The 138,044-nt window shown below is 55.9% G+C and overlaps 5 protein-coding genes across 6 annotated transcripts; 2 read left to right on the plus strand and 3 right to left on the minus strand.

Annotated features, from left to right (window-relative positions):
• Positions 1-13,431: 13,431 nt before the first annotated feature.
• Positions 13,432-30,192, plus strand: CCDC61 (coiled-coil domain containing 61). 2 transcript variants are annotated; one of them, XM_039510953.1, is made up of 15 exons: positions 13,476-13,527; positions 16,331-16,680; positions 17,659-17,847; positions 18,296-18,378; positions 18,741-18,904; positions 19,744-19,896; positions 20,626-20,842; positions 21,837-21,919; positions 23,963-24,210; positions 24,915-24,993; positions 25,528-25,652; positions 25,926-26,004; positions 26,692-26,758; positions 27,831-27,903; positions 28,503-30,192. In XM_039510953.1, exons 3-15 carry the CDS (start codon positions 17,700-17,702, stop codon positions 28,598-28,600), a joined length of 1,617 nt encoding a protein of 538 aa, XP_039366887.1. In that variant the 5' UTR covers positions 13,476-13,527; positions 16,331-16,680; positions 17,659-17,699; the 3' UTR covers positions 28,601-30,192. The 2 variants fall into 2 exon arrangements, with proteins under 2 accessions (XP_039366886.1, XP_039366887.1); XM_039510952.1 differs by lacking the exon at positions 16,331-16,680 and having other exon boundaries at positions 13,432-13,527.
• Positions 30,193-35,943: 5,751 nt separating this feature from the next.
• LOC120388816 (peptidoglycan recognition protein 4-like) lies at positions 35,944-55,650 on the minus strand. Its single transcript, XM_039510910.1, has 11 exons — positions 55,567-55,650; positions 54,813-54,911; positions 53,784-53,855; positions 52,554-52,755; positions 51,467-51,585; positions 50,853-51,025; positions 44,166-44,235; positions 41,641-41,712; positions 37,808-38,009; positions 36,723-36,841; positions 35,944-36,332 (listed from the first exon to the last, which is right to left on the minus strand). The coding sequence occupies exons 3-11, from the start codon at positions 53,833-53,835 to the stop codon at positions 36,154-36,156; spliced, it is 1,188 nt and encodes a 395-aa protein (XP_039366844.1). The 5' UTR covers positions 53,836-53,855; positions 54,813-54,911; positions 55,567-55,650; the 3' UTR covers positions 35,944-36,153.
• Positions 55,651-79,324: 23,674 nt separating this feature from the next.
• LOC120388777 (peptidoglycan-recognition protein SC2-like) lies at positions 79,325-83,886 on the minus strand. Its single transcript, XM_039510858.1, has 4 exons — positions 83,832-83,886; positions 82,186-82,387; positions 81,010-81,128; positions 79,325-79,594 (listed from the first exon to the last, which is right to left on the minus strand). Exons 1-4 carry the CDS (start codon positions 83,884-83,886, stop codon positions 79,416-79,418), a joined length of 555 nt encoding a protein of 184 aa, XP_039366792.1. The 3' UTR covers positions 79,325-79,415.
• Positions 83,887-98,366: 14,480 nt separating this feature from the next.
• LOC120388783 (peptidoglycan-recognition protein SC2-like) lies at positions 98,367-102,504 on the minus strand. The gene is given in 5 exon segments (XM_039510861.1): positions 98,367-98,800; positions 99,920-99,985; positions 99,988-100,037; positions 100,710-100,911; positions 102,445-102,504. Coding segments are annotated over 5 exon segments (558 nt in total). The 5' UTR covers positions 102,500-102,504; the 3' UTR covers positions 98,367-98,615.
• A 2,501-nt stretch (positions 102,505-105,005) lies between these two features.
• On the plus strand, positions 105,006-109,097 carry LOC120388818 (prolactin-releasing peptide receptor-like). Its single transcript, XM_039510911.1, has 3 exons — positions 105,006-105,080; positions 105,333-105,428; positions 108,003-109,097. The coding sequence occupies exons 1-3, from the start codon at positions 105,006-105,008 to the stop codon at positions 109,095-109,097; spliced, it is 1,266 nt and encodes a 421-aa protein (XP_039366845.1).
• The last annotated feature ends 28,947 nt before the right edge of the window (positions 109,098-138,044 follow it).

Here is a 138,044-nt window from a genome sequence, read left to right on the forward strand (position 1 = left end):
TCTCGCGAACCCTCTCCAAAAAATGAATATTTCCAGGGATTTTCTCCTTTACCTGAGCATAAATGATAAAAGCCGTGATCTTGGACATATAAAATTTGTTTTTATGACATGCTTATTACACACTATTTACTATTAATTATTATTTATCACTACGGTATTTTTATTACATTATGAAAACAGCAACACTCTGCCAAGATCTCACTTTGGGAGCTTGTTTCACTTTGAATAAGCCTGTTCTAAGACCAGGCTCCTATGTTTCATCAAGGCGTATCCGATGTGAAACAGCAGGAAGGGATTTAAGAAGCCAGCTCAAAGAGTTCCTCGTACACAAGCATTCGGGTCTTGAGCAGTCCAGGCAAACAACTTGTTCTTCATTATAATTTAAAAAACAACACTAGCTGCCTATTTAATTTAAAAAACAGCCAAAAATATCCCCCTCCCTTTCCAGTTCTTATAAGGAGTCTTGAAGTTTCAATCTCCTCAGTGGGATAGAGATGCTTGCTTTGATCTGCTTCCCTTTTGGAAGTCCAGGGGCTCCGGGCTGCTGACCCCCTGCTGCCCGGGGTCCCTAGGGACAGCTTTGGCCGCCATTAGGGATTTTTTTCCCGAGAACCCCCTGTAACATTTCATGAACCCCCAGGGGTTCACGAACCCCAGTTTGGGAACCACTGCTCTATTCCAAAATCAATTGAGAAACAGCGAGGTGGCAAAATTTGTAAATGATACAAAACTTCTCCTGATAGTTAAGTCCCAGGCAGACTGCCAAGAGTTCAGGGCCAGTGCTACCATTAAGGCAAATGAGGCGGTTGCCGAGGGTGCCAAGATTTGGGGGTGCCCCCAATTTTTTTTACAGGGGTTCCTCCCCGAGCGCGCGGTCGCTGCTCCACTTCTCCCGCCTCCCAGGCTTGCAGCGCCAATCAGCTGTTTGGCGAGCCTGGGAGGGGAGGAGAATTAGAGTGGGGGCGGCGTGCTTGGGAAGACGCGGAGCAGAGGTGAGCTGGGGTGGGGAGGTGCCGCACGGCTCCCCGGGGCAGGGGAAGCTGCTGTGGGGGGGCTCAGGGCAGGGGGGGCGCGGAGTTGCTACGGGGCTGGGGGGGGGGGGGCGCAAGTTGGAAATTCCGCCTAGGGTGCGAAACTTCCTTGCACCGGCCCTGCAAGAGTTACAAAGGGATCTCACCAAACTGGGTGACTGGGCAACAAAATGGCTGATGAAATTTAATGTTGATCAATGCAAAGTGATGCACATTGGAAAACATAATCCCAACTCTACATATAAAATGATGGGATCTAAATTAGCTGTTACCACTCAAGAAAGATCTTGGTGTCATTGTGGGTAGTTCTCTGAAAACATCCACTCAATGTGCAGCGGCCGTCAAAGAAGCAAACAGAATGCTGGAAATTATTAAGAAAGGGATAGAGAATAAGTGAGGCCCTACCAAATTCATGGCCATGGAAAACGTGTCACGGTCCATGAAATCCCGTGAAATCTGGACCGTTGGGTGCTTTTACTCTATACAGGTCTGTTGCATCTTACGCTGGGGTTACGTTCCGCAGTCAGTGCATAAAGTGAAAATCGCGTATAGTCAAAATTACATTGAATGTAATGGCGGGCGGAATCGCCCGCACCACAGGTACAATATTAAAATTGTTATTTTTCTCGTTTTTGCCGACCACATAAGGCTGAAATCGCACATGTTAAATGCGTGTAAGATGCGACAGATCTGTACTATACAGATGTCATGGGGGAGACCAGCATTTCTCAAATTTGGAGGCTTGACCCAAAAGGGCGTTGCAGGGGGGTTGCAAGGTTATTTTAGGAGAGGTCGTAGTATTGCCACCCTTACTTCTGTGCCGCTGCCGTCTGAGCTGGGTGGCTGGAGAGCGGCGGCTGCTGTCCAGGTGCCCGGCTCTGAAAGCAGCACCCTGCCAGCAGCCATGCAGAAGTAAGGGTGTCAACACCATACCATGCCATGCTTACTTCTGTGCTGCCGCTGGCCGTGGCTGTGCCTTCAGAGCTGGGCTCCCGGCCAGCAGCCGCCGCTCGCCAGCTGCCCAGCTCTGAAGGCAGCGCTGCCGCCAGCAGCAGCACAGAAGTAAGGGTAGAAGTACCGCAATTCCCCCTACAATAACCTTGTGACCCCCCACACGACTCCTTTTTGTGTCTAGACCCCTACAATTACACCACCAGGACATTTCAGATTTAAGGAGCTGAAATCATGAAATTTACCATTTTAAAAATCCCATGACCATGAAATTGACCAAAATGGACCGTGAATTTGGTAAGGTCCTTGTAGCAGGGTGCTGCTGCTAGGGCACCTAATGGAAAATAGATTGGGGCTGGGGAGAAGTCTGGTGCCTGGCCTCTGGAACTGGCTGCACCTGTGGGCCTGCCGGCTGAAGAGCCATAAAGGCTGGCTGGCAGCCAGAGCAAGGCAGGGAATGGCCAGGGAAAAGGCAGTCTCCAGGCTGGGGGAGACTCCCTGTAAAAGAGGCGACAGTAAGACCTGGAAGGCGCTGTTAATAGTATCACTGGTGGTGGGAACTTTGTGTGAATAAAAGCCACAGGTGCTGCATCAAGAAAAGCCTCACAGTGCTTTATTGGTGGAGAGAAGGAGCTCAGCCGGGGGTGGCCCAGGAAAGGACCCGGTTACATGCGGGGGCTTGCCCGGGAACCTTGCCGTAGACGCAGTGTGGCGGCCTGGGCATGGAGAGCACCCTGCAATGGCTCGCTGAACAACAGACTGAAATGCAAAAGACGCTACAGTCCTTCCAGGTGGCCCACCAGGCTCTCCTCGTCTGGCAGAGAGCTGCAGAAAGCCCTCCAGGACTTCATCAAAGAGCAGTCGACTGTACAGCAACAGCTCCTGCAGAGATTGGTGAGTCCTGTGGTGGGGGATGGTACCCGGACTCCAGGCCTCAGCCTTTGTAAAATGGCACCCGCCGATGACCCCGATGCCTTTTTGGGGACCTTTGAGCGGGTGGCCCTGGGTGCCGGTTGGGACCGGACCACCTGGGCCCTGCGACTGGGCCCTTATCTCACCGGGGAGGCGCAGGCCGCGTATATGGCTCTGACGGAGACCCAAGCCAGGGATTACGATGCGGTGAAGGTGGCAATCTTGGACTGCCTTGGGCTGTCGGCCGAGAAATATCGCCAGAAGCTTCGGGCAGCCCGGTGGACAGGGCGCGTGCGACCCCGGGCCTTTGCACAAAAGTTATTGGACTGGGCAACCCGGTGGTTGAGGCCCAATGCCCACACGGTGGACCAGATAATGGACCAGGTGGTCCTTGAACAGTTTCTACAGGGCCTCCCTGACAGTGTGGGTTTGGGTGTGGCGACATCAGCCGGCCACGCTGGAAGCGGCCGTGCAAAGGACCGAGGAGTATGCGGAGGCTGACTTCCCAGCGAGGGAGCACCAAGTCCTGCGGGACCCAGAGGGGGGCAGGAAACCCCACGAGCACGGCGGGGTGCAGCCGCCGGACAAGCCCAAGGGGACCCCTAGCCGCCCGGGGCAGCTCGTGTGTTGGCGGTGTGGTCAGCGGGGACACAAAAGTCGGGACTGCCCGGTGATGGAGTGTGGGGCGGCGGACTTTTGTGGATGGACTAGGAGTGGGGCGGGGGAAAGGAGGCGTGGGTTGGCCACCATCCCGGTGCGGGTAAGAAAAAGGCCCCAGAGGGGTCTGGTGGACACGGCCTCCGCCCGCTCCTTTGTACCTGGCGGCGGGTGGGGGTGACTGAAGGGTTAGCTTACCCCGTGGTCCTAGGGCAGGACTGGCGCTTTCCCCTGAGGGGAAAGGCGGCCGGGGGGAAGCGACCGGGAAAGAGGGGAAAGAGAACCCTGGAAAGGGAGGGCAAGGCCCCGGGGGAGGCAGATCCATGGCCCCGCAGCCTCCAGGGGGAAAATTAGAACAGCCTAGACAACTGAGCCAAAGTAGCAAACAAGGGGGAATGACTGAGAAGCCCAGGGAGCTCCCGGGGCAGGACCACCTGGGGGATGGAGCCCTCGGGGAGGTAGAAGACGCTCAGCAGGGGGAGGCCCCGCAGCACAGGGGCGGAGGGCCTGGACCAGAACCGGGGGGCCAATTCAGAGCAGCGGGCTCTGAATCAACACCCGCAGCGAAGCAGGAGGAGGAGCCTCAGGAGCGGCCGACCCAGCCGTGTGAATGGTGTGAGGACCTCTGGGTGAGCGTGGACCTGTGGGGTGCCCCACCCCCTACTGAATGAACCTTTTGTGGGTGGGGGGTGCCAAAGCCCCAGCGGGTTGTTCATGGGGGTCCCTCAGCTGGGCAGGGGGCCCCACCGCATAGTAATATCCCGGGCCGAGGGAAGCGAGGTCGAGGGAGACCAGGCCTGGCACCAGCTTAAGGGGGGAGGTGTGTAGCAGGGTGCTGCTGCCAGGGCACCTAATTAGCCCCTGCTCAGCCAGCCCCAATCAGGGGAAATAGATTGGGGCTGGGGAGAAATCTGGTGCCTGGCCTCTGGGACTGGCCGCACCTGTGGGCCTGCCCGTTGAAGAGCCATAAAGGCTGGCTGGCTGCCAAAGCAACGGTGGGAATGGCCAGGGAAAGGGCAGTCTCCAGGCTGGGGGAGACTCCCTGTAAAAGAGGAGACTGTGAGGCTTTGTAAATAGTATCACTGGTGGTGGGAACTTGGTGTGAATAAAAGCCACAGGTGCTGCATCAAGAAAAGCCTCACAGTGCTTTCTTGGAGTAGCAAAGAGCTCGGGGGGAGGAAAGGACCCGGTTTCAGTCCTAATAATAAGAGAGGAAAATATCATATCGCCGCTATATAAATCCAGGGTGCGCCCCCATCTTGCATACTGCGTGCAGAGATGGTCGCCCCATCTCAAAAAAAGATCTGTTGGAACTGGAAAAGGTTCAGAAAAGGGGCAACAAAAATGATGAGGGGAATGGAACCGATTCCGTATGAAAAGAGATGAATAAGACTGGGACTTTTCAGTTTGGAAAAGAGACGATTAAGGGGGGATATGACAGAGGTCTATAAAATCATGACTGGTGCGGAGAAAGTAAATCAGGAAGTGTTATTTACTCCTTCTCAGAACACAAGAACTAGGGGTCACCCAATGAAATGAATAGGCAGCAGGTTTAAAACAAACCAAAGGAAGTATCTCTTCACACGATGCACAGTCAACCTATGGAACTCTTTGCCAGTGGATGTTGTGAAGGCCAAGACGATAACAGGGTTCAATAAAGAACTAGATACATTCATAGAGGACAGGCCCATCAATGGTTATTAGCCAGGATCGGCAGGGAGGGTGTCCCTACCCTCTGTTTGCCAGAAGCTGAGAATGGGTGACAGGGGATGTGATCACTTGATGATTTCCTGTTCTGTTCATGCCCTCTAGGGCACCTGGCATTGGCTACTGTCGGAAGACAGGATACTGGGCTAGATGGACCCTGGGTTGACCCAGTATGGCCCTTCTTATGTTTTTATGACTTTATTCCAGAATATTTACTCTGCCTTGGAGTTACGCTGGAATATCTATAGTGGAATAACTACTTTGCTATAGATATGCTGGTCAGTTTCCCTTAAGGAGGGGACTGGTGAGAAACTGACCGTCAATTACTTTTTATGGACCTAGTCCCCTTAGCATCTCTGTCAATCTTTGGAACCGACTACGGCAGTTTTTAGCAGATATATGTGCGGGGTTTGGTTTTGTTGTTGTTGTTTTTTAAGAAAACAGAAAAGTGTTAACGGGCTGGAGCAGAAAAAGCCTCTGTCAACATTTTTAAGTCTTTAAAAAGCTTTCAACTAATGCCGTTCAGACTTGGCTTGATGGATCAGTCTGAGCGAGATAAAAAGAAGCCGCATTTGAGACTTTTGTGGCTGTTTTGGTGACCCCAGCGTAAGCCAGGCCCGCTCCGGGTGGCGCTCTGTCCCCTTCAAGCGGTGGCGAGGCCAGCTACAGATTGATGACTAGATCCCTGCGCGGACACAAAATTTGTATCCGCATCCAAGCCATGAGCCGCAAACGTAGTGTGTGGCTACAAAGCGGTGAGGCGCAGATTTGCAGGGCTCTAGGGATGAGTCTGCTGCAACCGCCGCTAAGAGGGGGTGGCTTTTAGCTCCGGCAGTAGAGGCTCCTGCATCAAGGTCAAGGGATCCCAGATTGGATCGCAGCCACTGACCACGTTACACTAGGACGGGGTGGTCAATGAGCAGACCGTGGGCTAAATCCAGACCAGCAGACACTTCTGAATGGACCTGGAAATCTTTTTATTTACTTATGATGATCGTTAGTTTATTTTTATTATTTTCTCTGGAGTCGGGATCTTGACTAGACCTTGACCAAGAAATCTGGACCTTGGCAAAAAATAATGGACTACCCCCGACTAGGACAGGAGTTTCTGGAGCAGAACGGGGGGGAGGTGAGGGGAATGGAATTCAGTTTTCTAGAAGAGGGGTGCGTCTGACGCCCAGTAGATTTGCTATAGCTGAACCTTGATATTTAGCTCATTAATCTCCGGCGGAGGATGCTTTTCTGTTTTGATTTCCGGCCCTTTAAATCTCAGACTCCACCTCCTTGCACTGGATGGGCACGGTGCAGCCTGCTCCCGAGGCTGCCTACTGCAGGCCAAGCCTATTAAAGGGGCAGGGGTCGAGGAGCTTTTTGCAGAGGAGGGGGCTTCTCTGACGAGCACCATGCTGCCCATCTGGCATTCCGGGCCACCTTCTCCGCCCGTCACGAGCGTGCATGACTTCAACATGTGGCGGGACTACTTGAACCTGTCAAAGGTTCTTGGCGAAATCATTGAGGAGCGCAGAAGGGAGTCCAGGAGCCTCCTAACCTGTGAGACGGCAGATCCCTGCCTGCCAGGGATCCCCCTTCAAATGTCTCCGGGGGACGCCTCGAGCCCGAAGTCATCGGGCTGGAACAGGAGCAATGGCAGCAGCTGTCCTGGAAGTGGGCAGAACAGGGCGGCCACCCCTCAGACGCCCGGCAGATTCATATGCAACTTCTGCAGGCACAACGGGGAATCCAAGAAGGTCTACTCCTCCCACTTGCTGAAGCAAGCCGACGGCACCGTGCTGTGCCCCATCCTGCGCAACTACGTCTGCCCGGTGTGCGGGGCTACGGGCGACCAGGCTCACACGCTGAAATACTGCCCGCACAATCAAGAGAAGCAGTCCCTCTACTGCAAAGGCGGGCGCAACTCGGCTGGCTTCATAGTGAGACGGTGAACGGCAGGGGAAGAAACCTCCTCCACCCTGGGACAAAACCCGGGACCTTTCACCAGGGAGCCAGAAGGGACTTGGAACTGAAGTTTTAGTTTGCTACCGTTTGTTTCCTAGTTCGCATTTAAAGTCCAGGGTGGATTTGACGCAGCCGCGTAGAAAGTCGCCCTGGTTTCTTTAAATCCCCACGGCAGCCTGTTTTGGGTATCGCTGCCTTGCGGCGAGTTCCGTCGAAGAGAACCAGTGCCAAAGAACCGGACGTTTCATAGTTTTGCCCTTGTCCTGCTAACTCATGCAGAGATTTAATTTTGAGCGTTTGCCGACGAGGCAGCGCCCATCGGGCTGGATGGGCGCAAGGCTTTTGTCTTTGGTAGATTTGTTTTGTTTGAAACTTCTCTTCCCAACCAAGTGTTGTTTGTTTTGTTTTGCACATCACAGGAATCACTAAGACTTTGCAGTGTGAGTTTCATTTTAAAATCATGCCAGAAAAAGCCTTGAATTCTAAAATACACATAAACGTCGCGTTTTAACTGATGTTGTTATTGCACCAAGTGTGTGTACGGGGGGTAGGGATTGTTCTCTCTGTGTTATGAGTTTTGAGGGTTTGTTTATGAGAGTTATTTTTCATTAAACTTGAAACACTCCCTTATTCCCTTTCCCTTCTGTTTAATAAACAGTGTTGTTGTTCCAGCAACTGCTTGTGTCTTTGATCGGCTTTTCCTCTGCATGGCTCTGGGACAGTGCACCGGGCAAGGATCTCCTTTTGGGCTGGCAACAGAGGTCGGGGAGCCCCCTGTCTGCCCGCTTTTATTCTGGGCGGCGGCTGGGAGGGACATACCCAGACAGACATGCCTGGCCTCCTGCGAAGCTTTCTCAGCCCTGCACTGCTGGGGACTCCCTTGGTGGGAAGGGATTTCTGTTTCCATGGCCCACTCCCTCTCGGCCATTCTGCTGAGCCTGCCTGTTTCTCTGCCACTGAGGCAGATTTGGGGGGATCTCAGCACCCGTCCTGCTAGAAACCAGCCTGACTCCCCCAAGCAACTGAAGGGACTTGGGCCAGAAGCAGCATCCCGGCATCCACACACCCAACGCTCTGGCCTGCTGTGGGCCCACTATCCTCTTCCTCATCGAGACCCTCGGCAGTCTCCATGACCGTCCCCCAGCTGTTATAAAGCCCGATATGCCCAGAAGACCCCTACAGCAGCCCTGGCTCTGCCTCTCTGATCCCTACATGTCCCGGCCCTGCCCCCTCTGCCCTGGTGAGACCCCGCTGCCCCAAACTGGCTACTGTTTTCCAAGGGGGTCGGAGGAGCGGGGCTGCTCTGGGGCTGGGCAGATGCGCAGAGGATGGCTGCTGAGGGCGGGCAGGAGGGGGAAGGCAGAGTGGGGAATCTGCTAGGGAACAGGGTCCCTGGATCCTGTGCACCTCCTGGTGTGATGCAGAGAACATGCCCCAGCAGAGGAGCTGACTGTGTCCTGCAGCAGAGAGCCAGATTGGGGGGGGGCTGCATGCATGGGAGGTAAAGATTAAGGGGCGCTGGGGGCTCAGCTGGCCCAATAGCAAGAGAGAGGTGTACGGAGGGGTGAGTTCTGAGGCGAGGTCTCTCACCAGAGGCTCTTAAGCAAAGTCAGCTGTCCTGGGATGAGAGGGAGGGTCCTCTCATGGATCAGTAACTGGTTAAAAGACAGGAACCAAAGGGTAGGAATAAACAGTCAGTTTTCAGACTGCAGAGAGGTAAATAGTGGTGTCCCCCAGGGGTCTGGACTGGGCCCGGTCCTAGTCAACATATTCATAAATGACCTGGAAAAAGGGGTCAACAGTGAGGTGGCAAAATTTGCAGACGATACAAAGCTGCTCAAGATAGTTAAGCCCCAGGCAGAGTGCGAAGAGCTACAAAAGGATCTCTCAACACTGGGTGACTGGGCAACACAATGGCAGATGAAATTCAAATATTGATCAATATGAAGTGATGCACATTGGAAACCATAATCCCACCTCTACATACAAAACGATGGGGTCTGAATGAGCCGTTCCCGCTCAAGAAAGATCTTGGCGTCATTGTGGGTAGTTCTCTGAAAACATCCACTCCACGTGCAGCGGCAGCCAAAGAAACAAACAGAATGTTGCGAATCATTAAAAAAGGGATAGAGACTAAGACGGAAAATATCGTATTGCCTCTATATACATCCAGGGTGCGCCCCCATCTTGCATACTGCGTGCAGAGATGGTCGCCCCATCTCAAAAAAAGATCTATTGGAATTGGAAAAGGTTCAGAAAAGGGCAACAAAAATGATTAGGGGGATGGAACAGCTTCCGTATGAGGAGAGATTAATAAGATTGGGACTTTTCAGCTGGGAAAAGAGACGACTAAGTGGGGGTAAGAGAGAGGTCTATAAAATAATGACTGGGGTGGGAAAAGTAAATCAGGAAGTGTTATTTGCTCCTTCTTGTAACACAAGAACTAGGGGACACCCAATGAAATGAATAGGCAGCAGGTTAAAAACCAAACCCAAGGAAGTAATTCATCACTCAACACCCAGTCAACCTGTGGAACTCCTCGCCAGAGGATGTTGTGAAGACCAAGACTATAACAGGGTTCAAAAAGGAACTAGAGAAGTTCATGGAGGACAGGTCCACCAATGGCTATTAGCCAGGATGGGGAGGGATGGTGTCCCTGGCCTCTGTTTGCCAGAAGCCAGTAATGGGTGACAGGGGATGGATCACTTGATGATTCCCTGTTCTGTTCATTACCTCTGGGGCACCTGGCACTGGCCACTGTTGGAAGACAAGACACTGGGCTAGATGGACCTTTGGTCTGACCCAGTACGGCCGTTCTAATGTTCTTAAGAGGGTAGTGGGGGTTGAGGGGTGACAGGGGTCCCTGCAAAGATGATAGATCCGATCACAATGGGGACAAATCTGAAGCAGCATCTGCCAAGGGAATCACCCTCAAACCTGAGGTATTTCCCTCGCAAATTGCTTAGCTATTGTGCTGGCCACAGCGAAGCCAAGACATCCCTGTGTGTGTCAGAGATGCAGGGAATGGGATGGTGGGGGAGGAAAGTGCTGGCTCCCAAGCTCCATCTACAAGCTTAAGTTCTGCCCAGTCACTCACACAGCGCTGATGTGCAGGTTTAATCGGCAGCAAAATAGTTAAGAACTGTGACCTTTTTAGGTCTCAGTCATTAGGTTTCAGGGCCAACAACCCACACATGATTGCTGGGCTGTTCAGAGCTCTGCCAGAGCTCCTGTTTCAGGCTGGCTGCTGACTCAGGCAGAGGCCACTGGATCCATTACACGTTTTGAAGTTGTCTTCTTGTGGCCAGGAAGGTGAGAGGCTTGTTACAGTACAGACCCGTTTACACACGAATCTGCTTAAAGTGCAGTTGTGCCATGCCTCCCAGTGCTACCTATTTAACACGCGAGACTTGTTAACAGGAGGCAATAATTGGAGATATACCAATCTCCTAGAACTGAAAGGGACCTTGAAAGGTCATTGAGTCCAGCCCCCTGCCTTCACTAGCAGGACCAATTTCTGCCCCAGACCCCTAAGTGGCCCCCTCAAGGATTGAACTCACAACCCTGGATTTAGCAGGCCAATGCTCAAACCACTGAGCTATCCCTCCCCAAGGTATAGGAACTTGCTATGTAGCACTACAGATTTGCTCACTAACTCACTGACACAGAAATCGACAGGAAGTGTGGCGCGGAAATGTGTTGTATGTCTTTACCGATATTGGTAAAGACGTATCATGCACACTTAGTCAGTGTCACACTAGAGAGATATATAATATATACAGTAGTTCTGTAGTTATATAGGAATACAGTATATATACTACATTCGAAAATTTTAACCGTAGGCCTAATATAATAGCAGAAGGCAAGCGTCAGCGTTCCTACGCTGGAGAAGAAAAGCTAGCTGCAATAGATCGAGTAAATAGCGGAGAAACCCAGGCCAAAGTTTCAGAAGATATTGGGATTGCCAAATCTACTCTCCGAGGATGGCTAAAAAACTAATCTCAACTGAATGGCTTTGTAGAAAATATCGATTTTGCCGTGGGGCTTAAGCGAAAACGTGTGCGCTCTGCAGCAAAACCCACAACAGACAAAGCCGTGCGCACGTGGTTTGCTCAGGAAAGGCTGACAGGAATGCGGAATTCTTCAAGTCCAAGCGACAACATTTGGAAATTTAACGGGGGATGAATCATTCCAAGCCAGCAAGGGGTTTATAAGTTGTTTTAAAAAGCGTCATGGCACAGCGCAGGTATCGATTTCTGGAGAAAAGCCGATCAGCCGATGAATCGGCTGTGAATGTGTTTCCCGCCGAGTTAACATCTATTTTACAAAATGAAGACTACCACAAAGAACAACTTTATAATTGTGATGCAACAGCTTTATCTGCAAAACTGCTACCTGATAAGACTTTAGCCTTTACTTACGAGACACAGGAAACAGCTGGATTTAAGAAGACAAAAGATCGTGAGACTCTTCTTTTCTGTAGTAATAAGACGGGCAGCCATAAGCTTACCCCTCTTCTCATTGGCCGCTTTCATAAGCCTCGCTGCTTTAATCACCTCAATAGAGCCAAACGGCCAGTAATATACGCTAACAGCAAAAATGATGAGACACATTTTCGACGACTGGCTCCACAACAGCTGTGTACCAGCTGTTCGTAAGCATCTGCGGTCCAAGAAACTCGAAGCCAAAGCACTTTTGCTACTTGACAATTGTCCAGGCCATCCTCCAGCCGAATCACTGCTATCAAGAGATGGAAAAATTCAAGTGCTATACCTACCATTCAACACAACATCAAAAATTCAACCTTTAGACCAGGGCATTATTCAGAATTAAAAAAAAAAATTATCGCCGGGAGCTGATTTCGATGATTGTGTCATGCACATCTTCAGGCATTTCCGAATTGCTGAAACAGTTACACATGAAGGGAATTATGTATTTAGTTAAAAAAACTTGAGACAGAGTAAAACAAAAGTCCATTGAAAACTGCTGGATGAAGGCTCTCGGTGATGCCTCGGCTCAGACTCGGAAAACTCCAGCAGTGGCGCTGATTCAGAGGCAGACTATGAATGATTTTCGGAAGAAGACATCCTACAAACACGCATGCAGATAAAAGAGGATAAAGGTAAACTTCTCTTTCAAATGATAAAAATGTTTAGTTTGGATACACTGCCAGAAATCATTACCAAGTGGCTGGAGATGGATGAAGATTGCCCGACTTCAGGATTTCTATCCAAGGAAGAAATATTAACGGGTTGCGAGGCTACGTAATAACGCAGGCCTAAATGACAATGATGACGAGGAGGATGTTGTTGAAATGGTCAAAATATCGCCCACAGAAGCCCTTAGTACTGTAGAAACTGTTGTAAGATTTATGGAGGAGCAAAATGTGGAAAATATCAAAATAATTCATCTGCGGCGAATGACAGACTTCATAAGAAAGAAAAAAAATGCGAGCATGAAAGAGCAGAAAATAATGGCGTTTTTTCCTAAGTGAATCATAGACACATTTTTCAGCATGGCCCTCTTAACCTGTGGTTGTGACTCCCCACATCTGTGTGTAAATGGGTCTGTACTGTACTAAAGAAAGCTCAGATCTCTGGGCCAGGATGGGATGACAGGGCTGCCTGGCTTAGCCAGCTCTGTGCTGCCCTGGCCATGGGAATTCCCACTGGGAAACCCCTTCCCCCCAGGGTTTGCTAGCTGGGGAGCAGCCTGGCGGGGCATCTCTTACCCTGTCGCGCCGCTGAGACTGATGCTTTGATCCCGCTTTGCTGCCCAGCCCAGGGAGCCAGGACAGGGATTTACAGGAGAGGCCCTTTGTGGGGCTCGAACTCACGACTCCGCGAACCACAACGCCCGTCCGCAGCTCCAAGAGCCACGCCGGGTGCAATGCGCCGAGCAGCCACTAGAGTGCCTCGCTCTGCGGCTTCAGGCTTCTTCTGTCGAGAAGGCGGGGCTACATGGGGATCGACGGCGAAGAACAGCCAATGATCGAGCTGGACTGAATGAAAGAGGCGGGTTCTGAGTGGGCGGGGCTGTGGGGGATGGCAGCCAGTGGCGCGTCAATGGCAACTCTGAGTGCTGGACGGCGAGGGGCGGGACTAGAGCCCGGCGGTTGATGGACGGCCTCAGAAAACCAGTGGCCGCGCGGGCTTGGGCGGAGGAGGCGGGCGTTACTTGTGACAGACTAAGGCTTCGAGCCAATGGCCCGCCGGCGGCGGTTGGTCGGCAGCCAATGGGAGCGGAGCGCGGCGCTGGGGGGCCGGGCCCTGTCAGGGGAGGCGGCGGTTGGGCTGAGCCGGCGGCCGAGGCGGTGAGTGACCCGGGCCTGCATCGGCCCCTCCCCCATCGCGACCCCCGTGGAGCCCCCTCCCCCCATAGCGACCCCTGGAGCCCCCGGGAATCCTGCCCGTGACCCCAGGGGCCCCCGCGAGCCCCTCCCCACGGGGACCCCCCTGGCACGTGACTCCCTGGAGCCCCCTCCCCCCACGGGGACCCCCCTGGCACGTGACTCCCTGGAGCCCCCTCCCCCCACGGGGACCCCCCTGGCACGTGACTCCTGAGCCCCCTCCCCACGGGGACCCCACTGGCACGTGACTCCTGGAGCCCTCCCCACGGGGAATCCCTGCCTGTGCGCCCCCTGCGGGGCCCCTGAGCCCCCAGCGAACCCCTCCCCATGGGGATCCCCTGGCCTGTGACCCCCCCCTGGAGTTCCCTCCCCCCATGGGGACCCCCCTGGCACGTGCCCTCCCTCCTGGTCTGTGACCCCCCCAAATCCCTCCCCGGAGTTTCCTTCCCTGCCCTGCCCTGCCCGTGGGGGGCGTTGCTTCTTCCTGACCCCCAGCTAAATCCCTCCCCATGGTGTCCCCCATTCCTGCTCTCTCCCTGTGCCCCCCCCCGCCATGGGGGTCCCCTCCCTGTTACTCCCCATCCCACCCCAGAGTCCCTGTTCCTTACCCAGCACTGCTCTGCCCACCGTGGTACTGGGGCTTGGGGCAGCCAGGGGGGTGTTTTTTGGGGGTCTTGGGGACCACCTGCCCCCACATTTGCCATTGTTGGGGTTCCCCAAGAACTCGGTCGGACTCAGGTGCCTTTATTCGTTCTGCTGCAAAGCTCTGCTGAGTGGAGGGGGCGGGTAGCAGGTGCTCCAAAGTGACACCTGATACGACATCGTTACTAACTCTGATCACCCCTGCGTTCAGAGCGCTACAGGGCATCGCACGCTTCGGGATGAGCATGGTTACTTTTGGGGCGCCGGTCCCCGGACAGCCTGCTCTGTCCAGGTATAACATTCCCGGTTCATCTCTTCCATGGGCCCTCGCAGCAGGGTGCTCCTGTGTATCTCAGCTAGCACAGACATCCCGACTCCAGCATACCGCTTGTTCAGCCCCTGTTTATACCGTGGCTTTCCATTCACCTTCCCTGCACGCCCACCATGAGCCAGGCCTCCAGCCACGCGGGTCAGGACGGAGCTGTGTGTGTGTCTGACAGGTGGGGGACGGTGCTGCTGGGGGATCCCCTGTGTGGGCTGGTGGGAGCCAGGAGGCAGCCCTGGAGCAGCAGCTCTGCTCTTTCCATGGTGGCATTTGCTTCCCTCTACACCTAGTGGTTGGGCGGCAGCAGCCCTGTTGGCCTCCTCTGCGCAAGCACCTCCTGTACCTGGCCTTGAGAGTGGGTGCAGCCATCACGGCTCGACTGGCTTGGATGCAGCCAGCCTGTTCTCAGCTGTGAGAAGCTGCCAACAGCTTCCTCCCTGGGTTGTCCTCCTGGGAGCAAAGGCGGCGTGGGGTTGGGAGCCCTGGCCCTTGCTGTACTGGGAGGGTGGATTCTGGTATGGAAAAAGTTGAGAACCTCTGGCTTAGTCCTGTCAGCGCTGCTGCTCCCCCAGGTGGACAGCGGCCCCAGCAAGCACCCAACCACTCCCTCTGCCCTAGAGCAGTGGTTCTCGAACTTTTTTTTCAGGGACCACTTGCAAATTGCTGAGGGTCTCGGTGGAGCAGTTAATGATCTTCCCAAATGTTGTTTGTCCCGTTAGCTAACTTTGTAAAGTGCTTTGGATAAAAGTGCTATGTTAAAAAAAACTTCATTATTAACGTTTTTTTGTTCTACAAATAAAAGCACACAACTCATATTTTAATATCAGTAGTCTTACCTTTCTAGTGCGATGGATGTGCCCTTTCTCCCCTGCCACGGCAGCCCCCGAGCTGGGGCTGGGAAGGAGAGGGGATCTCTCCCTCTCCCCCACAACAGCAGCCCCTGAGCTAGGTCAAGGAAGGAGAGAGGTCTCTCCCTCGCCCTTCATTTTGTTGTGGGCGGCCGCCCAGGCACGCACCTTAGAGGGAACTATCCATGGACCACCTGAATGGAGCTTGCGGACCACAGTTTGATAACCTCTGCTGTAGAGCATTGTGTCAGTGCAATTGCACCAGGCTGTGTCGCAGGGGTGGTTAAGCACTGGAATAAATTGCCTAGGGAGGTTGTGGAATCTCCATCATTGGGGATTTTTAAGAGCAAGTTGGACAAACACCTGTCAGGGATCGTTGAGATAATACTTAGTCCTGCCTTGTGTGCAGGGGCCTGGCCTAGATGACCTCTCGAGGTCCCTTCCAGTCCTGTGATTCTATACTGCCCTTAACGGGAGCTGCAATACCATTGGTGCCACTTCCCAGGCAGGACCAGTGGTGGGAGCTGTAGTACAGTCAGTCAGACAATACAGTTAGAAAAACACCTGAGCCCTGTCTGTGCTACGGTGCTCGCCGTCAGGGAATTCTGCTCCCCAGTGCATGTGCACCTTGGTTCTAATATACGCCGTCTCTGCACCTGCTCATAGGCTTGGCCTGTGCATCCTGCTAGTAAACAGAATTGTAGATTTTATGGCCAGAAAGGATCATTCTGTTCATCCAGTGTGACTTCCTCCCGAGCCCCGGCTGGAGCATCACACCCCCAGGAATCTCAGTATCAAGCCCACCATTTCGGTGTGAGCTACAGCAGATCTTTTGAAAAGATACCCACGCTTGATTAAAAGACCCCAAGTGATGGAGACTCTCCCCTGTCTCTGGGCCCATTGTCCCAGTAATTAGTTAATTTCCTTGTTAAAAATTGTGCCTTATTTCTAGCCTGAATACATCCAGCTTCAGCCATTGGCTCTCATGCTGCCTTTGTCAACTGGATTAAAGAGCTGCCTACTCTCAGAGATCTCCTCCCCTTGGAGGTGCCGACTGCTGGGATCAAGTCACCGCTTAATCTTGGATTAAATAGATTGAGCTTTCTTCGGGCTTGTCTGCACCTGGTAACTTACTGAAATACTGATTCTGGAGTAGTGACGTTGGTGTAAATCCCCATGTGGACGCGCGTATTCTGGAATAAGAGTGGATTAAGCCATATTGGAATAAGGTGTTGTATTTTGGAATAAAAGTGTTGATGCGGAGACTTATATTCAAATAACGACACCGGAATAGCTATTTCGGTGAGTGTCCCTGCGTAGAGAAGCCCCTAATCTCTTGCTATGAGGCAGGTTCCCCAGATCTGGAAACAGTCCAGCTGCTCTCTTCTGAACCCTCTCCAATTTGTGAGCATCCGTTTGGTCTCACTAAAGCCAAAGACGTGACCTAGAGACTCTGCACCTTGCTATTCCCCTGCTTACACCTCCAAGGATCACAGTCACCTTGTTAGTGGAGTAGGCTGGACACGCCCAGTGACAGGACAATCTGGGGCTCCGGTGTGTTGTCTGAACAGGCCGAGTCTCTGTGGAAACGCTCTGGATCTGAGGGATGGAATTCCCCAGCATGGGGTACTCTGCCGTGGGTGGCTGGAGCAAGCCCTGAACTAACAGAGGAGGGAGACAGGCACACATGTTCAACAGGCCCTGCTAGGCCTGAAATCTGATCAGTTCCCACGGAATAGTGTAACTTGCAGTGTGGTGCTGAATGGCTGCTGCCCCTCAGTCCCAACCCTGTTCCCTGACACAGTCGCGGCTGTCCCCGGCCCCCAGCTCTGCCAATGCCCCTCAGGCCCAACCTGCAGCCACCTGTGCCCCAAGCCCTGGGCTCCCTCCACACCCAGCTCTCCCGTGCCCTTCTATCCTGACCCACATTCCCCCCTGCTGTCCCAGCCCTGGGCTCCCTACGTTCCCAATGCCCCTCAATCCTGACCCCCACTCTGCTCATGCTTCTCATTCCCACCCCACTGCCCCCTGCCATCCTAGTCCCTGGCTCCCCCTGGGAGGGATCGCTCAGTGGTTTGAGCATTGGCCTGCTAAACCCAGAGTTGCAAGTTCAATCCTTGAGGGGGCCGTTTAGGGAACTGGGGTAAAAATCTGTCTGGGGATTGGCCCTGCTTTGAGCAGGGGGTTGGACTAGATACCTCCTGAGGTCCCTTCCAACCCTAATCTTCTATGATTCTGAGTGTCAATCCCAATTCCTGTGAGCTCCCTCTCCTGCTGCAGGGTTGCCTGGGAACGCAGGGCCAGAGTGCTGAGGGCTCACCATGGCCAAGCTGCAGGGGCTTCAGGCTGACTACATCTTCCGCGGCACGGAGCACGTTGTGAGGATGACCGTGAACGGGAGCGTCCTGGAGGTGGAAGTGGAGGACCGGCTCACCACCGATCAGTGGAGAGGAGAGTTTGACGCCGCCTGTGAGTGTCCTGCCAACCCCATTACGTGGGTCACCTCCCCTGTGAGGGCTGTATCAGCTATGGGAAAGAGCAACAGGATTGGGAGTTCAGATCTCCTGGGTTCTATCCCCAGCTGTGGGAGGAGTGTTGTAGCTAGTGGTTAGAGTAGGGGGGCTGGGAATGCAGGACACCTGGGTTCTATCCCCAGCTGCGGGAAGGGAGTGGTGGCTAGTGGTTAGAGCAGGTGGGCTGGGAGTCCAGTGCTCCTGGGTTCTATCCCCAGCTCTGAGAGAGAGTGGGGTCTAGTGGATAGAGCAGGGGAGTATCGAGGACTCTTGGGTTTCCTTCCAGTTCCCAGAAGAAGTGCAGTCCAGTGATACGCTCAGAGGGCTGGGAGTCCCAGACTCCTGCGGGGAGCTGAGCCTGACCCTGCCTGACAAGGGTCTCTCCCTCTTTCGTTTGCTCCCAGTCATTGAAGATTTAACTCACAAGACGGGGAACTTCAAGCAGTTTGGGATCTTCTGCAGCATGCTGGAGTCTGCCCTGAGCCAGGTGAGGCCTGCAGAGCTCACAGCTAACAGTGCAGCCAGGCAAATGCACCTGGCAATGGCAGAAGGGGATCTGGGCTGCCATGGGTCTCACTGGACAGCTCGCTAGGAGCCCAAGGGTCCCCCCTGTTCTGTGGGAAAATGGAGCTGGCTGTAACCGCCAGCTGCCTCGCAGTTCCCTACATGTGGTGCTCCATCCCGCTGGACTGCTGTCACTCACTTTAGTGCAGAGTGGCATGCTGGGAGCTGTAGTCTTTAGGGGCAGCCCCATGGCCAGCCACACACTATCACCTCCTCCCTCACTGTGGAGTGCGGCGCGAAGGGCTGGGCTGGTGCGTCCCTCTGAGTCAGCGCGTCTCCCCGCAGAGCAGCGAGTCGGTCACCTTGGACCTCCTCACCTACACTGACCTGGAGGCGCTGAGGAGCCGGAAGATTGGGGTGGGCCCAAGGCACGCACCCTCCGCCTCCAAGTCCTCGCTGCTGAGTTCCAAGCGCTACCTCATCCTCATCTACTCCGTCGAGTTTGACAGGTAAGGGCAGCTCGGGGCAGGGGGCGGACTAGGAAGACGACAGCAGCTCGGGGGGCGTGGTGGATAATCAGCTGAAGGCATCTCTCGGTGCAACACCATGGCCAAAAGGGGTAACGCAATCCTGGGCTGCGTGAACAGGGGATCTTACTTAGTAGCAGAGAGGTTATTTTCCCTCTGGATTTAGCTCTGATGCGACCGCTGCTGGGATCCTGTGTCCCTCTCTGGTGTCCACAACTCGAGAAGGAGGTTGGTAAATCGAGAGAGGTCAGAGAAGAGCCACAAGAATGAGTGAAGGCTTAGAAACCCTGCGTTATCATGAGAGAATCCAGGAGCTGCATCTGTTTAGCCTAACAAAGAGAAGGTTAATGGTGACTTGAGCCCAGTCTTATAAGTACCTACCCGGGGAACAGGTGTTTGCTCAGGACGCTTCACGATAGCAGACAGAGGTCTTCCGCGATCCAGTGGCTGGAAGCTGAAGCTAGACAAATTCAGGCTGGAAATAAGGCTCGAACCGTGAACAGTAATTAGCCATTGGAACAACTTGGCAAGGGTCATGGTGGATTCTCCATCCTTGACAATGTTCAATCGCGATTGGATGTTTGTCAGAGAGATCTGCTGTCGCTCAAAGCAGAATTAATTCAGGGCAGGTCTCTGGCTCGGTTATCCAGGGGGTCAGACTAGATGGTCACAATGGTCCCTTCTGCTATTAATCTAATTAATTCCAGCTATTAATCTAACTGGAGAGGAGGGGTGATATAGGGGGATGTGTAGACATGTAACTGTAGCAACCTCAGGGCATGTGCTGATTCCAGCTGCCCCTGCCTCTTGCTTCTCCACAGGATCCACTACCCCCTCCCGCTGCCGTACGTGGGCAAGCCAGACCCGGTAGCGCTGCAGAAGGTCATCAGGGAGCTGAAGGAGGAGCTGGCCGTGCTGAAGGCCAAACCAGGCAGGGATTTCCGGGACGCGGAGATCCGCCGGCTGCGGGACGAGTGAGTGAGGGGAGGGGCTGGGTGACGGGCGCCTCGGCGTTGAGCTGATTCCTCCCCCCACGCTGTCTCAAGCACCTGACCCTGAGGACTACATGGGGTGCAGTCAGCTGTCGCAGCCGATCCACTACTTAAAATAATAATAATAAAAAAAAGTATATGGAGATATACCTGTCTCATAGAGCTGGAAGGGACCTTGAAAGGTCAGGGAGTCCAGCCCCCTGCCTTCACAGCAGGACCAAGGACTGATTTTTGCCCCAGATCCCTAAATGGCCCCTCAAGGATTGAAGTCACAGTCCTGGGTTTAGCAGGCCAATGCTCAAACCACTGAGCTATTGCTCCCCCCAGATAAGAATACCCGCTCAATGCTTCAGACTGACCCCAAGGGAGGAGAGAGGTCTGGGTATTACTACAGAGGGCCTGGGAGCCAGGACTCCTGGGTTCTGTTCTGGGCTCTGCCACTGACTCACTGGGTGACCTGGAGTAAACCACGTTGCTCCATGACTCAGTTTCCCCTCTGTAAAACGGGGCTTATCGTCTCATCCCAGTGAGTCTAAGTGTGAATTAATGTTTGTCCAGTGCTCTGAGGTCTGCTGCCATAAGGGGATTCACTATATACAGTAAGCGTCGTGTCACAGCGCCTCCTACTGGCAGTGCTGATCCCTCGCAGCCTTCTCTGCCTCTGCGCTGTGAGTCCCTAAGCCCTGCGTGTGCGTGTCTCTGCCTCCCCAGGCTGGCCCGGGTGCTGGAGGAGAAGCAGGAGGTGGAGTCAGCCCTGCTCGGGCTGCAGGAGGAGCTGAAACTGTGCAGCAAGAGCAGCGCCGGGAAGGAGGTGAAGATCCTGAAGAAGATTGTGCAGAGCCTGGAGGAGGAGCTGCTGAAGGAGCGAAGCAAGCACCAGCGAGCGGCCAGCAAGCGCCTGCAGGAGAACCGGCAGCTGGCTGACGAGGTGGGGTAGTGAACCCCCCGGGCTGGGCCCTGGCACCAGTGTAACCCCCCTCCCTCCCCGTCAGGTGATGGTGTAACAGCCTTGCCCAGGTAGGGCCCACACCCAGCCTGGCGCTGGTGTAACAGCCTCCCCACACACCTCCTGGTGTGACAGCCCCTTTTCTCTTCCTCCATCCTGTCCCCCAGTGCTGGTGTGACATCACCCCCCACAGACCAGCACTCAGGACTCCAGATTCCTCAGCTGTGGCGCTAGAGCTTCCTGAAGGCCAAGATCTGAAGGAGAGACGAACCTTAGTGGAAGCAGCATGGGAGGGGAGTGGGGTCTAGTGGTCAGAGCAGGGAGGTTGGGAATTAGGACTTCTGGGTCCAAGCTCCAGCTCTGGGAGGGAAGATGGGTTAGAGCAGGGGGGCTGGGAGCTAGGGCTCCTGGGTTCTAAACCTGACTCTGCCACTGACTCATCGTGTGATCTTAGGCAAGGTGCTACCACTCTTGGTTATTTTTTTTTTTACAGTGCAAATATTTGTAATAAAAAATAATATCAAGTGAGCACTTTGTATTCTGTGTTGTAACTGAAATCTCTGTATTTGAAAGTGTAGAAAACAGCCACAGATATTTAAATAAGTGGTATTCTGTTATTGTTTCCCAGTGGGATTAAAACTGCGATTAATTTTTGTAATCGTTTGACAGCCCTAGTAATAATTATTACCCTGAGATCTTACACAGCACCATACACCCAAAGATCCCAAAGCCCTTGGCTGTCCACCACTGAAATGCAGCCACCTCTGGGGTGGAACATGGCAGCTGGTTAACACAACACCATGGTACCCCAGTTCAGGTCAGGAAGTGAAGGGGAATGTTGCTGGCAGTTATGTAGCCCTGCCCAGATTCCATTGTCTGGCTGGGCTGCAAGACTGTCTGCTGGGTCGATTTCCTGGGCCCGTTCCGGAGCATGTCCAGCAGCTGAAGCAATGAGATTTCTCCCCCTTCCTTGCAGCTGGCGGAGGTGAAAGCATCGGAGAGGAGCCTCCGTGTCCGAGTGAAGAGTCTGACCAATGAGCTGGCCTTATACAAGAAAGGGTGAGTGACACCAGCTGCTCTAGGCTGGATCAGTTCTCTAGGCGCGGTTGAAGCAGATGCTTTTCATTCACTTGTCTAAGGATCCCGGCCCCTCTGTTGACACTCGAGCCCAGGTTTTGCCCATTGGTCTTTAAATATTGGTCCCCTGGTATTAGCAGATCATTGATACTTCAGAGGAAGGATCAACCCCCCCATAATGCATCTGGCTAATTGGGTGATGCTGGAAGATTCCTTCCCGCACTCTGCAGAGATTGTAATACGTCCTGACACGTGAGATCTCCTGGTAGGGGACAGGGTAAGGAGGATGGTGGACATCAGTCCTTACCCACGGCCGTCTTGAAGGGTCACTGGGGCTTCTGCAGGGCAGAACCAGCCCTGGTGGCTGCATCTTTTTGATGGCACCTAGGGACACAGAATGTAGGTCACGCTTGTGAGCTGGGGGATTGTGCCCTGGAAAGCATCAAGGGGCCATGGTGGGCGCTCCCAGGGCGATGCTGGGGCTAAGCGGGGAGCGTGACCCTTGGTGGTATAAGCGGGGGGATATTGAGGAGGAGTGGGGCGGCAGCGCTACGTCTGTATCCCGCATTAGAGAGCCCATCACTGGAGCACGGGTCCCGTTCTGGGGTCCGCACGTCCAAAAGGATGCTGCAAAATTAAGATTCGGAAAGAGCCTTGAGAGCGAGCCAAGGGCTGGGGAACCTGCCTGTGAGCATGAGACGGAAGGTGCTGGATCTGTTTAGTTTATCCCCGAGACGGTTCAGAGGTGACGCGACCCCGGTTTGTCAGCACCTCCCTGGGCAGGTGTGACAAGCCGCTGGGGTTCCCAGAGCTGTGAGTTACTGTGTTATCCCTCTCGGCCTCAGCAAGTGGGAGTTTTGCTGCTGCTAAACTGTGTTCGCCCCCTGGCACGTCTGCCCTGCCAGCAAACTCACCCGGGCTCTGCCAGTGAACCCCTATTCCCAGGTTCCTCAGAGCCGTCTCTGCAGCGCCCCCTTTCCTCCTTACTGGTATGCTCACAAAGCCTTACACAGCCGCTAGTTACCTTACTGGGGTTAGCAAACCCGCTGTTTCAATCCAGGCTCTGAGCTGGGTTATGGGAAAAGTAAAACAGGTGTATTAAGAAAAGGACACAGTGATACCAAGTATAAGGCAAAGACACACATGGTTCCAAACAAACAGAAGTAAAAATACGCTTCTAAGACATCCCTCTAACTTAAGCAACTAGAGTCCTTTGTTCACGAAGTTTTCCCACCCGTCTTCCTTCAGCCTGGCTGCCCAGGTTCTCTCCCGCTCTTGCGAGAGCCCAGGAACCCTCGGGAACATGCTCTTTGCAGAGTAAGCCCAGACACGGTGTCTCTGCTGGGGCAGAGATGCCAGGCTGGCTTCTCCCTGCTCGTGAGCTTTGTTTACCTTACGTGTGTATGAACGTGTGTTGCCTCTGCCGGGCCGCCAGGCTGGTCAGACGAGCAAACGCACTCTGGGCAGATTGGGCGTACGCGTTGCTCGCCAAACACATGTTCGGAACGTTGTGCTAATGCACCTTGATAACCCTTCGTGCTCCCACCACACGCTGATTTTTGGGACCAGCGTGTTACCAGTTTGGGCGCGATACCTCCCACGGCACCAGTTAGATACGGATCATCTGGTCTGGGCAGTGAGTTCGTCGGGGCTGGCGAGAGCTGCGGCACAGAGCAGTGACCCTGTGGCACGGGGACGTTCGGAGAGCGGAGGCTCTTCAGTCCAGCAGACAAAGGCAGAACAAGATCAGTGGCTGGCGCCGAAGCTGGACAGAGTCAGGCTTGAAATAAGGCGCCAGGGAATTGACCATGGGACCGACGGAGCCAGTGTTGGGGGTAGGGAGGTCTCCAGGGCTTAGAGTCTTTCACTGGCATTGGACATCTCTGCTGTAGCTCGACGCTCAGCTCTGGGCTGGGTGCAGGGACCCCTGGGCCAGTGTGATGCAGGAGGCCAGATTGGCTGCCCCGAGCGGGCCCGTCTGTCCTTCACGTCTAGGGCTCTGACTGCTCCCTCCTGTTTTTCCAGCCGCTTGACCCCCACCGGCCCATCCCCTCAGAACCGAGCAGCGTCCTCCCGCGGCTTCAGTCACGCTGCCCCGGGCCGGAGCAGCGCTGCGGCCGTGGCCCGACAGGAGCGGCGCTCCACCTCCGGGGAGCGCTCCAACTCCCGGGAGCGTGGCGGGGCCTGGCCGGGGAACCGGCCACGCTCCACGTCCAGAGAAGGGCGCGGCGGGAGCCAGACCCGCCTCCCTCGCCAGTCACCGTCACCCACAGGTGAGGGGGTAGGAGAGGAGCCATTGGGCGGGTCCCCTGCCCAGCTCACAGGGCCTGGGGACCTTAGGTTGAGCACTGTGGGAGTGGCCTGTCTCCGACAGTGACGTCTCCAGGCGAGATGAGAACCTTGGTCACATGCAGTGATGTGGGGGAGGTAGCAATCCTCCCCCCCGGCCCGCTCCAGTCCCTGCGGCTGGATCCTGAACAGTTTGTCAGGGCGCGGAAGGGTCTACCCAGCCCTTCTCCTCCAGGTGGCTGGTTCAGAGCCAGTTCTCGCTGCAATGACCAACGTGCTGGGCCTTGGTCCTCAGTGTGAGATGAGATTTGGGGGCCTGGGGCCTCAGTCCAGCTCCTAACCAGCCGGGGTGGGGTTCACCTCAGGCAGCCCCCGGTCAGCAGCCTTGGCCGAGAGCTGAATAGACCAGGGGGACCAAACTCCCGTCTTGTCCCGTCAAGGTGGGGAGGGGATGGTGTTGAGGAGGGATGGGGGGGCTCGCCCCGCCGTTGCCCGTGCTGTGCCCATTCTGGGAATGGAGACCATCCGTCCCCAGGGCTCTTGTTTCCTCACCCTGCACTGCGGGGTGATCAGATCCCAGGTGTGGCAGCAGCACCCCTGGCACCCCTACCCACCCCCCATCTTGGATCCCAGGTGTGGCAGCAGCAACTCCCGCCCTTGACCCCGCTGCCGATCTCCCCTTTCCCAGGCACCCGGCCGCCGCGCTTCGATCCCACGGCCTTTGTGAAGGCCAAAGAGCGGAAGCAGAAGGAGGCTGAACTGAAAAAGTAAGTCGCTCCCCCCAGCCCCCGAAGATCAGGGTGTCCCTGGGGGATGTACGGGGCCACGTGTTTCCACCTCTAGCCGCCGCGTTCAGTGACCCCTGTGCTGCCTGGGAAGCGGACTCTCGCCAGCGCTCTGGTAGGCACTGCCCCCCCCCCCCGAATCTGAGCCCTTCCGCCATCCTTGGGGAGGGCAGGGTGTCGGAGCCACAAGGGTTAATCAGGAGGCATTGATACGGCTCCAGTGGCAGGAACGCCAGGTGGCATCTGAAACTCACCGAGATCTTGGAGCCCCAGGGCCCGTTTAAGGATTTCGGCTTGTTTAGCAAGGGCAGGGGCGTCAGCCTCGGGGTCCTAGTCCTCTGCTTCCCTCTGGTCCCCCTGTGGTGTCCCTTCCCTTCCTGCCACGAGCTGCAGGCCGCCTGCCGCGCTGCACCCAAGAGGTGGCTGCATTTCAGGGGCAGGCAGCCCGTTTTGGCAAGGAAACTTCAGGTCGCGAGATGCCTGCTTCTGTGCATAACCCTCTTCCCTTGGGCGCAGCCAGCGACGGGTCCGGCGGGGCGCGGGTGATGCACCGCCAGGCAGCTGGGGCCGCTCCAACTCCCGGGGCCTGGCAGCCTTCAGTGGAGACAGCCTGGGCAGGAGTCGCGGACGCAGCTCGTCGGGTACGTCCGGGGACCGGGACTGTCTCCAGGGTGGGGTACTGTGCTGGGCTTGCCACATCCCCCACCCCCTGGGCCATCCCTTCTCCGGGGCCCAGCTGATCAAGGCTGGAGCAGGTGTTGGGAGAGTCCGTGCCTAGACGGGGCCTGCCCCAGTGAGGTCGTTGGAGGAGTGCGGTGGTTTGTGTGTGGGAGGGTTTGGGGGGCAGGGACGCTGGCTTTGGGGACCCCCCGCCCAAGGACTGAGCTCCCCTTTACTGTCTCTCACTCCCACAGTGGAGAGCTTCCGCAGCCGGCGCTCTTCAGCAAGCTCGGGCAGCGAGGCGGATGATTACTCCGAGCCAGTACCCCTAAGGTAACGAAATCACAATCTGCTACTGGGACGGGAGAGCAGGGGAGTTGGGAGCCAGGATTCCTGGGTTCTCTCCCTGCCTCTGGGAGGGGAGTGGGATCTCGTGGTCAGAGCAGGGCGCTGGGAGCCAGGACTCCTGGGTTCTCTCCCTGCATCTGGGAGGGGAGTGGGATCTCGTGGTTAGAGTCGGGGGCTGGGAGCCAGGACACCTGGGTTCTCTCCCTTGCTTCGGCAAGTCATTTTGACCCAACGTTTGAGACGTGATCTCTGATTTGGGGCTTGATTATTGGAGGGTTGAGCAGCTCCAGCTCCCATTGCCTCCGGCTGGAGCGCCGGCCACTCAGCACGTGTGCACGCCACGCTCGGGGCGCCGAGGGTGGGCACCCGCAGTTGGAGGCCTCTCTGGGAAGCTGGGCCTGTCCTCTGTGCCCCAGGCCTTCCTGGGGGGCGGGAGCCGGTGGCTGTGGGGACTCCTGAGATGCCAGAGACTAGAGATTGATGCTGGGGGCCCGGGGGCTGGCTTACCCCGGAGCTGCCACGGTGTCTGAGCGGCACAGCTCCCAGGACGAGTGCCTGGCCTCTCCAGCACAGTGCACCCCCACTAGCCACGGGAGCGGGGCTCCGAGCCTGCAGGGCGCTATCTGGCGGAGCGCTGCCCCCTCACGCTGCTTTGCTCCCTCTTTCCGGCAGGGGCAGGCGGCGGGCACCCAGAGGCAGGAAGCCCTTGAGTTCCTCCTCCTGGAACGGCCCCAGCGGGGTAAGTGGCTCCTTGTCAGGGCGCCTCTCAACTAGCCTGGGTGGGAGGTTAGCTGGGGCCGGGGTTGGGGGGACACGGGCCCCGTTGTGCTGCCCTGACTGCTGCAGCCGGGGATCAGGGAGGGGCCGTGCTGCAGCCGGGGTGGGGGTCCCCTCCGGGCAGCAGGCATCTTGCTCCAGATCTCTGTGTGCGTCAGAAGGTGGCTGCCCCCGCGGCTGGCGTGGCCTGTTCTCTGTGGGGGCAAAGCCCATGCTGGAGCCCCTGGGTCTCTCCCTGCTGAGAGCCACTGGCTGAGGACACGATTCCTCACTGCTCCATGGTGTGCTCCAGCCAGAGGGGGCCACGTGGAGGCAAAGGGTTCCCGTCCCCTCCTGCAGGGGGCCAGCTCCGTGCTCCAAGTCGCCGCTGGCTGGGGCCGTGGGGGGCGCCGGAGTCTCCCATCCCACCCAGCTGCCTCAAGGCAGCGCCTCTGCCTTCAGTGCTAAATGACCTGGAGTATGTCCGAGAGCACGGGGCGAATCTGGGAAATGGGGACCGAGGGGAAGGGGAGGGGCTGTGATGGGAGTGGGGTCTAGTGGTTAGAGCAGGGGTTAGGTGCCTGGACTCCGTGGTTCCCTCCCTAGCTCTGGGAGGGGAGTGGGGTCTAGTAGTTAGAGCAGGGGGGTTGGAAGCCAGGACACCTGAGTTCTATCCCCAGCTCTGGGACGGGAGTGGGGTCTAATTGTTAGAACAGGGGGCCTGGACTCCTGGGTTCCCTCCCTAGCTCTGGGAGGGGAGTGGTGTCTAGTGGTTAGAGCAGGGGGGCTGGGAGCCAGGACAGCTGGAGACTGTTCCCACCTCTGCCGCTGACTTGGTGTGATCCGGAGCCCAGGTGTCCCGTTTTTCCCTGCACCCTGGGGATAAATGTGTCAGCAGGGAACAGGACTCTGTCCCAGTCAGCTTGGTTTCGTCTCCGATAGCCCTGGTAATTTCTGGCTGAAGTGTGGCGCTGGCTGGGACGGGGACAAGCTAGAGGGGACCCAGCTGGGCACCCCAGAGGAGACGACCCTGCAGCTTTCTCCTCTCCCTGCAGGCTCCTCGAGGGGATGCCGGGCGCAGGAAACGCCTGGCCAGCACCCCCACCGCGACCAAGCGAGCGGACAAAGGTGAGCTGGTTAGGAAGAGGGCTGTGCTGCAGTGTGGGCCCAGCAGGGGGCGCTCTCCCCTTGCAGCCAGTGCTGACCCCAGTGCCCTTCGTGGCACTAGCAGTTGCTGCTGTCATCTGGATGCCTCATTTCACTCCGTCTGTCCCCATCATGGTTACTGAGGCCTCTTGCCCTTTTCCCATGAGCCGGGCTCCTAACCCCTGTGTGCTGCCAAATTACATTTGCCCTGGAGCTTCGCTGGACGAGCTACTTGCACTCCCACCCCCGATATAAACAGCTGCCACACTCCGCCCCAGAGGTGGCTGCATTTCAGCCCCCTGCAAATCCTCCTGGAGCAGCCCAAGGTTCTCTGCAAATTATGGTTTCTTCGATCCCTGCACATGTGCCCTGTCTCCTCCCTCAGAAGTTCCCTCTCCATACTCGGCTCCCCTCCGCCCGGCCTTGAGCCCTCTGATCCTGCTCACAGGGCTGGAGAGCGGTTCCCTGTTGAGCAGTTCCCCACTCCTGTGGCTGTGGCGCTCGTGGGACCGGGGACTAGAGTGCGGGGCTGGGCTGGCGATCGCAGGGCCCAGCCAACGAATGCTCGTCTCCTCCGACAGAGAACCTGTACGATGAGCCGTCGGCCGACCTGTCCGAGATCGACGCCCGGCTGCAGGCGCTGCAGGAATACATGAACAACCTGGACACCAGGACGTAGCCAGTGGAGTCGGAGCGAGAGGGCAGGCACGTGGCCCAGGCTCGGAGCCCTCCCTGCTGCTCCCATGGGGCCGAGCCAGGACCTCTCTCTCCCACAGGGACCCTTTGCCCTGCTGTCTCTGGGCTCTACTCCAGGCTGGACAAGAGAAGATTAGCAAGGTGGATCTTCGGGAGAGGGGGCTCAGGATCTTAGTCCCCCCCCAGCTTGTTCCCATCAGAAATCCCCACCCCCACGGGCTGGACAGAAGGCAGGTGGCTTTGTAGTTGTACCCAAGTAGCCCAGGAGCAAAGGATCATGGGACATTTCCTCCTGGGAGCGACTCCCTTCACATTGGTGGCCGCTAGGGGGCGCCTGCCCCACTGTGGCTTGTGGATTTCTGACCCGCGGGGAATGGGGGGAGGCCACTGTGGGGTGGAGAACTCTGAGCTCAACAGGCTGATGGGACCATCTTCCGGCCCCCCCCGTGTTTAGCTCCGTTTTAGCAGCCTGCTGCTGCTGCCTTAGCAGGAGCCGTGGGATTGAAGGAGACAGGCAGCGGGGGAGTGGAGGTGTTTTACCCCCTGGGCCGGCCTTGGCCTCTCGATGCCGACAGCGCCGAGCTGGGACGGGAGGATCATCCGGGCCCCCTCGACCTGCCCTTGGGCTGCTGAAACCCCTGGGTGGATCCCAGCCCTTCACAGCTGCAGCCTCGGCCTTGGAGCCCGACCACCCCCCACGGGCAGCTTCCCAGCTGTTCCAGCCTCAGCAGAGCCCCCGGGAGGCTGGAATCCTGCGATCAGTGTGAGGGGGGAAGGCGGCAGCCTCTTAACACCGAGGCCAAGCCAGCTCGAGACAGGGGCAGCACTTACCTGCTTCTGGGCTACCCCAGAAGCTGGGGCCCGGTCTGATCTTGCCAAGCCCTCGCCCTGCACCAGCTGCTCCCAGCTAACCACGTCCCACTGGGGCAGCCGAGACGGGAGGACGCCTTGCACCGGTTTGCCTGCCTGGGCGGGCAGGCTGCCCTGCGCTCCGTCCCCTGGTCAGAGCACCCGGGAGAGAGACAGCAGGGAAAGGCACCAGCTCCGGCTCTTCGAGCTGGTCGTCCCCGGAGGCAGTGAAACGAGCGAGCTGTTCGGTCTCTGGCCGTTCCAGTGGCTTGAACTGCTTTTAATGCTGGTGCGTGAAATCTCCCGCGTCTCAGCAGCTGGGGGAGCATCCCCTGTGCTCCCCCTCATCTGCTTTCATGGCAGCACACGGGGCTTCGGGAGACCTTTGGCCATTGGTCCCTCAGCTGCTCTAAGCCCCCTGCCTGTTGATGGTCCTGGAGGAGCCTCAGACTGGCTCAGCACCGGGCATTCAGCTGTTAGAGCTGAAAGCCCCATGCCCAGAGTCTGCCTCAGCAGCCCTGTCTGCTATGGGATCTGGTCCCTTCACTCCAAGGTCAAGCAAGTAGCTGCATCCACAGTTAATCCAGCCATGCTGGTTCCTCTCAGTGCCCCGGTGGGCGGCAGGTGTTTGTGCTGTGATCCTGTGTGTGCCCCATCCCCCCCATGTGCTGTTGCTCTGCTGTGTTGTGTGATGATCCCTGTTGTAAATAAACCTTTCTAACTTCCTGCCGGCTGCCGATCCCCTCCCGTGCCTCTGCTCCACCCTGCGCCAGCGATGATGGGGATGGAACTTGGCTCATGCCACCAAAGCCCCGTCCCTTGAGCCAAAGGAGAATCGCCATCAGCCGGGAACAGTAGAGGGGATGTGACACACAGCAGGCTAGTTCGTGTTCCGCTGAAGCATCTGCAGAGAATGTGAGGGCTAGTGAAAGTTAAAGGCCTGGAGCCCCTGTCCTGTGGGGGTGTGAATCAGCCCCCAGGGGTGTGGTTTTGTGACAGGGATGCAGGCTTTGAAGGACCATTCTCTCGCGTGGCTCCATGTTACTGAGAAACCTGCCGCCTAGCGAGACACCAGAGAAGCTCGATCTATTTAGTTTAGCCAGGGGAAGGGTTGGAGGTGACTTGGTTTCCCAGTTTCTCTGCACTCCATGGGGAGGAGATTTCTGAGAGTAGACGGCTCCTCAACCCGGCGGACAAAGGCAAAATGGGATCCAATGATGGGAACTGACAAAAGACAAATTCAGAGGGGAAATTTTTAATAATGAGGGTGATTAACCATTGGAGCAATTCCTCCGATGGGAGGGGGATTCTCTCCATCACTTGGATTCTCTCCATCATGACTGAACATATCTCAAGTTCTGCCCTAGCTCGACCACCAGCTATGGGCTGGCTGCTGGAATGGCTGAGTTGAGGTTCTCCAGCCTGGGGTCTGCAGGAGCTCAGACTGGGTGATCACCGGGTTTCTTTCTGACCAGGGTCTGTGTCCTCCTATATTTCAGATACCGCAAAGCAGCAGCGGCTAGAGATGGCCAGGCTGAGCTGGGCTGGGACTGAGAAGGCAGCGGGGGGTGGGGCTGCAGCCTCGCTGGTGAATGTAGGGTAGCCTTGTCCTTCCCTGGGCGCATTAACACCACACTCCCGGCTAGACACACGCAGTCTGACCCATTCCAGAGACCTCTCCTGGGTGCCAGCGGAGTGGGGGTGATCTGCTCCTGAGGCGCTTGCAGTGGCTGGCTTTAGTACTCTGCTCTCTGGGCTCTTCCCTCAGGGTGGGCTTCACCCTCTGCCCAGGGCATCCCTGGGACGGCCACTTCTCTAGCATCTGCATGGCTTCCCTCCTGTATTAGCTGCCGCCAGTGGGCAGCAGCTGCTAACAGCCTGGCTTTGTTGCTGGAGAGCAGGAAGAGATGTGGTTAGAATCAGGAGAGAACAGTTCCACAGACCATACTCTCAGCGCTGGGCAGGAAACAGGTCTGTGCTGGGGAAACGTGCGAGGTTTCCCTGTCCCAAATCAGGAAGAGAAGCTGACGTTTTGGAAAATGTTGCCAAACAAAAATCGGGGGGGGAAATTCCATTCAGGTTAAGCAACATGTTGATCATTTAATTACTTTGAAGATGATTTGTACTTACCCATGCTACAGGATTCTACGTTTACAAAACGCTTCCCAGACACCGGTTAATCCCCACGACCGCTGTGTTGGGGTGGCGCTTTACAGACGGAGAGGCAAGGATGGCCCTGGTTTAGATTTTTTCTGATAAATTAACTTAAATGCAAAGTCAGTTTGAACTGAACAAAAGGGACTTTTCGCCAGGAGAACGCTGCTGTGGGATGCTCTGAGAATTGTGAAGTATTTGTCCAAAAAAGTTTGCAGACAAAATTTGTCATAACCAGAGACACTGAGATTGGGGGCGTACAGAGCCGTTTAAAGGTAAAGATCTCTCTCTCCTTGCACAATGCAGGGCGTCAGCCCCTGTCACCGGACCAATTACTAACCAGGGTGATTCCTTCCTACCTCTTTAAACTCCCCTTGCAGCTTCAGATCTGCTATTCTTTACTTCCTGTCCTAAACTGCTGTGTCATGTGCTTGTTACATACCTGCCTTGTCCCCCCGTAGAGTTGGCTGTATTTTGGTGTTGGGTCGCAGTGACTCCTGATTATTGAAGGCCGCACAGGCAGGAGATTTTGCAAAGCCTTTTCTAATACAACGTACTAAGTGAAGGGGCTGTGGGTGCAGATCTGATGGGTTTTAAAGTCTGAATCTGGCTTACGGCTGGGCTTGGAAGGGTTCGATTTTTATCAGGAATGTCAGGAAGCGTTGATGTCCACGTATACCCGCAAACCCACGAAAAACCATTTGCACGGATGAAAACTGAAGTTTAAAGGCAACTCAAGAAAAATTCCGCTTGAGAACTTGAAGTCCCACCTTGACGTGCTAAAACACACTAATGCCCGTGTTAGCGGAGCTGGCCCAAGGATGCCATTTAGGTCCATTTAACGTCTTGAATCTCAGCATCTACCGTCCTTCAATAATTACGGTCCGACAGTCCCCCTGTAACGTCCTGCAACTGGACATTTCAATTGAGCCAAATCTTTAAAAATGCTTAAAATTAAACATCTGTCTGATGCGTTCAAGTTACTTAGAAAAGGGAATTTTGACGAGCCCTGTTTCTAACAGATTTAGAGCCACCAGGCTTCACTGCAGTAATAAATACTGCACCTCTCCGTGGTGCTGCTGAGAATACACGCAGAGAAACCGACGGGGCCTTCAAGTCCCAGGCAGCATCTGCACTGACAATTTTAGGATGATCTTCCAGCATCCCTCTGGCACAGAGGTGTCCATATGGCGTTCAGTCTGGATCCGGCCCCGGGGATCCCTGTCTGTGGCTGGTGTAACAGAATCTCGGCTTGCGCTGCAAAGAGGAAGTTTCCTACCTTCAGAGTCGCAAAGAAAACCTTCCAACCCTGGCCTGGTCTGAGCGACACAGCAACGCTGCCTGAGTCTGCAGCCAGCCTGAGCCCATCGCTCTGAGAAGGGGAAGCTGCCCTGGGTGTGACCAACACAGCAACACTGACTGAGTCTGCAGAGGGCCTGAGGGCTGCGCTACACTAGAAAGGTGGATCGACCCAGCTGCGTCGGTCAGGAAGATGAAAAATTCATACCCTTGAGTGCTGTAGTTAAACTGCCTAAGCCCCAGCCTAGACAGCGCTGGGTTGATGAAAGAATTCTTCTGTTAACCCAGCTAGTGCCTCTGGGAGAGGCGGATTTAGTCCGGCGACGGAAGAACACCTGGCACGGTCAGAAATGAGCCTTGGGCCAGAGGGCCAGACAGCACTGATGCCAAAACAACTGGCCCTGCTGAGGATCTCCTAGCACTTCTCAGTGACGGCCAGTGTCACTATACACTTAGTGGGGCTCTGGCTGCCCTGCAGGGCTGGCAGATTTCTACTGCATTAATAGCCCAAAGCCACTGATAAATTAGCCCCACACTAGTCCAATCTATTTATTGAAACAAAGGTTTTTTTAACAACACATTGATTGTACATCAGAGGGCAAAGGGGAGTGTCCACGGCTCCCTGGTACAGATCTGATTTTTAAAAATATGAACAGGCCCAGCAGGAGTTTGTCCACATTAGCACCAAAGCTATGAGATGACACTCCAGTTCAAAACCAACCCCAGTACGTGGGGGGTGTGTGTGTCCTGGGACAGGAGGGGGTATTTGGGGGGTGTCGGAGGGGGTATTTGGGGATACCTGCAGCCTCATTCTCAAGGTGGGGGGCCGTGTCATACTCCGTCATGGTGGCAGGGTGGCTGGCGCAGGCCAGGGACACGGCGCCTACCCGACAGCCAGCACCTTGCTGCCGGCCTCTCCTCCCTCCGGGTGGGGAGCCGGGGCCTGGCCTGTCACCCCTCCAGGCTGGACCCTGGGGTCCCACGGTGGAACTGGGGGCCCAGCCAAGAGGCATTTGGCGGCTCCGCTTACCTGGCGGGCCGGGCCAGGGCAGGCGGGATGCGGCAGCTGCGGGTGCAGAGGAGGGACCCATCGGGGCGTGGCGAGAGTCTAGCAGCCAGAACGCGTAGGAAGAGCCGGGCTGTCCCGACGGGGCATGTTTGCCGGGTACGGGGGTACTGGTGAGTGCCAGCTGCGGGATTTAATGAGCCAACATGGGGTGCGGTGCTTTGGGCTAGTTGCCAGCCATGACCACTGGCAGCCACCAGTAGCTCAAAATTGCGGCTCAGCAGCACGGCTGCCCTGTCCCAAGGCCAGGAGAAAGGGGAAGGGCCGAAGAGAAATCAGGATCCTCAGACTGACAGTGCCCAGGGCCAATGGGGAGCTGCCAATGCTCTATGTTAGCCCGATTGACAGGGAAGCAGAGCAATGAGAGAGTCAGGAGCCCGGGGGCTGCCTGAGGCAGAGCAGGGCAGAGCTAAGGGGAACGTAGTGGCTGAGCTGGGCAGAGCAGAGCCAGGGGGCCGAGCTGGGCTGGAGCAGCCCGGAGCCAGGATCTGGGGCAGTGAATTCCAGGCGCACTGACGGGGAGCCAGGGCCGAGCTGCAGGGGGAGCTGTGGGTGCAGAGCAGTGACAGAAGGCACCGGCCGTGCCACACGTAACCCTGCAGCCGAGCGGCTGGGGTGAGCCAGGGGGACCTGGGCAGGGAGATGTGGCCAGACAAGAGGCTTTGCAGGCCAGCTCAGAGGGGGGCGTGACCGCAATGGGGCGGGGGCAAGGGGGCTGATGCTGGGGAGAAGGGTCCTGTCACCTAAGCCTGAGGGTCCATGGCTGCCACCAGGGCAGGTATCCGACCCACAGTGTCACCGCAGTGAAGCCAGGGCCTGGCAGGGAGGCCTGGGATGGGTGAGGAGCAGACTGGGAACTTGTCTTTCGTCCCAGAGACAGCTGGTTGGGGTGTCCCTGTGCCCACCGGGGGGGCTGTTGTGTCCCATAACCCTTTCCATTTTTTCCTTATTTCACTGACCGTTGGATTGAGTGGCAGCCCAGCCTAATAGGCAGAGCACTGGACTGCAGCCATGGGGTCTGTTGCCCGCTCTGCCACTGCCTGGCCAGTGAGCTTGAAAAAGTCCCTTTTCCTGTACCTCAGTTTCCCCTCCCACCCTGTGTCTAGTTAGACTGTGAGCTCTTTAGGGCAGGGACTGTCTGTCTCATGCTCTGTGTGTAAAGTACCTGGTGCAAGGAAGCATCTTAGTGCTAATCTGACAGACCATAATGTCACCCTCAGCTCGCCCAGCCCAGCCCAGCGGCGGGGGGTGGTTATGGTTTAACAGGAGATGAAATGATTCACGGCGCTTCAACTTTTCACGTGCTAGAAGCTGGTTCATTCTCACTGCTCAGAAGCTCCCAAGCAAAGCAAGCGCTAAGCCGCAGGGGCGCTGGGTTAGAGGCAAATTGCACTTGAATTAAAAACCCCTTTGTGGGACTCTGCGAACCACCCGACGGGTCCTTCCCAGGCACCCGCCATGTGAAGATCCAAACACTTCGCCCCCACTCGGTGAGAGAGGCTGGCAGGAGCGGATTGTCGGGGCGAAAGGTGCTAGGGCTGAAAGCTTTGAGAGCCAGACCCTGCGGGGCCAGGCAGCGCTGAGGGTCAGGGCTCGGGGACACTTGGGTTCCCTTTGTGGGGTGGGTAAATAGCGACCAATTTCTGGGGGATTCCAGATGGAAGTTTTGCTGCAGATTTCAGGGGGGCTGGGGGCGGAGGAGGATTTGACTCTGGAACTGAGAATTGCTCAGAGGTTTAACACGGGAATGGAGGCGACATTCCTTGAGCTGCCCAGGGATTGGCAGGGCCATCGCTGCGGAGCTCGGCTGAGGATTGGCCCCACCCCCCGGATGCTGTAAGACCCTGTGCCTGGCTGTGTGGAACCGGGCTGAGCCGACGTGCCAGTGCCGGGCGGCAGCGAGGGGTAGGCCTGGCGTCTGTTGAAGGAAGCAGCCTGGCGGAGACAGGTGGCTCCCAGGCGCCATTAGAAATCTGAGCCCGGGAGGGCAGCCGAGCCCAGGGGAGACGGGAGCGTAACCCCAACTCTCAGATCCCTGCTCTCTGGGCCCCAGGAGGCAGCAGGTGGGCAAGAAGCACGAGGCTGCCCCCTGCTGGGAGGCGGAGGTGCAGCTCGAGCAGGCAGAAGCCACGGGCAGGGTCAGCGATGGGTGCAGGGGCTGCAGGGACTCAGGCTTGGAACCTGGGCCACTGGGTGATGACATTGTAGAGGGCCTCCCCGGGGGATTCGGTCGCCTTCACGTTGCGATGCCCCTTCAGGATGTAGCTGCTGCTTAGGGAGCCCCTGTTGACGGCGCATTGGATCAGGTCCTGGGCGGCGTTCAGGGCGGCAGTGTTGGGGACTCTGCCTGCAGGGCACAGCAGCCCCCTGTTAATCTCACCCTGGCCCCTGTCTGCTGCTCAGGGGATGTGACTGTGGCCTGAATAAATAACCTCCCTCTGCCCACGCATTCAGTATTGCATCCACCTGCCCACATTTGCTTAGCCGAGATCCCTCTCCTTCCCCCTCCCCCTCCCCCTTCCTTTCCTGGCCCCATGCCGCAGCCCTGTGCCCCACGGAGGGGGAGCTCGACAGCAGTGGAGCCCAGCGGGATGGTGGTGAGGCCAGCTGGGTTAGCCCCTTGCCCTGCGTGTCAGGTCGGCAGGGGAGAGCAGGTGTGGGCGGGAGCCCTGTAGGAGGGATTCCCAGCTCCCCTTGGGGCCTAGCTGGGGAAATCAGTATAGAGGGGGCCACGTACTGGAGAAGGTGCCCAGGAAGCTGAATCCCAGCGATATATCGTTCCAGCCAGAGGCGTGGGTCCCCCTCGTTCTCCAGCCTCTGCCCTCGTAGACTCTGCCGTCCTCGCCGATCAGGAAGCTGCAGGCAGAGCGCAGTGTGAGACCCGCACAGGCACGTCGGCCGCAGCCTCCCCTCCCCATCGCTCCCGGCAGCTCCTCCAGGGTCGTCGCTGGCCCTGCCCAGCTTTGAACCTGGGACCCTCGGAGCTAGAAGCTCAATCCTCTGCCATGAAGGTAAAAACCTACTGAGAAAAGGGACTGAAATGGGGGGCTAACCTGTAATGCGCTGCTTGGCCATTAGGTGGCGCTGTGAGCAATACCTCTTATGGAAGCAGCCCTGGGCCCCACCTGCACACAGCTGGGGGGCGAGCAAGGGCTGTAGCCGGCCCAGATGTGGGGCAGGAGAACAGCGCAGGGACCCGCTGCCCCGCGGGAAAATCCCAGCTGGGTTTCCATCCCCCGACGTCACCGTCTCAAAACATTTCAGGGAGCAAAATCCCCGGCCAGGTTTTCGTTCCGGGGCGTCGGGCCGGCCCCGGGGAAAGGCGTCGATAACGCCGGCATGGGGCAGTGTCACAGGCGAGCAGGGCACAGGCTGCACGGTGTCTGTCGGCTGAGCTCGTGGCACAGCCCAGGGGCTCCCTGCGGCCCTCCATCCCCCCACCAGCTCCATGACTGCCCCGCCCCATCGCCCGCTCTTCAGGGACTCCCTCAGCCCCCCTCCCAAATCTCCCCCTGCCAGGCCTCTGCGCCCCCTGCCCCTCCCCCTATGCCAGGGTCCCATTCTCACCCCATGCCAGGGTGCTCTGTGGACCCCCATTTCCTCCCCCCATAGCTGGGGCTCTGAGTGCACCCTCCCCGAGTCCCTCTTTTCAGCCCAAACCATTACATATAAAAATAAAATCTCTTCTGTGGAGAAACCCCCCTGCCCCCAGCTCTCCCCCTAAGTGTGGTCTCTGCTGCCCCCTGTGGTTGCCCGGGGGCAGTGGCCCCAAATCTCCCCCATAGCTGTGGGGAAGCCTCCACCCCACCTCGCCCCACTCACTTGTAGCCGATGTCGGCCCAGCCATTTGAGTCCATGTGGTAGTTCTGGATGCCCCTGACCAGCTGGCTGCAGGAGGCCTGTGAGGTGCAGGAACTCCCTGCTGTGTGGTAGATGATGACGTAGGGCACTGGGATGCTCAGTGGGACCGTGCTTGTTGGGGCCCGGGCCCCCCACTGGGAGCGGGAGACGATGGTGGGGCAGCCTGTGCCATGCGGGGGAGGGGAGAAAGGGCTGGGTTAATGTGGGTGCCCCCCACCTGCCCCAGCCCACGCAGCAGGATCGGGCCCAGGGCTGGTGCTCTGAGTGGGGCCGGGGCCACAGCAATGAGGTGAGGGTGGGGGCCAGCAAAGGCTGTGCACGGCGCAGGGAGGATGCGCAGCCCCTGCGTTAAATGTGACCAGGCTGGAGAGAGGCCTGGCCGGGAGCCTGCTCACCGAGCAGCACCCGTCGCTGGCAGCAAAGGGGCGAACAGGGAGCCAGGCTGGGCTGGAGATGGGGGGGGGGACTGGTGCTCCAAACTCACCCCAGGCTATAGAAGCTCCCACTCAGGGTGTGCGGCTCAGAGCCCATCTGTTTCATAGAATCATAGAATCATAGAATTCAAGATCAGAAGGGACCATTATGATCATCTAGTCTGACCTCCTGCAAGATGCAGGCCACATAAGCCGATCCACCCACTCCTTAGCAAGCGACCCCTGCCCCATGCTTCGGAGGAAGGCGAAAAACCTCCAGGGCCATTGCCAATCTTCCCTGGAGGAAAATTCCTTCCCGACCCCAAATATGGCGGTCAGCTGAACCCCGAGCATGCGGGCAAGACTCTCCAGCCAAACCCTCTGGAAAAGGTTATATCATACCATTGACCCATTGTACTATTTACCAGTGTGGCACTTAATTGACCTATTGACTAAGCCCGTTATCCTATCATACCATCTCCTCCATAAACTTATCTAGCTTAATCTTAAAGTCATGGAGGTCCTTCGCCCCCACTGTTTCCCTCGGTAGGCTGTTCCAGTATTGCACTCCCATGATGGTTAGAAACCTTCGTCTAATTTCAAGCCTGAATTTCCTGACTGACAATTTATATCCGTTTGTCCTCGTGTCCACATTAGCACTGAGCTGAAATAATTCCTCTCCTTCCCTGGTATTTATCCCTCTGATATATTTAAAGAGTGCGATCATATCTCCTCTTATCCTTCTTTTGGTTAAGGAAAACAAACCGAGCTCCTCAAGTCTCCTTTCATACGACAGGCCTTCCATTCCTCGGATCATTCTAGTGGCCCTTCTTTGTACCTGTTCTAGTTTGAATTCATCCTTCTTAAACATGGGAGACCAAAACTGCACACAATACTCCAAATGAGGTCTCACCAACGCCTTATATAATGGGACTAGCACCTCCTTATCTCTACTAGAAATACCTCGCCTAATGCAACCCAAGACCGCATTAGCTTTTTTAACGGCCACATCACATTGCCTACTCATAGTCATCCTACGATCAACCAGGACTCCTAGGTCCTTCTCCTCCTCCGTTACTTCCAACTGGTGCGTCCCCAGCTTATAACTAAAGTTCTTGTTAGTCATCCCTAAATGCATAACCTTACACTTCTCACTATTGAATTTCATCCTGTTACTAATACTCCAGTTTACAAGGTCATCTAAATCTCCTGGAGAATATCCCGAGCCTCTTCCGAATTGGCAATACCCCCCAACTTGGTGTCATCCGCAAACTTTATCAGCCCACTCCTACTCTTGGTTCCCAGGTCAGCAATAAATAGATTGAATAAAATCGGACCCAAAACCGAGCCTTGAGGAACTCCACTGGTAACCCTCCAATCGGACAGTTCCCCTTCAATACTACCCTCTGCAGTCTCCTTTAACCAGCTCCTTATCCACCTCTGGATTTTCATTTCGATCCCCATCTTTTCCAATTTAACCAGTAATTCTTCATGCACCGTATCAAACGCCTTACTGAAATCCAGATATATTAGATCCACCGCATTTCCCTTGTCTAAAAATCTGTTATTTCTCAAAGAAGGAGATCAGGTTGGTTTGGCACGATCTACCTTTCGTAAATCCATGCTGTAATCTATCCCAGTTGCCATCGGCCTCATGCTCCGAACCACTCTCTTTTAAGATTTTTTCCATGACTTTGCATACTACAGATGTTAGACTAACAGGCCTATAGTTCCCGGGTCACTTTTTCCCCTTCTTGAATATAGGAACTACATTAGCTAATCTCCAGTCAGTCGGTACAATCCCGAATTTAGGGATTTATTAAAGATTATCGCTAACGGGCTAGCAATATCCTCGCCAATTCCTTAATATTCTAGGATGAAGATTATCCGGGCCCCCGATTTACTTCCGTTAAGCTGTTCAAGTTTGGCTTCTACCTCAGATACCGTAATGTCTACCCCTATCTTCATTCCCATCAGTCCCTCTATCACTATTCCTTAGCCTTCATTAGCCTCATTAAAGACCGAGGCAAAGTATTCGTTCAGATATTGTGCCATTCCAAGATTATCCCTAATCTCCACCCGTTTAAAGTTTTAAGCGGTCCCACTTCTTCTTTCTTGGTTTTCTTCCTATTTATATGGCTAAAAACCGTTTGCTATTGGTTTTAATCCTTCGCTAGGTCCATCTCCACTCGTCACTTTGCCTTTCTCACAGCTTCCTGCACCCTCTGACCTCAATAAGGTAGGTTTCCTTGCTGATCCTCCCATTTTCCACTCCTGGTACGCTTTCTGCTTTTTCTTAATGACCCTCTAAGACGCTTGCTCATCCAGCTCGGTCTAAAACTGCTACCTATGAGCCGTTTCCCCTTCTCGGGATACATGCCTCTGACAACTCCTGCAACTTCAACCTGAAGTAACCCCAGGCGTCATCTGCCCTTAGATCCCTAAATATGTTAGTCCAGTCCACTTCCCTAACTAGTCGCCTTAATTTAGTAAAGTTAGCCCTTTTGAAATCGTACACCCTAGTCTCAGATGCACTATTGATTATCCTCCCATTTATTTGGAAACGAATTAGCTCATGATCACTCGAGCCAAGGTTGTCCCCTACAACAATTTCCTCAACAAGGTCCTCGTTACTCACCAAAATCAAATCTAAAATGGCATCCCCCCTCGTCGGTTCAGCAACCACTTGATGAAGGAATTCATTAGCTATCACGTCTAGGAAAAGCTGAGCCCTATTATTATTACTAGCATTTGTTTCCCAATCTATATCCGGTTTCCTCTGACCGTCCTGTCATTTGCATCCCTCCAGCCCGTCCCCTCCACTCCACTGCATCCCTTTCCGCCCTCTCTCCATCTGGGAGGCTCTCCAGGCCCCTGGTGCTTGTTGTCTCCCACTGCTGAGCCCCTTGTCCCTCCTGCCAGGTCCCTTCAGAGACGGGGTGTGAAGAATCGAGCCTGATGTCCCAGAAACTGGACCTGACCCTGAGAAAAGGCTCATTGTGCAAAATCAGCCAGTGGAACTCGCTGCCACTGGATGTCACTGAGGCCAAGAGCAGGATCCAGCAAAGGTGTGTGACACTCTAGGGTCAGCTCCCTGTGGGCAGGGTGAGGGGCCTCGTCCCTTGGGCCGATGAACTCTAGGGCTCTGGGAACGGGCAGCAGGGGACGATCCAGCCCTGCCTCATGCAGGGATTGGCTGGACGGGAGACAATGGGCATCTGTGGCTTTGCAGGGGCAGGACCAGCCCCGGGTGCCAGGCCAGGGAACAAGTTAGTCGGGCTCCTCCATCAGTAATTTCCCACTTGTGGGTTTCTGCTCCCTCGGTTCTCAGCTGTGTCAGGGATTCCCAGCCCTTCCCCGGCCCGGGGGATCCGAACTCACCAAGCGCCGCGGCGCAGAGCGCTGAGAACCACATAACCTGTGTCAGCAGCATCCTCCTCCTCTCGCTCAGCCCTGTGGGGAAATGCGCCATCACAGCCGGCCTGACACCCCCAGGAGGGGGCGCTGCTGGGCCGGAGCCAAACACCCCCAGAGCCCCTGGGTAGCAGATCCCCCGGTGCTCCAAGCCCAGCTTGTCACCCTGCCCTGCCCAGATCCCCCGTCCCCCCGAGCTCCCCGGGTCCCCATGGCAGCCCCTTGAGCAGCAGGCTCGGCGCTGGCCCTGGCTGTACTAACAGCCCCTGCCCAGCTGGGGCTGCGGGGAGAAAAGCCGTGCTGGGGGAAGAGCTGGTCGATGGAGACCGGTGCCCTGTGGGGTGCAGAGGGGGGCTGGCATGTGCCCACCTGGATTCCTGCAGAGCCGGGAGCAGAGTGAACTCTGGGCACCGGCACCTGCTCCTCTCTATAAGTGCCTGGGAGGGTGACGGAGTGAGGCCAGGTAGTTGGTCAATAAACCATCGTGCTGATGCTGGCGGGAGCCCAGCCACCAAGGAGGAAGGCGTGTGTGGGGGGGGGGGCGGGGGATTTCACCCAGGGCTGCGGTTGCTTAAGACCAAGCCGAGCTCTTGCAGCCGGGCTCAGGGGTCTGTAGCAGCACCAGGCCGACAGACTGCGTCCGAGTGGGTATCACCCGGCCAAAGCCCCAGAGTTGGGAATCTGGGATGTGGGTCTGCCTAGTCCTGAGTGGCTAGTGTCAGGGACAGGCCATGTGCCTCCAGCCCCGGCCGGCGAGCCCTGGCCCAACTTCCACCTCGGGCTCCAGCAGGGCCCCAAGGCGGCTTTCTGAGCAGCGCCGGGTTAACCAGGGTGCCATGTCGCTGGGCCCAGAGTCAGAATGGGCCCCGGCCAGCCCGATCCCCCGGCCTGCTCCTGCCCTTGCTCCGCCCCCATACGCATCCCGGGGGACTGCAGCATGGGTCTGGCCTGCCCTGCACTCACCGGGCGGTGGGAAGTGGAGCGACCCGGCCCCAGCCCGTTCCGCTCTGCCAGCTCATGCTGGGGGGCGGTTTCTGCCTGGCCCCCAAGCCTGGGGAGGAGATGGAACAGTGGGGAAGGGTCATGGGATGGGGAAAAGAAGGGGATGGGGGAAGTGGGGACAGGGGGGAAGCTGGAGCCCAGCATGCGGCATCCCCTTGGCAGAAGCTGGGGCCCCCCTGTTAAGCAGGCCCATCGAACCCTCACCCTGACAACCCCCCCCGCCCCTGCATCTGTATCACCCTGATGAGCCCCCCCAGACCCCCTCCCCACTCAGCCCCAACCACCTGCACCTGGAACCCCAGCACCTAGACCCCCCCCCCGCTAGCCCCAAACACCTTCACCTGGATCCCCTGCAGAGTCCCGTTGCCCCTGAACCTGGGACCCCCCAACCAGCTTCTGTGCATCCAGATCTCCCACTGAGCCTCCCGCACCCAGATTGCCCCACAGAGACCTCTCCTACCCCCACCTGGATCCCCCCCCACACTAAGTCCCTCTGCACTTGGATCCTGCTGTGGGGCTGAGCCTGCTCACCCACACCTGGTGCACCTGGCACAGGGGGGCAGGGCTCCAGGGTGTTTCTGGGGCCGGCCTGGCCCTTGCATTGTGTCAAGGTCGGGTGCAGCCTCACTGCTGGGGTGAGGTGGGGGGAGGCTGCCGGGTAATCTCCCGCCTCCATGCAAGCAGTGGCCTGTGCTCCCCACGGCCATGTTGGCGCCTCCACATTTATTTATCAACAAATAAAATGTGCAGAATTTTAAAATATTGTGCACAGAATTATTAATTTTTTGGCACCGAATCCCCTCAGGAATACGGGGTGCTGTGCAGTGTGAGGGTGGGACTGTGAGAAGGGTGGTGGGACGTGGGGAGATCTATGGGCGGGGGGCGCCGGGCGAGCGGTGTGGTGTGCAGGGTGCTGTGCGGTTGTGGTGGGAGGCCAGCGGGGGAGGTCTCTGGGACGGGTGGAGGCTGGGCATAGAGATCTGTGGTGGAGGTCTCTGGGCGAGGGGGCATTGGGTGTAAGGGTGGGGCACTGGGCAGGGGGGCAGTGTGGTGCAAGCTCGCCCTCAAGGGGAAGGGGCTGGCAGCACAGGGCTGGGCAGGCCAGTGTGCGTCTGGCAGCTGCAGATTTGTGAACAGTGCCCCCCTGCCGGGCTGCTCCCGCCGCGCTGTGCCTCATTGTCCCCAGCCCGCCCTTCACGCTGGAGACTGACCATCCTGCCCCCCGTACCTTGCCCCACGAGGGCCCACAAAAAGTTAATCTGGCCCTGGATCTGAGTCCTGCCCCCGGAGAGCTCTGTGTCACCCTCCCCCCGGTCACTTCCCGCCAGCCTCCCCAAGCCAGAGGGAAAAGCGAAAATGGAACAAACCTTAGGAGACGTCTCCGACCCTGCAAATGCTCAAAGTCCTTCCCCTCAGCAGCTCAGGTAGCGCATCCGCCGGGCCTGCCGCCGGGCTCCTTCTGCAGAGCTGTCGATCCCAGCTGAGCTCACCTCCGCTGGCACCTTTCAAGGGAGCTGCTCTCTGCTCCCTGCCAAACTCCTCCTCCGGCCGGGCAGAGCCCTGCACGTGGGGCAGGGGACTGTTTTCTTAGCACGCCCACCCCACCCTGCCTCCTGCTATTAATATCATCATCATTAAGGCTAAGTGGAGCCATGTTAGTCTGGATCTGTAAAAGCAGCAAAGAGTCCTGTGGCACCTTATAGACTAACAGACGTTTTGCAGCATGAGCTTTCGTGGCTTGCATCCGACGAAGTGGGTATTCACCCACGAAAGCTCATGCTCCAATACATCTGTTAGTCTATAAGGTGGCACAGGGCTGCCCTCAGGACCGCTGCTCGGGCGCTTCCCGGGGCCAGCTGCCTCGGGACTGCCTAAGCCTCTGCCCCGAGCTGTGAAAGTCATGGAGGTCACGGAGAGTCAGAGCATCCATGACTTCCGCGACCTCTGTGACAGAACTGCAGCCTTCATCATCATCACTGTGATGTTTTATGGCATTTGTGAAACACTTAATGATATCATTGGCTTCTTTTTCCTTCCAGTATTCCCGTCTGTGTGGGCTCTTAATTTAATCATGTTTCTGGGATTTTGGTACCTCAGGGTCTGGCAAGAGAGGGGTCCAGGGGGTCTGGCATATTGAGTGGCCCTTTGGGGGGCTGTCTCCCAACTCCAGGACTGTACGTATGCAAAAAATCCAGCTCCCTTTTTGGGGTTACACGGTGTTTCCCCCTCCCAGCACTGAGTCCTTCCCTACCCCCTTTTCCTAGAGCAGGGATTCTCAAACTGGGGATTGGGACACCTGAGGGGGTCGCGAGGTTATTACATGGGGGGTCGTGAGCTGTCAGCCTTCACCTCAAACCCTGCTTTGCCTCCAGGATTTATAATAGTGTTAAAAATATAAAAAAGCATTTTTAATTTATAAGGGAGGGGGGGCTGTCGCACTCAGTGGCTCGCTATGTGAAAGGGGTCACCAGTACAAAAGTTTGAGAACCGCTGTCCTAGAGGGCTGTGATCGGTGCTCTCTGGGCTATGTCCGTTTACCCTTTGATCAGATGTACCTTTTCCCAGCAGTTTTTCCACAGCTGATTTCTGTGTCTCACCAGCCTCAGGGAAGACACCCCACCCCACCCCCTTCCGTCATTCGGGTCATTTGCATTCTCACAAACCACCACCTGGCAATTTTCTGGTCTCGACTCTTCTGCTGTCACCGACATTGGAGCTGCATCTTGGTTTAAAAATACAAAGTTACATTCCAAAAAGTTCTCCGAAACAGCATCCAGACAAACTGGGACCTGGATTGGGGGACCCTCTGCCACCCCTTTCACTGTCCCTGAGAAGTCAGCTGTGTGACTGCTCCCCTCCAGGAGGTCGGTTACACAATTCCTTCTTAAAACCTGGGTCCCAGGCCCTGACGTTAGGAGTGTAATATACCATCACACTGAAAGGTGACATAGGGCCGGAAAGAGTTAATTAACTCTCAGACTGACCTGACCCATGGCCGAACTTCAAAGACTGGTTAGGAAGATACGTAAGTGACTAGAGCTTTGAAATGCAGCCTGCGTTGTTAGGGATAGAAGGGGAGGTGTTTGCTCAGGTGTTGTGATGTAAGCAAACAAGTCTTGTCTATTGCTATAGCTTTGATTTAAAGATCAAAAAAGGAATATTGACATTTATGATGACACTTGCGTGAAATAGTATTATTGGCTCTATGTCTCTTTGAAGGTTGTGATAAAGTTAGGGTGACCAGACAGGGTGAAAAATCGGGACAGGGGTGGGAGGTAATAGGAGCCTATATAAGAAAAAGCCCCAAATATCGGGACTGTCCCTATAAAATCGGGACATCTGGTCACCCTAGATAAACTGTATATGAACTGTTTAATGGATAAGTTACACTATGCTAATTGCCAGGATGGTTGGGAGACAGAAGATTAAGCTTAGTCTCTCAGGCCAAGAGGCTGCTGGAAAATGTATAAAAACCTTGGGACATGATCCTTCTTCATCTCCGATCTGCTTTGGGTTTCAAGAGAGGGAAACCTTAAGCCACAAGAATTGTGGAGTCACCCTGAATACGGACATTGGACTATAACCTGTGGACTATTTCCAAAAAGACTTTTGGCAACTACAAGCTCACCTCTGCTATGTATCTGAACCTCAAGAACTGAATTCAAGTCTGTCTGTATATTGATCTTTTAACCAACACTCTCTCTCTTTTCTTTTTAAATAAATTTTAGTTAACAAGAATTGACTATAAGCCTGTATTTTGGGTAAGATCTAAGTTCTAATTGGACCTGGGCGTGTGGCTGATCCTTTGGGATTGGAAGAACCTTTTCTATTATATGATGAGATGAGATTTTCAGGAATCATCATCATATCTGACACGTGTGTCTGGATGGAGGCCAGAGGCTGGGCACTTTAAGGGAACTGCATTATTGGGACTTCTGCGTAACCAGTGAGATAATACAGAAGCTGTTTTGTGCTGGCTTGGGAAATCTAAATCCTGGAATAGCCACCAGCGTTTGGGGTTTGTCTGCCCCGTTCTGTTTGCAGTTCACCCTAATTGAGTGCCCTCAGCTGGCTCCCCCGGCAGCATCTTTACAGAGGCTGAGTGCCTGGGTGCACAGATGCTGACTCACCTGTTTGGTCCTGTGCCTCCTCTCCCAACTGATTAAGGAGGAGACAGTCCTGTACTCCCACTATCCTTCCCCGGTTTCCTCCTCAGGGCCCCACTTTCAGACACATCTCTCTGTGCTCCCTAGGAAGGGAGCCGTCCCTTCTTCAGCTGCAAAACCCTGCCAGCTAAGAACTGGGACAGTTTCCTTAATCACTGACAATACCTCTCCTTCCCCTGATCCTGAAGGCATGTTGCCTTTTTTGGGGAAAGGAGCTAGTCACAGCCCCTCCCATACTTGGAAGCACACGGCTTCCCTGTGTTACATCCTCTATGGGCATTTCATTGAACACATTCAGACTTTACCATTTAATTTTGCAACCAGGGTAGGAACTCTCATGGCATCAGGCATTTCATGCACTAGACACAGCCTTTCAAATGTAGTCAGATATTCAGCAATATCGTCTGCCTCATTGTACGCAGGACGTAAATGGTCCCAATTGTGGATTTTTGGAGTGATGGGAATCGCTGGGGTCAGTGGGTTCCGATTCTACTTCTCTAGCAGGTTCAGTTGGTGTTTTCGCTCTTTTTCCGTCAAAGCCCTCCAGGCCCTGTTATCATTCAGCATAACCACATGTGAAGCCCCACGCCCAGCTAGATTGCGTGAATGCTCCCGGAGCCACTCATGAATCAGGGAGAGAAAGGCACCAGCCCAATCCCCCCAGTTCCCAGCACTGTGCCTCCGGAAAATACCATCTTGCACTGCTCAAGATGAGCCATGCAGATTTATTAATTGGCTCACCTATTCAGCAATGGAAAGTGGATATACACCAGGCTTGGTAACCTGAGCAATTTACCAGAAACTTCAGGCAAACTCACTGGTACGATAAATGGTCAAAGAAATTTATGGACTACAAGAGATAGATTTTAAGTGATAGGCAAAAAGTTAGAGTTAGTTACCAAAGGAAAATAAAATATAAGCAGGCAGTCTAAACTCGCAACCCTATTAGCCTGGGTAACATCTAGATTGCTCCCCTCCAGGAGGTCGGTTACACAATTCCCTCTCAAAACCTGGGTCACAGGCTGAGTGCCTGGGTGCACAGATGCTGACTCACCCATTTGGCCCTGGGCATCCTCTCCCAAGTGACCAATGAGGAGACATTCCTGTCCTCCCACTATTCCTTCCCCAGTTTCCTCCTCTTGGCCTCGCTCTAAGACACATTTCTGTGCTCCCCAGAAAGGGCTCCATCTCTTCTTCAGCTGCAAAACTCTGCCAGCTAAGAACTGGGACAGTTCCCTTAATCCCTGACAACACCTCTCCTGCCTCCGATCCTCAGGGCATGTTGCCTTTTTTTGGAAAGGAGCTAATCTCAGCCCCCTCCATACTTGGAATCACCCTGCTTCCCTGTGTTACAGTGTCACAGGAAACCTCAGTGGTTTCTGAGATCCAATCACCATTCCCTGGGCTCTTCTCTGGGACACATCTCCCTATGGTCCCTAGAGTGGGGTCTGTCCCTAGTTCACCAGCATCCTGCTGGCAGCTAACAACCTGGTGTGACGTTATTGATATCATCTGGGACCATATAGAACATGGTTAAGAACATAAGAACATAAGAACATAAGAAAGGCCGTACCGGGTAAGACCAAAGGTCCATCTAGCCCAGTATCTGTCTACCGACAGTGGCCAATGCCAGGTGCCCCTGAGGGAGTGAACCTAACAGGCAATGATCAAGTGATCTCTCTCCTGCCATCCATCTCCATCCTCTGACGAACAGAGGCTAGGGACACCATTCTTACCCATCCTGGCTAATAGCCATTTATGGACTTAGCCACCATGAATTTATCCAGTCCCCTTTTAAACATTGTTATAGTCCTAGCCTTCACAACCTCCTCAGGTAAGGAGTTCCACAAGTTGACTGCGTGAAGAAGAACTTCCTTTTATTTGTTTTAAACCTGCTGCCTATTAATTTCATTTGGTGACCCCTAGTTCTTGTATTATGGGAATAAGTAAATAACTTTTCCTTATCCACTTTCTCAACATCACTCATGATTTTATATATATATGGTTGCAACCAAGGACCTGTAGTGGCACCAAATCTTAGGTAAAGGGGGTCATGTAAGGTGTCTAAGACCAGGTTATGGGTTGCTGGTTATGATTATGCTGTCTATATGTCTATCATTTTGTAGTTGGAGTTATGAGTATTGGCTCTATACTGTCTGTATTTTAAATTTGTGCTGTGCTTCTGGGTGACACCCCAGACAAGTTGGTGTTAGCTCTGCCTAGCCTGCTTGATGGCCCATTAAGGACCATCAGCTACACAACTGACCCATTGAGAGAAGGCAGATACGCCTTGTGACTCAGCAAAGCATGCAGGGACTTGCCTATGTGACTCCAGACTCCATTTTGCTGTAATTTTCCACAGTAAGGACAAAGAGGTTCTTACACCTGGAAAAAAACCATAAAAGGCTGATGCCTCATCTCCATAGGGTCTTCAATCCTGCTTCTTACCTCTGGAGGAACTTTGCTACAACGAGAAGCTCTGAACAAAGGACTGATGACCCATCCCAGCTGAGGATGTACTCCAGAGACTTGATTTGAACCTGCAGTTTACTTCATCACTGCTACAAGCCTGAACTAAGAACTTTTCCTCAGGGGTCCCAGAATAAAACTCCTTCTTGCTGCAGGCAAATACCTTAACCTAAAGCTACACGGAAAAAATTATTACCAAGACGCAGGTAAACTAGGGGGTGCTCCATTACCCACCCCCCCCCAGTCAAAACACTTCCAAAATCTTCCCACATCACACGGATTTTAGCTAGTGGTAGCAGGATCTGCCCCAATCTCTGCCCCGTCCCAATGCCAGGAGAAAGGGGAAGGGCCGAAGAGAAATCAGGATCCTCAGACTGACGGTACCCAGGGCCAATGGGGAGCTGCCAATGCTCTATGTTAGTTCAAATGACAGGGCAGAAGACCAATGAGAGAGTCTGGAGCCTGGGGGTCCATCCTCTGTGTGAGCTGGGGCTGCCTGAGGCAGAGCAGGGCAGAGCTAAGGGGAGCACAGCTGGGCTGGGGGCAGAGCAGAGCCAAGGGGCCGAGCTGGGCCGGAGCAGGCCGGAGCTGGGAGCTGGAGCAGCACAGACCGGCCGCGCCAATGGGAAGCCAGGGCCGAGCTGCAAGGGGAGCTGTGGACCCAGAGCTGGGAGAGTGGGCGCTGGCCGTATCACACAGTACCCTGCAGCCAAGCGCGGCAAGCGGCTGGGGACAGCCAGGGGGACCTGGGCAGAGGGCCCAGCACAGAGAGAGGTGGCCAGACAAGAAGTCTTGCGGGCTGTCTCGGAGAGGGGTGGGACCACGATGGGGGGTGGCTGATGCTAGGGAGAAGGGTCCCACCACCTGAGCCTGAGGGTCCGTGGCCACCACCAGGGCAGGTGTCTGACCTGTGATGTCACCACAGTGGAGCCAGGGATAGGTGAGGCGCACACTGAGAACTTCACTTACATCCCAAAGACGGCTGGTTGTGGTGTCCCTGTGCCCACTGGGGCCCTTGTGTCCCATAATCCTTTCCATTTTTTCCTTATTTTTCTGATCGTTGGATTGAGAGGCAGCACAGCCTAGTGGGCCAAGCACTGGACTGCAGCCATGGGGTGTGTTCCCTGCTCTGTCACTGACTGGCCTGTGAGTTTGGAAAAGTCCCTCTTCCCGTCCCTGTGCCTCAGTTTCCCCTCCCACCCTGTGTCTAGTTAGACTGTGAGCTCTTTAGGGCAGGGACTGCCTGTCTCACGCTTTGTGTGTAGAGCACCTGGCATAAGGGGGCATTTTAGTGCCACTCTGACAGACCATAATCTCACCCTCTGAGCTCTCCCAGCCCAGCCCAGCGGCGGGGGTGGTTATGGTTTAACAGGCGATGAAATGATTCACGGCGCTTCAACTTTTCATGTGCTAGAAGCTGGTTTATTCTCACTGCTCAGTAGCCCCAAGCAAAGCAAGCGCTAAGCTGCGGGGGCGCAGCTCGAGCAGGCAGAAGCCGCGGGCAGGGTCAGCGATGGGCGGAGGGGCTGCAGGGACTCAGGCTTGGAACCTGGGCCACCGGGTGATCTCATTGTAGAGGGCGTTCCCGGGGCATTCGGTGGAGTCCACGTTGCGATGCCCCTTCAGGGTGTAGCTGCTGCTTAGGGAGCCCCTGTTGACGGCGCATTGGATCAGGCTCTTGGCGGCGTTCAGGGCGGCAGCGTTGGGGACTCTGCCTGCAGGACAGAGCAGCCCCCTGTTAATCTCACCCTGGCCCCTGTCTGCTGCTCAGGGGATGTGACTGTGGCCTGAATAAATAACCCCGCCCCCCCTCTGCCCAAGCTCTCGATTGGCCACATCAGTGTCACTCTCCCTCCCCCCCACATTACGTTAGGTATTGCATTCCCCTCCCCCGTTGCATTTGCTTAGCCAAGGTCCCTCTCGTTCTCCCTTCCCCCACCCTTTCCTGGCCCCATGCCGCATCCCTGTGCCCCACGGAGGGGAAGCTCGACAGCGGTGGAGCCCAGCGGGACGGTGGTGAGGCCAGCTGGGTTAGCCCCTTGCCCTGCGTGTCAGGTCGGCAGGGGAGAGCAGGTGTGGGCGGGAGCCCTGCAGGAGGGATTCCCAGCCCCCCTCGGGGCCTAGCAGGGAAATCCGTACAGACGGGACCCACGTACTGGAGAAGGTGCCCAGGAAACTGAATCCCAGCGACTTATGGTTCCAGCCGTAGGCGTGGGCCCCCACGGTGCTCCAGCCTCTGCCCTCGTAGACTCTGCCGTCCTCGCCGATCAGGAAGCTGCAGGCAGAGCGCAGTGTGAGACCCGCACAGGCACGTCGGCCGCAGCCTCCCCTCCCCATCGCTCCCGGCAGCTCCCCAGGGTCGTCGCTGGCCCTGCCCGGGTTAAACCTGGGACCCTCAGAGCTAGAAGCTCAATCCTCTGCCATGCAGCTAAAGACCCACTGAGGAAAGGGCATGAATGGGGCGGGGGGGCTAACCTGTATTGCACCGTTTGGCCATTAGGTGGCGCTGTGAGCAATACCTCTTATGGAAGCAGCCCTGGGCCCCACCTGCACACAGCTGGGGGGCGAGCGAGGGCTGTAGCCGGCCCAGATGTGGGGCAGGAGAACAGCGCAGGGACCCGCTGCCCCGCGGGAAATTCCCAGCTGGGTTTCCATCCCCCGACGTCACCATCTCAAAACATTTCAGGGAGCAAAATCCCCGGCCAGGTTTTCGTTCCGGGGCGTCGGGCCGGCCCCGGGGAAAGGCGTCGATAACGCCGGCATGGGGCCGTGTCACAGGTGAGCAGGGCGCAGGCCGCATAGCATCTGTCGGCTGAGCTCGTGGCACAGCCCAGGGCCTCCCTGCGGCCCCCCATCCCCCCACCAGCTCCGTGATTTCCCCATCCCATCGCCTGCTCTTCAGGGACTCCCTCAGCCCCTCCCCAAACTGCCCCTGCCAGGGACTCTGTGCCCCCCTGCCCCTCCCCTTATGCCAGAGTCCCATTCTCACCCCATGCCAGGGTGCTCTGTGGCCCCCCATTTCCCCCCACCGTAGCTGGGGCTCTGAGCGCACCCTCCCCGAGTCCCTCTTTTCAGCCAAAAATATTAGATATAAAAATAAAATCTCTTCTATGGAGACACCTCCCCTCCCCCAGCTCTCCCCCGAGTGTGGTCTCTGCTGCCCCCCATGTCTGTCTGGAGGCAGTGGCCCTGAGTCTCCCCCATAGCTGTGGGGAAGCCTCCACCCCACCTCGCCCCACTCACTTGTAGCCGATGTCGGCCCAGCCGTTTGAGTCCATGTGGTAGTTCTGGATGCCCCTGACCACCTGGCTGCAGGAGGCCTGTGAGGTGCAGGAACTCCCTGCCGTGTGGTGGATGATGACGTAGGGCACTGGGATGCTCAGCTGGGCCCTGTTTGTTGGGGCCCGGGCCCCCCACTGGGAGCGGGAGATGATGGTGGGACAGCCTGTGCCATGCGGGGGAGGGGAGAAAGGGCTGGGTTAATGTGGGTGCCCCCCACCTGCCCCAGCCCACGCAGCAGGATCGGGCCCAGGGCTGGTGCTCTGAGTGGGTTGGGGCTGCAGCAATGGGGTGAGGGTGGGGGCCAGCAAAGGCCGTGCACGGCGCAGGGAGGACGCGCAGCCCCTGCGTTAAATGTGACGGGGCTGGAGAGAGGCCTGGCCGGAGCCTGCTCACCGTGCAGCAGCACCCGCCGCTGGCAGCAAAGGGGCGAACAGGGAGCCAGGCCGGGCTGGAGGGAGGCCAAGCAAGGGCTGGGCTGGAGATGGCGGGTGGGGCTGGTGCTCTGAACTCAGCCCAGGCTGGGGACGCTCCAGCCCAAGGTGTGCGGCTCAGATCCCACCGCTCAGATCCCACCTGTCCCCTCTGCCCCCTCCGGTCATTTGCATCCCTCCAGCCCGTCCCCTCCACTCCACTGCATCCCTTTCTCTCTCTCTGCAGCTGGGAGGCTCTCCAGGCCCCTGGTGCTTGTTGTTTCCCACTGCTGAGCCCCTTGTCCCTCCTGCCAGGTCCCTTCAGAGACGGGGTGTGAAGGATCGAGCCCGATGTCCCAGAAACTGGACCTGACCCTGAGAAAAGGCTCATTGTGCAAAATCAGCCAGTGGAACTCGCTGCCACTGGATGTTACTGAGGCCAAGAGCAGGATCCAGCAAAGGTGTGTGACACTGTAGGATCAGCTCCCTGTGGGCAGGGTGAGGGACCTCGTCCCTTGGGCTGATGAACTCTAGGGCTCTGGGAACGGGCAGCAGGGGACGATCCAGCCCTGTCTCATGGAGGGATTGGCTGGACGGGAGACAATGGGCATCTTTGGCTCTGCAGGGGCAGGAGCAGCCCCGGGTGCCAGGGCAGGGGACAGGTTAGTCGGGCTCCTCCATCATTAATTTCCCACTTGTGGGTTTCTGCTCCCTCCGTTCTCAGCTGTGTCAGGGATTCCCAGCCCTTCCCCCTTCCCCGGCCCGGGGAATCTTAACTCACCAAGCGCCGCGGCGCAGAGCGCTGAGAACCACATAACCTGTGTCAGCAGCATCCTCCTCCTCTCGCTCAGCCCTGTGGGGAAATGCGCCCATCACAGCCGGCCTGACACCCCCAGGAAGGGGGCACTGCTGGGCCAGAGCCAAACACCCCCAGAGCCCCTGGGTAGCAGATCCCCCGGTGCTCCAAGCCCAGCTTGTCACCCTGCCCTGCCCAGATCCCCCTTCTCCCCGGGTCCCCATGGCAGCCCCTAGAGCAGCAGGCTCGGCGCTGGCCCTGGCTGTAATAACACCTGCCCAGCTGGGGCTGAAGGGAGAAGAGCCGTGCTGGGGGCAGAGCTGGTCCATGGAGACTGGCACCCTGTAGGGTGCAGGGGGGGCTGGCATGTGCCCACCTGGATTCCTGCAGAGCCGGCAGCAGAGTGAGCTCCGAGCACCGGCACCTGCTGCTCTGTACAAGCGCCTGGGAGGGCTACGGGGGTGTGTGTGTCTGTGTGTGTGTGTGAAGCCAGGAAGTTGGTCAATAAACCGTCATGCTGATGCTGTTTGGGAGTCCCAGCCACCGAGGAGGAAGGACTGGGGGGGATTCTACCAGGGGCTGTAGTTGCTGAAGACCAAGCCGGGCTCATGCAGCCGGGCTCAGGGGTCTGTAGCAGCACCAGGCCTGACAGACTGCGTCCGAGTGGGAGGGAGCGATTGTGGCCTGGCAGCGCGATCCCGGGGGCAGAACCTTCATCCCAACATGGGCAAGGCTGGGCACAGAGCACAACCCGGCCTGGAGAGCTGGGGAACGCCGCACCGGGGGGCAGCACATCAGCCACCGTCCGTGCCACCATTTCCTGCTCCGACCAATCCAGACATGTTGTGTGCCCCAGCTCCCCTGAACTCCAGCTGCAGGGCATTGGAGGTCCCAACCTAGATCAGGGCTGTATTGGGCCGGGCGCTGCCCAGACACACAGTAACCGAGATCAAGGCCCTGTCGTGCCGGGTGCTGCCCAGACACACAGTGACTGAGATCTGGGCTCCATCTCACCAGGTGTTGTTAAGTGCTGAAGGTTGGAATGTTGTTTCCTCACTAACGCCGTTTAGGCTGCCCGGTGCGTCTGTTCTTGGAGCTCCAATGTTATCAACACTAATAACAGACAAGGCAGCATGTGAATTCAGCAGACACCAGTGGTACTTATAAAGAAAGACCACAGCACGGTCTGGTGACAAAGGCCCTCAGCCAGGTTCATTGCAGTCCTAGCGCATTGGATCCGTTGTTACAGGTTCGCTAATACGAGTGCGCAGTGGCAAGGAGCAGCTCGGGCAGCAGTGGGAGTCACCGCTGTCCCCTGGGCCACACACAGTGTGACGGCGAGATACCCTGAGGGTAATAGACTGACACAAACATCTTATGTCCCTGCTTACGTGTGTCACAAGATTCATTTGTTACCTCCTCTTGGTCCTTTTGTCCTGGTTGGACAAAACCTCCCTCTTCATTATTTTGTCGAACCATCTTATTTTGCACTAAAGTGCAATGTATTTGTATCAGCTAATCTAGATTTATGTAACTCTCTAGTGCCTAGGACACTTGCGAGAACTTTGCCAAGCACCTCAACTGCACAGCAAACTTGTCAGCATTTGCTCTAACCCATGGCCTGACTTTGGTTCACAGCCTTTGGTTCAGGCCTCAAATCTTGCCCCAGGCCCAGTGCTCCAGGCTCTCTGTACTACCCCGGTCGCTGCACAGACACACAGTGACCGAGATCGGGGCCAGGGAAGGGATCTGCGCCCACAGCTCCCACCTAGTGGTCGGGTGAGGGCATGACAGGTGTTCTCCATCCTGGTACCCGTTGGTAGCTGATCCCACCCTGTGCTGTCTGTCCCCTCCTGTCTCGTCCTCTGACTGGGTCATGGGCCGTGTCCAGTAATGAGTCCAACAAATGCTAGTTCCACTGCTCAGCAAGGGGCTTTAGGTATCACCGGGCCAAAGCCCCATAGTTAGGACTCTCTGAGACATGGGTCTCCCTAGTCCTGAGTGGCTAGTGTCAGGGACAGGCCGTGTGCCTCCAGCCCCGGCCGGGGAGCCCTGGCTCATCCTTTACCTTGGGCTTCAGCCAGGCCCCAAGGCTGGGAGCTGAGACCTGCCCGTGGAGTGTTCTGCGTCACCTCCCAACCCTCCCTGGTCAGTTCCCGTCCGCCTCCCCAAGCCAGAGGGAAAAGCAAAAATCAAACAAACCCAAGGAGACGTCTCCGACCCTGCAAATGCCCAGAGTCCTTCCCCTCAGCAGCTCAGGTAGAGCATCCACCGGGCCTGCTGCCGGGCTCCTTCTGCAGAGCTGCCGATCTCAGCCCTGCTCACCTCCGTGGGCACCTTTCAAGGGAGCTGCTCTTTGCTCCCTGCCAAGCTCCTCCTCCGGCCGGGCAGGACCCTGCACGTGGGGCAGGGGACTGTTTTCTTAGCACACCCACCCCACCCCGCCTCCTGCTATTAATATCATCATCATTAAGGCTAAGATTTAGTCACGGGTATTTTTAGTAAAAGTCATGGACAGGTCACAGGCCATATATAAAAATTCACAGCCTGTGATCTGTCCGTGACTTTTACTATCTATGTAACCCCGACTAAAACTTAGCAACTCCTGGGGCCCAGAAGCTGCTGCGCTAGGGGGCCCCGTGACGGTTAGCCCCTGCCCTGGCCACGGGGACTGACTGCCCCCAGCCACCCCTGCTCCGAGGCCCTGCGGACCGCTGCTCGGGCACTCCCCAGAACAAGCCGCCCTGGGACCGCTGCTCGGGCGCTTCCCGGGGCCAGATGCCTCGGGGCTGCCTGAGCCTCTGCCCCGAGCTGTGAAAATCATGGAGGTCACGGAGAGTCAGAGCATCCGTGACTTCCGCGACCTCTGTGACAGAACTGCAGCCTTCATCAGCATCACTGTGATGTTTTATGGCATTTGTGAAACACTTAATGATATCATTGGCTTCTTTTTCCTTCCAGTGTTCCCGTCTGTGTGGGCTCTTAATTTAATCATGTTTCTGGGATTTTGGTACCTCAGGGTCTGGCAAGAGAGGGGTCCAGGGGGTCCGGCATATCGAGTGGCCCTTTGGGGGCTGTCTCCTGACTCCAGGACTGTACAAATGCAAAAAATCCAGCTCCCTTTTTGGGGTTACACGGTGTTTCCCCCTCCCAGCACTGAGTCCTTCCCTACCCCCTTTTCCTAGAGCAGGGATTCTCAAACTGGGGATTGGGACCCCTGAGGGGGTTGCGAGGTTATTACATGGGGGGTCGTGAGCTGTCAGCCTTCACCTCAAACCCTGCTTTGCCTCCAGGATTTATAATAGTGTTAAATATATAAAAAAGTGGCTCGCTATGTGAAAGGGGTCACCAGTACGAAAGTTTGAGAACCACTGTCCTAGAGGGCTGTGATCGGTGCTCTCTGGGCTATGTCCGTTTACCCTTTGATCAGATGTACCTTTTCCCAGCAGTTTTTCCAAAGCTGATTTCTGTGTCTCACCAGCCTCGGGGAAGACACCCCCCCCTCCGTCATTCGGGTCATTTGAATTCTCACAAACCACCACCTGGCAATTTTCTGGTCTCAACTCCTCTGCTGTCACCAGCATTGGAGCTGCATCTTGGTTTAAAAATACACAGTTACATTCCAAAAATTTCTCAGAAACAGCATCCTGAAAACCTGGGACCTGGATTGGGGTACCCTCTGCCACCCCTTTCACTGTCCCTGAGAAGTCAGCTGTGTGACTGCTCCCCTCCAGGAGGTCGGTTACACAATTCCTTCTTAAAACCTGGGTCACAGGCTGATCAGATGCTGACTCATCTCTTCGGTCCTGGGCATCCTCTCCCAAGTGACCAAGGAGAAGACGTTCCTGTACTTCCACTATTCCTTCCCCAGTTTCCTCCTCTGGTCCCCCTCTAAGACACATCTCTCTGCGCTCCCTAGGAAGGGGCCCGTCCTTCATCAGCTGCAAAATCCTGCCAGCTAACAACTGGGACAGTTTCCTTAATCACTGACAACGCCTCTCCTGCCCCCGATCCTGAGGGCATGTTGCCTTCTGCTGGAAAGGAGCTAGTCTCAGCCCCTCCCCTACTTGGAAGCACCCTGCTTCCCTGCGTTACAGTGTCACAGGAATCCTCACCCACCCAGTGGTGAGCTGGAGCCGGTTCCCACCGATTCGCGGGAACCAGTTGTTAAATTTAGAAGCCCTTTTTGAACTGGTTGTCCCGCGAGGGACAACCGCTTCAGAAAGGGCTTTTAAATTTAACAAAAGCCCCAGCAGCTCCCGGCCCCAGATCACCTCACTCCGCCTCTGCCTCCTCTCCTGAACGCTGCCCCGGCTTCTCCTCCCTCTCCCCGGCTTCCTGCGAATCAGCTGTTCGCGCGGGAAGCCTGGGAGGGCTGAGAAGGAAGTGGCGGCTTCCCGCAGGTGAGCTGGGGCAGGGGGGCGGGGGCGCGAGGAGGATCCAGGCGCCACACGGCTCCGGCCTGGGCCCCGACCCCGTCCCCGGGCGGCATGGCTCCGGCCCGGCCCCAACCGGCATAGCTCCGGCCCGGTCCTGACCTCGGCCAGGCGGGCGGCGCGGCTCTGCCCCTGGGCCTGGCCGGCCGGGAGGCACGGCTCTGGCCTGGCCCCGGTCCTGGCCAGCTGGGCGCCCTGACTCCGGCCCCGGCCGAGCACCCCTGCTCCGGTCCCAACTGCGGCCCCGGCCCGGCCCCCACCTCCAGACAGCTCAGTAAGGGGGCAGAGAGCAGGGAGGGGGTGTTGGATAGAGGGCAGGGGAGTTGGAGGGGTGGATTAGTGTCAGGGAGGTCAGAGGACAGGGAACAGGGGGATTGAATGGGGGCAAGGGTCCCGGGGGGGCAGTCAGGAAGGAGCAGGGGTTGGATGGGGCGGTGGGGGGCAGGCAGGGGCAGGGGTTCCAGGGGCAGTCAGGGGACAGAGAGAAGGGGTGATTGGATGGGGCAGGGGTCCCGGGGGGGCCATCAGGAATGAGAGGAGGGGTTGGATGGGGCAGCAGGGGGCAGGGAATGGGGGTGGATGGGGTAGGGGTCCCAGTGGGGGGGCATGACCCCCTCGTGGGGTGAGGAGGAGGGAACCAGTTGTTAATATTTTGGCAGCTCATCACTGCACCCAGCCCTGTGGTTTCTGAGATCCCACCCCACTTCTCTGGGCTCCCTTCTGGGACACATCTCGCTATGTTCCCTAGAGTGGGGTCTGTCCCTGGTTCTTCTGCAACCTGGACAATTCTCTCTCTGGCAGGCACTACACCCCCATCCCTTCCTGAGGTGCTGCCTCCAGCTGCAGTGCAGGAGTCGGTCTCAACCACCCCACACCTGGAAGCATGTGGCTTCCCCTGCTGCTGAAGAATCAAGGAGACTCTCTCCCATTCTCTCAGCAGTTCCTGAGACCTTCTTACCCTTTCCCTCGGGGGTCCCAGCATAAAACTCCTTCTTGCTGTGGGCAAATACCTTAACCTGAGCTACACGGAAAAAGCCATTACCAAGAAGCAGATCAACTAGGAGGTGTTCTATTACCCCCGCAGTCAAAACACTTTCCAAATCTTCCCAGCCCATATGGATTTTAGCTAGTGGTAGGAGGGATCTGCCATTTGGCCAGGTAATATACTAGCTTTTGGGACCACACTCTGCTTAACCAGAGAGACCTGTATTCTTCTGCCCTAAGTATAACCTGCCGTTAATTCGGACAGTCTTAACGTGCGCCATATCTGGTTCTGAAGGACTAATCTCACAAAACCAATATGACGGGTTTCAATTGCCTAGGGGGATGGGGTGTGTCATAGGTCTTCTCCCCCACTTGGAGCTTTTGGGTTCCAAGATGGGGACCTGCATGGGCTCCTCTAAACTAATCTTAGTCTAGATCCGGTTCTGCTGCCACCAGTTAAGTTTAAAGTGGGTAACACACTGCCTGTCTCCCAAACTTCCCCTGGGGAACCCAGATTCAAACTCCTTGAATCTCACCAGAGAGAGAGAAACAGCCAGTTTCCCCCCCCCCCCACACTTCCCTCTCTCCAGCCTGCTCCGGAGAGATTACACACCGAGTCAAATCCTTGACTCAACCCAAAGAGGGACTCACCTCCCTCTCCCCTTCCCTTAAAAATGCAAACAAGAGAAGAATCAATCAAGTCCTAAAAAGAAAAGAGTTTATTAAAAGAACAAAAAGAAAGTACACTATCTCTGTAATACCAGGATGGAACAATACACAGGGTCTAACTTATAAACCTGGAGAGAATTCCCCCTCCCCTTTTCTTTCTCAGTAAAAGCAAAGTAACAGCAACAGAAATAAAGATATTCCTTGAACAAAACACACAATTGCAAATGTAGAAATAAACTTATAATACTAGTTTGCCTGTTTAACACTTACTAGCCTGAATTGATGAACAATACTGCAGAAATCTTGGAGGACTTGAAAAAGGTGTCTGGACTCCCTTAGCTCCAAAGAGAGACTCAAATCAAACAAAAACACAGAAAAAAAATTCCCTCCACAGAGATTTGAAATTATCTTGTCCCTGATTGGTCTCTGGTCAGGTGATCATCAGGTACTGCTTGTTAACCCTTTACAGGTAAAAGAGACCTTAACCCTTAACTAACTGTTTATGACAGGGTGGGTTCTGTGTTGAAGGCAACAGAACTAACATGAGCTCTTGGTTGCCTGCTTCTTCCTAGCACAGGGCATTTATTCATCAGGTGATCAGTGGAATTACACTGATAGCACCTTTTGGACTCTTCTGTTTTTACAGGAGATTGGGATGAGGAATGGTTTTGGGGAGATGAGTACCCAGCCTCCGAGCTAGAGATTAAATGGGATCCTCCCTTCCCACCAGGTTTAAACCCCTGTTTTGCTGCTTTGCTTTCAATAGATGCCTGGGTCTGTTCAAAGGCATCAGCTAGAGATGCCATCTCATCCACTGACGTCACATCTTTGTCCCAAAGACACTGCTTCACATCCACCTTACATATACCTAGGAAATGCTCTTGAGCCACAAGATCAAACATTCCCTCAAAGCTTGTAACACCTTTTCCCCTTAGCCACTTTCCCATCAAATCTTTCATTTCGTTCACGTGTTCCCCATTACTCATACCAGCATCCCTTTTAAGATTCTGAAATTTAACTCTATACATTTCAGGGGTGATCTAAAGCCTTTGAATTTACAATAGTCTAAAGCATCCATTTCAATGAGCACATTAAGAGCTTTACCAGTTCATTTTGCATTCAGGGTAGGGACTCTCTTGGCATCAGGGATTTCATGCACTGCACCCAGCCTTTCAAAGGTGATCAGATATTCAGCAATATCATCTGCCTCATTGTATGCAAGACATAAATGGTCCCAACTGTGGATTTTTGGTGTGATGGGAATCGCTGGGGTCGGTGAGTGCTGGTTCTGCTTCTCTAGCAAGTCCAGTTGGTGTTTTCGCTCCCTTTCTCTTTCCTCCTGTCTCTTTCTCCCAGCTCTCTTTCCATCTCCTTTATCTCCAGGTCCTTCGTTTCCAATAGTCTCTGGTGCTCTCTCTCTTTTTCTGCAACCTGCACTGAACGCTCCAACTTGGCAATGGCTTCACTGTTTTCATTCACTTTCCGGCTTTTCTGTCCCTACTTCCCTTTCCCGAAATAAGCAAACAGAAAATAACAAACCAGTAGCCACCACACTTAAAATCTTCACACCGATGTATGAAGTGCAAATCTTGCTCGGTACAACTGCGCCACTGTGACAGGATCCCCGGGGTGCAGTCTGGGATTGTGCGGCTCCTGTGCCCCCTTAACTGTCTCCAGCCTGGGCTGTCTCTCACAATGCTTTGCTAGTGACAAGCAGCAAACCCCTCCAGGCACTGTGATCACTCAGCACAACTGCATGTGGAGCCTCACACCCAGCTAGATTGCATGAATGCTCCCAGAGCCCCTCATGAATCACACAGAGACAGGCACCAGCCAAATCCCCCCAGCTCCCAGCCTTGTACCTCAGGAATATACTGTCTTGCACTGCTCCATGACGAGCAATGCAAATTTATTAATTGGTTCACCACTTTACCAATGGAAAATGGATATACACCAGCCTTTCTAAACCTGAGCAGATTTACCAAACACTTCAGGCAAACTCACTGGTAAAGAGAAACAGTAAAAGAAGTTTAATGACTGCAAAAGATGGATTCTAAGTGATTATAAGTGATAGGCAAAAAGTCAGAGTTAGTTACCAAAGGAAAATAAAAAATAAGCGTGCAATCTAAACTCTCAACCATATTAGACTGAGTAACATCTAGTAAGCAGGTTTTCTCACCCTACTGGATATTTTAGTTCACCGTACACAGATTTCACCCTTGAAACCTGGGCCAGTCCCCTCTGTTGGCGTCTTCAGTCTTCTGAGTGTCCTTCTTGCTTGCAACGTAGGTATTGGCCAAGTATAGGGCCACTGTTCTGTTTTATACCCTTAGTCCATGCGCTTGCAGCACTAAAGTCCAGGCCTGTCTGGTGGGCGTTGCTGAGTCACAAGGTGAAGCAATACCCCGGTGTGGCTCCTGTGAGTGAGTCGTTGAATTGTAACTCCTCTGCTGGACAATGGCTGGGGATGTCTGTTCAGCACCCACCCGGGCGCTGGTTACCTCTCCTCTTCTCCTAGTATCTGGGCACTTCTCAACCCCAGAGCATATTTTAGTGACAACCATATAACACAATTCTCATAACTTCATATGCATTCATGATGTGTATATATATTTAGATGGAACAGTGGGTTGCAGCAGATCCCAACCTTTCACATACAAAGCATGCTTTGTTTGCAATATCACAACCATAGAGAATGAAGAATATGAGGGTCACAGGGCGCTTCCCCTGGGGTGTAGAGTGACACACCTCCCCCCCTTAGTTTACTGCAAGAGGTTAGCCAGTGACTAACTCGGAGGCAGTTTGTTTTAAAGTTCCTTTGGCATCAGGCCATGAGGTGGTCTGCCTGAGTTTCCCCCTAACACAGCAAACCAGGTTTGTTATGGCTTCTCTGCTGCGGAGAGCTTTCAGCCTGTTTACAGGTGTTAACTGAGAAGCAGCATTATCAAGGTTTCTTAGGATTACAGGTGTTCCCCGTTACCGTTTCTAGCATGTCCCAAGGCTCTTCCCAAAAATTGCGTATAACGTAACTTAGCACAAGATTTAACATCAGTATCAGCATTATGCTCCAAAGACTTAACGTTAATACCCAATTTGTGTCACAGATGGGCATTTACAAGTGTCTTTATGATACCGCGCCCTCTGTTCAGACAGTCTGGTTTGAGATCGGTTTGTCCATCATCCACTGTGTCATTTGACTCCCTCCCATGTAATCAGTCACTGGCTTCTCTTTCCCTCCAGCATCCCCTTCCATGTGGGCTCTTAGTTTAATCCTGTTACTGGGATTTTGTACCTCAGGTTCTGGCAAGACGGGTCAAGGGGGATCCTGCATATTGGCTGGGCCTTTGGGGAGCTGTCTCCCACCTCCAGAACTGTACATATGCAAAAAGTCCAGCTTCCTTTTTGGGGTTACCCTGTGTTTCCACCTCCCAGCACTGAGTCCTTCCCTGCCCCCTTGAGGGCTGTGATCTGTGCTCCCTGGGCTACGTGTGTTTACACTTTGATCAGATGTACCTTTTCCCAGCAGTTTTTCCACAGCTGATATCTGTGTCTCACCAGCCTGGGGGACAGCTCCTCCACCCCTCCATCAGTCGGGTCATTTGCATTCTCACAAACCACCACCTGGCAATTTTCTGGTCTCAACTCCTCTGCTATCATAGAATCATGGAAATGGAGGTCATCTAGTCCAGTCCCCTGCACTCAAGGCAGGACTAAGTATTATCTAGACCAGTGTTACCCAAACTTGGGATGCTGCTTGTGTAGGGAAAACCCCTGGCCGGCCAGGCCTGTTTGTTTACCTGCCGCGTCCGCAGGTCCAGCCAATTGCAGCTCCCACCGGCCGCGGTTCGCTGCTCCAGGTCAATGGGAGCTGCTGGAAGCGGTGGCCAGCATGTCCCTCAGCCTGCGCTGCTTCCAGCAGCTCCCATTGGCCTGGAGCAGTGAACCGCGGCCAGTGGGAGTCGCAATTGGCCGGACCTGCGGACACGGCAGGTAAACAAACCGGCTCGGCCCGCCAGGGGCTTTCCCTACACAAGCGGCATCCCAAGTTTGGGAAACATTGATCTAAACCATCCCTGACAGGTGTTTGTCCAACCTGCTCTTAAAAATCCCTAACGATGGAGATTCCACAACCTCCCTAGGCAATTTATTCCAGTGCTTAACCACCCTGACAGGGAAGACGTTTTTCCTAATGTCCAACCTAAACCGCCCTTGCTGCAATTTAAGCCCATTGCTTCTTGTCCTACCCTCAGAGGTTCAGAAGAACAATTTTTCCCCTCCTCCTTGTAACAACCTTGTATGTACTTGAAAACTATCATGTTCCCTCTCAGACTTCTCTTCTACAGACTAAACACGCCCATTTTTTTCAATCTTCCCTCATAGGTCATATTTTCTAGACCTTTAATCATTTTTGTTGCTCTTCTCTGGACTTTCTCCATTATGTCCTCATCTTTCCTGAAATGTGGTGCCCAGAACTGGACACAATACTCCAGTTGAGGCCTAATCAGCGCGGAGTAGAGCAGAAGAATTACTTCTCGTGTCTTGCTTGCAACACTCCTGCTAATACAGCCCAGAATGATGTTTGCTTTTTTTGCAACAGAATTACACTGTTGACTCATATTTAGCTTGTGATCCACTATGACCCTGCAGTGCTCCTTCCTAGGCAGTCATTTCCCATTTTGTATGTGTGCAACTGATTGTTCCTTCTTAAGTGGAGCACTTTGCATTTGTCCTCAATGAATTTCATCCTATTTACTTCAGACCATTTCTCCAGTTTGTCCAGATCATTTTGAATTTTAATCATATCCACCAAAGCACTTGCAACCCCTCCCAGCTTGGTATCATCCACAAACTTTAGAAGTGTACTCTCTATACCATTATCTAAATCATTTATGAAGATATTGAATAGAACCAGACCCAGAACCGATCCCTGTGGGACCCCACTCGTTATGCCTTTCCAGCATGACTGTGAACCACTTATAACTACTCTCTGAGAATGATTTTCCAACCAGTTATGCACCCACCTTATAGTAGCTCCATCTAGGTTGCATTTCCCTAGTTTGTTTATGAGATGGTCATGTGAGACAGTATCAAAATTAAAGTCAAGGTATACCACATCTACCACTTCCCCCCTATCCACAAGGCTTGTTACCCTGTCAAAGTAAGCTATCAGGTTACCCTGTCAAAGTAAGCTGTCCTTTGACAAATCCATGCTGTCTGTTATTTATCACCTTATTATCTTCTAGGTGTTTGAAAATTGATTGCTTAATTATTTGCTCCATTATCTTTCCAGGTACAGAAGTTAAGCTGACTGGTCAGTAATTCCCCGGGTTGTCCTTAATTTACCTTTTTATAGATGGGCACTAGATTTGCCTTTTCCAGTCTTCTGGAATCTCTCCCATCTTCCATGACTTTTCAAAGATAATCGCTAATGGCTCAGATATCTCCTCAGTCAGCTCCTTGAGTATTCTGGGATGCATTTCATCAGGCCCTGGTGATTTGAAGACATCCAACTTGTCTAAGTAATTTTTGACTTGTTCTTTCCCTGTTTTATCCTCTGATCCTACCTCATTTTCACTGGCATTCACTATGTTAGACGTCCAATCGCCACCGACCTTCTTGGTGAAAACCGAAACAAATAAGTCATTAAGCATCTCTGCCATTTCCACATTTTCTGCTATTGTCTTCCCCCACTCATTGAGTAACGGGCCTACCCTGTCCTTGGTCTTCCTCTTGCTTCTAATGTATTTGTAGAGTGTTTTCTTGTTTCCTTGTATGTCTCTAGCTAGTTTGATCTCATTTTGTGCCTTGGCTTTTCTAATTTTGTCCCTACATACTCGTGTTATTTGTTTATATTCATCCTTTGTAATTTGATCAAGTTTCCACTTTTTGTGGGACTCTTTTTTGAGTTTCAGATCATTGAAGTTCTCCTGGTTAAGCCGGGGGGGGGTCTCTTGCCAGACTTCCCGTCTTTCCTACTCTGTGGGATAGTTTGCTCTTGTGCCCTTAATAATGTCTCCTTGAAAAACTGCCAACTGTCTTCAGTTGTTTTTCCCCTTAGATTTGATACCCAGGGGATTTTACCTAAAGACTCTCTGAGTTTGCTGAAGTCGGCCTTCTTGAAATCCATTGTCTTTATTGTGCTGTTCTCCCTCCTACCATTCCTTAGAATCATGAACTCCACCATTTCATGATCACTTTCACCTAAACTTGCCTTCCACTTTCAAATTCTCAACTAGTTCCTCCCTATTTGTCAAAATCAAGTCTAGAGCAGCCTCTCCCCTAGTAGCTTTCTCCACCTTCTGAAATAAAAAGTTGTCTCCAATACATTCCAAGAACTTGTGGGATAATCTGTGCCCTGCTATGTTATTTTCCCAACTGATATCTGAGTAGTTGAAGTCCCTCATCACCACCAAGTTCTTTCAAAGTTTTGGCCCAACCGAGGGGGACGAGGGCATCATTTGAGCTCCCCACCTCAGGTGCCAAAATGTTGTGGGCCGGCCCAGCAGGCTGATCAGATGCTGACTCAGCTATTCAGTCCCAGGCATCCTCTCCCAAGTGACCGAGGAGGAAATATTCTTGTCCTTCCACTATTCATTCCTCAGTTTCCTGACAAACTCAGAGGCAGTTTGTGTTATAGTTCCTTTGGCATCCGACCATGAGGCGACATGCCTCAATTTCCGCCTTCACACAGCAAATCAGGTTTGTTACGGTTTCTCTATTGTGGAGAGCGTTAAGCCTGTTTACATGTATTCATTGAGAAGCAGCATTATCATAAGGTTTCCTAATATTGCACATGTTTCCAATTACCATTTGTGGCATGTCCCAAGGCTCTTCCCAAGAACTGTGCATAATGTATCTCATCACAAGGTGTATCATAGAATCATAGAATCTCAGGGTTGGAAGGGACCTCAGGAGGTCATCTAGTCCAACCCCCTGCTCAAAGCAGGACCAAACCCAACTAAATCATCCCAGCCAGGGCTTTGTCAAGCCTGACCTTAAAAACCTCTAAGGAAGGAGATTCCACTACCTCCCTAGGGAACCCATTCCAGTGCTTCACCACCCTACTAGTGAAAAAGTTTTTCCTAATATCCAACCTAAACCTCCCCCTCTGCAACTTGAGACCATTACTCCTTGTTCTGTCATCTTCTACCACTGAGAACAGTCTAGATCCATCCTCTTTGGAACCCCCTTTCAGGTAGTTGAAAGCAGCTATCAAATCCCCCCTCATTCTTCTCTTCTGCAGACTAAACAATCCCAGTTCCCTCAGCCTCTCCTCATAAGTCATGTGCTCCAGCCCCCTAATCATTTTTGTTGCCCTCCGCTGGACTCTCTCCAATTTATCCACATCCTTCTTGTAGTGTGGGGCCCAAAACTGGACACAGTACTCCAAATGAGGCCTCACCAGTGCTGAGTAGAGGGGAATGATCACATCCCTTGATCTCCTGGAAATGCCCCTACTTATACAACCCAAAATGCCGTTAGCCTTCTTGGCAACAAGGGCACACTGTTGACTCATATTCAGCTTTTCGTCCACCGTAACCCCTAGGTCCTTTTCTGCAGAACTGCTACCCAGCCATTCGGTCCCTAGTCTGTAGCAGTGCATGGGATTCTTCCGTCCTAAGTGCAGGACTCTGCACTTGTCCTTGTTGAACCTCATCATATTTTTTTTGGCCCAATCCTCTAATTTGTCTAGGTCCCTCTGTATCCTATCCCTACCCTCCAGCGTATCAACCACTTCTCCCAGTTTAGTGTCATCTGCAAACTTGCTAAGGGTGCAGTCCACACCATCCTCCAGATCGTTAATGAAGATATTGAACAAAACCGGCCCCAGCACCGACTCTTGGGGCACTCCACTTGATACCGGCTGCCAACTAGACATGGAACCATTGATCACTACCCGTTGAGCCCGACCATCTAGCCAGTTTTCTATCCACCTTACCGTCCATTCATCCAGCCCAGACTTCTTTAACTTGCTGGCAAGAATACTGTGGGAGACTGTATCAAAAGCTTTGCTAAAATCCAGAAATAGTACATCCACTGCTTTCCCCTCATCCACAGAGCCGGTTATCTCGTCATAGAAGGCAATTAGGTTAGTCAGGCATGACTTGCCCTTGGTGAATCCATGCTGACTGTTCCTGATCACTTTCCCCTCCTTTAAGTGGTTCAGGATTGATTCCTTGAGGACCTGTAATATCAGTATAAACGTTCTTCTCCCAAGACTTAAAATTAATACCAAAATATGTATCACAGATAGGGTGACCAGATGTCCCGATTTTATAGGGACAGTCCTGATTTTGGGGTCTTTTTCTTATATAGGTTCCTATTACTCCCCACCCACTGTCCCGATTTTTCACATTTGCTGTCTGGTCACGCTAATCACAGATGGGGGTTTACAAATATCTTTATGATACCGCACCCTCTGTTCAGACAGTCTGGTTTGAGGTAGGTTTGTCCATCACCCACCGTGTCATTTGACTCCCTCCGATGTAATCAGTCACGGGCTTCTCTTTCCCTCCAGTGTTCCCTTCCATGTGGGCTCTTAATTTAATCCTGTTTCTGGGATTTTGTACCTCAGATTCTGGCAAGACAGGGGTCAAGGGGGATCCTGCATATTGGCTGAGCCTTTGGGGAGCTCTCTCCCAACTCCAGATCTGTACAAATGCAAAAAATCCAGCTCCCTTTTTGGGGTTACCCTGTGTTCCACCTCCCAGCACTGAGTCCTGCCCTGCCCCCTTTCCTAGAGGGCTGTGAGTGGTGCTCTCTGGGCTACGTGTATTTTCCCTTTGATCAGATGTAACTTTTCCCAGCAGTTTTTCCACAGCTGATATCTGTGTCTCATCAGCCTCCGGGAAGACCCCCCTCCTTCTCTGTCATTCGGGTCATTTCCATTCTCACAAACCACCACCTGGCAATTTTCTGGTCTCAAGTCCTCTGCTATCAGAGGTGTTGGAGCTGCATCCTGGTTTAAAGAGACACAGTTACATTTTAAAAATGTATCAGAAATAGCATCCTGAAAAATGGGGACCTGGCTAGGGGCACTCTCCATCACCCCTTTCTCTGTCCCTGAGAAGTCAGCTGTGTGACTGCTCCCCTCCAGGAGGTCGGTTACACAATTCCCTCTCAAAACCTGGGTTACAGGCTGAGTGCCTGAGTGAACAGATGCTGACTCACCCATTTGGTCCTGGGCATCCTCTCCCAAGTGACCAATGAGACGACATTCCTGTCCTCCGATTATTCCTTCCCTAGTTTCCTCCTGAGGGCTCCCCTCTAAGATACATCTCTGTGCTCCCTAGGAGGGGTGTCTGTCCCGTCTTCATCTCCAGAATTCTGCCAGCTAACAACTGGGACAGTTTCCTTAATCACCGACAACACCTCTCCTGCCCCTGATCCTGAGGGTGTGTTGCCTTTTTTTGGAAAGGAGCTAATCTCAGCCCCTCCCAAACTTGGAAGCACTCTGCTTCCCTCTGTTACATCCTCTATGGGCATTTCATTGAACACATTGAGACTTTACCAGTTAATTTTGCAATCTGGATTGGAACTCTCTTGGCATCAGGCATTTCATGCACTAGACACAGCCTTTCAAATGTAGTCAGATATTCAGCGATATCATCTGCCTGTGGTTTCTGAGATTCCATCACCATTCCCTGGGCTCTCCTCTGGGACACATCTCCCTATGGTCCCTAGAGTGGGGTCTGTCTCTAGTTCATCTGCTAATTGCTGGCATCTAACAACTGGAGAATTCTCTCCTTGGCAGGCACTACACCCGCATCCCTTCCTGAGATGGTGTTGCCTCCAGCTGCAGTGCAGGAGTTGGTCTCAACCACCCTCCCACCTGGAAGCATGTGGCTTCACCCAGCTGTAGAAGAATCAAGGAGTCTCTCTCCCATTCTCTCTCATCAGTTCCCGAGACCTTACCCTTTGCCTCAGGGGTCCCAGCATAAAACTCCTTCTTGTTGGGGGCAAATACCTTAACCTGAGCTACACGGAAAAAATCATTATCAAGAAGCAGATCAACTAGAAGGTGTTCTATTACCCCACAGTCAAAACACTTTCCAAATCTTCCCACCCCACATGGATTTTAGTTAGTGATAGGAGGAATCTGGTTTCCCCCACCCAAATGATCTCTGCCATTTGGCCAGGTAAATAGTAGACTTTGGGACCACACTCTGCTTAACCATAGACTCATAGACTTTAAGGTCAGAAGGGACCATTATGATCATCTAGTCTGACCTCCTGCACAATGCAGGCCACAGAATCTCACCCATCCACTTCTATAACAAACCCCTAACCTATGTCTGAGTTATTGAAGTCCTCAAATTGTGGTTTGAAGACCTCAAGCCGCAGCAAATGACCCATGCCCCACGCTGCAGAGGAAGGCAAAAAACCTCCAGGGCCTCTGCCAATCTGTCCTGGAGGAAAATTCCTTCCTGAACCCAAATATGGCGATCAGTTAAACCCTGAGCATGTGGGCAAGATTCACCAGCCAGCACCCAGGAAGGAATTAACCAGAGAGATCTGGGCCCCTGTATCCATCTGCCCCGAGTATTCCCTGTGATTAATTCGGACAACCGTAACATGCTCCATGTCTGGTTCTGAAGTGGCTAATCTCACAAAACCAATCTGATAGGTTTTGGTCATCTGAGGGGTTTCTGTGTTGAGGACAGCAGAACTAACACGAGCTCTTGGTTGCCTGTTTCCTCCCAGATTTTACAGTTCTGTCCCATAGACACTGGTTTCCATCAGCTTTACATCCACCTTACATATGCCTAGGAAACGCTCTTGAGCAACAAAATCAAACATTCCCTCAAAGCTTGTAACACCTTTGCCCCTCAGCCACTTTCCCATCAAATCTTTCATTTTGTTCACACGTTCCCCATTACTCATGCCAGTATCCCTCTTAAGATTCCTAAGTGTAACTCTAGACGGTTGAGGGGTAATCGGAAACCTTTGTAAAACAGTGGTTTTGCATTTATAATAATCTGAAACAGGGGTTCTCAAACTCCATTGCACCGGGACCCCCTTCTGACAACAAAAATTACTTCACGACCCCACTGCCCTGGGTGCAGGGGGGCAAAGCTCGAGCCTCACCGCTCTGGGAACGATGGGGCTCTGGTCTGGTGCCCAGCTAGCAAGTGTGAAAATTTGGGACGGGGTAGGGCGTAATAGGCACCTACATAAGAAAAGGCCCCCAGTATTGGAACTGTCTCTAGAAAATCAGGACATCTGGTCACCCTAGGCTCAGGCCTGGGCAAGGGAAGTGGGTGGGGGTGGGGGTGGGGGGTCTTGGAGGGAGTTAGTGTGTGGAAGGGGATTCTGACCAGGGCAGAGGGTTCAGGGTGCAGGTGGCTCTTACGTCAGGCGGCTCCTGATTGGCAGCACAGTGGGGCTAAGGAAGGCTCCCTGCCTGCTCTGGCTCCACGCTGCTCCCGGAAGCGGACAGCACGTCCGGCTCCTAGATGGCAGCACAGTCAGGTGGCTCTGCGCAGTGCGCACCGCCCACACCCCACCCACGCAGCTTCCATTGGCCGCGGTTCCTGGCCAATGGGAGCAGCGGAGGTGATGCAGAACTTCCCTGGCCACCCCTCTGCTTAGGAGCTGTAGGAAAATGCCAGCCACTTTTGGGAGCTGCATGGAGCCAGGGCAGGCAGGGAGCCTGTCTTAGCCCCACTTCGCCACCAACAGGACCTTTAATGGCCTGATCAATGGTGCTGACAGGAGCCTCCAGGGTCCCTTTTCGACCAGGCATTCTGGTTGAAAACCGGACGCCAGCCTGGCAACCCTACTCGTTCCCCCGTTCGATCCTGCTGCATTTGGCGGCAAACAGAAGTCCTGTTTAATGGTTAACCCCGGAGGCACAGCATGGACAGATGTGGGCCAAGGACATGGAGAGATAAGGGAACAGACGGTGGCAGCGGTGGGATCGCTGTGGGGAGCCGCCCCTGCGATAACATGTCGCTGCCCAGATTAACTCTTCACTTCCCTGTGCTGAAAGGGCTGAGAGTGGGGAGAAACGGGCGCCTGGCTGGATTGGGGCCTAGCAGTCATGGGGGATCCACTCTAGCCAGACGGGCACTCGAGCCAGGCTGGGCTGTTAAATGCATCAGGTGGGTTAGCAGATGGCCGCCACATGCACCAGCTTAGCGGCTGTCACCAAAGGCTCCTGCCCTGCAATGGGCTATCGCCCCCTGGTGGAGTCAGGAGGGAACTGCATCCCCATGCTCATTCCCTCCTGGGGAGAGGCCAGCTCAGATCCCAGTGCGCTCAGCTCACCCGGGTAAAACTCCCCCCACCGCACCATGGCAAAAGCCGGCACAAGAGCCTCACGCTACTTAGATCCCATTTAAACCAGAGGTGCCAGAAAGTCCTATTCGAGCCGTCTGTGCCGGGCTGCATTTCCCCCCCAGAGGCTGGTTATCCCAGCAAAGGTCTGAGCCCCCCAGCACACAGCCCTGTGCCCGGCAACCGGGGACTCAGCCAACCATCCTGCCGGCAGGCATGTCACCAATTCTTATGGGTCTCCTGGCGCTGTTATTGGGTGCAGGGGTGTTGAAAAGCCCCAGTTCCCGGATTCCTGGGAGGGCCTGAGTGGCCCCTTTTTTAAGAAGGAAGTTGAGCAGCTCATCAAAGTCCGGGACCCTGGGGACCTTCCAGCTGGAATTAGCGATTGATGGAGTCCGGGATTTTCTTTGATGCAGCCTTGTTTTCGGACCAAGAATGTACACAGGCCTCTTTAGCCAACACCAGACCCAACATTGCTCTCTTCAGCTTTCTATACACACACACACACACACTGACCTCAATGGGGGTTTAACCCAGCCCATAACAAGGAAGCACCCAGCTCATAAGAGAAGATTCTAGCCTTGGGGGGTGCAGAGGAAACAGGAGGTCCCCGAAAGCTCAGACAACTTGGCTCAGCTTGGGCAGCTGATTTTGTTGTTACTTTTCTGAGGATTTTGGGGTGCAGCTCCAGAGTGGGGATGCCTGCGCCAGGCTGTGCTCTGCCTCGCCCTGCCAGAGCTGGATTCGCCGTGTGGCGCTGACGGGTGGAAATGATCGTGGGTGGAGCTGGCGGGTCTGGCTCTGGCTCTGGCTCTGGCGGGCACACAGGGAGCAGAGCTTCTGGGCAGGGGTTCGAGTGGGCATCGATCATGCCTGGATTGCCTCAGTTTCATGGCTGCGTGCCCGCCACTGTGGCAGTCGGCTGCAGCAGAGACGGACTCAGGGCCTGTCTAGCCCAGCCATGGGAACTCTGCTGGCCCATCCAGCAGCCAGACCTCTGCCGGCGAGCCGGGGGGAACAGGGAACTGCAGGGATTCTAAAAACAGCCCGAAAGGGGCAGATCAGGGGATGGAGCAGAAAATTTCCCCCCGTAGCTCCCTCCATTCCCTGGGTGGGGGCTGGTATCCCACAATGCCCTGCGTAAATCTCCCACAAGGCAGTGCACTGGACGGCAATGGGGTGGCGACCCACAGTGCAGAGCGGCTTTGGCCAGCGAGGACACTCGGGCTCAGCAAAGACGGTCGAGTGCCCCGCGTGCCAGAGACATGGCAGTGCCAGTGCAGGGCAGCTCAGCGATAGTCATTTCTTTGAGCCTTCCCTGGCCTGACTGTGTGACCCAGGGGTTCAGGCAACAGCAGGGGAGCCAGGACTCTTGGGTTATACTCCCAGCTCTGCCACTGATTTTTTTAACTCCGATGTGCCTCAGTTTCCCCTCTGCCCAATGGAGGCTAACGCTCCTGGCCTGGGCGCAACGCTGTGGGCACTGCGTGGCTGAGCCGAGCAATGCCTTAGGGCTGGTCTATGCAAGAGGTTACGCCAGCCTTGCTACAGCTGTATAATGACTGGGCTGGGGCGGTTTCCCCCTGTGGACCAGCCTTTCCCAGCACCCCGCAGGGACTAGGAGCACTCGCTCGGCTTCTAAATCTGTTTCCAGGCGATGCTTGTGCAGAAGATCAGAGGTGCTGATCCCCATGTGGGTCTCCGTGCCATGAATTCAGGGGAGGGCCTTAGCTAACCTTTGACCTTGTCACCTCCAGCGGAGGTCAAAGGACAGCTTGGACTCTGGCTCTCCTGCCTCGGTAGATCCCTCCCCTTCCCCCTTCAGCCAGAGCCGCTCAGGGGCTTTGCAGTCGTGCTGGCCTGTGGGGGTCATGGGGCCTACAGATCAGGACCCCTCTTCCCTTGGTCAGGCTAAGCCAAACGGATGGGTGGGTGGGGGGTGCTGGGTTACTTGCCTCCAGCCCCAGACACCCCTCCCTTCTCCCAGGGAGTGACCCCAGACTCCTTCTCTCCAGCCCCTTCTGGTGCCAGCCTCCTGCTTACATAGGCCCCTCTAGCTGAGCCTGTTTCTAATCACTTCCCTGCCTCCTTCTCCAGGTGCTGCCTGTGCAGTAAATTGGGTCTAATTTAACCTCTCAGGGCCAGTGTGGGGAACACACCCCATCACCCCTCCCAATCGCTAGATTCTGCTCCAGAGCTGGGAATAGAACCCAGGAGTCCTGGCTCCCAGACCCTCCTGACCTAAGTAGTGAACCCCACTCCCCCCACAGACCTGACGATAGAATCCAGGAGTCCCAGCTCCCTTTTCTCACCACTAGACCAACTCATTTCACAATGGCCATGGAACAGCTCTCACCAGGTGTTGACACTGGCCAACCTGCCCTTGGCTGGATCCTCCCAGCGACCTGGGGTTGACAGTCCAAGCTCCAGATCTGCCTCTGGGGGAATCTCCTGCCATGGAGTTAATGGAGCGATGCTGATTTCCACCAGCTCAGGAGATGGGCCTGACAAACCCTGTCGTGTTCCTGCCCCAGCTTCTTTTATCTCTCCCTCCTACTTGTAACAACCTTTTATGTACTCAAAAACTGTTATCATGTCCCCTCTCAGTCTTCTCTTTTCCAGACTAAACAAACCCATTTTTTTCCAATCTTCCTTCATAGGTCACGTTTTCTAGACCTTTCATCATTTTTGTTGCTTTTCTCTGGATTTTCTCTAATTTGTCCACATCTTTCCTGAAATGTGGCAACCAGAACTGTACACAATACTCCAGATGAGGCTTTATCAGCACAGAGTAGAGCAGAAGAATTACTTCTCATGACTTGCTTACGACACTCCTGTTAATACACCCCAGAATGATGTTTGCTATTTTTGCAACAGCGTTACAGTCTTGACTCATATTTAGCTTCTGATGCACTATGACCCCCAGATCCCTTTGCGTAGTGCTCCTTCCTAGGCAGTCATTTCCCATTTTGTATGTGTGCAACTGATTGTCCCTTCCTAAGTGGAGCACTTTGCATTTGTCCTTACTGAATTTCATCCTGTTTACTTGAGACCATTTCTCCAGTTTGTCCAGATCATTTTGAATTTTAATCCTAACCTCAAAAGCACTTGCAACTCCTCCCAGCTTGGTATCGTCCGCAAACTTTATAAGTGTACTCTGTATCTAAATCATTGATGAAGTTATTGAACAGAACTGGACCCAGAACTGATCCACATGGGACCCTACTTAATATGCCCTTCCACCTTGACTGTGAACCACTGATAATTACTCTTTGGAAATGACAGGTTTCAGAGTAGCAGCTGTGTTAGTCTGTATCCGCAAAAAAAACAGGAGTACTTGTGGCACCTTAAAGACTAACAAATTTATTTTAGCATGAGCTTTCGTGAGCTGCAGCTCACGAAAGCTCATGCTAAAATAAATTTGTTAGTCTTTAAGGTGCCACAAGTACTCCTGTTTTTTTTTCTTTGGAAATGGTTTTCCAACCAATTCTGCACCCACCTTATAGTAGCTCCATCTAGGTTGCATTCCCTAGTTTGTTTATGAGACGGTCATGTGAGACAGTATCAAAATTAAAGTCAAGATATACCACATCTACCACTTCCCCCCTATCCACAAGGCTTGTTACCCTGTCAAAGAAAGCTATTAGGTTGGTTTGACAGGATTTGTTCTTGACAAATCCATGCTGACTGTTACTTTATTGTCTTCTAGGTGTTTGCAAATTGATTGATGGATTATTTGCTCCATTATCTTTCCAGGTACAGAAGTTAAGCTGACTGGTCAGTAATTCCCCGGGTTGTCCTTATTTCCCTTTTTATAGATGGGCACTAGATTTGCCCTTTTCCAGTTGTCTGGAATCTCTCCCGTCTTCCATGACTTTTCAAAGACAATCGCTAATGGCTCAGATATCTCCTCAGTCAGCTCCTTGAGTATTCTGGGATGCATTTCATCAGGTCCTGGTGACTTGAAAACATCTAACTTGTCTAAGTAATTTTTGACTTGTTCTTTCCCTATTTTAGCCTCTGATCCTATCTCATTTTCGCTGGCATTCACTGGGTTGGACGTCCAGTCACTGCTAACCTTTTTGGTGAAAACTGAAACAAAAAAAGTCATTAAGCACCTCTGCCATTTCCACATTTTCTGTTATTATTCCCCCACCACCAACACCTCCCCATTGAGTAATGGGCCTACCCTGTCCTTGGTCTTCATCTTGCTTCTAATGTATCTGTAGAATATTTTCTTGTCACCCTTTATGTCTCTAGCTAGTTTAATCTTGTTTTGTGCCTTGGCTTTTCTAATCTTGTCCCTACGTGCTTCTGTTATTTGTTCATAAACTTCCTTTATAATTTGACCGAGTTTCCACTTTTTGTAGGTCTCTTTTTTGAGTTTTAGATCATTGAGGCTCTCCTGGTTAAGCCAGGGTGGTCTCTTGCCATACAGTCTAGCTTTCCTGTGCAGTGGGATAGTTTGCTCTTGTGCCCTTAATAATGTCTCCTTGAAAAACTGCCAACTGTCTTCAATTGTTGTTCCCCTTAGACTTGCTTCCCATGGGATCTTACCTACCCAACTCACTGAGTTTGCTAAATTCTGCCTTCTTGAAATTTGTTGCCTTTATTTTGCTGTTCTCCGTCCTACCATTCCTTAGAATCACGAACTCCACCATTTCACGATCACTTTCACCTAAACTTGCCTTCCACTTTCAAATTCTCAACCTGTTCCTCCCTATTTGTCAAAATCAAATCTAGAACCGCCTCTAGAACCTCTAGAATCAAATCTAGAACCACCTCTAGAACCTCTAGAATCAAATCTAGAACCGCCTCTAGAACCTCTAGAATCAAATCTAGAACCACCTCTCCCCTAGTAGCTTTCTCCACCTTCTGAAATAAAAAATTGTCTCCAAAACATTCCAAGCACTTGTTGGATAATCTGTGCCCTGCTGTGCTATTTTCCCAGCAGATGTCTGGGTAGTTGAAGTCCCCCATCACCACCAAGTCCTGGGCTTTGGACGATTTTGTTAGTTGTTTTAAAAAGAAAGAAAAGTTTCTCTTGGAAGTGCAGTGGTGCGAAGAGGGTGGCCTTCGCTGTTCCCACCTCTGTCCCCCTGCATCCCTGGGTGTGCTCATGCCAGGGGAGTTAGGTGCCTTTGAGAATTGGGCCCCAAAACTTGATCCTGTGTTGCAGGTGCAGGGGATGCTGCCTGGGCAAATAGGGACCAATGAAACGTAACCCTGCAGCCGAGCATGGCGAGTGGCTGAGGAGATCTAGGGGAGCTTGGGCAGAGGGCCCAGCACAGGGCAGTGTCACCAGACAAGGGGCCTTGCAGGCCAGGCTCGGAGGGGGGCACGATTCCATCGGGGGACACTGCTCGGGTGTTCATTGAAGAAAGGTTTGGACACATGAAGCACCATGAAAAGGGGGGGGGGTTGTGTGACCTTAGTAAGCTGCCGGTGGACAGGAAAACACTTTTGAACAATTCACCGGACACTGACACACGGGGAATGTTCAGACATCAGTGATAAAGACCCTATGTCGAATGGGCCAACACCCATAACATTCAAAAACCAGTCTGAGAACACTTCAACCTCCCTGGACACTCTATTACAGACCTAAAAGTTGCAATTATTCAACAAAAAAACTTCAAAAACAGACTCCAACAAGAAACTGCAGAACTGGAATTAATTTGCAAAATGGACACCATTAAATTAGGCTTGAATAAAGACTGGGATTGGCTGGGTCATTACACAAACTAAACTATTTCCTCATGCTAATTTCCCCCTACTGTTACTCACACCTTCTTGTCAACTGTTTGAAATGGGCCATCCTGATTATCACTACAAAAGGGTTTTTTTTCTTCTGCTAATAGCCCACCTTATTCGATTAGTCTCATTAGAGTTGGTATGGCAACACCCATTTTTTCATGTTCTATCTATCTATCTATCTATCTATCTATCTATCTATCTATCTGCCTACTGTAATTTCCACCGAATGCATCTGATGATGTGAGCTGTAGCCCACGAAAGCTTATGCTCAAATAAATTTGTTAGTCTCTAAGGTGCCACAAGTACTCCTGTTCTTTTTGCTGATACCGACTAACATGGCTACCACTCTGAAACCTCTCCCCTCCCAGTTCTCTAATTCATGCATGATGCAGCGCCGAAGGACGCTGATCCTGGCGTGTGGGGAGCTCTCAGGATTCTGCTCACACGGCTGGTCACAGTCGCGTGTGGTGGGCGCAGCTTTTCGAAACTCAGGCTCATTATGACATGTCTTGGATGGATGATGGCTGAAAAGAGACTGGCATCGCCGGCTATTTTATTGCTGGAAAATGCCTTTGGCCAGTCTTTGGATCTCTCGGAACTGAGTGTCTGTTTGCGAGGGCAGAGGCGAGAAAAGCGTGTTTGGGAATGGAATGACGAGGGTTTCCCTTCTAATGCTCCCACCTGCAGTAACACTATTTAATACTGGCCCGCCCAAGGCTGGGGCACAAATCAATTTCTTCATGTTAGTACATTTCAGTTATTCTTAATATAAAAACAGTTTCTATCAGCTTAGATAAAAATGAAGCCGAAGACACTGCTCACCTGGGGCACCGTTTAGTCTAGGGCCGGCCCTGCCCATAGAGCGGGGCCCTTGTTTCCCTTAAACTTTTCTATTTTTTCCCTTATTTGTCTTACAGTTGGACTGAGAGACAGCACAGTCTAGTGGGCAGAGCACTGGACTGCAGCCATGGGGTGTGTTCCCTGCTCTGCCACTGACTGGCCTGGGAGCTTGGAAAAGTCCCTTTTCCCCACCCATTCCCCTCCCACTCTTGGTCTAGTTAGACCATGAGCTCTTTAGGGCAGGGACTGTCTGTCTCTGTGTGTACAGCACCTAGCGTAGTGGGGCCTCTTAGTGCCACTCTGACAGACCATACGCTCACCCTCTGAGCTTTCCCAGCACAGCCCAGCCCAGCCCAGCGGCGGGGGTGGTTATGGTTTAACAGGAGATGAAATGATTCACGGCGCTTCAACTTTCCATGTGCTAGAAGCTGGTTTATTCTCACTGCTCAGAAGCTCCCAAGCAAAGCAAGCGCTGAGCCGCAGGGGCGCTGGGTTAGAGGCAAATTGCACTTGAATTAAAAACCCCTTTGTGGGACTCTGCGAACCTCCCGACGGGTCCTTCCAGGTGGGGGGTGGAGGTGCTGCATGAGGAGGCAGAAGCCGCAGGTGGGGTCAGCGATAGGCGCAGGAGCTGCCCCGAGGCTGCAGGGACTCAGGCTTTGAACCTGGGCCACCGGCTGATGGCCCCATAGAGGGCGCTCCCGGGGCAGCTGGTCGGGCTCACGTTGCGATGCCCCTTCAGGATGTATCTGGGGCTCAGGAAGCCCCTGGAGACGGCGCATCGGATCAGGTCCTGGGCGGCAAACCGGGCAGCAGCGCTGGGGACTCCATCTGCAGGACACAGCAGCCCCCTGTTAATCTCACCCTGCACCTGGCCCCTCTCTGCAGCTCAGGGGACACGACTGTGGTCTGAATAAATAACCCCCCTCTGCCTACACTCTTGATTGACCACGTCAATGTCACTCCCTCCCTCCCCATTTTATTGGGTAATGCAACCTCCCGCCTGCTGCATTTCCTGCCCCCATGACCCAGCCTGGTGCCCCACAAAGGGAGGTCGACCATGGCGGAGCCCAGCGGGATGGCGCTGAAGCCAGCTGGGTTAGCCCAGGGGCAGATCTCTCGCTGAATCCCAGCCCCCGCCCCCAAGCTCTCAGCTGGGAGGGGGCACCGGGTGCCCAGCGCCCCCAGCTGCAGCCGCCCTGTGAGTGCCCAGCTCAGGTGCTCTCTGCCCAGTGAGGCCAGGGCCGTGCTACAGCACGAGCTGGGCCCAGGCAAACCAATTGCATTTTATCCACCCCACAGACAGTTACAGCTTGAGGGACACAGGCCCCACCTCCAGCCCCTGGGCTGCACCCTGGAGAGCCGGGCTCTGGGCAGGACCTAGGGGTCACAAGCCACACCCGAGCCCCCAGGGCAGCGTGGGGACACGCAGGGCTCATGGGATCCTGGGCAGGACAAACAGGGGAGTGGGGGGCAGGGGCACGGAGGGGATTTTCCCCCCTGTGTCTGGCTGTGGGGAGATGGATGCTCGATCCTTTCCCCGGCTCTGGGGCCCATGCGAAAAGAGGGATGTGGAAAAATAGTCCAGGGCCAGAAAAGAGTCCCCAAAACGATCCCTGGGCTGGAGAAATTACTGACAGGGTGGGACAGGCGGAGCTCAGCCCATCCAGCTGATCACCCAGGGTGGGTGACTAGGGTGTTAGCCATGCAGAGAAAGGCAGAAGAGGAGCCAGGGGCAGGGAGCTGAAGCTGGGCACATTCCCATGGGAAATAAGGCCCAAATTTCGAACAGGGAGGGCGATTAGCCAGTGGAGCAAACGCCCCTGGGCCACCAGCGCCAGCCAGGGGATCCAGTGACAGCCAAACGTCACTACAGCTCCAGCATCCTACGGGTGGCTCCTGCTCAGCTGCTTTCCCTGCCCTAGATCCTGGCTGGGTCGCTGCTTTCCAGGCTCCAGGCCATAGCTCTGGCCTGTGTTCCTTGGGCCCGATCCCTGCCTTGTGCTTGGCTGGATTAAAACCCCACGTTGTTTGCTTGCAGCCAGCCAGGTCGCTCTGCAGCAGTGACCCATTGTCATTAGTTACCAATTCCTAGGTCACCCAGAGACGGTCCCTGTGGCAGAACCCCCTGCCCTGGGTGTCAGGGCAGCAGGAGAGAACAGGTGTGGGCGGGAGCCCTGCAGGAGGGATTCCCAGCCCCCCTCGGGGCCTAGCTGGGGAAATCCGTACAGACGGGACCCACGTACTGGTGAAGGTGCCAAGGAAACTCAATCCCAGTGACTTATGGTTCCAGTTCTTGGCGTGGGCCCCCACGGTGCGCCAGCCTCTGCCCTCGTAGACTCTGCCGTCCTCGCCGATCAGGAAGCTGCAGGCAGAGCGCAGTGTGAGACCCGCACAGGCACGTCGGCTGCACCCTCCCTGCCCCATCACTCCCGGCAGCTCCCCCAGGGTCGTCGCTGGCCCTGCCCGGCTTTGAACCTGGACCATCGGAGCTAGAAGCCCACTGAGGAAAGGGACTGGAATGGGAGGCTAACCTGTATTGCATTGTTTGGCCATTAGGTGGCGCTGTGTGTAACAACCCTTATGGAAGCAGCCCTGGGCCCCTCCGGGACACAGCTGGGGGGGGCGAGCGAGGGCTGTAGCTGACCCACATCTGGGGCAGGAGCTGGGTTTCCATCCCCCGACAGCATAACCTGAAAACATTTCATGGAGCAAAATCTCCAGCCCAGTTTTCACTCCGGGGCGTCAGGCCGGCCCCGGAGAAAGGCGTCGATAACGCCGGCATGGGGCAGTGTCACAGACGAGCAGGGCACAGGCCATGCGGTGTCTATTAGCCGAGCTCATGGCATAACCCAGGGGCTCCCTGCGGCCCTCCATCCCCCCACCAGCTCCGTGACTGATCCCTTCCCATCCCCACTCTTCAGAGACTCCCTCAGGGGCGGCTCTAGCCATTTCGCCGCCCAAAGCACGGCGGCACACTGCGGGGGGCGCTCTGCCGGTTGCTGGTCCTGCGGCTCCGGTGGACCTCCCGCAGGCATGCCTGCGGATGCTCCACTGAAGCCGCGGGACCAGCAGACCCTCCGCAGGCACGTCTGTGGGAGGTCCACCGGAGCCGTCTGCCACCCTCCCAGCGACCGGCAGAGCGCCCCCCGCGGCATGCCGTCCCAAGCACACACTGGGGCCTGGAGCTGCCCCTGGACTCCCTCATGCCCCCAGTCTCCTCCTGCCAGGGGCTCTATGCACCCCAAATCTCCCACCCGCACAGCATAAATTCTGGGTGCAGCCTCTCCAATTCCCCCTTTTCAGTCAAAAAATATTCAGTATAAAAATCAAATCTCTTCTGTGGACAATTCCCCTCTACCCCTGAGTGAGGTCTCTGCTGCCCCCATGTGGGGACCCCCACCCCACCCTGCCCCGCTCACTTGTAGCCGATGTCGGACCAGCCCCTTGAACCCATGTGATAGTTCTGGATGCTCTTGACCTGCTGGATACAGGAGGCCTGCGAGTAGCAGCGGTTCCCTGCCGTGTGGTGGATGATGACGTAGGGCACCGGGGTCTTCAATGAGGTTCTGCTTTTTGGGGACCAGGCCCCCCACTGGGAGCGGGAGACGATGGTGGGGCAGCCTGTGCCATGCGGGGGAGGGGAGAAAGGGCTGGGTTAATGTGGGTGCCCCCCACCTGCCCCAGCCCACGCAGCAGGATCGGGCCCAGGGCTGGTGCTCTGAGTGGGTTGGGGGCCGCGGCAATGGGGTGGGGGTGGGGGCCAGCATAGGCCGTGCACGGCGCAGGGAGGACGCGCAGCCCCTGCGTTAAATGTGACGGGGCTGGAGAGAGGCCTGGCCGGGAGCCTGCTCACCGTGCGGCAGCACCCGCCGCTGGCAGCAAAGGGGCGAATCAGGAGCCTGTCTGGAGGGAGGCCAAGCAAGGGATGGGCTGGAGATGGCAGGTGGGATTGGTGCTCTGAAGTCACCCTGGGCTGGGGAAGCTCCCGCCCATGGACTGAGGCTCAGAACCCATCTGTCTTCTCTGCCACCTCTGGTCATTTGCCTCCCTCCAGCCTGTCTCCTCCGCTTTGCATCCTTTCCGCTCTGTCTCCATCTGGGAGGCCCCTGATCCTTATGGGCTCCCACTGCTGACCCCACCCCCCCGCCCCTCTGCCAGGTCCCTTCAGAGATGGGACGACCAGGATGGGGTCCAGCGCCCCAGAAACTGGAAGGTCAGAACATCTGACCCTGAGAAAAGGCTCAATGGGCACAATCAGCCTGTGGAACTCGCTGCCACTGGCTGCCACCGGGCCATGAGCAGGATCCAGCAATGGAGCAGAGGTTTCTATGGAGAACAAGAACAGCCAGCGTCACAGTGTCTGGGACTGGATGGACTTCCGCCCAGGGCTTGGGGCAGCCACTCCATGGCGGGAACAAAAAGGAAATTGCCCTGTAGCTGGGTTATTCCATCATGAGCCAGTAGGGGGTGTCCGGAGCCTCCCTCTGGAGCACCTGGCACTGGCCGCTGCAGGAGCCGGGACACCGGGGTAGATGGGCCCCGCTCTGATCCACGGGGCGATTTCTAGGCTGCAGGGACATTCCCAGCACAAATTCTCCTAACTTGGCCTTGGTGGGAGCTGGGGATCAGCTGGTGTTTCTGCTCCCCCAACACCCTTCCTCTGCCCCTGCTCGCCCCCTCCCCAGCCCCCTTTCCCCTGCCCTCCCCACACGGCCTCAGCTCGCTGCCCCTCTGCATGCCAGGAGCTGGCACTTTCTGGCTCTTGATTGCCCCAGAGCAGTTCGGATGGAGCTGGGCTGGCAGGGGACATGGCCTGGGCGGGAGGTGTGCGACACTCTGGGCAGGGCCAGGGACCTTGTCCCTTGGGCTGATGAACACTAGGGGTCTGGGGAATGGATGGCAGGGGACAACTCCACCCTGTCTCACAGAGGGATGGACTGGACAGGGAGCCGAGGGGCGACTCCGGGGCAGGGGGCAGGTTTGATGGGTGACTCCATCATTAATTTCCCAGACCTGGATTTCCCCCCATCCCAAGTTCTCAGCTGCATCAGGGATCCGAACTCACCGAGCGCCACGGCGCAGAGCGCTGAGAACCACACGACCCGCATCAGCAGCAGCATCTTCCTTTCACTTGGCCCTGTGGGGACACGCACCCGTCACAGCCGCCTGCCACCCCCAGGAGGGGGCCCTGCTGGGCAGAGCCAAACACCCCAGAGCTCCTGGGTAGCAGATCCCCCTGCACTCAGGCTGCCCTGGACACCAAGCCCAGCCTGTCACCTGAGGGCAGAATTCCAGCCCTGCCCAGACCCCCCTTCCCCCCAAGCTCCCTGGGTCCCCATGGCAGCCACTAGAGCAGCAGCCTCGGTGGTGTTCCCAGCTGTACTAACAGCCCCTGCCCAGCTGGGGCTGAGGGGAGAAGAGCTGTGCTGGGGGCAGAACTGGTCCATGGATACCGGTGCCCTGTGGGGTGCAGAGTGGGGCTGGCATGTGCCCACCTGGATTCCTGCAGAGCTGGGAGCAGAGTGAGCTCTGGGCACTGGCACCTGCTGCTCTCTATAAGCGCCTGCCAGGGCTACGGGGGTGAGGCCAGGTAGTTGGTCAATACACTATTGTGCCGATGCTGGCAGGAGCCCCAACCACCAAGGAGGAAGGAGTGGGGGGATTTCACCGGGGGCTGCGGTTGCTGAAGACCAAGCTGAGCTCGTGCAGCCGGGCTCAGGGGTCTGTAGCAGCACCAGGCCGACAGACTGCGTCCGAGTGGGAGGGAGCGATTGTGGCCTGGCAGCGCGATCCCGGGGCAGAACCTTCATCCCATCCTGGGCAAGGCTGGACACAGAGCACAACCCGGCCTGGAGAGCTGGGGAACGCTGCACTGGGGGGCAGCACGTCAGCCACCGTCCAGGCCACAATTTTCTGCTGTGACTGATCCAAACACACTGCCTGCCCCAGCGCCCCTGAACTCCAGCTGCAGGGCACTAAGGCAGCGCCTGAAGGTCCCAACCTAGATCAGCCCAGAGCATCTGTTCTTGGAGCTCCAGTGTTATTAACACTAACCGCAGACAAGGCAGCCTGTGAATTTATAAGATCTCAATGGTACTTATAAAGAAAGACCACAGCACGGTCTGGTGACAAAGTCCCTTGGCCAGGTTCATTGCCCTGAAGGCGCAGTCCTTGTGCCCTGGCTCCGTGGGTACAGGTTCACTAAAACGAGTGCCCCGTGGCAAGGAACAGCTCAGTCAGCAACGGGAGTCGCTGCTGTCACCTGGGCTAAACAGGTCACAGCGAGGTACCCTGAGAGTAATAGACTGAGACAAGCAGCTTACGTCCCACCTTCCGTGTGTCACAACATTCATCTGTCACCTCCCCTGGGTCCTGAGATATTGGACAAAACCTCCCTCTTCATTATTTTATCCAACCATCTTATTTTGCACTAAATTGAACGTATTTGTCCCAGCTAAACTATATTTACATAAATCTCTAGTGCCTAGGACATGAACTGCAAAGCAAACTTGTCAGCATTTGCTCTAACCCATGGCCGGACTTTGGTTCACAGCCTCTGGTTCAGGCCTCAAATCTTGCCCCAGGCCCAGTGCTCCAGGCTCTCTGTACTACCCCGGTCGCTGCACAGACACACGGTGACCGAGATCGGGGCCAGGGAAGGGATCTGCACCCACAGCTCCCACCTAGTGGTCTGGTGAGCGTGTGACAGGCCCTCTCTGTCCTAGTACCCGCTGTTGGTAGCCTCTCCCACCCTGTGGCTGTCTGTCCCCTCCTGTGACTAACTCTCCGTCTGGGTCACAGGCTGTGTCCACCCGCACTGGAGTACATAAAGGGTCCAACAAATACTAGTTCCCCTGTCTGGCAAAGGGCTTTGGGCATCGCCCGGCCAAAGCCCCAGAGTCGGGACTGTCTGGGATGTGGGTCTCCCTAGTCCTGAGTTGTTGCGTCAGGGACAGGCCGTGTGCCTCCAGCCCCAGCTGGGGAGCCCTGGTCCAACCTCTCTCTCGCGCTCCAGCAGGACCTCAAGGAGGGCAACTGAGATCTGCCCCTGGAGTACTCTGCACCACCCTCCCGCACCCCTGGGTCACTTCCCACCGGCCTTACCAAGCCAGAGGGAAAAGCAAAGACGTGAAGAAACCTGAGGAGATGTTTTCAACCTTGCAAATGCCCAGAGTCCTTCCCCTCAGCAGCTCAGGTAGAGCATCAGCTGGGCCTGCCGCCAGGCTCCTTCTGCAGATCTCAGCCCTGCTCACCTCCACTGGTGCCTTTAAAGGGAGCTGCTCTCTGCTCCCTGCCAAGCTCCTCCTCCGGCCGGGCAGCGTCCTGCAGCTGTGGCACACAGCTGCTAGGTAGGCTTGTCAACATTGTATTTCACAAATAACAGACTGTTTTCTTAGCACCCCCGCCCCACCCCAGCTCCTGATATTAATAGTCATCATCATTGTGATGATGTATGGACTAGGTGGAACCCTTTATGATATTATTGATACCAAGATTATAGAATTGCAATGAATGTTATCTCAAACTTGTGCTGTGGTTCTGGGTGAGACTCCAGACAGAATGGCATCAGAACTAAGCCGGCTTGATGGCCCATCAAGGGACATCAGCTGTACAATGAACCCATTGAAAGAAGCCTCAACTGGCTACATCAGCAAGACATGCAGGGACAGGCCTATGGACAGGGAACTATAAGGTTTTTCCATGCCATGTGCTGGGCAGCTTGTGTTTGGGACGCAGGAAGTACGAGCCACATGGAGCTGTGTCATCTCCATTTTGTCTTCAATCCTGCTTCTCACCTCTGGACTCACTCCTCTGCAAACTGACCAAGGACTGAATGACCTACCCAAGCTGTGGATGGGTTCCAGAGGGACTTTCAAGGCAGCAAACTCACCGATACTGCTAAGAACCTGATATATGGACTTTGAAGTCTTATGTATGTATCTCATTGCTTTGACCATTTAACAACTCGCTTCTTGTTATTTCTTTTATAATGAGCCTTTAGTTTTAGACACTAAAGGGTTGGCCAGCAGCGTGGTATTTTGGGTAAGATCCTAACTAATATTGACCTGGTAATGTGGCTGGCCCTTTGGGGATCAGAAGAACATTTTGTATAGTGAGCGGAGCTCTAAATAACTTCTCACTCTACTGGACGTAGGTGCTGGCTGGGAGTCAGAGAACTGGGATGCATAAAGGGACTCTCAGCCTGGCTGCTATGGAGGAGATGGGGAAGCTCCATGGGACAGAGAAATGGGGCGTGGGTGGGTGAAGGAGCACAGCACCCCTAGCCCTTGCCAGGGCACTAATGATCCATCTGGAGACAGGCTTGAATCCCCAGCCTGGGGGGTGAACAGCGGAGGAAGAAGCGAGGCCCTGGAGGGAGGTGGTGGGCGCCTCCCAGCAGTTCGGGGCGACCCAGGCCTGCCTGTGGGTGCTGGCAATGGGTTATAACCGGCAGCCGGGCTGGAGCAGCCTCGCCCTGCGGAGGGTGATGGGAGAGGAGCAGGTGTTTGCAGGGGCAGCTCCAGGCACCAGCGCACCAAGCGCGTATCTGGGGTGGCAAGCCGCGGGGGTGGCCTGCCGGTCGCCATGAGGGCAGCAGTCAGGCTGCCTTTGGCGGCATGCCTGCGGGAGGTCCCCCAGTCCCGCAGTTTCGGTGGCAATTCGGCAGTGGGTACGCCCAAGGCGCGGGATCGGCAGACCTCCCACAGGCATGCCGCTGAATCTGCGTTACCAGCTGACCTCCTGCAGGCGCGCCGCCGAAAGCTGCCTGACTGCCATACTTGGGGCAGCAAAATACATAGAGCCGCCCCTGTCTGTTTGCCTCCAGCGAGCGCCCCCTCACCCATGGCCCCGTGGGGCCATCGCTCGGACACACAAGCTGGGAACAGGGGAGGAGGATGGCCAGTCCCTGGGAGCTGGGCACAGGAGCTAACTGGGTTGGGGAACAGCCCCTTTGGCAAACATGCCCCAGGATGGGAGTCCCCGAGGAGCCCCCCGAAGCCCCCCACACTTGTGGAGCCGGTTCCACCTCCCAGTCAGGGACAGGCCAGGGCCTTGGCTCAGGAGTGTTGGGTAGAAACCCAGCCAGCGCCCAGGGTTCATTGGCTCATGGGGCGGGCATTTTGTTTCAGGAAACGCAGTCAATTAAACTCCATTAATTCTTGGCTCATGGGGTGGCCATTGTGTTTTGGGAAAGCCAATTAACTCCCATGATTCCTTGGGTCCTGAAGCAGCCATTTTGTTTTAGGACACCCGTCAACTCCCATGATTCCTTGCCTCATGGGGCAGCCATTTTGTTTTGGGCAACCCAATCAACTCACATGATTCCTTGGCTCCTGGGTTGGCCATATTTTTGTGGGGGGAAGCCCAGTCAACCTCCATGATTCCTTGGCTCATGAAGCAGCCATTTTGTTTTGGGAAACCCAGTTAGCCAACATGTTTTTTTGCGTACGAGGTGGCCATTTATCTAAACAAACCCAGCCAGCTCCCATGATTCTTTGGCGTGAGCAGTGGCCAGTTGATCTGAATAAATCCAGTCAGCACCCATATCTCTTGGCTCAAAAAATGGCCATTTTCCTTTCAGAAACCCAGTCACCTCCCCTGATTCTTTGGCTCATGAGGCAGCCACTGTATGTTAAGGCGCCCAGTCAGCGCCTGTACTTCTTGGCTTGTGAAGTGGCCTTTTGTTTTCAAACCTCAGACATTTCCCATGAACCCTTGGCTTGTGCGACAGCCACTTTGTCCTTCCCCTGCTGCCCTCCTGGGATCACATGGGTGATCGTTTCGTTACCGACGCTGCTGTGTGACGATGAGCGGCAGGGCTGGTTTGGTGGGGCACTAGGACAGACGTGAGGCACATAGGACAGTCCTGAGGCACATTGGTAGAAAGTGGTGGGCACATGGGGGTGACTCAGGCTGTGTCCCCCATACAGGAGCCTGGGCTGCAAGATGCTGTGAAATGGGGATCTTGGTTGAGCCCTAAATTCATCAGGGCCACAATGGGGAGCTGCACCTTCCCCCAGGAGCAGCGCCAGCCCCGCGCCTCCAGCTCTGCCATGGGATGGCCTCTTTGCCGCAGGGAGCTCCCTGCCTGCTATCAAGCCTTTTATATCAGCAGCTGATGTTTGCTCAGGGGGCAGATCCCCAGTTTCAATTAGCTCCCGAGAGCAGGATCAAACCACCGCCACAGTGAAACCGGCCTGGGCAGAGCCCACCGATGGGTGTAGGCTGCAGGGTCCCAGTGCCCAGCAGCCGAGCAATGATCTGGGGGCCACTGGCTTGGGCTGCAACCCATCTCCCCAGGTCTCGTCTGGACATCTGAGGGGGAGCCCAGCACAGGGAGAGCTTTGCAGGGGGCCCTTCCCTCTCCCGAGGAGGCTGCATCCTGTTGTGCCCGTCCCATTCCTCCCTGCACCCCCACAAGCGCAGCCTCTCCATAAACACCTCGAGACATTTACAAGCTGTTTGCCGAGGGCTTTTACAGGTGATCATTGTGCTGTAAAGGGCCAGGTCCCTGCAGACAGGAGCTACAGCTGTTGTTTTTTATGACAACGTCGGCACGTTTGTTTCGGTGATATTGCCCAACCTAATAATTTCAAATTATGATTTGTAAGCAAGGTCTGAATGAGCTCTTCCCTGACAGCTAGTGATGGGATGTGGGGGTGGGAGGGTGGAAGGCTTCAGGACTAGACTGCATTTGCATGAATGCACCTACTCTGTCTAGGTATCCAGCAGACAGAGCTGTGTTGCCCAAGTGATCAATTTTGGCTGTTTTTTCTTTGGCAGTATTTGCTTCAGGTTGGGGGGGGGGGGGGGCTGTCTGTAAGCGAGGACTGGCCTGTCTCCCAAGATCTGTGAGCGTGAGGGATCATCTTTCAGGTTGTAGATAAGTTGTAGATCCTTGATGATGTGCTGGAGAGATTTTAGCTGGGGGTTGGACGTGATGGCCAGTGGTGTTCTGTTACTTTCTTTGTTGGGCCTGTCCGGTAGTAGGTGACTTCTGGGTACCCTTCTGACTCTGTCAATCTGTTTCTTCACTTCACCAGGAGGGCATTACCCATAGCAGTACCCGCACAGCCCCACAGTATGCCAACATTTTTATGGCTGACTTAGAGCAACGCTTCCTCAGCTCTTGTTCCCTAGCACCCCTCCTCTACTTGCGCTAGATTGATGACCTCTCCATCATATGGACCCACAGGAAGGAGGCCCTTAAGGCATTCCACCAGGATTTCAACAGTTTCCACCCCACCATCAACACACAAGAGATCCACTTCCTGGACACTACAGTGCAAATAAGTGATGGACACATAAACATCACCCTATACCAGAAACCTACTGACCTCTATACTTACCTACATGCCTCCAGCTTTCATCCAGACCACATCACACGATCCATTGTCTACAGCCAAGATCTAAGATACAACCGCATTTGCTCCAATCTCTCAGACAGAGACAAACACCTACTGGATCTCTATCAAGAATTCTTAAAACTACAGTACCCACCTGGTGAAGTGAAGAAACGGATTGACAGAGCCAGAATGGTACCCAGAAATCACCTACTACAGGTCAGGCTCAACAAAGAAAGTAACAGAATGCCACTAGCATCACCTACAGCCCCCAACTAAAACCTCTCCAGAGCATCACCAAGGATCTACAACCTATCCTGAAGGACGATCCCTCACTCTCACAGACCTTGGCAGACAGGCCAGTCCTCGCTTACAGACAGCCCCCCAACCTGAAGCAAATACTCACCAGCAACTACACACCACACAACAAAAACATTGACCCAGGAACCAATCCCTGCAACAGACCCCATTGCCAACTCTGTCCACATATCTATTCAAGGACACCATCATAGAACCTAACCACATCAGCCACACCATCAGGGGCTCGTTCACCTGCACATCTACCAATGTGATCTATGCCATCATGTGCCAGCAATGCCCCTCTGCCATGTACATTGGCCAAACTGGACAGTGTCTATGCAAAAGAATAAATGGACACAAATCAGACATCAAGAATTGTAACATTAAAAAACCAGTAGGAGAACACGTCATCCTCCCTGGACACTCGATAACAGACTTAATAGTGGCCTTTCTTCAATAAAAAAAATTTCAAAAAAAGACTTCACCAAGAAACTGCGAAACTGTAATTAGTTTGCAAACTAACTTGCAAACTAGATACCATCAAATTAGGCCTGGATCTCTACAAAAAGTAATTTTCCCTCTGTTGATATTCACACCTTCTTCTCAACTGTTGGGATTTGGCCCCTTCCACCTTGATTGAATTGGCCTCGTTAATACTGACCCCCCCTCCACACACACACGCACACTTGGTAAGGCAACTCCCATATTTTCATGTGTTGTAATACATATACCGCTTACTGTATTATTCACTCCATGCATCTGATGAAGTGGGTTTTATCCCACAAAAGCTGATGCCCAAATAAATTTGTTAATCTCTAAGGTGCCACAAGGACTCCTCATTGTTTTTATAAACAAGGTGATTAGCAGGTCATTAAGATAAGAAGGGCTGTTAGGATGTTTCCTAAAGTTCAATGATCTGTTCCAAGCTTGGTGAACTGCAACAAGTGAGTAGCTGAAATGATAGAAAGTCATTGTAGATTTTTCTGTAATTGTTTCAATTGTTGGATTCCAGAGGTGGTAACAAACAGGAGCGGCTCTAGAATTGGCCTACCCCAGCAAGGGACCTCCTGCAGGCATGACTGCGGAAGGGTCCACCGGAGCCGCCCGCGCCTCTGCCCCAAAAAATGCCGCTCGCGCGCGCGCGCGCTGCTCGCTGCTGGTCCGGCCCTGGTAACAAAGTTACTAATGTCTTTCTTTTACAAGATAGCTGATTTTTTAGACAAAAGAAGAAGACGGGGAACTGAACGGTGGATAAGGAACTGGTTGAAGGGGAGACGACAATGGATCACACTGAAAGGTGAACTATCAGGCTGGAGAGAGGTCACTAGTAAAGTTCCTCAGGGATCAGTTTTGGGACCAACCTTATTTAACATTTTTATTACTGACCTTGGCACAAAAAGATCTGCCCCATCCCGCCCCGCACCCCCACAAGCGCAGCCTCTCCATAAACACCTCGGAGACATTTACAAGCTGTTTGCCGAGGGCTTTTACAGGTGATCATTGTGCTGTAAAGGGCCAGGGCGCTGCAGACAGGAGCTACAGCTGTTGTTTTTTATGACAGTGTCGGCACGTTTGTTTCAGCGATATTGCCCAACCCAATCATTTCAAGGTCTGAATGAGCTCTTCCCTGACAGCTAGTGATGGGCAGGCAGGGGGTGGGGGAGGGAGGGAGGAATGGGGAAAGGCTTCAGGACCAGGCTGCATTTACATGAATGCACCTACTCTGCCTAGGCATCCAGCAGGCAGAGCTCTGTTGCCCAAGTGATCCGTTTTGGCTGGTTTTGGGTTACAAACAGGGGCGGCTCCAGGCCCCAGCACACCAAGCCGCCCCTGGTTACAAATCACTTTAGTGGAATTCAGAGGCAATGAAATGTTGTGATCCATAATGTCTGAGTAAAAGGCAGAAGGACTGTCCTCATCTCAGTGCTTAATTTGTGCCAGAGCTTTCCAGGGCGGAGCCCTGGCACCTGTAGGCTCGGCAGTTCATAGTCCCACCGCCTCTGGACTTGCCACGTCAGTTCTGAAAGTGAAAAACTTGCTTGAGCCCCGGCACCTCTTTCATTATAAATTAAGCCCTGGTCACCCTCAACTGAATTGCAGTCACTCAGCAGGGGGTATGGATGCCAGATCCCAGTGGAGAAAGAAAGAAAGAGGGTGGGGCCAGGGCCGTTCAGAAGGATTCAGGGGGCCTGGGGCAAAGCAATTTCAGGAGCCCCTTCCATAAAAAAAAAGTTGCAATACTATAGAATACTATTCTCATGGGGGCCCCTGCGGGGCCTGGGGCAAATTGCCCCACTTCCCCCCCCCCCTTCTGGCCGACAGGTGTTTTGCTTGGTGGGGTGGGCTCTGCCTAAGAGTCACAGGCACTATTTCACCTGCCTCTCTCCCCTCTTTAAAGACAGATCTGATTAGGCTCCATAGAGAGTCCTTTGGTTTTTTTTAAGTGACCGCTAGAGCTGGAATCACTGATCATCAGGGCTAAGTGCTGATGGGACAGTGTTTCTGTGGAAGAGACGGCCCAGCCGGCACTCGCAGTGGGTTCGCCCCCTGAGAGCTGAAATCACTGAGAGCCGGGTGGAACCTCAAGAGACCGACTCACAGAGATCGCAGCGGCAGGTGGCAGCAGAAGGTGATGGCGCAGGGCCTTTGGCGATGGAGCAGTGGAGTGAGCGGTGGTACAGCAAACAGCAGTGGCCAGAGCAAATGGCGAGTGGCTGGAGGAATGAGCAAGGTGCCTTCTCCACCCCACACACCCCAGGGTGGGAGGTGAACTCACAGAAAAGCACCTCAGAACTCTTGGTCAAGGACAATAACTCTGAATGGGATGTGGTGGACGGAGAAGGGAGGCGTACATTGTTACCAGATTTGCTCATTACTTAGGGGTACACTCCGTTATTAGGGTTACAGACCCTCCAGGACCTACGCAAGTGTTCCGTTCCTTTTGTTTGTTTTAAACCTGCTGCCTATTAATGTCATTTGGTGACCCCTAGTTCTTGTGTTATGAGAAGGAGTAAATAACACTTCCTTATTTACTTTCTCCACACCAGTCGTGATTTTATAGACCTCTGTCATATCCCCCCTTAGTCATCTCTTTTCCAAGCTGATCAGTACCAGTCTTTTTAATCTCTTCTCATACAGAATCTGTTCCATACCCCTAATCATTTCAGCTGCTCTTTTCTGTATCTTTTCCAATTCTAATATGTCTTTTTTTGCACGCCGTGTTCAAGATGTGGGCGTACCATGGATTGATATAGCAAAAGTGGAGGAGCTTGGTTTGCCAGACCAATCAGCAAAGCCAGTGCTGACAACCTACATGAAAAGGCTGCAATACACGAAGCCTCAGGACTGCATCAATATGCAGAACGCCTTATAAGCCAGTCACTACAAAAACCAATTTTAGAAGTGCTAAATGAGGCTGTTGAGAATGTTGGAGACACAAACACAGTTTACGCAAACAAACGTGGTTGTTGCATCCTACTTTCTATTTAAGCACAAGATACCACACACTACAAACTGGAGGCCAATGTTAAGTCGATTGTCACTTGTTAACCCTGGAGTTAGACACTGGTTCCAAACAAGACCGGCAAATGCTCACTGTCGTTCTGCCAGAAACTCAGCTGACTGGTTAGAAGCGTGTGGTGCAACAGTGAAAGACTCAGCTGTCAAAAAAATGAAGAACTCTCTCACCACATTCAAAAAATGTGCCTACGTGGCTGATGAATGCACCGATGCAAATGGGCATCGAGTATTAGGACACTGTGATTATCTTGATGTCAGTGGTAGGCCAGTAGATACATTTCTAGATGTTCAGTTTATAGAAGACACATCGGCTGCATCCGTGTCAACCCAGATCTTAGAAGAGTTAAATGCTTGTCAATTGGACCCCAAAGAGATGGCTGCTTGTGCATTTGATGGAGCTACAAACGTCTCCGGAAGACATAATGGAGTACAAGCTTTGCTTAGAGAAACGTGTAACCCTAATCTCTCCTATACACACTGCAGAGGCCATCGACTCCAGCTAGTGCTAGTACGAGCTGCAGAATCTTCAAAAGACATTAAAAAAGCCAGACATTTAATGCTTTTGTTATACTCTTTATTCAGGAAGAGCCCAAAAGGACTGAATGTCTTGGAAAAAACAGGCGATACACTGGGATCGAAGTTCAAATTAGTTCAGCCACTGGCTTTCCATGAGCAATCCTTGGCTGTTGGCTTAAAATTACTGCAACTGTTATTACTGGCTTTGAAAAGTAGCTGCTGAGATGGGACGGATCTAAGTAGTGAGGCTGGTGGACTATTTTTGCTACTATGTGCAGAGAAGACTATCGCCGTTCTCTCTCTTGTAAGTCTACTGCCACGTCCTTATTTACTTTCCTCACACCAGTCATGATTGTAGAGCCCTCTATCATATCCCCCCTCTTTTCCAAGCTGAATAGTCCCAGTCTTATTAAAACACTGACAGTTGAGCGGAGTGAGGCGCTGCCAACAATGGGGCTGCCATGTGATCAGGACAGAATAGAGAATTTGAACACAGAGTGGAATATCATACGCCGAATGAATGAAGATTTGACTTCAACTTCTTCTTTATCATCACTGGTGCCTCAACCTCATCTTTGTGCTACGTTTCCTTGGATGAAAGAAGCAGGAATTCATCTCTTGCTACTCCCCGTCACAACAGCTAGAGCTGAGCTCTCTTTTTCCTCATTGAATAGAATTTTATGTTCTGAAAGAAGTTACCGTCTGCCTGATCATGAGCATATCATGAAGGACTGGAAGTACCAGAAAATGAGCAGCCACCAAAGATGAAGGCTCGGCTTTCAAGAAGTTCACTAATAGAGTTGTGCAAAATTACAAAGAAGAAACCAGGAAGGATGTAGATGCAGCGCTTGAGTAGCCAACTTTCATTTGTGGGACGATTTTAAACCATGAGTTAAATCTAATAAAATGAGTGTGAAACATTTTTCAGTTTTGACTATGGTGCCATGCAGTTCACCTTCACCCTCACAGTCTTGCCCCTCATTGGCCCTCACCCCCCTGAAAATTCAAACATCTCCCTAATTTCAATTCCTGGGGAAAACCGTGGACTTTCCTGTATCTCTGCCTCTGACACCTTTCTGTTTGCTTGCCAGTGTCCAGCTGGCAGCATTGTGTCCATGTCTCCAAGCCCTATTACAGGGTGTTATGGATTCCGGTCCCTAGGCCAGTGATGCCAGCAGGTGCCACCCTGATAAGCGCCCCCCCACCAGTTTTGCGTTGGCCTTTCTTCTCCTTTTTCTCTTTCTCGTTCCCCTGTTCAGTCCTGCTGCATTTGACGGAAAACGAGTCCTGGTTAATGGTTAATCCTGGAGGCACCGCACTGACAGATGCAGGACAAGATATGGAGAGATAAGGGAACAGATGGTGGCAGTGGTGGGATCGCTGTGGGGACCCGCCCCTGCGATAACACGTCGCTGCCCCGGTTAACTCTTCACTTCCCTGCGCTGAGAGGGCTGAGAGTGGGGAGAAACGGGCGCCTGGCTGGATCGGGGCCTAGCACTCAGGGGGGATCCAGCTCTACTCAGATGGGCACTAGCGCCAGGCTGGGCTGTTAAATGCATCAGGCAGGTTAGTGGGTGGCCCCCACCTGCCCACATGCACCGGCTCAGTGGCTGTCATCACAGACTCCTGCCCTGCAATGGGCTATCGCCCCCTGGTGGAGTCAGGAGGGAACTGCATCCCCATGCTCATTCCCTCCTGGGGAGAGGCCGGCCCAGATCCCAGTGCGCTCAGCTCACCCGGGTAAAACTGCCCCTGCCACACCATGGCAAAAGCCGGCACAAGAGCCTCATGCTGCTTAGATCCCATTTAAACCAGACATGCCAGAAAGTCCCATCTGCGCCAGGCTGCATTTCCCCCCCCCCAGAGGCTGGTTGTCCCAGCAAAGGTCTGAGCCCCCCAGCACACAGCCCTGTGCCCGGCGACCGGGGACTCGGCCAACCATCCTGCCGGGGGCCGTGTCACCGATTCTTATGGGTCTCCTGGCGCTGTTATTGGGGGCAGGGTGCTGCGCCGACACAGGGTGCTACTGAAGCTGACCAAACGGGTTGGGGATGGGGGCAATGGGTTTCCTTTGCTGGCTGGTGCCAGCTGTGCAGAAGGCTCTGATGGGTCCTTGACCTGCGCCATCCTCTGCCCTCTTGCTCTGGGCTCATCTCACCCATTTGGGGCTGGAGGCCAGCGAGTGTGGGGTGAAACCCAGAGGAACCCCCCACCCGTTTGTCAGGGGCTGCTGGCCCCTCACTGACACTTAGTGGGGTTCTGGCTGCCCTGTCCCAAGGCCAGGAGAAAGGGGAAGGGCCGAAGAGAAATCAGGAACCTGGGACTGACAGTGCCCAGGGCCAATGGGGAGACACCATTGACCTTGTCTTCTCAACTGACAGGGCAGCAGACCAATGAAAGAGTCAGGAGCCCAGGGGTCCATCCTCTGCGTGAGCTGTGGCTGCCTGAGGCAGAGCAGGGCAGAGCTAAGGGGAGCACAGCTGAGGGGGCAGAGCAGAGCCAAGGGGCCGAGCTGGGCTGGAGCAGGTCGGAGCCGGGAGCTGGGGCAGCACAGACCAGCCACGCCAGCGGGGATCCAGGGCCGAGCTGCAGGGGGAGCCGTGGGTACAGAGCCGGGACAGCGGGTGCTGGACGTATCACATGGTACCCCGCAGCCAAGCGCAGCAAGCGGCTTAGGAGAACTGGGGGATCCTGGGCAGAGGGCCCAGCACAGGAAAATGTCGCCAGACAAGGGGCCTTGCAGGCCAGGCTCGGGGGGGTGAGGGGGTGACTCCATCGGGGGACACTGCTCGGGTGTCCATTGATGAAAATTTGGACAAATGAAGCACCATGAAAAGACCGGAGGTGGTGGGGAGTTGCGTGACCTTAGTAAGCTGCCGGTGGACAGGAAAACACTCTTGAACAATTCCCCCAGACACTGACACACGGGGAATGTTCAGACGTCAGTGATAAAGACCCTATGTCGAATTGGCCAACACCCGTCACATTTTGCCGCACGGGAAGCGGCTCTCCCCTCCCAGTTCTCCAATTCATGCATGATGCAGATCCTAGTGTGTGGGGAGCTCTCAGGATTCTGCTCACACGGCAGGGCACAGTTGCGTGTGGTGGGCGCAGCTTTTCAAAATTCAGGCTCATTACAACAAGTCTTGGATGGACAATGGCTGACGAGAGACTGGCCTCACCGGCTATTTTATTGCTGGAAAATGCCTTTGGCCAGTCTTTGGATCTCTCGGATGCTGAGTGTCTGTTTGCGAGGGCAGAGGCGAGAAAAGCGCCCTTGGGAACTGAACGACGAGGGTTTCCCTTCTAACGCTCCCACCTGCAGTAACGCTATTTAATACTGGCCCACCCAAGGCTGGGGCACAGATCAATTTCCTCATCTTAGAACATTTCAGTTATTCTTAAAATAAAAAAAGTGTCTATGAGCTTAGATAAAAATGAAGCCGAAGACGCTGCTCACCTGTGGTGCTGTTTGGTCGAGGGCCGGCCCTGCCCATAGAGTGGGGCCCTTGTTTTCCTTAACCTTTTCCTTTTTTTCCCTTATTTGTCTTACAGTTGACTGAGAGGCAGCACAGTCTAGTGGGCAGAGCACTGGACTGCAGCCGTGGGGTGTGTTCCCTGCTCTGCCACTGACTGGCCTGGGAGATTGGGAAAAACCCTTTCCCCGCCCCATGCCTCAGTTTCCCCTCCCACCCTTTGTTGAGTTAGACCATGAGCTCTTTAGGGCAGGGACTGTCTGTCTCATGCTCTGTGTGTACAGCACCTAGCACAAAGGGGTGTCTTATTGCTAAGCCGACAGACCATAATCTCACCCTCTGGGCTCGCCCAGCCCAGCCCAGCGGCTGGGGGTGGTTATGGTTTAACAGGAGATGAAATGATTCACGGCGCTTCAACTTTCCATGTGCTAGAAGCTGGTTTATTCTCACTGCTCAGAAGCTCCCAAGCAAAGGAAGCGCTAAGCCGCAGGGGCGCTGGGTTAGAGGCAAATTGCACTTGAATTAAAACCCCCTTTGTGGGACTCTGCGAACCACCCGACGGGTCCTTCCCAGGCCAGTGGGTGAGATGCGCGAGGCTGCCCCCTGCTGGGGGGCGGAGGTACTGCTCAGGCAGGCAGAAGCTGCGGGTGGGGTCAGCGATGTGGGCAGGGACTGCCCTGGGGTCGCCGGGACTCAGGGTTTGGCTTGGAACCTGGGCCACCGGCTGATGACCCCGTAGAGGGCGTTCCCGGGGCAGCTGGTCGGGCTCACGTTGCGATGCCCCTTCAGGGTGTAGCTGCGTCTCAGGAAGCCCTTGGAGACGGCGAATCGGATCAGGCTCCTGGCAGCGTTCAGGGCGGCAGCGTTGGGGGTTCTCCCTGCAGGACAGAGCAGCCCCCTGTTAATCTCACCCTGGCCCCTGTCTGCTGCTCAGGGGACGTGACTGTGGCCTGAATAAATACCCCCCCCCCCCCGTGCCCAGGCTCTCGACTGGCCACGTCAATGTCACTCCCCCCTCGCCCCATTGCGTTGGGTAATGCAGCCTCCCACCCACTGCATTTCCTGGCCCCGTGACCCAGCCTGGTGCCCCGGGCATGGGGAGCCCAACCATGGCAGAGCCCGGCGGGATGGCGCTGAAGCCAGCTGGGTTAGCCCAGGGGCAGATCGCTCGCTGAATCCCAGCCCCCGCCCCCAAGCTCTCAGCTGGGAGGGGGCACCGGGTGCCCAGCACCCCCAGCTGCAGCCGCCCTGTGAGTGCCCAGCTCAGGTGCTCTCTGGCCAGTGAGGCCAGGGCCGTGCTACAGCACGAGCTGGGCCCAGGCAAACCAAATGCATTTTATGCAGCCCCACAGGCAGTTACACTTCGAGAGCCCCAGGCCCCACCTCCAGCCCCTGGGCTGCACCCTGGAGAGTCGGGCTCTGGGTAAGATCTAGGGGGTCACAAGCCACACCCGAGCCCCCAGGACAGCGCGGGGACACGCAGGGCTCATGGGATTCTGGGCAGGACAAACAGGGGAGTACGGGGGCAGGGGCAGGGAGCTGTGTACAGTGATGCTGTATACAGGTGACTCCCCACTCCCAGCTCCTACTCGCTCTCCCCTCCCTATACAGCCAAAGGTCACTACAGCTCCAGGGTCCTACGGGCGGCTCCTACTCAGCTGCTTTCCCTGCCCTAGATCCTGGCTGGGTCGCTGCTTTCCAGGCTCCAGGCCGTAGGTCTGGCCTGTGTTCCTTGGGCCCGATCCCTGCCCTGTGCTTGGCTGGATTAAAACCCCACGTTGTTTGCTTGCAGCCAGCCAGGTCGCTCTGCAGCAGTGACCCGTCGTCATTAGTTACCAATTCCTAGGTCACCTGGAGATGGTCCCTGCTGCAAAACCCCCTGCCCTGGGTGTCAGGTCGGCAGGGGAGAGCAGGTGTGGGCGGGAGCCCTGCAGGAGGGATTCCCAGCCCCCCTCGGGGCCTAGCTGGGGAAATCCGTACAGACGGGACCCACGTACTGGAGAAGGTGCCCAGGAAACTGAATCCCAGCGACTTATGGTTCCAGTTCTTGGCGTGGGCCCCATGGTGCTCCAGCCTCTGCCCTCGTAGACTCTGCCGTCCTCGCTGATCAGGAAGCTGCAGGCAGAGCACAGTGTGAGACCCGCACAGGCACGTCGGCCGCAGCCTCCCCTCCCCATCGCTCCCGGCAGCTCCCCAGGGTCGTCGCTGGCCCTGCCCGGCTTTGAACCTGGGAACCATCGGCGCTAGAAGCTCAATCTTCTGCCAGGCAGATAAAAACCCATTCAGGAAAGGGACTGGAATGGTGGGGGGGCTAACCTGTATTGCACTGTTTGCCCATTAGGTGGCGCTATGTGTAACACCCCTTATGGAAGCAGCCCTGGGCCCCACCCGGACACACTTTGGGGGGGCGAGTGAGGGCTGTAGCCGGCTCAGATCAGGGGCAGGAGAACAGTGCAGGGACCTGCCGCCCCATGGGAAATTCCCAGCTGGGTTTCCATCCCGTGACTCCCTCAGTCTCCCCATCCCCGAGCCTCCTCCCTAGTCTCCCCCTGCCAGGGGCTCTCTGCCCCCCAACTCCCCCTCCCCCACAGCACAGACTCTGGGTGCAGCCTCCCCAATTTCCCCTTTTCAGCCAAAAAATATTAAATGTAAAAATCAAATCTCTTCTGTGGACAATTCCCCTCTACCCCTGAGTGTGGTTTCTGCTGCCCCCATGTGGCTGCTTGGGGGCAGCAGCCCTGAGTCTGCCCATAGCTATGGGGAGGCCCCCACCGCACCCCCACTCACTTGTAGCCGATGTCAGACCAGCCCCTTTTGTCCATGTGGTAGTTCTGGATGCCCTTGACCTGCCAGCAGCAGAAGGCTGGTGAGGTGCAGCGGTCCCCTGCCGTGTGGTGGATGATGACGTAGGGCACAGGGGTTTTCAGATGGACCCTGTTTCTCGGGGCCCGGGCCCCCCACTGGGAGCGGGAGATGATGGTGGGACAGCCTGTGCCATGCGGGGGAGGGGAGAAAGGGCTGGGTTAATGTGGGTGCCCCCCACCTGCCCCAGCCCATGCTGCAGGATCGGGCCCAGGGCTGGTGCTCTGAGTGGGGCCGGGGCCGTGGCAATGGGGTGGGGGTGGGGGCCAGCAAAGGCCATGCACGGCGCAGGGAGGACGCGCAGCCCTGCGTTAAATGTGATGGGGCTGGAGAGAGGCCTGGCCGGGAGCCTGCTCACCGTGCAGCAGCACCCGCCGCTGGCAGCAAAGGGGTGACGGGGAGCCAGGCCAGGCTGGAGGGAGGCCAAGCAAGGGCTGGGCTGGAGATGGTGGGTGAGGCTGGTGCTCTGAACTCAGCCCGAGCAGGGGAAGCTCCCGCCCAGGGTGTGCGGCTCAGATCCCACCGCTCAGATCCCACCTGTCCCCTCTGCCCCCTCTGGTCATTTGCATCCTTCCGGCCTGTTCCCTCCCCTCACAGCCTTTCCGCCCTCTCTGCATCTGGGAGGCCCCTGATCTTTATGGCCTTCCACTGCTGACACCCCCCTGCCCCTCCGCCAGGTCCCTTCGGAGATGGGACGACCAGGATGGAGTCCAGTGCCCCAGAAACTGGAAGGTCGGAACATCTGACCCTGAGAAAAGGCTCATTGGGCACAATCAGCCTGTGGAACTCGCTGCCACTGGCTGTCACTGGGCCACGAGCAGGATCCAGCAACGGATCAGAGGTTTCTATGGCGAATGAGAACAGCCAGCGTCACAGGGGGTGGGACTGGACGGGCTCCGGCCCCAGAGCTTGGGGCCACTAACTAACGGGAACAGAAAAGTTGTGGCAAGGTTATTCCATCATGAACCACTAGGGAGTGTCTGACACCTTCCTCTGGAGCACCTGGCACTGGCCGCTGCAGGAGCCGGGACACCGGGGTAGATGGGCCCTGCTCTGATCCAGGGGGCGGTTTCTAGGCTGCAGGGACATTCCCAGCACGAACCCTGCTAACGGGGCTTTGGTGAGATCTGGGGATCAGCTAGTGTTGTCACTGCTCCCCTCACCCCCGCCCTGCCCCTGCTCTCCCCCTCCCCAGCCCCCTTTCTCCTGCCCTCCCCACACAGCCTCAGCTCGCTGCCCCTCTGCATGCTGGGAGCTGGCACTTTCTGGCTCTTGGTTGCCCCAGGGCAGTTCGGATGGAGCTGGGCTGGCAGGGGGCACGGCCTGGGTGGGAGGTCTGAGACACTCTGGGATCGGCTCCCCACAGGCAGGGCCAGGGGCCTCGTCCCCTGGGCGATGAACACTCGGGCGCTGAGGAACGGGTGGCAGGGGACGACCCAGCCCTGCCTCATGGAGGGATGATGGGCTGGACAGGAGCCGAGGGGAGTCTCCAGCTCTGCAGGGGCAGGTCCAGCCCCGGAGAACCGGGCCAGGGGGCGGGTTAGTTGGGTGCCTCCATCGTTAATTTCCCACACTTGCGTTTCCATCCCCTCCATTCGCAGCTTCATCAGAGACTCCCAGCCCTGCCCCCCACCCCCGGCCAGGGGGCAGCTGAACTCACCGAGCGCCGCGGCGCAGAGCGCTGAGAGCAACACGACCCGCGTCAGCAGCAGCATCTTCCTCTCGCTCGGCCCTGTGGGGACACGCACCCGTCACAGCCGCCTGCCACCCCCAGGAGGGGGCCCTGCTGAGCTGGAGCCAAACACCCACAGAGACCCTGGGTAGCAGATCCCCCTGCGCTCAAGCTGCCCCATGCTCCAAGCCCAGACTGTCACCTGAGGGCAGCATCCCAGCCCTGCCCAGACCCCCCTCCCCCCTGAGCTCCCCAGGTCCCCATGGCAGCCCCTTGAGCAGCAGGCTCGGCGCTGGCCCCAGCTATACTAACAGCACCGGCCCAGCTGGGGCTGCAGGAGAAAAGCCGTGCTGAGGGGCAGAGCTGGTCGATGGAGACCGGTGCCCTGTGGGGTGCAGAGTGGGGCTGGCACTGCAGAGCCAAGAGCAGAGTGAGCTCTGGGCACTGGCACCTGCTGCTCTCAATAAGCACTTGGGAGAAGCAGCGGGGCTCCCATGGCTATTTAAAGGACTGGGGCAGCAGAGGCAGCTGGAGCCCTGGCCCTTTAAATAGCCCCCAGAGCCCCCCGCTATCCCAAGGATCTGGGGGCTATTTAAAGGGCCCAGGGCTCCCCTGCTTCTACTGCCCCAACCCTTTAAATAGCTGTGGGAACCCTGCAGAAGCAGCAAGGCTCCTTCGGCTATTTAAAGGGATAGGGTAGTAGAAGCAGCGGGAGCCCCGGACTTTTTAAATAGCCCCCAGAGCCCCGCAGCCCTACCCCAGAGCTCCAGCAGTGGGGCTCTGGTGGCAATTTAAAGAGCCTGGGGCTCCAGCCTCTGCTGGGAGGTCTCCGCTCCCTCCGTCCCCTGTTGGAGCGGGTCCCCTGGGGCTCAGTAATGACAGGGCGATTGGAGGGGGGGGCTGGATCCTGGGCCACCCACCTCCCAGGAGTGCCCTAGCCACTGGGCTACAGAGCCAGGTGCGCTCTTTCGTTCCCTGGCCCAAAGGCTATTGACGTCTGTATCCGCAGGGGAACACTTGCGGACCTGCCACTGCCTTGGCTGTGGGAGGGGAGAGGGGTCCAGTGGTTACAGCAGGGTGCTGGGAGCCAGAACAGAAATCTGAGGCCTTGAGTGAGTTTAGGCCCCGGCCGTGTTCAGCCAGAGTTTCATGGATCTCAGCAAAGCCACAACTTGGAATTAGGCGCCTAAGTCTGAAGTTTTGCCACCTACGTACCTTTGTGGACATGGGCCACAGGCATCGAGATCAGAACCCCACCTGCTGGATTCTGCACAGGCCCACAGCAATCGAGGCCAGGAGCTGTTGTGCAGTGCCTGGCACAACGGGGCCCCGATCTCGGTCACTGTGTGTCTGGGCAGCGCCCGGTGCGACGGGGCCTCGATCTCGGTCACTGTGTGTCTGGGCAGCGCCCGGTGCGACGGGGCCTCGATCTTGGTCACTGTGTGTCTGGGCAGCGCCCGGCGCGACGGGGCCCTGATCTCGGTCACCGTGTGTCTGGGCAGCGCCCGGCCCGACGGGGCCCCGATCTCGGTGACTGTGTGTCTGGGCAGCGCCCGACCCGACGGGGCCCTGATCTCGGTCACTGTGTGTCTGGGCAGCGCCTGACCCGACGGGGCCCTGATCTCGGTCACTGTGTGTCTGGGCAGCGCCCGGCCCGACGGGGCCCTGATCTCGGTCACTGTGTGTCTGGGCAGCGCCTGACCTGACGGGGCCCTGATCTCGGTCACTGTGTGTCTGGCAGTGCCCGGCCCGACGGGGCCCCGATCTCGGTCACTGTGTCTGGGCAGCGCCTGACCTGACGGGGCCCTGACCTCGGTCACTGTGTGTCTGGGCAGCGCCCGGCGTGATGGGGCCCCGATCTCGGTCACTGTGTGTCTGGGCAGCGCCCGGCCCGACGGGGCCCTGATCTCGGTCACTGTGTGTCTGGGCAGCGCCCGGCCCGACGGGGCCCTGATCTCGGTCACTGTGTGTCTGGGCAGCGCCCGGCCCGACGGGGCCTGTGTTCTAGTCTGAGGCTTTTAGGTATCATGGGGATTCCTCTGCTCCTGACCCCAGGGGGGCGAAGTGGGATGTAAGTGGCTCCTGAGGTAAATTGGTCCGAATGTTGGCCCAGGGGTGGGTCTGTCCCTCTGGACAGGTCACTGCAGCCCCACAAGCCCTTCCCGGCCCCCTGGTCTCGGGGTCCCTGCTGGGCCGGCCTGACTCTACCAGCAGCGGGTGGAGGGGCGCGAATGCGGGGGGGGGGATTAATGGGATTACTGAGAAGGAACAATCCCGTTTCCCAGCTGTTCGGAGACTCTCCCTCCCTCGCCCCCACTCAGCCCCCGGTGCCCAGCTGCTGCCCGCAGGTTCTGCCCCCCGGCCGGGCACTGCCGGATACAGGTGGTAAATACCGGACTGACCCCGGCTCAGTGTCTGGCCTGGGGCCCGGTCCCTGCCCCCCCGCCGCCCGGGCGCTGCGCTCCCGTGTGCTGCCGGGTCGTCCCCGCGCAGCCGGCGCTGAAGGAGTTAACGAGCCTGGTTCCCAAGCAGGGGAGGGGCCGGGGGCGATGCAGGAGCCGCAGCTGCCGGCGGGACTCGGAACCTGCCCGGGGCTGCTCAGCCGCCGGGACCCCCCCGCCCAGGTACGGAGCCGCGGGGAGAGTCTCCGGGGATCCGCGAATCTTGGGGTGTGACTGACAGCTGTCAATCAGCATCGGCCCGAGCCCGGCAAGGTTTCTGAAGGGGGGGGGGGCGAGCTGGGACGATCCGGGGCAGGGGCTGGGGGGATCCGCCCCCCTCTGGGGCTGGTCGGTGCATTGGCAGCTGGGAGGGGACCCGGGGTGGGGAAAGTTTTTACTCACGGGCTGCTTGGCTTTGTCTGTCCTAAAACCCAGAGAGTCTCGGAGAAAACCTGCCCCGGGCAAGAAAACGAGCGGCCGATGGATCCTGAGCCCCCCGACTTCATCTGTGCGGGGCTGGACAGCAGCTGGGTGTGGAGCTGGGCGCCCGGACGCCTGGGTTCTATCCCAGCTCAGGGAAGGGGATCGAGTGGTTACTGCAGGTGGGGGCTGGGAGCCAGGACTCCTGGGTTCTCTCCCCAGCTCGGGGAGGGCCCTGTGGGGTCTAGCGTTTGACCAGGGTCTGGGAATTCGCATGTCCGGGTTTTATTCCTGACTCCGTGCCTCAGTTTCCCTCTCTGCCCAATGGGATCCTGATATTCTCTTGCCAGGGCGGGGAGTTTAACTCGCTAGCACTTGCAGCCGGGTTGTGCTCCTCGGCCGTAGGGCACTGGCAGGAGGTGGTGGGTTGGCACCGTGGGGCGGGACAGCAGATAACAGGTGGTATCTGCCAGCTCTATCAAAACCCAGGGGCTGCCCCACCTGCCATCTCCAGCCCCTCCGGGCTTCGGCTGGGCTGCCTGCCTGAACTGCCCCTGCCCTAGAGGTGGATCTGGGAGCTGCGATCTCACACCTTGATCAATAGGGTCCTGCCCTACAGGATCCCAAACCCCCCTGACTCCCCCCAGCAGGGCTGGGGCTTTAGCAGACCGGGCATGTTCTGTGAGTGAAGGGCAGGGTTAGGGGCAGAGGAGGGGGATGGGGCTGATTCAGCCCGGGGCCCACAGCCCCCACCAGGTGCTGGCACTGGCTGGGCTCCAATCTGGGCCAGCTCTCACTGGGGAGGGGGATCCCGTCCTTGGGCAGGAGCTATTTGCCTCTGCAGCTGCCAGGCTGGGCTCCCTCCCATACACACCCCTCTACCTATCCATCCATCCCCCTGTGATTCACCCATCCATCCCCCATCCATCCACCCCTCCCGTACTCAGCCCTCTACCATCCATCCATCCCCCTGTGATTCACCCATCCATCCCCCATCCATCCACCCCTCCTGTACTCAGCCCTCTACCATCCATCCATCCCCCTGTGATTCACCCATCCATCCCCCTGTCCATCCATCCCATACACACCCCTCTACCTATTCATCCATCCATCCCCCTGTGATTCACCCATTCATCCATCCCTCCCCCATCCATCCATCCCATACTCAGCCCTCTACCTATCCATCCATACCCCTGTGATTCACCCATCCATCCCCCATCCATCCACCCCTCCCGTACTCAGTCCTCTACCATCCATCCATCCCCCTGTGATTCATCCATCCCCCATCCATCCATCCCATACTCAGCCCTCTACCTATCCATCCATCCCCCTGTGATTCACCCATCCATCCACCCCTCCCGTACTCAGCCCTCTACCATCCATCCATCCGTTCATCCATCCTCCTGTCCATCCATCTCATACACACCCCTCTATGATCCATCCTACCTTCTATCTATCTAGCCATGCATCCATCCAGCACCATACAAATCTATCTATCTATCTATCTATCTATCTATCTATCTATCTATCTATCTATCTATCCTGTCTGTGTGTTTTACTGCCCTCAACCCCCTGAATCTCTCCCATCCCCGTTGTCCTGTTTCCACCCCTCCCTGCCCCCGGCTCTCTCCTTGCTGTTTGGCCGGGTGCCTGTCCCTGGCCTGGGTGACTCTGGGGCTAATCCAGAGCGACTCCAGCCGAGCTGGGGTGACTCTGGGTTGCGACGGGCCTGGGGCTTGGGGCAGGGGCTGGCCCCAGGGGCTTCGCTGCTAATGCAGTCAGATCCATGGGCTCTCGCTTCCTTGGGCTCCCTCATTCCCACCTGGCAGGACGTGAGGGGCGATGCTTCCCCCCTTTCCATGCAGCCATAGTGGGGGCTGTGACCTCAGGGGGCTCTAGGAGTCCCTGGTTACTCCCCCCCCCCAATTGGCCAGAGAGTGGGGAGGGGTTCTCTAGTTCTGGTGGTGGGGGTGGGGATGACACCCCCCTGTGGAGCCGGAGACTCACCCCACCCACAGCTTTGTCTTATGAAAACACGAGTTACAGACAAAACTGCACCCAGGCAGAGACTGCGCGGCTGCTCCGGGAATTAGCCTGTGCAGGGCCGGCTAGATGGCTGTATGGGGACCAGGGAGCCAGGACACCTGGGTTCTATGCCCAGCTCTGGGAGGGGAGCGGGGTCCAGTGGTTAGTGCAGAGGGGCTGGCAGCCAGCCTAGACCCACTTGTTTGTCAAGCTGGTTGAACAACACTCACACGCCTGCGTCCCTGGGGTTTTGGGAGGCTTCATCCATCAGTCTGTAGCACCCCCAGGTCCTTAGATGAAAGAGGCTTTACAACCCCTCCTCTCCCCGGACCTGAGGCTGGAGTAGCCAGGAGCTCCCCCCATAGCCAGTGCCCCACAGCACCCCCTGCTGGGAGAGGCTGGGGCTGGAGTAGCAGGGATCTCCCCCCACAGCCAGCTCCTGCCCCACTCCCCACAGCGCCCCCTGCTGGGAGAGGCTGAGGCTGGAGTAGCCAGAAGCTCCCCCCATAGCCAGTGCCCCGCAGTGTCCCCTGCTGGGAGAGGCTGGGGCTGGAGTAGCAGGGAGCTCCCCCCACAGCCAGTGCTCCCGCTCCACTCCCCACAGTGCCCCCTGCTGGGAGAATGCCCCACCCATGGGTGACTGTGATCCCTCTCTCCCAGGGTGACTCCATGGAGCCCAATGGCAGCAGCCCCCGGCCGGGTAACACCAGCCACCCCGAGGATCTCTTCGCCGGCCTGGAGCTGCTGCTGCACTTCAAGCCGCTCTTCATCCCCCTCTACTGCCTCCTGGTGGCCGTGGCCTGCCTGGGCAACGCCTTCCTGGTGGGCTGCATCGCCGCCAGCAAGAAGCTGCACAACGCCACCAACTTCTTCCTGGGCAACCTGTCGCTGGGCGACCTGCTGATGTGCCTGACCTGCGTGCCCCTGACGGCCTCCTACGCCTTCGAGGGGCGGGGCTGGCTCTTCGGGCGCGCCATGTGCCACGCCGTGGCCCTGCTGCAGGCCGCCACCGTCTACGTCTCGGTGCTCTCGCTGGCGGCCATCGCCGTGGACCGCTACGTGGTGGTGGCCTACCCCGTGCGGCGGCGCATCGCCCCGCGCTACTGCGGCCTGGTGGTGGCAGCCATCTGGGCTCTGGCCCTGGCCCTGGCCGCCCCGCCCGCCTGGCACACCAGTTACGTGGATCTGCGGCCCATCGGCCACGACTTGATCATCTGCGAGGAGTTCTGGAGGCACATGGAGAGGCAGCGGCTGGTCTACTCCTGTGCCATGCTCCTCCTCTCCTACGTGGTGCCCCTCCTGGCCGTCACCGTCTCCTACTGCTCCATCTCGGCCCACCTTCGCCGGAGGAGCCTGCCCGGCGCGGCCAACCTCAGCCAGGCCCGGTGGGACAAGAAGAAGCGCAAGACCTTCCTGTTGCTGGTGGTTTCTGTCCTGGTCTTTGCCCTGTGCTGGCTGCCCCTGCAGGTCCTCAACCTCCTCCGGGACCTGGACCCCGATTTCACCCTCCTGGGCAAACGCTACGTCAACCTGGCCCAGGTCTCCTGCCACCTGGTCGCCATGAGCTCGGCTTGCTACAACCCCTTCATCTACGCCTCGCTGCACCGCAAGTGCCGAGCCCACCTGCGCGGCTCCGTCCGGCACAGGCAGCGGCACATCGGACAGTGCGCCCGCGCCAACACCTGCCTCAGCCTCCTGCCCGACGCCCCGGGGCTGGGACAGGGCGATCGAGCTGCCAGGGACAATGCGGTCTAGGGAAGGGCCCTGCAACCCCGCCCACTGGGAGCAGGGTCCGGCTGCCATGCCTGGGGCGTGCCCTGGGGTTTAGGGCATGGGGAGGGGGATGCACCACGGGCATTAGGGATTGGGGAGGGGGAACTAGAGAAGAAAGGAGCGGGCGGTGCACTGGGCCAGGAGTCAGGACTCTTGGGTTCCATGCTGCTTTGGGAGGGGAGAGGGGTCTAGTCGGTTGGAGCAGGGGGAGGCTGGGAGCCAGGACTCCTCAGTTCTATTTTTAGCTCTGCCACTGACCTGAAGCCCTAACTGCGCCCCGCCTGTGCCTCAGTTTTCCCCTCTGTGAAATGGGACTACAGAACCTGACCTACTTCCGATTGCACTTGCATCTGCTGTGTGAGCGTTGCATGATTGTTTGTCACTTTAATGCCATAATCCATGTCCCGCCGTCACCCCAGCCTGCCACCTCATCTCCCCTGCCTTTTGGGACGCAGCCGCTCCTCAACAGACATCATCAGGCACAGTACGGACCCACCAACTCAAAGCGGCACCAGACCGCGCCAGAACAACAGATGCAAAACCCGCAGCCATATCTCCACCGCTACAGTGATCGACGCCCCTCACAACACACCGTGCCAGGTCCGTGGGTCCTGCCCATGCCTAGCACAACCTGTGGTGTATCCTCAGCCAGTGCACTAACCACCCCCATCACAACCATGTGGGTGAAGCCGGACAGTCCCTGCGCTCGCGAATGAGCTCTCACCGGGAAATGACAAAAGACAAAACCACCCCGTCCCCTGTGGGCGAACACTTTCCACAAAGCGATCGCTCCATAACTGACCTCTCCTTCCTCCTCCTCAACGGAAACCTGCCCGGGAGCTTAAATCCCTAACTAGTGCGATGTTGCACCCCATCATGCTTTACAGAAATATGCTTATGGGTGTAAATATGACCTAACTGGAATATGTTTTATGCTAGATACGCCATGTAACATATCTCTGCAAAGGTTATGATCTACTGGATATATTCATCCTATTTACATGCATGTATCATTTTTGTATTCAAAGTTATGAATATTGGCTGTGGACTTGTTTGATTTTAAGCAGCCTCAGTGAAGCAGTTGGTCAGCTTCTTGAGAACAGACTATTCTCAGTAAGTGCCCAGTCAAGAAACACTTAATCTGACAATGAACGTTGAGAGACGCCAATCCACAGCTGAGCTTTCCTGGGAACCTAGCTCGGCTGTGAAGTTCTGAGCCATGCATGGACATCCCCGCTGACGCAGGGGCAGCCAATCCTGCCCCTGCCCGGGCCCTGGGCTGGGACGCGGTGGAGTAGGGTGGGCCCGCATCCCCCTGCCGCCCCAACCTGCCCGGGCCCTGGGCTGGGACGCGGTGGAGTAGGGTGGGCCCGCATCCCCCTGCCGCCCCACCCTGCCCGGGCCCTGGGCTGGGACGCGGTGGAGTAGGGTGGGCCCGCATCCCCCTGCCGCCCCACCCTGCCCGGGCCCTGGGCTGGGATGCGGTGGAGTAGGGTGGGCCCGCATCCCCCTGCCGCCCCACCCTAGGGTGGCTGATTCCTTACTGGGCAGGGAAGTTCCGGCCCTGAGGAAGGAGCCTCCCTTCCCTGCTCCCCCGTAGACTGTCCGTTTGCTGGCTGCCTGCGCCCCGCCCAGGCTAACGCCAGACTTAAACTGTTGCTTGCTGTGACCCTGAGCCGACTCAAGCTGAGGCCCAGCTCACTGAGAGACTGTTAGCCGGCTGCCTGAGCTGCCCCGGCCAAAGCCAGCCTGGAAGGACTGTTTGTTAGCCGGCTGCCTGAGCGCCGCCCCGGCTAAAGCCAGCCTGGAAGGACTGTTTGTTAGCCGGGTGCCTGAGCTGCCCCAGCCAAAGCCAGCCTGGATAGGTTCTGTTTAAGGGTTGGCTGCTTGGGTTACCCAAACCCAGGCTAAAGCCTGACAGGGACTATTACTCGCCCAGCCCTATCGTGGGCTCTTGGTTGTCACGCAGCCTCCGCTCCTGGCGTGACAGGGCCAGCCTGAGTGGCCCCCCTCCGCGCGGGAGAGCGAGGGGCCCTTACAGCTGGTCTAATTCAAAGTCAATTGCCTGCTTGGGCTTCTGTAGCACCAGCAGTTCAAAGCTCCTTGGGGAGCGAGCGGAGCCGGAGCTAATGGAAAGGGGGGAGGTTCGGTCTCTGCGGACGCCTTGCCCGCGTTTCCATTAACCCTCGGAGCCACGCCGCAGACACAGCGGGAGAGAGTGAACTGACCTCGCGTCGTCTCTTCCGCGCGCTGATTTCCCTGCGCCCAGCTTGGGCGGCAAAGCCAGCGGCGTCAATTTCGTGTTCCGTGTGTAATTGGTTTCTGCTTTAATTAAGGTTACTGAAAGACAGCAGCGTCGCTAGTTCCACCCGAGAGCAGAGCAGAGCTGCATTGCGCCAGGCACTGCCCAGACACACAGCGACCAAGATCGGGGCCCTGTCAGGCCGGTCGCTGCCCAGACATACAGCGACCAAGATCAGGGCCCCCTCGCACCGGTCGCTGCCCAGACACACAGTGACCGAGATCAGGGCCCCGTCGCGCCGGGCGCTGCACAGACATACAGTGACCAACACCCATTGACACCAGCTGGGGATCTGGCCAAGTACTGTGCAGAATTCGCCTTGCCATGCCCACTGGTGTAGAGCTGCCAGTGGAGCCTAGTGGGCAGCGCACTGGACTGGGCTCAGGAGACCTGGGTTCTAGTCCCAGCTCTGCCGGTGACCTAGGGCAAGTCACTGCCCTTCTCTGAGCCTCGGTTTCCCCTGTTTACTTAGATGGTGAGATCTTCAGAGCAGGGACTGTGTGTCTGGGCAGGGCTGCTGGACACGGGGCTCTTGGGGGCCGCGTCTGGGGGTCTGCCCCACTCCCCAGTGCAGGTCGGGCGCCACCCACCTCCCCAGGGCAGAGCCACCTGGGAGTTGTGCAGGGGCCGGGCCTGTCTTGGCCAGTGGGGGGAGAGCAGCGTGGGGGGCTCAGTCGGGCCCCACCTGGCAAGTGGGTCCTGAGGAAGCCTGGCGGGGGCAGGCCGCACTCCCACTCTGGCCTGGCTCATGGCACCGCTCCTGAGGGGCTGAAGTGATACCAGCCCCAGCCAGCTCAGCCCGGCGGACGTGGTCACCTCCCAGCAGGGCCAGTCCGTGCAGGGCGTGGGAGGGGGATCGGGGCGGGGAGGTTTGTGGGCTTTGGGGAACTGGGCAGTGGGGAGCTGGGCAGTCGTGGGGCTGGGGCTGTGGGGCTGTGGGGCAGGCACTGGGTGTGGGGGGGTAGCCCTAGTGGGCCTGGGAGTCACTGGCCACAGAGGTCTAGTGGGGGGGCCCACAAATGTGTTTGGTGCCAGGCCAAGCAAAGGTTAATCTGGCCCTGCCTGAGTCAGGGGAGGGGAGGGGAGGGGAGGGGAGGGGGTCGGGCAGTGGGGGCCGATGGAGGGGATTGCGATGGTGGAGGGGGTCAGGGCAGTGGGGGCTGGTGGAAGGGGGGGTGTTGGGCCCCTCATTGCTGTCTCGCTGCAGCGCAAGCTTGTTTTCACTCCTGGCTCCAGTGCTGGGCAGCCCCTGATCCCGGCGCAGCCCTGGGTTGGCTCGGAGGCGGCTCCGCTGCTGCAATCGCTTCCCAGGTTAGAGACTTAAACGTCTTCAACTCCGGGCTGGTGTTTGTCCCGGGTCCTCGGGTGGGAGGGGGGCGGGAGGGGCTGGGCTGGTTCCCACATCACAACCAAATGCACAGAGCTCTGCCGGTGCCCCTCACTCCGGACCCACAGCCCCTGCTAGCCCAGCCCCGGGTTTCCCCCCCAGCTCTGCCGGTGCCCCTCACTCCCGACCCGCAGCCCCCTGCTAGCTCAGCCCTGGGCTCCCCTGCACCTCTGCCGGTGACCCTCACTCCCAGCCTACAACAAATTAGTTTCAACTCTTTCATCAGATTTCCGCCGCCACCAAACACCCCCTCCCCCCGCCCCCCGCAACAATTCAGGGCCTTTGGTACCGAGTGGAGACAGCAGAAAGTGCCTGGTCGATTCAATGTCTTTTATTGCGATAAACGGTGCTAATTTCGCAGCCATTGTCCGTCCCCTGAAGAGATGGAGACAAATCCCACGGCTCCCTGCTGGGCCCTGAGAAACCAGCTGCCGAGTCTCATCACTCATCCCCCCCCATCCCCCCTTCTGGCACCCAACATCCAGCTCTGAGTCCCTTACACCCCGACCCACCTGGCCCCACCTCCCGACACCCACCACCCCGGTCCCAGAACCTGCCACCCGGCCCCCAGAGCAGAATTCTCTGCTCCCCAGGGCACGCTGGGGGCGGGGGGAGATGCAGTAATTACGCTCCCAGCTTTGCTGTGGGGCCAGGGTCGGGGAGTGACTGCCAGGGACTGGGCTCCATTCACAGAGCGATAGCAGCGCCCGGGCGGCTGGACGGTGAGCGATCGGGAACAACGGTACCTGCACCCACACGCCTGCACACGGCTGCACACCCCCGGGCACGTGCACACAACCCAGTGTCTGATTTACAGTCTGCTGCAGCACAGGGGGTTCAGGCACCTCAGTCCACAACCGCAGTCCCCGGGTATCCCAGCCCTGGGCTCCCCCTAGCTCTGCTGGTGCCCCTCACTCCCAGCCCTCCGCCAGCCCAGCCCTGGGCTTCCCCCAGCGCTGCCGGTGCCCCTCACTCCCGACCCTCAGCCTCCTGCCAGTGATGGATGGAGTGTCCCAGGCAGGTCCCCCTTAGCCTGGCACCCTCCCTGCACTGCGGGTTGGGGGATGTCACTGCAGGAAGCCAGGACTCCTGGGCTCCATCCCCAGCATTGGAGGGGAGTGGGGGTCTAGTGGTTAGAGCGGGGGGGGGGGGCGTGTGCTGAGAGCCAGGACTCCCAGAACGTCATGGTCACACAGCACATGCCAGCTGTAACATGGCATCTCCTGGTTACACAGCACCCAAACCACATAAAGGGGTCCCCCAGCTCCCCAGTCCGGCCAGTCAGGGGGCGCCCGGCTGTGTGCAGCTGGAGCCTCCATCAGCCCTTCGCCTGCATCTGCAGCGGATCCATGGGCTCACGGGGGTGAAACCTGGGTGGGGTCAGGCAGGGGGATGGCAGATGGGACCGTCCCTGGCCCGGGGTTCTCAGTAGGGGACAACCCTGCCCTGGGATGCCCCGGGGATGGTCCCCCCTGCATTGCCTCCACCCCCTCCCTCAGCACCCCGGACAGCTCCCCATGCCCAGCCCTGGCTCCCGGTGCCCCTCACCCCACGGCACTGACCTGCCTGGCCTGTCCCACTCCCAACTCCTGGGCCTGCATCTCCCACGTAACCCGCTCTGCTCCCCCCCCCCCCCCGGGGTCGAGGAAGGGCGACTAGGGTGGGGAAATGGGGTATGGTGGGAGGGGCTGGGAGAGGCCTCTGTGTCCTGGCTGCCCTCACAGGAGTGTTCGGGGTGGGGGAGAGATGTGGTCAGCTCCTTGGAGGGGAGAAATTCCCCCCATGCCCAGGGGGCGGATGGGAGCTGGCGCCCCCTGGAGGGGCAAGGCCCCAGGACCCATTGCCTGCCCCCTGAGCCAGCCAGTCCCTGCCCTGGGGCAGCCACCCAAGGTGCAAAGCCACAGGGGGGGGTGGGGTCGGGCCCGGCTTGGTGGGACCAGCCCCACATGTCAGGGCTTGGGAAGGGAGTGGCTGACTTCAGCAGCCCACCCAGCCTCCCTGGGTTGGGGGGAACACAACTAAGAAATCTGGTGGGGAGCCATGACCCTCCTCCCCCGCATCACCTGTGGCAGGGGGCGTGTCACGGAGTCCCCGGGCGATGCTCTGGAACTGCTCCCCACAAAGCCAGTCAGGACTTTGGGGAGCCTCCTCTCCCTTGGAGCAGACTGTCTGCAGGGCAAGAAGCTCACACGGCTTCACCTCCTGGGTCTGACCTTGGAGCATTCAGCATGTGCCCCTCCGTGTGCTTCCCACAGCGAGTCCGCCCAGGCGGGGTCCTGGGGAAGCCAGAGGGTCCTGCACCCCCACTTTGCAGTCAGACGTGACAGCCAGTAAAACAGAGGTTTATTAGATGACAGGAACACGTCTAAAACAGAGCTTGTAGGTACAGAGAACGGGCCCCCTCAGCCAGGTCCATTCTGGGGCCCAGCGAGCCAGACACCCACGTCTGCTCTCACTTCCCGTCCCCGGCCAGCTCCAGACTGAAACCCCTCCAGCCCCTCCTTCTCTGCTGGGTTCCTGTCCCGGGCCAGGAGGTCACCTGGCTTCTTTGTTCTCCCCCACGTTTCGCATCCCCTTGCAGGGGGGAAGGGCCAGGAGACAGTGTCGGCCAGAAACTGAGGCACCCGCACAGTATTCAGAGGAAACATTAAGAACACGCCCTGTGATGACGTGGGAATGTGACGACGTGGGCCTGTTCTTAATGTCTCCTCTGAATGCTGTAGGGGTGCCTCGGTTTCCCCTATGCATTTCTTAAGTCTCTAGGTGGTGGGATAAGGGGGTGTAATTGTTGCAGAGTGAAGAGTCAGTGCACATAAATGGCTGACACTCTGTCTCCTGGCAACTAATGGCCGGGGCCCTTCCCCCCTGCTAAAGGTGTTGGAGAACAAAGGAATCAGGTGACCTCCTGGCCCAGGAAAGGGACAAAGCAGAGGAGGAGGGGCTGGAGGGTGAGTGAGTTTGGAGCTGGCTGGGGATGAGGAGTGAAGTGCAGACGTGGGTGTCGGGTGGCAGGGGTGGAGCTGAGGGGTTCTGGTGGCGGGGAATGGGGGGTTGGGTGTCGGGTTGAGGGGTTCTGGGGGCTGGGGTTGGGGGTTGGGGTGGAGCTGAGGGGTTCTGGTGGCAGGGGATGGGGTTGGGGTGGGGTTGAGGGGTTCTGGCAGCAGGGGATGGGGTTGGGGTGGAGTTGAGGGGTTCTAGTGGCAGGGGATGGGGTTGGGGTGGAGCTGAGGGTTCTGGTGGGGGGGGCTGGGGAGCTGGGGGTGGAATTTAGGGTTTGTGCTTGCAGGGGAGGGGGGTTGGGTGTCGGGTTGAGGGGTTCTGGGGGCAGGGGCTGGGGGGTGGGGTGGAGGGGAGGGGTTCGGGTGGCAGGGGATGGGGTTGGGGTGGAGCTGAGGGGTTCTGGTGGCAGGGGATGGGGTTGGGGTTGGAGTTGAGGGGTTCTGGTGGCAGGGGATGGGGTTTGGGTGGAGCTGAGGGGTTCTGGTGGCAGGGGATGGGGTTGGGGTGGAGCTGAGGGGTTCTGGTGGCAGGGGATGGGGTTGGGTGTCGGGTTGAGGGGTTCTGGTGGCAGGGGATGGGGTTGGGGTGGCGCTGAGGGGTTCTGGTGGCAGGGGATGGGGGTTGGGTGTCGGGCTGAGGGGTTCTGGTGGCAGGGGATGGGGGTTGGGGTGGAGCTGAGGGGTTCTGGTGGCAGGGGATGGGGGTTGGGTGTCGGGTTGAGGGGTTCTGGTGGCAGGGGATGGGGGTTGGGTGTCAGGTTGAGTGGTTCTGGTGGCAGGGGATGGTGGTTGGGTGTCGGGTTGAGGGGTTCTGGTGGCAGGGGATGGGGGTTGGGTGTCGGGTTGAGGGGTTCTGCTGGCAGGGGATGGGGGTTGGGGTGGAGTTGAGGGGTTTTGGTGGCAGGGGATGGGGGTTGGGTGTCGGGGTGAGGGGTTCTGGTGGCCGGGGATGGGGGTTGGGTGTCGGGTTGAGGGGTTCTGGGGGCAGGGGATGGGGGTTGGGTGTCAGGTTGAGTGGTTCTGGTGGCAGGGGATGGGGGTTGGGTGTCGGGTTGAGGGGTTCTGCTGGCAGGGGATGGGGTTGGGGTGGAGTTGAGGGGTTCTGGTGGCAGGGGATGGGGTTGGGTGTTGGGTTGAGGGGTTCTGGTGGCAGGGGATGGGGGTTGGCGTGGAGCTGAGGGGTTCTGGTGGCAGGGGATGGGGGTTGGGTGTCGGGTTGAGGGGTTCTGGTGGCAGGGGATGGGGGTTGGGTGTCGGGTTGAGGGGTTCTGCCAGCAGAGGCTGATGGAGGTGGGGGGTGATGGGAGCAGTGGGGAGGCTGGTTTGGAAGCAGAGGCTGCTGAGCACCACAGAGATTCTTCAGGGGCTCGGTGGCTGCTCAGGACCTGCCCTGCTGCTCCCCATCCCCTGCTGTGGGGCCCCTTGTACCTGTGCCTCCCTGGCCAGTTGGTCCTGGGATTAAACCCTGCCCCTCCCCCTCCCCGGATCCAAAACGGCCCTTTTGTCCTTTCCCTGCTGCGGCTGGGAACATGGAGTTGATCAATCCTGGGCTAATCACTGGCAATTTGCTGGAGCCGAGAGGGGAGCAGCCAGGCAACGATTTCCTGCTGCTGGCTGGTGTAACTGCAGCTGCTGGGGATAATTTCCCCAATTTGGCTTCAATGAATTGGACAGGTAGGCAGCTCTGCTCCCTGCAGGGAACCCGCACAGCAGGGACAGGGGGGAGACCCCAGAGCGTATTTCCCCCTCTGCTCCCTCTCAGAGGAAATTCAGAGGGCAAAGATACCCGCAAGCCCCTCATTGTGCCGAACGGGCTTTTCCTACATGTCTCTGCTTGTTCCCGTCTAGCCAAACATCAGCATCTCCAGTACTGACAGACCACAGAGAACCCCACTGTGCCGAATCTGCCCAGACACACAGCGACTGAGATCGGGGCCCCATCGGGCCGGGCGCTGCCCAGACACACAGCGACCGAGATCAGGGCCCCATCGGGCCGGGCACTGCCCAGACACACAGTGACCGAGATCAGGGCCCCGTCGGGCCGGGCGCTGCCCAGACACACAGTGACCGAGATCAGGGCCCCGTCGGGCCGGGCGCTGCCCAGACACACAGCGACTGAGATCGGGGCCCTGTCGGGCCGGGCACTGCCCAGACACACAGTGACCGAGATCGGGGCCCCATCGGGCTGGGCGCTGCCCAGACACACAGTGACCGAGATCAGGGCCCCGTCGTGCCGGGCGCTGCCCAGACACACAGTGACCGAGATCAGGGCCCCGTCGTGCCGGGCGCTGCCCAGACACACAGTGACCGAGATCAGGGCCCCGTCGTGCCGGGCGCTGCCTAGACGCACAGTGACCGAGATCGGGGCCCCGTCGTGCCGGGCGCTGCCTAGACACACAGTGACCGAGATCGGGGCCCCGTCAGGCCGGGCGCTGCCCAGACTCAATGACCGAGATCAGGGCCCCGTCGTGCCGGGCGCTGCCCAGACACACAGTGACCGAGATCAGGGCCCCGTCGTGCCGGGCGCTGCCTAGACACACAGTGACTGAGATCAGGGCCCCGTCGGGCCAGGCGCTGCCCAGACGCACAGTGACCGAGATCGGGGCCCCGTCAGGCCGGGCGCTGCCTAGACGCACAGTGACCGAGATCGGGGCCCCGTCAGGCCGGGCGCTGCCCAGACTCAATGACCGAGATCAGGGCCGCTCACACCGGGTGCTGCACAGACACACAGCGACCGAGATCAGGGCCCTTCGCGCCGGGTCCCATACAGACACACACAGCCTCTGGCCAAAGGAGTTTATAGTCTGTACAGACAAAGGGATCCTGACGCTTGTTCTCTGGACTGGGAACTGCGACCTGGCGGTGTTTGGGGACTTGCGGGGCGTCTGTGTGCCAGAACCACTAAGCAGCCCCTGTCTCTTTGTACGTCTCAGACTGCTGTTCAGAGCACTGAACCCACCCCATATGCCAAGCCAAGAGCCAGGCCAGGTGGCGATGGCATCCGCCCTGCACGATGGGCACCCAGGGCATCCGTTGCCCAGCTGAGGCCCTGTGAGCCACCGCAGCCGATATTTACTCTTCACAGCAAGAATCTGGCTGATATTTCCGTTGCTACGGCAATGGCATCTCTCCAAAGTCTTAATTGCCAGATTTAGATTTGTGTATCGGTCCTGCCCCGGGTCCCCAGCGTGCCCTGCTCCTGATGGGCTCTGAGGTTTGTTCTCAGCCCCAGCCCCCACATCTCTGACTGGCAAAATCAAACAGCAGTTCAGTTATTTCATTTCTAGTCAGACGCAATAGCTGAGACAGGAGCCAGCACATCAAAGGAGCCAGGCACCAGCTGACAGGTCTATTTTCGAGCGCCGCTCTCTGGTCTGTTATTACTCTCCGGAGGAGACCTGGCTTCCTGGGACGCCTTGTGCCGGGCGGCAGTGCCTTCCAGAAGCCAGGCTCATAGAAGGTTGACGTGATTTGCGTTAGCTCTGGGTCTGGTGCAGGCTCCACCAGGGCAGGGCTGGGCAGTGAGGCGAGGCTGAGTTACTGTCTGTGATGGGGAAGCAGGGACTCTTGTCGGTCTGAACATCTTAAACAAAGCGCCCAAAGCGCAAGGGTCCAAAGGGTGCATTTTACGTGACCCATCGATTGCTCAGTCGAGCTAACTCTCTATTTTCCTTCCTTTGCTTTGGGAGGGGAATTAGATCCCATGGTTAGAGCAGGTGGGGCTGGGATCCTTGGTCCTATCTCCGACTCTGAGGGGAGTGGGATCTAGTGGTTAGAGGGGGGGCTGGGAGCCAGGACACCCGGATTCTCTCCCCAGCACTGGGAGGAGCGTGGGGTGGAGAGGTTAGAGCTGGAGAGTCAGGACTCCTGGGTTGTGTGTTCACCATTTCTCTGGCTCTGTGTGCATTAAAGCTATGCCAGGACCCGGAGGCCGAGGGGCGAGTTTGTTCAGGAGCCAGCCTCCAGTGGCACTGCGCAAAGCTGAGCGTGAGGGTTAGCAAGAGAAATCTCTGAAGGGCCCTTGGGCGTTTTCTTACGGTGAAAGGAAATTAGAATCTAGGAACGTGAATTAGCCAGCAAATCGCCAAGGACTGAAGCTGAAGTTTGCTGCTTTGCTCTTCCTGGGGCCACTGGGTCGGGGAGAGAAAGGAAAACTTGGGGTAATAACACCACACAGCTCCAAGGAGCCGTTGCCACCTGAGGATCTCAAAGCACTTGACGGAGGGGCATAAATCCCATTCTACAGCCCTGGCACAGTGAGACAGAGAGACCCACCTGTAGTCACACAGCAAAATCAGGGGAGAGCCAGAAATTGAATCCAGCAGTCCTGACTCCCAGGCCCTCCCTACTCTAACCACAGATAAGCCATTTGGTCTCCTGGCATCACTGGGGCTGTGGGCTGATTCCCCCCTCTGGCACTTCGAGTGCGGAAGGTGGGGGCCCGCACGGATTATAAAAATTAATACTGGCCACTCCAGGCTGGTACTAAGCAACCTCTAGGTGTGATCAGATGGTTTTTCACACCTGGCTTTCAGCGTCTCACAGCGTAACTGTTCCCTGGTCCCCTCTTTCCCGGAGAACAACACCACGCAGACAAAGGGAATTTTTTCCCCAGTTTATAAAAGTTCCAGCCCTCCCATTGGCTCTTTTGGTCAGGTGCCCCCTCCCTCCCTTTTACCTGTGGGCTCGTTAACCCCTTACAGGTAAAGCAAGTCGAGAACAACCACCAAGAGGGATTCCAGAGCCAACTGGCTGGGTGGGTGTCCACCCCCAGTTTATCACACTCACACTGGAATAAACATCAGGAAATCTTTGTAAATTGAGCTTTTTTAACACCAGCTTCCCAGTCCACCTGCCCCAATTTTGTACCCACAGGTAACTGTGGCCCCAGTTTTGTGGGTGTCATTATAGTAATAGACGGAGATGTACCTATCTCATAGAGCTGGAAGGGACCCTGAAAGGTTATTGAGTCCAGCCCCAGCACTGATTTTGCCCCCGATCCCTAAGTGGCCCCCTCAAAGATTGAACTCACAACCCTGGGTTTAATAGGTCAATGCAAAAACCACTGAGCCATCCCTCCCTTCGCTGTGAGAGCCTCGGGTGACTGGCTCCCTGGGTGGGCCAGTTTGGTCATTTCACTGGTGCCCAGTTGTGAAACAGACAAGAATCATGTCAGTTTCAGTCAGTCCCTGCCCCTGGGGCTCCCAAGGAGAACCTCTCCCTTTGGAAACACCCCCTGTCCATGCTTCCGACCTGAAAACTGGCAGGATTTCAGTGCTGGGGAAAATGTCAAGTTTTTGGCTTTTCATCCTGTTTCAAGACGAAGAATTTCCCCCAGATCTGAAAACGATCACAGAGCGGAAATTCGGTTTCCTGATTAGCTTCAGTGAGGACTGATTGTGTGGGGAGAGCGGTCCTGCCCTGCCCCCACCCCCGTTCCTTGCAGCACCATGTTCCCTGCTGAGCCCCCTGCTCTAATCACTAGATGCCCCTCGTCTCCCAGAGCTGGGAATAAAACCCAGCAGTTCTGCTTCCCGGTCTCCTTGCTCCAACCACTAGGCAACCTTCCTTCCTTGGCTCAGAATGTGCCTGCGCTAGCAGAGGTTGCTGGAATAGTGAGATCAGCACCTCCCCACCTTGCGCAGATGCAGCTGGAATAACACATAACAGGCTTCGAATGACATAAGCTAGACCCTGACAAAAGAACATTTTGGCCAGGCTAACAAGAGCAATCCCTGGTGCTTTTTATCAGCAGATCTCAAAGCGCTTTATAAAGAAGGCAATGATCCTTCGTTAGCCGTATTTTTATAGATGGGGAAACCGAGGCATAGGGCGGGGGTGACTTGCCCACGTCGGCCAGCAGCAGAGCTGGGGAGAGATCCCCGGTCTGGAGCTCTGCCCGCCGCCTCCCTTATGAACAAAGCCACTAGGTTGTTCCCCGCGACCCACCCGTTGTACTGAATGGCTCCCCTAACAGACATCGTGTTCCCAGCTTCCTCCACCACAGAGCATGGTCCAGCCCCAGGTTTCATCTGCCAGGGCTTGGGGTTGTGTCAGGACCCAGGGCTTGTTTTCCTCCAGACCCGCCGGTCTCCGCTCTGAGCATTTCAGTGCTGGGGCAAGGAGAGCTGACAGAGGAAGAAGAAATCCCGCTGGCCCTTGTTCCTCCAGCAGTGATTTGCTCCCAGTTCTCCCCGGTCCCCTACTGCTCCCCGGGCCCCAGCTGTCCTCCTTGCAGCTCTCAGCCGTCTGATGAAGATTATCTCCAGGCGCTCCAAGTGCTTTGGAGAGTGCGGGGCGGGGGCAGATCTCTGCCTAGCAAAGAGCTGTCATCAGGCAGCCGGGAAACTGAGCAGGCTAGGAAGGTGGAAGGAGAAAAGCTAAGCCGAACCCGACCCTGTGGATGAGAACCATGCGCATGCTGCTGAGAGGTTCGTGGTACCTGTCCTCAGACCCACTGAGCTGAGGTGGGTCCCGGTGCCCTGACCTCAGTCGTTCCCTCACTGGGTCCAGCCGAGCTCTGCCCACGTCAGGGCCTGCCAAGGGGGCTGGGGCATTTGCCCTGGGGGAATCAGACCCCCAATAACAGGGCCATCAAGGCCCGGCTGCACCTGGGTAGGCTGAGTGATGGGGAAAGTTGTGACAAAGCTGGGGATTTTGGTAGTGTTTTACATGAATAGCGTGCACGCGCCTCAGTTTCCCCGTGTGCTGCACATTTAACGAGGTGGCGGGAGAGGGTTTGTGGTTGCAGAGGACCTCGCCTACTGCTGGGTCCTTGGACAATGGCCTGGAGATGGGGGACCCTAACGGTGACCTGGTGACTAAGAAGCCCACCCCAGGTTGGCCATCAGCTGGTTCTGGCCAGTGAGAGGACAAAGGGCTAAGAAGAAAGGACCCCAGTGACCTGACCAACCAGTTCCAGCCAGAGGGGAACAAAGGATGGAGGAGAGAGGGCCCCAGTGACCTGTTTAGGAAGGAAGACAAAGGACAGGGGAGGAGCTGTTGGGGCTGCTGATAGATGCCCAGCTGGAAAGAGCAGGGTCTCTGGACTGGAGAGGGAGCAGGCAGAGCCTATCCGGATGCAGGAGAGACTAGATGTGCTGTGCTGAGGGAGGCCAGGCCTGAGGCCCTGAGAGTTTCCTGCGCTGGGTTCAGATGCTCAATAAACCCTCCTGTGTTATGCTGGCTGAGAGTCGCTAGAGAACAGGGTGGCATTATTCCCTGTGGGAGTGGAGGCTAATGGATAGTCTCAAAATGTGATTGGAAACGAGGAATCATCCCTGCAGGATCCCCCAGGAATCGGTCGCTAGCCCTGCTCTATTTCACACGGATAAAGTTTGCAGATGACACAAAAACCGGGGAGTGATAAATACCGAAGGGCACAAGTCAGTGATGCAGAGAGATCTGCGTCACTTGGTGAACTGGGTGCAAGCAAACATGCTGCGTTTCCGTACAGCGGCACGTTAGGGTCTATCCGCAGGAGCAGAGACAGTTGGGGGCTCTATCCTGGGAAGCAGGGACTCCGAAAATGATGGATAATCAGCTCAACGTGAGCCCCCAGTGTGACGCTCTGGCCAAAAGCACTAATGCGATCCAATGCCTGCAGTGCATTAACGGGGGGATCTGGAGTAGAGCTGAGAGGTGATTTGACTCTGTATCTGGCCCTGGTGCGACCGCTGCTGGGATCCCGCGTCCAGCTCCGGTGCCCACAGTTCAAGGAGGATGTTGGTAAATTGCAGAGGGGTCAGAGAAGAGCCACGAGGCTGATCAAAGGCTTCGAAAAGCTGCCGTGTAGCGAGAGACTCAAAGGGCTCACTCTAGTCAGCTGAACACAGAGACGGTGAAGGGCTGACTGGACCCCAGTCTATCAGTACCGACCTGGAGCGCAACTATTCCACAAAGGGCTCTCCAGGCGAGCAGAGACGGGTCGAACGCGAGCCCGCGGCGGGAGCTGAAGCTGGACAAATTCAGGCTGGACATAAGGGGTCACTTTTGTGGCGTGAGCATCATTAACCGTCGGAACAACTGCCCAAGCGTTGCGGGGGATTCTCCAGCACTGGCGATTTTGCAGTCCGGACGGGAAGTTGTTCGAACAGCTCTGCCCTAGGGTAGCGGGGTGGCCACCCGCTCCCTGGTCTGGAAAGGGCTGGGGCTGGGCTGACTGGGGAAACAGCCATGCTCCAATCAGACCTCAGCTGGCCCTGATAACAGGGCTCTGAGCCAGACGCTAGACACACTCCCCTCCAGCTTCAGAGGGAGAAGGACCTGGCTGCCTGGGAGCTCAGGGTGCAGGCAACAGAGCAGGGCTGGGGAAAGGCGAGAGGAGCTGGGGAGCTCCCGCCTGGCAACTCCCCAGGCTGCAGGCCCCATGCAAGGCCAAACCAGGTACTAGGGCTGCAGAGGCTGCAGCCCAGGGGTTAGGCAACCCCCCCTTTGCCAATGATGAATGGCTTGTACTCTCCAGTCTGCCCCAGTGGGGGGGGCCTAGATGACGACTGGCAGGAGCCATAGACTGAAGCGAGGTGGGGCTAGAGGGTTGGGGGTTCCCCCGGGAGGGGAGACCCAGATCTGTCGGGGTACTGCCAGGGGGCAGCACCCCAAGATAAAGGGGCACCGGGGTCCAGGAGCGTTACGGGGCCAGCGGCAGGCGAGACACCAGCTGCAGAGGGCGCTCCAAAGGCTGGAAAAGCTAATTCCCTGGACGACCAGCAGGAGGCGCCGTGCCGGTGAGTCGTCGCCCTGCCACACCCAGGAACGACTTTGGAGCAGGTCTCTGGCCGGGTTCTCCAGGAGGGCAGACTGGATGATCACGACGGGCCCTTTGGGACTCGGAAACTGGGACTCAGTTAATTGCAGCGATAGACACCGTGTCCAGAACGGTGGCCTGGGCAATTAGAGACACGCTGGGAGCTCTGAGGGGAATGGAGCTCAGGGAAGAGCCCTGCGGTTAATTTCACTGGACGGAGAGTGCTGAGAAGAAGCGAGGTGATCGTGAAAACCGGCGCGGAGCAGGGCCTCACACGCTGCAGTGGGGCACGAGCACGACGTGTGATTTTGCCATTAGTGATACAGAGCCAGGCCGGTTAGCTCATTGGCACAGTTTACGTTCGCTACACGGCATTTGTGTCTCTCCAGCTCCCCTGTGCAGTGGAAAGAATTGAATTCACACCTTCAAGGAGACTCCACACCTGCTGTGAGCTGTGCCAAAGCGAACGGCCCTCCGAGCGACGTGCAAAGGAGTGAAAAACTTGTATGATTCCAGAAGAGATGGAAGTATGTGCTGCTAGGGGGCGCTGTGCTCCAGGGAGCGATCTTCCTTTTGAGACAGTGCTGACCCCACTGCAGCACTGGGGGGTGCTGTGAGTGGCTGAGTAGGGGCCCTCTCCCGTCAGACTCAAGGCTGACCTGAATGTCTCAGCGTGATGCTAAGGGGCATTGTGGTGCAGAGGGCAGGGTGGGGTGTCAGTAGGGGGCGCTCTCTTCTCTGAGACAGTGCCAACCCCGATGCTTCAGCCAGCAGGGGGCTCTGTGTTGCAGGTGATGCTGTCTGTCTGGGCCGTTGCAGGATTTATTCCCATCTCTTCTTGGTACAATATGCCCCGTTATCCTCTTTTTGCAAAGCCCTAGGCTATAGAGGTGGGTTTTCTTCCGGTTTTTCTTGCTCACCTGGGCTGGATTTAGGAATGAGCTAAATAAGAACCTGGGATCAGCCCGTGCCCGGCACTTTGAGCTGCTGGAAACCCGGGATCTAAACTGGAGTAACTTGAGCGCAAGCCCTGTGGTTTCGACTCATTAAGCCCAGGGGCTGATGGGCTGGAAGGTAGCACAGGCAGCCACTGTGACTTTGAAAATAAGCTTTACTTAAAGCGACGCCTTGATCCGCACTCTAAAAGCCAATCAGATCCGTTCGATTCGGTTGGTCCTGGGACACCGCCAACCCGCAGCTGAATTCCACGAGGTGGAGTTCGGAGTTAGCACAATTCCCAGCATACAATGCTGCTAAACTTTTTAAAGAGGCACATGCTGCGGTCGCAATCCCCCTGCTCCCCCCCCACACACACCTCCCCCCCAAATGGCTCTTTTAGCAAAATCCTTTACAGATATCATTAAAAATGCCATCGGTAATGATGGCGAAGGGCCCTTGGAGGAGGAACGATGATTGAAATTGCTCTTCGCCCAGCCCGGCCAAGGGCCCTGGTGCTGCAGCAGCTGCGATGGGTTGATTATCCCGAGACAGACAGGCAGGTTTAAATGTTAATTGTTGCGCTCAGCAAGCTGCGGAGGCGGGGGCGGGCGAAAGGCAGAAAAGCCGCTCGAGGGGACACGTTCGTCGTTCAATGGGAAATTAGGTGTAATTGCACCACTCCGGCGCTCGATCGTCACCGCTCAGCTGTCTCAGGCCTGTCTTCGGCTCATCGTGCTGCTGAGGCTTTGTTCTCCAGGCCTGAATCTCCGCTGGCAGCGTGGAGGGCTCAGGCTGAGCAGTGCACATGGGGAATTATTATTCCAACTGCGGCAGCGTGGAGAGATGTGGGTCCCGTCGTGCTCCAGATCCACTGTGCAAGGAACCCCCCCGGGCCCAAGCAGCTACCACCTACATGGGCACAAAAAGAGGGGTACAGCTGAGGCCTGGGGAGCAGAAGGGGAGGTCCTTGTCGGGCGTAAATCCCAGCCTCCGTAGCCGAGACGGGTGCAATGACCACACGTGCATATTCCCCTTCCACACACGCCAGCCTCTACCTGCCTCAAGGGTGAGCAATGGGGAGGAAGGGGCCGAGAGGAGCAGGCGGGGGTGTGGCCTTGGGAGAAGGGGCGGGGTGAGGGCGGGGCCTCGGGGGAAGAGGGTGGAGCCTAGGAGGGAAGGGGCAGAACAGGGGGCGGGGTCACGGTTTGCGCCCTGGTGGCCCCTCCCACTTCTAGGGAGCTTCCGGCGCTCCGGCATGGTGACGCCCCATAGATATGTGGGAATGGGGAACAGAGTGAAATATGTCACAGTACATCACAAGCGGCCTCTAGCTAGCAGTGTGGCCAGGTGGTGAGGGGGCTAGCTGGACACTCAGGAAGGGTAGGCTCAAATCTCTGCTCTGCTACAGCTGCACTGGGTGACGTTGGCCATGTCACTTAGTCTGTCTGTACCTCAGTTTCCCAGCTGGACACTAGGGACAATCGTTCTGCCCTCCCTCCCAGGGGCTGTCATAAAATGTTTACGTTCGTTGTTATTTATGGACTGAGCTCTGGGAACTCATGATTGATTCGGTGATTGTTAGAAAATTCATGGCCACGTAACCGGCAGGCTGTTGAATTTCGCAGAGATTGCAGGGAATGGTTTTTACAACTAAATGGAGCCAGTCTCGAGGACAGAAGGACTGTTACAAGTAAGGTCCTTGAAATTGACTAGCTACGACGGTGATTATTTTTTGTATTAAAGACTTTGTCCAGGACGTTTTCCTTTAAAAAGCAAAATATTGAAGCGGTCACATCGCTCGGGGGCCTTTTCACACTTTTGTGAAACTGTGAATTACACAGGGCCCCACCTAGGGTGGGGGTAGCATCCACCCCCTGAGAGAGCAGGATATTGAGCTGCTGCCTGTGATATGTGTAGGCAGCGGGGGATGCTGGGCCGATTCTTTCACCTGCAGGACTCAGGGTGGCTAATCACAGGCTACATCTGCCGTTAAAATGCTACAGCTGCACCACTGTGGCACATCATTCGCCACACTTAGTCCATCTCCCCGAGAGGCGCTAGCTAGGTCGATGGTGCCGTCTACGCCAGGAGCTGGGTCGGCGTAATTACGTCGCTTGGGGATGTGAAAAATCCGCTGGGTCGACCGAACTTTTGAGTGTAGAGCTGGCCTGAGTGAAAATCAAACTTCGGGTTTTCGCCAGAATCTGTTGGGTGCCGCCCCTTGATGACAAGAACATCCCCTGACATTTTGGAATCGATCGGCTGCAGCCCGTCAAGCCGCGGTAAAAGCCCCGTCTTGTTAGTATCTTCCCCCGTACAACGCCTAAGAAAGCTGATCTAAGCAGTGCCCCTTTTGAATTTCCTCCCCCCGAGAAGCCCTTGCATTGGAGGACAATTGTTAAACCCTAAACCGTGTGTTATAGACTCATAGGACTGGAAGGGACCTCGAGAGGTCATCTAGTCCAGTTCCCTCCACTCATGGCAGGACTAAGTATTAGACCATCCCTGACGGGTGTTTGTCCAACCTGCTCTTAAAAATCCCCAGTGATGGAGATTCCACAACCTCCCTACGCAATTTATTCCAGTGTTTAACCACCCCGACACTTAGGAAGTTTTTCCTAATGTCCAACCTAAACCTCCCTTGCTGCAAATAAGCCCATTGCTTCTTGTCCTGTCCTCAGAGGTTAACAAGAACAATTTTTCTCCCTCCTCCTTGTAACAATCTTTTATGTACTTGAAAGCTGTTATCATGTCCCCTCTCTGTCTTCTCTTTTCCAGACTAAATAAACCCATTTTTTTCAATCTTCATGTTTTCTAGACCTTTAATCATTTTTGTTGCTCTTCTCTGGACTTTCTCCAATTTGTCTACATCCTTCCTGAAATGTGGCACCCAGAACTGGACACAATCCTCCAGCTGAGGCCGAATCAGCGGAGTAGAGGGGAAGAATGACTTCTTGTGTCTTCCTTACAGCACTCCCACTAATACATCCCAGAATGATGTTCACCTTTTTTGCAACAGTGTTACCCCATTGACTCATAGGATCGTAGAATATCAGGGTTGGAAGTGACCTCAAGAGATCATTTAGTCCAACCCCCGGCTAAAAACAGGACAAACCCCCAGACAGTAGACTGTTTACCCCAGTTCCCTAAATGGCCCCCTCAAGGATTGAGCTCACAACCTGGGGTTAACAGGCCAACACGCAAACCACTGAACTATCCATATTAGCTTGTGGTCTACTATGACCTCCAGATCATGACATATGCCCAGACAGGGGCGGCTCTATGTATTTTGCCGCTCCAAGCACAGCAGTCAGGTGGCGGGAGGTCCGCCGGTAACGCAGATTCGGCGGCATGTCTGCAGGAGGGCCGCCGGTCCCGCGCCTTCGGCGTACCCTCTGCCGAATTGCCACCGAAGCCGCAGGACTGGCAGACCTCCCACAGACATGCCGCCGAATCTGCGTTACCGGCAGACCTCCCTCAGGCATGCCACCGAGGGCAGCCTGGCTGCTGCCCTCAGGGCAACTGGCAGGCCACCCCCCACGGTTTGCCAACCCAGGCTTGGTGAGCTGCTGCCTGGAGCCGCCCCTGAGCCCAGAAAAGTTAGAAAAAACCATGCAGTGCTCTTGCTGGAAAGTTGCAACATAATGACTTTCTTTCCTAAAACCCAGAACCCTGACAATCAGGAACCCAAAACAGAGGAGACAAAGCAGGCTGTTCCCTGATGAAGAGAGGCCCAACTCACCCCACCTAACTCTAAGCTGGCTGGCTGCAGTCTGAATCAGATTGCATGCTGCCCTACAGAGTCCTTTAGCCTGCCAGCAGGACCAGGAACCACCTGAGAATTTAAAATGATAGCTTGAAATTTTATCACACGTATACACCACACAATGGGAATGCAAAAATAACTTTGATCCTGCCAATCTATCAGCATTTGTCCTGAAAAAACATTGGTTCTATGTTCACCTGGTCAGTTATGGCCAGGGGCAGCTCCAGGCCCCAGCACGCCAAGCGTGTACTTGGGGCGGCATGCCGCGGGGGGCGCTCTGCCGGTCGCTGGGAGGGCGCCAGGCGGCTCTGGTGGACCTCCCGCAGACGTGCCTGTGGAGGGTCCGCTGGTCCCACAGCTCCAGTGGAGCATCTGCAGGCACGCCTGCGGGAAGTCCACCGGAACCGCGGGACCGGCAGACCCTCCGCGGGCACGTCTGTGGGAGGTGCACCGGAGCCGCGGGACCGGCGACCGGCAGAGCGCCCCCCGCGGCGTGCCACCGTGCTTGGAGTGGCGAAATGGCTAGAGCCGCCCCTGGTTATGGCTGATAAAGTCTGTGGTCCACACAATTAGACTCAGTCAGCGTTTCAAAAATTATCTATTTATTTTTTATTTGGGGGGAAAAAAACCTGCCCCCCGTTGCTATACTGCTTGCCTGCTGGGTGTTGAGCATCTGAAAGTCTAGCCTGCAGCTCTCTGGAAAACATTTTGTCCCTGTGTGACCAAGAAGACCATTCAAAATTGACAGTGCAAACCACACCCCTCCAACCTGGAAAATGAAAAATAATGTTGACGGGGTCATTTTTTTGTTCTGTTTGAAAAGTTGAAAAATCTAAAGTTGAAAAATCAAGAACTAGAGGGTTTTTTTCACACCAGAAAAATCAGGAGCCTTCTGGTGTGGCCAATTCTCGGGATTTTTTCACAAATCTCCCCAATTTGGGCGTCTTTCTGAAAGCCTCAGCTCCGGGAGGAGGGGGATTCTGAGAATCTCAGCTCGAGGAACATAAAGGAAAGTTGTTCTGGGGACAGGTAAGTTAGGACTCAGTAGCAGGGTGGAGAAAAACTAATGATTTAAAACCCTGATTTTTATTTATTTATGTATTTATTCAATCCGATTTTTTATTTACATAGGATTCTTGTAATATAAATTAAAGACATTTTTCTTTTAAAAACTAAACCCGTCTGAATGTAAATTTGAAATGATGACACCTGCTAAAGCTTAACTGATGATCATTATTAAAATCACTGAAATGAAATTTTAAAAGAATACTAGTCAGGCCGGACGGGTTTGCTGATGACGTTTAAGTTGCTGTCTAAGCACCCGTAGCCAGAAGTTGTGGAAGGCTCCGTGCAGAGAGAATGTGTTTCTCATTCCAGCATATTCAGCTAGTTCAGTTCAATGACTCACTCAGTCGAAATGAAGATGTTGGATGGGAGCAGAGCACGTAGGAAGCTTGTTTCTCTCTTCCAGCGTGTAACCCTTCTGCCAGGTGGAGTCGACAGCAACAAGAACCGGGTTCGAGATCTAGGCGTTCCTCTTAACAACCCAACACAGAGCTGGCTCGAGCCTGGAAAAATGACACACCACACTGGGGTGCCTCGGAGAGGCAACGCTTCCCCTCTCGCAAGCACCGAGTCTAGGTAGGAAAAGGGGAAAGGAACCCGGCATTCATTTGGGGAAATGCCACAAGCAGGATTCTCAAGCATATGCCCGGGAGCAAAGCACCCACCCCAGAGCATGTTGGGTCGTGTGTCCTTTGCCTCAGTTTCTCACCTCGTGGTGCGAACGTCCCATTAACACCTCACTCCTCTCTCCCTCCACCGCGCCCCACTCCCAGCCGTTGGGTCCTTGCTCAGCAAAGACACAGAGTTCAGAGCTGTGCTCCATGAGTTCCCCTGCCCCCGTCCCCGGGGGTGGGGAGGAGGCATCGGGCGCTGCGTTGTGGTTCACTTGGCCAATGGGCTGTTGCTTTTTCTGTTGCCACCAGCCTCCCTGCTGCACCGACTCCCCCGGCTCCCCGTGATTTCAGCAGCTCGTTGGGGAACTTCACGCGGGTGCAGGCCGGGCAGCCCCACACCGAATCTAATGCTTGGACACTTAGACCTGGTTATCAAGGATAACCCCAACTATACATACAATATGATGGGGGCTAACTTAGCTACAACGAGTCAGGAAAAAGATCTTGGAGTCATCGTGGACAGTCCTCTGAAGGTGTCCATGCCGTGTGCAGCAGCAGTCAAAAAAGCAAACAGGATGTTAGGAATCATTAAAAACGGGATAGAGAATAAGACTGAGAATATTTTATTGCCCTTATATAAATCCATGGGACGCCCACATCTCGAATACTGTGTACAGATGTGGTCTCCTCACCTCAGAAAAGATATATTGGTTCAGAGAAGGGCAACTAAAATGATTAGGGGTTTAGAGAGGGTCCCATACAAGGAAAGATTAAAGAGGCTAGGACTCTTCAGCTTGGAAAAGAGGAGACTAAGGGGGGATATGATAGAGGTATATAAAATCATGAGTGATGTGGAGAAAGTGGATAAGGAAAAGTTATTTACTTATTCCCATAATACAAGAACTAGGGGTCACCAAATGAAATTAATAGGCAGCAGGTTTAAAACAAATAAAAGGAAGTTCTTCTTCACACAGCACACAGTCAGCCTGTGGAACTCCTTACCTGAGGAGGTTGTGAAAGCTGGACTAGAACAGGGTTTAAAAGAGAACTGGATAAATTCATGGAGTTAATGTTAATGGCTATTAGCCAGGCTGGGTAAGGAATGGTGTCCCTAGCCTCTGTTCGTCAGAGGATGGAGATGAATGGCAGGAGAGAGATCACTTGATCATTGCCTGTTAGGTTCACTCCCTCTGGGGCACCTGGCATTGGCCACTGTCGGTAGACAGATACTGGGCTAGATGGACCTTTGGTCTGACCCGGTACGGCCGTTCTTATGTTCTGTTCTTGTGTAAGGGTTGCAGCCAGGGGCGCCGGAGCAGCGGGGGCCCAGGGGCCGTGGCCCTCCCACTTTTCGTCCCAGACCCCTTCTCTTCCCCCGGGGCCCTGCCCCCGGCCAGGCCAGACGCTGGAGCCTGGACCGGGTCAGAGCAGCCTGGGGATCCCAGGAAGCTGTGGGGAGCTGCGGTGCGGACCCTCCACCTGCCCGGGGGGAGGAGAGGCCAAGAGCAGCCCCCAGCCTGTATCCCCACCCCCCCGGTTCCCCCGCCCAGGGCCGGTGGAGGGTCCACGGCTCCCCACAACTGCCCGAGCGGCTCTTATCATGGCCCAGCTGCGGCTCTTTAGCTCCCAAGGCCCCCGCCCCCCTCCCCCCCGGGCCAGAAGCTGGAGCCGGGTCGGAGTAAGAGCCACGCGGGCAGGTGTGGGGAGCCGCAGACCCTCCACCCGCCCTGGCTGGAGGAACCGGGGGGGTGGAGACACGGGCCAGGGGCTGCTCTCAGACCCCCCCACTCCGGCTTCCGGCTTGGCCAAGGGATGGGGCCTCAGGTGGGAGAGGAGGGGGAGAGGTGGGGGCAGGGAAAGGGCGGGGCCTCGTGGCCCCCCCACCACACTTTGGGGAACAATCCGTCACCCCGATTGCAGCCGCGGCGTGTAATGGCCGGACAAAAACCTCTCGACTGAGCCCGTCAGCGCCGTCTTTAAACAGCAGAGAGACCAAGGATCAAATGGTGTCCGGAGCTCCTAGGCAAAGCCCACAGCACCCACTCAAAGCACCTGCCCCCTCCTGCCTTCTCCTTCGCTGGGATCTGCCATGTCCACTGTGACACACGGCCCCTCAGAGTAGCCCCATTGCTGTATGGTTGGGATATTTCACACAACGCAAGCCGGGCGGCCCTGGGTACCATACAAAAGGTCACGGTCGGCTGAAACTCACTGTTCTCTCAGAATATGTGTATCGTGGTCGGATGTGGAGTTACGATATTCTGTTCCAGGCTTGTCATTGAAATACGTCGTGTGTCTGGGAGCTAGCTCTCAAGTAGCAACAAAGGGGGCGACCCCCACCCAGCCACCATCCCAAGCCATTGCCCAGCAGGGGATCTGTAAACAAGAGATTTACAATTCTGGGAGAGACAGCGCAAGCACCACACAATGGGGATTGCTCAACTGTGTGACTTAGCAAGGCCCATCAGGACATGCCTGGGCCAACGCTGTCCCTGGGACATGGATTGAGAGTCTAGAATAAGGGACAGCGGCACCGTGAGACCACCTCTCTCCTCCCCCGCCTATGCTGAAGGCAACAAGAACAAAGACTTTGAACTGGGGAGGCTGGTCCCAGGTGGAGAAGGAAATTCAGCCTGTGTATCAAGAACTGTAACCTGCCGGCATTGAAAAAAGCTGCTTGATTCAAATGTTGCTTAGTCTGAAAGTGTAAGATTTAGAATGTGTGTTTACTTTCTATTTTCTTAGGTAACTATCTCTGACCTGTATGCCTCCCACTTACAAACACTTAAAATCTCTCTTTCTGTAGTTAATAAACTTATGTTAATGTTTTATTCTCACCAGTGAGTTTGTCTAACGTGGTTGGGGAATCTGCACTCAGATTACAAACGCAGGTGCATGGCCGCTGTCCTTTGACAAAGTGGCAAACTAATTAATGAGCTTGTGTTGTTCAAGAGATGGCCGTGAGCTGTGTAAGATGGTACATTTCTGGGGTGCAAGGTTGTGGGGCTTTGCTGGTGTCTCCTTCTGTATAGTTCATGCATGGCTCTGGGAGCATTCATGCAATTTAGCTGGGTGTATCTCTGTATGCTGTTGGCTGAGTGATCACAGCCCCTGGAGGGGTTTGCTGCTTGTCATTAGCAAAGCATTGTGAGAAAGAGCCCAGGCTGGAGAGTTAAGGGGGCACCGAGGCCACACTTCTAGGTTGCACCCCGGGGAGCCCATCACACCTACCCTCTGCTTAGCAAGTGCAGTTTTGTTGGGGGTGACGCAGGCCAAGCGCAGCCCTGCCACCCTCCCCTTTCACACAACAAGGACACCCACTTTCATCACCCCTGCACCCAATACCAAAGTGACTTGCAATCCAATGCCGGCCAACAGGGACCATTTGGGCAAAGCAGCTCCATCATGCTGCGCACCTAGGCAGAGCAAGCAAGGGCAGCTCCTGAAGACTTTTCCGCCAGCCCATCTCTAGATGTCAGGGGCGAGGCCATTCAGACCCGCCTTACAAACGTGTGAACATAAACTAGGTGAGCGAGGGTGACAGCTACTAGTCTTAAAATCTTGAAGGACCTGGGGACCAGAAACAATGAGTACAATTCATTAACTACAGCGACGCCTTCCTGCGTTCAGCAAGTCAGTTAATTTAAAATGCAAAACATGTTTTGACAAAGTTACTGTTTGTGTGTGTGTGTGTGTGTGTAACCAGCACACTTAATGACGTTTTATTTCGCTAATGGAAAACAATTTTAAGATGCAGTTTTTTTGTGCATTTGTAATTGAATTCCGATTTGCATCCAAACGCAGCTTGTAAAAAAAAAAAAAAGCATCTAGTCAATAAGAAATAGGTCATTTGCCATAATGTAAAAAAATTAAGAATCTGAATAAATGTTTATCCAGCTATATAATTGCTTGAATAAATGCATAGATATAGAGATAACCTGTCCCCCTGGTTATGACAAAAGGCAATGTAAAGGCTATAGCTAGTTGCAAATCAACCTTTTAATGGTTAAAAGCAATGAAAATACACCCCCCCTTTTTTTTTTTTAGGAAAATAGCTCAAAGATACTAATGCAAAACAAGATTAAAATCAGTGATTCAAACCAGGGTTTTCTCCCAGATGATTTAACCCATGAATAAAATTGTTGATTTAAATCACATTCATTTGTATCAACCCACCTAGCTCAGGAGTGCTGGGGTCAATTGCCTGGCTCTGAAATGTACTCCTTGTTTGAGTAACTTAATCTCCCCCGTGTCTCAGGTGTGCGTTGGTAAAAGAAGGGTAATAATCTGTCCTGCCTATTAAGATTGTAAACTGTCCATCGGCTCCCAGGGGGAGCGGCAGGTGGGAGTTCTGGGGAGATGAGCACTGGATGCAGAGATCCTGGCACTGCGGAGAGCGTCGTTAACCCCACGTTGCGATGCCCCATCAAACGCACCCCAGGAGTGAAATGTGGGTTGATGTTGCCAGTGCAGAATCCTTCGCTCTGGGACAGCTCAGATCTCTGGCAGCCCCGAGAAGGGTTGGGGGTTGGGTGCCAGGTAACCCCTCTTCTGTGCTTTGGGGGGTGCTATTAGGGCTGTGAAAGCAGATGGGGGAATCAGACCCCTTAGTTAGCTCCAGGCTGCACGGGACTGGGTGAGGGAAAGGCCCATCGAACAGCTGACCAGGAGAAGGGGAATCCCGGAAAGCTCATTAGCAGGCAGGTGGGTTCACTGATTGGTTTAACGTGTGTTCTCTGCAGTGCTGGCACCGTACGCACCAAGGTGCTGCTTGGGGGGAGCTGGGCGGGTCCAGAGCTGTGGGGCTCACGGGGCTTGTAACCTCTGAGGGGGCGAGAAAGCAGCCGGCTCGGCCAGTCTGACTTGCTGGGGATACCACAGTGCAAGCAGGAAACGGGGCAGCCTGGAGCACCTGGCAGGAGCAAGAGTGAGGCGGGTCCCCTCCCATGAGAGGTGGCAGCTGACACGCCAGGAGCCCAGGGCGGGGGCCCTTTAGATTTGCCCTCCAGAATTGGCCTGGAATCTCCAGGAATTAAAGATGACTCTTTAATTAAAGATTATGTCATGCGATGAAATCTCCAGGAATACATCACATCAAAACTGGCAACTCTAGTGCCCTGGCCGGCCCACGGAGGGGCAGGACCGGTGCAGTTTTCCTGAGCGGTGACATTGTCCCTTCCTCAGCTACACGGAGCTCCGGCCATCTCCTAGCCTGGGGCGGCTACAGCCCCCCCCATGCTGTGCCATGAGAAAAACAGCACCTGGCGCAAGGGTTGCCAGGTGTTCGATTTCTGACAGCAATGCCGGGTTGACAAGGGACCTTGGCCGCTCCGGTCAGCAGTGCTGACCAGGCTGTTAAAATTTCGGTTGCCTGCTCAGCTCCATGAGGCTCCCAGGAAGCTGCTGGCATCTCCCTCTGGCTCCTAGGCTTAGGGATGGTCACGGGAGCTCAGTGTGCTACTCCCCCGACCCCCAGCTCCGGCTCCACATCTCCCATTGGCTGGGAACTGCAGGGGGACGGCACCTGCAGGCAGCGGCAGTGCGCAGAACTGCCTGGCCACACCTCCGCTTAGGAGACAGAGGGAAATGTTGGCAGCTTACTAGGTGCCACCTGAGGTAAGCGCCAGCCAGAGCCCGCACCCCAAACCACCCCCCCATGCCCCAAACCCCTGTCCTGAGCTCCCTCCTGCATCAAAACTCCCTCGCGGAGTCCACACCCCAGACCCCTGCACCTGCCCTGAGCTTCCTCCCGCACCCACACTCCCTCCCAGAGCCCGCACCCCGGCCCAACAGAGCCCTGATCTCGGTCACTGTGTGTCTGGGCAGCACCCGGCCTGACGGGGCCCTGATCTCGGTCACCGTGTGTCTGGGCAGCACCCGGCATGACGGGGCCCTGATCTCGGTCGCCGTGTGTCTGGGCAGCGCCCGGCCCGACGGGGCCCTGATCTCGGTCGCCGTGTGTCTGGGCAGCACCCGGCCTGACGGGGCCCTGATCTCGGTCGCCGTGTGTCTGGGCAGCACCTGGCGCGATGGGGCCATGATCTCAGTCACCGTGTGTCTGGGCAGCGCCCGGCCCGATGGGGCCCTGTGGTGGATGCACAAACCACCCCCGGAGAGGGTGGGGTCAGGGAACTGCCCTGGGCCCTGGTGGCAGGGTTGCCAACAGTCCCTATTACAAGGGACGTCCCTTATCTTTCCATCTCCGTCCAACAAGACCGGGAGCTGCTGAGTGCTGCGAAAAGCAGCAAGAAAGACGCCTGGCGAAGGTAGGTGAGTTCTGCTTATCGATGAGGTTGATGATAATCTCGGGAAGTGGGATGGGGCGGGGGTGCTAAGGAAACACCCCTTGTTTGAGAAATACAATGTAGGCGATGGGCCACCCTTCCTGGCAGCTCTGCCCTGCCCCACCCACAGGGCCTGCCAGGCCGGAGGAGGAGCTTGGCAGGGAGCAGAGAGCAGCTCCCTTGAAAGGTGCCAGCGGGAGTGAGCAGGGCTAGGATCCGCAGCTCTGCAGGAGCCAGGGGACCAGCCCAGCTGATGCGCTACCTGAGCGGCTGAGGGGAAGGACTCTGGGCATTTGCAGGGTCAGAGACGTCTCCTCAGGTTTGTTCAGGTCTTTGCTTTTCCTTCTGGCTTGGGGAGGCCGGCAGGAAGTGCCCTGGGAGGGGGGCGTGATGCAGAGCACTCTGGGGCAGTGCTTAGCTGCCAGCCTTGGGGTTCTCCTGGAGCCCGGGGGAGAGGACGGGCCAGGGCTCCCCAGCCAGGGCTGGAGGCACACGGCCTGTCCCTGACACTAGCAACTCAGGACTAGGGAAACCAACATCCCAGAGAGTCCCGACTCTGGGGCTTTGGCCGGGCGATGCCCGAAGCCCTTTGCCGGACACCCCCCCAGTGCAGCGTTCCCGAGATCTCCAGGCCGGGTTCTGCTCTGTGCCCAGCCTTGCCCAGGATGGGATGAAGGTTCTGCCCCGGGATTGTGCCAGGCTACAATCGCTCCCTCCCACTCAGACGCAGTCTGTCGGGCCTGGTGCTGCTACAGACCCCTGAGCCCGGCTGCATGAGCCCGGCTTGGTCTTCAGCAACCGCAGCCCCGGTGAAATCCCCCCACTCC

The sequence above is a fragment of the Mauremys reevesii genome, linkage group 22, assembly GCF_016161935.1.
Source record: "Mauremys reevesii isolate NIE-2019 linkage group 22, ASM1616193v1, whole genome shotgun sequence".
NCBI lineage: Eukaryota > Metazoa > Chordata > Testudines > Geoemydidae > Mauremys > Mauremys reevesii.

Coding starts and splice junctions, on each gene's coding strand:
- CCDC61 (XM_039510952.1), top strand. CDS start 17,700: ATGGCCAAGCTGCAGGGGCTTCAGGCTGACTACATCTTCCGCGGCACG. Junction 20,843..21,836: donor ACCGGCAGCTGGCTGACGAG/GTGGGGTAGTGA, acceptor CCTTCCTTGCAG/CTGGCGGAGGTGAAAGCATC. Junction 25,653..25,925: donor TCGCGGACGCAGCTCGTCGG/GTACGTCCGGGG, acceptor TCACTCCCACAG/TGGAGAGCTTCCGCAGCCGG.
- LOC120388816 (XM_039510910.1), bottom strand. CDS start 53,835: ATGCTGCTGACACAGGTTATGTGGTTCTCAGCGCTCTGCGCCGCGGCG. Junction 52,756..53,783: donor GCTCTGCGCCGCGGCGCTTG/GTGAGTTAAGAT, acceptor CGCATGGCACAG/GCTGTCCCACCATCATCTCC. Junction 36,333..36,722: donor CTTCCTGGGCACCTTCTCCA/GTACGTGGCCCC, acceptor TGTGCCCTGCAG/GCAGAGTCCCCAACACTGCC.
- LOC120388777 (XM_039510858.1), bottom strand. CDS start 83,886: ATGCTGCTGCTGATGCGGGTCGTGTGGTTCTCAGCGCTCTGCGCCGTG. Junction 82,388..83,831: donor GCTCTGCGCCGTGGCGCTCG/GTGAGTTCGGAT, acceptor CGCATGGCACAG/GCTGCCCCACCATCGTCTCC. Junction 81,129..82,185: donor TGGTCCGACATCGGCTACAA/GTGAGCGGGGCA, acceptor CTCTGCCTGCAG/CTTCCTGATCGGCGAGGACG.
- LOC120388818 (XM_039510911.1), top strand. CDS start 105,006: ATGCAGGAGCCGCAGCTGCCGGCGGGACTCGGAACCTGCCCGGGGCTG. Junction 105,081..105,332: donor GCCGGGACCCCCCCGCCCAG/GTACGGAGCCGC, acceptor CCTAAAACCCAG/AGAGTCTCGGAGAAAACCTG. Junction 105,429..108,002: donor CGGGGCTGGACAGCAGCTGG/GTGTGGAGCTGG, acceptor CCTCTCTCCCAG/GGTGACTCCATGGAGCCCAA.